Source organism: Zingiber officinale, chromosome 8A (genome assembly GCF_018446385.1).
Source record: "Zingiber officinale cultivar Zhangliang chromosome 8A, Zo_v1.1, whole genome shotgun sequence".
Lineage (NCBI taxonomy): Eukaryota > Viridiplantae > Streptophyta > Magnoliopsida > Zingiberales > Zingiberaceae > Zingiber > Zingiber officinale.
Window position 1 is genome coordinate 66,427,945 of NC_056000.1, and position 126,537 is coordinate 66,554,481.

The following is a 126,537-nucleotide window of genomic DNA, read 5'->3' on the forward strand; positions in this document are numbered from 1 at the left end:
TAAACGGCGAACATTTTTTTTAAAAAAAAATTTCCCTCAAGCCTCTTCTTCTTTCCTACATATTTTAATTTTCTTATTTTTCTCTGTTTTCTTCTACCGCCAACCCCTTTATTTCTCTTTCCTCTTCCTTAATCTCTGTGTTTCTCTTCCAAAAAAAAAACCTTAACGATTCTGTCTCTATGGTTTTTCTCCATGGCCATCGACCACAAGGTAGAAGCTCTTTCTTGTGAAGTCATCCAACAGTTGCCGCTGAACAAGTTATTTTTACTTTAGATGTCAAATACTCAACGACATCAAAGAGGCCAAAAGAAAAGTTCAGACCGATGTCAGATTTGTCACATCATTGGTCATACTGGAAATATATGCCCTAAAAGACTTGATTGGTCTCAGGTAAAATGTAAAATTTGTTTCGGAATTGGACATTTTGATATTCAATGTCCTAGCCCATTTGACTCAAATTTCATTGGTGGTTCTACAGCCTTAAGACAACCATCTATTTTACAAGTATATCCTAAAGTCCTCTCATCTATGTCTACTTGTGGTAAAACTCTAGAATTTTCATCTACTGATTGGTATATTGACACTGGAGCAACTCATCATATCACATCAGATTATAATATATGTTGGGGTTGCAAGGTTGCAAACATAGCCCCACATTGAAAACACATGGAAAAGATCATGGGTTTATAAGAGAAAGATATCTCCATTGGCATGAGGCCTTTTGGGTAGAGCCCAAGAGCAAAATCATGAGGGCTTAGGCTCAAAGTGGACAATATCATGTTATTGTGGAGATATCTAAATTCTTTTCGATCCTACAATTGGTATCAGAGCCCGGACTGTCAGAAGGTTTAACCGCCGACTATGCACAAGAGCTATGATCTGATTGAGTCATGTGGGTACAATATCGATCTCGAACAAAAAAAGTGGAGCCTCCTATGTTCGGATCAAGAAGACCAGACACCAGGCAGGAAGTCCTAGTTGCGGCTAGGTAAGGAAGTCCTAATAGGTCGGGTGGACCGAGGGGCAGGAAGTCCTAGTGGGTCAAGGATCGGACGTAGGAAGCCTGTGGTCCTTTGTTTGAGGGGGGGATTGTTGGGGTTACAAGGTTGCAAACATAGTCCCACATTGAAAACACATGGAAAAGATCATGGGTTTATAAGAGAAAGATATCTCCATTGGCATGAGGCCTTTTGGGTAGAGCCCAAGAGCAAAATCATGAGGGCTTAGGACCAAAGTGGACAATATCATGCTATTGTGGAGATATCTAAATTTTTTTCGATCCTACAATATACTTACAGATGTAATGTCATATTATGGCTCAGATATGATTCAAGTAGGCTGATACGGCGCATGATAGTGGGGTCGGATAGCGGACGTGGCCGGAAGTCAAGCCTGCGGGGTGGTCAGAATTCAAGCTCACGTGGCGGTCAGAAGTCAAGCCTACGTGGTGGTCAAAAGTTCAGCCTACATGGAGGTCAAAAGTCCGGCCTACGTGGAGTTCAAAGGGCCAGGCTACAGGATGGGCCTGGTCGAGCACAAGTGGCATTCCGGAGTCAGGCTTACATGGCAGGTAGGAACTCGGAAGGTAAGGATACATGTCAGGAATTATAGACTTGCGGGTCGGGATAGCAGGACCAAAGCGTATAGGTCAGAATATGCAAGCCAAGGATTACAGGTCAGGAATTATAGACTTACGGCATAGGACACACGAACCAAGGCGTACAGGTCGGGATATGTAAACCAAGGATTACAGGACAGGATTTATAGACTTGTGGAACAGGACACACAGAACAAGGCGTACAGGTCGAGATATGTAAACCAAGGATTATAGGGCAGGATTTATAGACTTGCGGAACAGGATACACGAACCAGAGATGTACAGGTCAGGATATGTGAATGAAGGCTTACAGGTCAGGGTAAGATACGGAATAGGGTCGTGCATACGGGACAAGACTTGAGGAACGGTAAGCAAAGGCCTCGATTGGCAGGGCGGTAGGCGCAGGTCTAGATCTACTAAGATAGACCAAATAGCAAATGCAGGGTGGTAGGCGCAGGTCTGGATTTACTGAGATAGACCGAATAAGCAAATACAGGGCGGGGCGTACAGATCTGGATTTGCGGGAGAATAAACACAAGCCGGGGATTGTGCCAGGGAATGCAGGTCTGGGCCTACAAGTCAAGATTTATAAGTACGAAGACTCAGTCTAAGGTTAACAGACCAGAGCGAACAGGCACTATGCGACAATCAAGCCAGAGAATCGTAACAATCCGTCAGAGAATAATCACCACATATCAGGGAATATGCTAATGGTATGTAGCTCGCTGCCTCCTGATCCCTTCTCAGACCTATAGAAAGATATCACATGTCATTCACCGCCAGACAAAGTCTAACACCTGACATTCCCTGATACTCGTCAGATTCAAGAAGCATCCACTGTCATATAAAAAGGGAGGCTTTGTCTCTACGCAGGTACGCTCACTCGTCTTTTCATTCTCGTCTTTTACTTTTCGTCCTTTCACTATGCTTCTGGGGAAAAGTACCTGACTTGAGCATCGGAGGGCCTGACCCGGGGACCTTTTCCCTGGTTCTTGGTCTCTAATGCAGAGGCGACTTGTCTGAGTGTGTGCAGAGCCCTCGCGTCATCATCCTCGTCATCACCCCCCTATCACCCGCTCGTGAGAACCCTTCTGATAGGTGTCAGATCACCCAGGCGCTTCCACGATTTTCCGTCAACACCGACGACAGCGCGGCCAGCCTCTATCCGACTCAGCTTCCGAACGGGATCATAGGCAATGGTTCAAGTTTGTAAATTGTTAATCTTGGAAACACATATGTTCATTTATCTAATCGAACTTTTCACATGCATAATGTCTTTCGTGTTCCATCTATCACTAAAAATTTACTTTCTACACGTCAATTTTGTCTTGATAACAATGTCATTTTTAAGTTTCATCATAATCATTATCTTATAAAGGATAGAGGAACAAATGCTATTGTGTTTTATGGGAGAATAAAAAATGGCCTCTACTATCTTCAGAGTTCTTCAATCAAAGCTTTTGTTGGTGAACACACAAATAAACCAGCTTGGGATGCTCGACTTGGTCATCCTTCCCTTCATTTTATTTAGTCAATCATTAATATGTATGGTTTACCTACTTCCATTATCTCCTCTCCATCTCATTTATGTAGGGCATGCATGGAATCTAAAAGTCATAAACTACCTTTCTCTTTATCTAATCATGTTTCTAATTTTCCACTTGAAATAATTCATTCTGATGTTTGGGGCTCTGCACCTATTTTGTCTAATCAAGGTTTCCAATATTATGTTACCTTCATTGATCATTTTAGTAAATATACTTAGCTCTATCCTATGAGAAGGAAATCTGATTTATTTGATATATTCTGTAATTTTCAAATTCAAGTTGAACGATATTTTAATCGTAAAATACTCTCTTTTCATTCTGATTGGGGAGGCGAATATCAAGCTCTCTATCGTCATCTTGTCTCTTGTGGAATTGTTTATCGAGTTTCTTGTCCTCACACTACAGAACAAAATGGCTCTGCTAAGAGAAAACATAGACATATAGTTGAAACTCCCTTAGCTCTTCTTCATCATGCATTGATTCCACATAAATTTTGGGATGAAGCTGTTAGGACTGCAGTATATCTCATAAATCGACTTCCTACTCCATTGCTCAATCATAAGTGTCCTTTTGAAAAACTTTATAATCAACCCCCTGATTATACTTTCCTTCAAATTTTTGGTTGTGCATGTTATCCATGGTTATGCCCCAATTCTAAACACAAACTTGACTCTCGTTCATTACAATATGTTTTTCTTGGTTATAGCAATTTGCACCATAGTTATCGTTGCTTGCATATACCAACAGGATGAATTTATATTTCACGACATGTTACTTTTGATGAGTCTTTATTCTCTTTTACAGTAGCTTCTTCGATCTCTCCTCCCGATACAAGTGGCACCTTCTTGATGCCACCTAATATTGTCAGAAGTGATGACATCCTAGGCCCTGCTCCGGAACTCTCTAATAACTCCCCTATACCATCAGAATTATCTGAGGTTGTTGTTCCAATCCTGGAAGCCTCATCGGTCGAAGATAATAAATATGCTCTCTAGTTCTGGATTCTCGGATAATGCAAGTCTGTCATCTACATCACCATGTCAGCCTACTTCCTCGTCTCCATCAACAAGTGATTCAGATGATAATGCTCTTCGTCGCATACTTCCCATTAGTGACATTTATGAGTGTTGCCCACCAAATGCAACTCGATATCCCCTTCCACGAGCTCTAGTGGTCTCTTCAAAATCTATTGAACCAACTTTTTTACACAAGCAAGCAAGGATCCAAACTGGTGTAGTGCAATGGCTACAGAATTTGATGCACTTCTTCAAAATGGAACATGGAGTTTAGTTCTGTGCACTACCTTAATGAATGTTGTGGACTCTAAATGGGTATTCCGTCTTAAGTATCGAGCTGATGGTTCTCTTGAACGGCACAAAGCTCAACTTGTAACTAAAGGATTTAGTCAACAACCAGGTATTGAATTTAATGACACTTTTAGCTCAGTCATCAAAATTACATCTGCCAGACTATTATTATTAATAGCTATTAGCTCTAATTGGTCTGTACGACAATTGGACATTTTAAATGTGTTTCTCCATGGTCATCTTGAGGAAACTGTATTTATGGAGCAACCACCTGGGTCCATTCATCCATAATTTTCATCTCATGTTTGCCAACTTAAGAAATCCTTATATGATCTTCGACAAGCTCCTCGTGCATAGTTTCATCGACTATCTAATTGGTTACAAGCTCAAGGATTTTCTGGATCAAAGACTGACTCGTCTCTATTTCACAAATATAATGATGGATCTATGATATTTTTTCTTATTTATGTGGACGACATTCTGATAACCGGCAATGATCACAAGGGTATCACAACTTTATTAAGTCTTCTCAAACAATAATTTCCTAATCGAGATTTGGGTATTGCTCGTTTTTTTCTTGACATTAAGCTTATTCCACATGAGGATGGTTATCTTCTCTCTCAGAGCAAATACATTACTAGACTTCTTCAAAGAGCCAAAATGGATGGAACACATCCGGTCTCTACACCAATTGCTATAAAAAACTCTCCAATTTCATCCTCTCCTACTCTGTCTGATCCACAGACTTATCGAAGTATTGTTGGAGCTTTACAATATGTCACTATCACACGCCCTGATATTACTTTTATGGTAAATCGTACTTGTCAATTCATGCATGCTCCAATTGAACAAAATTGGGATAATGTAAAAAAGAATACTTCGCTATCTCAAAGGTACTATTCTACATGGTATTCTTTTATATCGCTAATCGTCTCGAGATTTACATGCATATAATGATATGGATTGGGCAAGTTCTCCTGAATATAGACGCTCTACTAGTGGATATACAATTTTCTTGGACGAAATCTTATCTCATGGAATTCGAAAAAGCAACCTACAGTATCTCGTTCAAGCATTGAGGCAGAATATAAAGTTATAGCAAATACGTCAGAAATTATTTGGCTTTAATCACTTCTCTCTAAACTCCATCCTACATCAAATATTTGTTGGTTGCTACTCGGAAAACCTAATGGTTCCACTGTACAAAAATTTTGTACAAAGGTCTGAACATTTTCCTAGCTACCATGTGTTCTTTTAAATTAAACTTGGATCGCCTGCGGAACTTAACACGTTTGATCCAAAGTTTAATCTATTTGTTCTTTTAGGTTTAGACTCGGATCTCCTGCGGAACTTAACACGTTTGATCCAAATCACCTAGGTTATTAATTTCATTAAATATTAGTTTCCAAAATTGACTCCCAGTACTGACGTGGCGAGGCACATGACCTTCTTGGATATGGGAACAACCACCACCGACTAGACAAAGCCTTTTAAGGAAAGTTAATATTTAATTTCCTTAAATAACTTTAGGTCAACCGAAAAAAATAATCAAATCACAAGGAAAAGAAAAAACAAAAGAACACAACATCGAAAACAAATTCGAAATACTAGAATCGTATGCCTCTTGTATTTGGTATTATTTCCAAAAATAACTAGTATGATGCGGAAAGGAAAAATACTAGTTATACCTTTTAGAAAAACCTCTTGATCTTCTACCGTATTCCTCTTCTAACCTCGGACGTTGTGTGGGCAACGATCTTCCGAGATGAGAAACCACCAAAGCACCTTCTTCTCCTATCTTCAAGTTTCGGCCAAGCACAAAGCTTCCAAAAGATAAAGATCTTTTTCCACCAACCAAGCTCCAAGGGATGCAAGAAACAAGACTCCTTTCTCTCCTTTTCTCTAAGATAGATCCGGCCACTTCTATGCCTCCAAGAGATGATGAAGTCTCGGCCACAAGAAGGAGAAGAGAGAAGGAGAAGGGGAACCTCTATGTAACGACCCGCCTTCTACTAGCTGAGCTGTAAGGCCGATCGCTACAGTTATGCTATGCTAACTGTGCGGAAAACTGATCTAATTTAAATTTTAGTTGCTATCTGATAACTATTCTTGGTTCTACATGTGCTGAAGGGTATAATCTAAAGGATGCCAGGTGTATCCTACATTCCCTATGGACTAGAAGCTGATCTGCTAAGTTTCCTGGTCGAAACTGAACTTCCCAATCGAAGCGAATGCTCGCTGGATCGATCCAGGATCGATCCAGCGCTATCGTGATCGGTTTAACGTGCTACGATGACGGACGAATTCACCGATCGATCCGATGATCGATCCAACTTAGGTGCGCGGGACTTTATTTGGATCGATCGGTGATCAATCCAACATAAGTCAATCGATCCAATGATCGATCAAAACCTTTCTGTCGCGAGAATAGCTTGGATCGATCGACCGATCGATCCAGAGGCTCACTGTGCGAAACAGATCGATCCAGAAGCCTTCTGTTCGCGGAATCAGCCCCCAATCGATCCATGGATCGATCGAGGACCCCCGATCGATCCATGGATCGATCGGAGTTTCTGATTTCGCACTGAAACTCTGATTTCAGCACTCTGGCGTGCCAAAACCTCACACAACAAATTCTAAAATCAATTGGAATGTATTCTAGCAACTATTAACCAGCATTCTAACATAATTACTAACAAACTAAATAAATCTCTCATGGTTTAAACATTCTAAGGTCTGAAAATGCATGAAAGAAGAAATACTAAGAATCCAACTATTTAAGCTTGCTAAAACCCCTGAGGATCTTTTATTCCAGTTCCTGCCACACACACCATCTTTGCATTGAACTCCAGCTTCCTCTGCTAGTTCATCTTCCCTTTACCTTTATCTGCAGTATAAGGGAAAATAGTATCTGTAAGCTTAAAGCTTAGTAAGAAATCATCTACCTCACTAAAACATGCATACGATGCAAATATGTTTTTAAATCATGCTGTTTAAAAGGTTATGCTAAGTATACTGAATAAACTAAACATGGCATGGCATATAAGCATACAATCATGGCATATCTAAAATTGATCATGATATCAATCACATGGTATCCATGAAGAACTAAGCTGATACTAAAAACTGAACTAAGCTAATACTGAGCTACTGCTAGGACTGTACTGAATTCACGAACAAATTTGTGAAAAGTTAAAAAAACATATACATATAGTAAGTGAAAGTACTAAACATGTTGTTTGGGCCCGGCAACTGTACTTGCTATGCGCGCATCCCTAACTAGACCCGGGTTTGTAAGTCCCGAATTTAGTAGGGTTAACTAGGTTATCTAAACCTAGGGACGACTGTGGGAGTCCAACCCAATGGATATCTGATCCAGTACAGTGCCACTGAAAGTAAAATACTGAATATAGCTAACTGTTAAAACTGACTATTTCTAGGTTATCTGAACCTAGAGCTAGGTTGTCTGAACCTAGAGGCGACTGTGGGAGCCCACCCATTGGACCGTAGTCCTATATAAGCTAGAATAAACTGATTTAGATGCTTCTAATGCATTCAACTGAACTGTTAAAATGCCTAATTTGCATTTTTTTTTTTACTTAACTAGCTAATTTATCGAACACCTAGTGTGCTTTAACTCCCCTCTCTATTAGGGAGACTACCTTTAGGCACCCAACAGCATCTAAACCTCCAACTGAAGGGGAAAAGACATGTCCGGCCCATCTAAAGGTACTCACTAAATCCCTAAACCTGCGAGGAGGGTTAAATACACCCTATATGTCGAAAAATCTGCATATAACTAAACTAGTGCATAGAAACCAAACGGAAGCTACTTATACCGCAGGTGAGGGGTTTCTTACCTTGTGTGCTAGATTTCTTACAAATCTAATCGCTAGAAATTCCGGTGGAGACAACTTCTCGACGATTCGCTCGCGTCCACGTGCTCTACTCGCGGAGGGGAACGTCCTTATGCTGAAATCGTCGCCGGAAAGTGACCTTGGGGCCCTAGGGAGAGAACCCTAGGTCTTCTTGGTGTGGCGCTGAGAGAAGGAGGAAGAGAAGAGAGGTGTTCGGCGTGAGGGTTTGGAGAAAGAAAGTGGCGTGAGGTTTTGTGAGGAGAGGGCTGCCGAACCAAATTAAACCAAACCCAACTTAAGTTCTTAATTTATATTAAGTGGATTATTAAACCCAACTCTAATATAAATATAATTGGTTCCTCTTTCTCTCAGCACGGCCCTGCTGGGTTCACCGGTTACTAAGGCTAACTAAAGGTTTAGCGGACCCGCGAGGTCCCGGGTTCGATTCCCGCTTAAACCATTTTGCTTATCTAATTACTTTTGCTACTTCCGCTACTCGAAAAATTTCGAAAAAATATCTAAAAATTCCAGAAAAATCATAGAATAATTCTAATGCAAGTTTGAGAATTTTCGGGCGTTACAATCCCCCATACCTTATAAAAAGTTCGTCCTCGAACTTAGAACAATTCTGGGTACTTCTGCCTCATCCCAAGTTGCCTCTTCTGTCGTGTGACTTTGCCAAATGACTTTTACTAACGGTACTTCCTTGTTCCATGTCTTAACCGCTCGGTCTATTATCCGAATAGGCCGATTGTCATAGTGATATCTTCGCGGACTTGTACCGACTGGGCTCAATCACCTGGTGGCATCCGGGATATGCTTCTTCAAGATAGAGACGTGAAATACATTGTGGACGGTGACATTTCCTGAGGTAGCTCTAGCTCATATGCTACCTTGCCCACTCTTCTAGTGATAAGGTATGGTCCCACGTATCTGGGACTTAACTTGCCTTTCTTCCCAAAATGCATTACTCCCTTCATGGGAGCTACTCTGAGGAACACTGAATCCCCAACTGAAAACTCTAAGGGTCTGCGTCGTGTATCAGGCGGCTCTGAGGTGTCTCTATCCTCTGGCGGATCTGTGTTTGCTGTGGTATATGCCACTAGATCTGTCTGAAGTTCTAGCTCTTTCTGCTCACCACTCTCATACCGCAGATTGAGATCTACACCTCCGCCCATAGAGAGCCTCGTAAGGTGCCATGCCGATAGTGGCCTGATAGCTGTTGTTGTATGCAAATTCTGCTAAGCTCAGATATTTGCACCAACTTCCCTTGAAGTCTAGGGCACACGCTCGGAGCATATCTTCGAGTACCTGGTTTACTCGCTCCGTCTGACCATCTGTCTGAGGATGGAATGTTGTGCTGAACTTTAACTTAGTCCCCAACGCTGACTGTACACACTCCCAGAAGTGTGATGTGAATCTGCTGTCTCTGTCTGAAATGATGGTTCATGGGACTCCATGTAGTCTGACGATCTCCTAGAGATACAACTGAGCTAGCTTCTCCATGGAGTAGGATATCTTGATAGCTAAGAAGTGGGCTGATTTAGTCAACCTGTCGACTATTACCCAGATGGCGTCAAAACCATTCGTGGTTCTGGGCAGTCCCACTATGAAATCCATAGAGATATCCTCCCACTTCCATTCTGGAATCTGTATAGGCTGCAGAACTCCTCCTGGTCGCTGATGTTCTGCCTTGACCCTCTGACAGGTGAGGCAGATGCTAACATATCTGGCAATGTCTCGCTTCATCCCAGGCCACCAAAAATGGTTCTTCAGGTCTTGATACATTTTGGTGGAACCTAGATGCATCGTATAGGGAGTCTTGTGAGCCTCATCTAAAATCCGTCTCTGTAGCTCTCCTGATCTGGAACACAGAGTCTGTCACCAAAATACAACACCCCGCTATCGGACACTCTGAATTCTCTACTTTCTGATTCTGCTAGCCCTTGCTTGATTTTCTGAATTTCAGGGTCCTGCTCCTGAGCTGACTGAATATCACCAAGCAAGGTAGACTCTAAGGTCATAGTAGAGAGCTGTCCAACGATGAGTTCGAGACCGAAATCTACGATCTCCTTCTGTAGGGGTGGTGACATGGCTGCTAGAGATAATAAGGTAGCACTGGACTTTCTGCTAAGTGCATCTGCTACCCTATTTGCTTTCCCTGGGTGGTAGAGGATGTCTACATCGTAGTCCTTGACCAGCTCTAACCATCTGCGCTGTCGCATATTCAGATCCTTCTGAGTGAAGAAGTACTTCAGACTCTGATGATCTGTATACACTCTGCACTGAGCTCCATATAAGTAATGTCTCCAAATTTTGAGAGCGAACACTACTGCTGCAAGCTCAAGGTCATGAGTAGGATAATTCTTCTCATAATCCTTGAGTTGTCTGGAGGCATAGGTGATCACCTTGCCGTTTTGCATCAGTACTGCTCCTAGTCCCAACTTAGAGGCATCACTATAGATGTCAAAGCTGCTGGTGTTATCTGGTAGAGTCAAAATGGGAGCACTGGTCAATCTCCTTTTTAGCTCGCTGAAGCTGTCCTCACAGTCCTCCGTCCACTGAAATTTCCTGTTCTTTCTGGTAAGAGCTGTCAGTGGGGAGGCTATCCTGGAGAAGTCCTCTACAAACTTTCTGTAATATCCTGCCAATCCCAGAAAGCTCCTGATTTCGCTGGCGTTCTTAGGTCTCTTCCAGTTACTCACTACTTCTATCTTGCTGGGATCTACCATGATACCATCCTTTGAGATGATGTGACCCAGGAAGGACACATGATCTAACCAAAATTCACATTTCGTGAACTTGGCATATAGCTGGTGCTGCTGAAGGGTCTGCAATACTAGTTTCAGGTGCTCTGAATGTTCTTCCTGAGTTCCTGAATAGATAAGAATGTCATCGATAAACACAATAACAAACTTATCTAAATACTCCCTGAATACTCTGTTCATGAGATCCATGAATGTAGCTGGAGCATTGGTCACGCCAAAGGGCATGACTACGAACTCGTAGTGTCCGTATCTGGTTCTGAATACTGTCTTGGGTATATCCCCTTCTTTAACCTTCACCTGATGATAACCTGATCTGAGATCTATCTTAGAGAACACTGCTGCTCCCTTCAGCTGGTCGAACAGGTCATTGATTCTGGGAAGGGGATACCTGTTCTTGATTGTGACTTGGTTCAGTGATTTGTAGTCTATGCACAGTCGCATGTTTCCATCCTTCTTCTTCACGAACAATACAGGCGCTCCCCATGGTGAGTGACTCGGGCGTATGAAACCCTTATCGAGCAGCTCCTGTAATTGCTCCTGAAGTTCCTTCAGTTCTGCTGGAGCCATGCGATAAGGCGCTTTGGAGATAGGATTCGTACCGGGAATGAGCTCTATCTCAAAGTCAATCTCCCTGTCTGGTGCTAAGCCTGGTAACTCTTCAGGTAGTCACATACGACTCGAACCTCTGCTAGCTGTTGGTTCTTGTCTTGGCTGGCGTTGACTATGTGTGCTAGGAATCCTATACATCCTGAATCCAGTAGCTTCTGTGCTTTCATAGCTGAGAGAAACTTCTTGGCCTTTCTCTTTGGTTCTCCGCTGTATTCAAATTGCACTGCCGTCTCAGGTTGGAAGATAACTTTCTGTTTACGGCACTCTATGGTAGCACCGTATCTGATCAGAAAGTCCATTCCAAAGATAACGTCATAGTCGGTCATTTCTAGCACTATCAGATCACAAAAGAGCTCTCTGCCTGCTATGATGACCGGCACTGCTCTGAGCCAGTGCGTGGATGCCATGATCTCTCCTGAAGGTAGTGCCATCAAAAACTGTCCACTGAGTACCTCTGAGGGTATTTCTAATTTTTCGGAAAACATCCTGGCTATATATGAATGGGTTGCCCCAGTATCAAATAGAACAGTAGCACCATACTATAAAATGTTAATCTGACCTGTGACAACTGTCGAGGCATTGGCTACGTCCTCTCTGGTGAGTGAGTAGATTCTTGCATTCGCCGTAGCTGGAGGGGCTTCTAATCTGCCCTGGCTGATAAGTGGACCTTCTAGAGCGGCCTGCATCTGATATAACTGAGCTGGCTGGCCTGCATACTGAATCTGCTGTGGCTGAGGAAGACCGGTCTTGTTCGGGCACTGCTTGGTCATGTGCCCTTCTTGTCCACATTCAAAGCATCCTCGTGTGCCCTTGCGACAAACCCCTGGGTGGAATTTCCCACAAGTAGCACACTTTGGATAACTGGGTCGCTTGCTAGATGGTCCTCCTTTTGGTTCACTCCCTGACTTGCGCTTGCTGTTGGAGTTTCCTTTCTAGTTAGAGCTGTGGCCTTGCTATTTTTGAGTGTGAGAGTTTTCTTGGCCTTTGGACTCTGAGGAGACTTGCTTCTGCTGCTTTATGCTGTTCTGGTAATGCTCTGTGGTCAAGGCACTGCTCACTAACTCCTCTGTGGTTTGTGGCCTATATATGCCACCAGCCACGTTCACTGCTATCTCTGGCCTCAGCATCTTGAGCATCAACCGGATTCGTTCCTTCTCTGTGCTGACTAGCTCCGGGCATAGACGAGCCAACCTGTTGAATTTCTTCACGGCTTCCTCAACTGAAAGGTTGCCCTGACGAAACTCAGTGAACTCGTCGTAGTGGCGGTTTGTAACTCGTATATGAAAGAACTCCTCGAAGAATTCTTTCTCGAAGTCAACCCATGACATCTGGTTCACTGGGCGCTTCGTTCTGATTCTTTCCCACCACATGCGTGTGTCTCCTGTCAAGCAGAAGGAGGCACACTTCACCTTCTTGTGTTCTGGCCAGTCCAGAAGCTCCATCGTGCTCTCCAGTGTTTTGAACCAGGCTTGTGCATCCCATGGTTCACTAGTGCCTGAGAAGTTCTCTGGCTTGACTCACTGCCACTGGATCAGATAGGCTTCCTTTCTTGGCTCAGCTGCTGGGACTGCTGGTGCTGGTACTGGTGCTGGTGCTGTGGGCTGAGCTGGTGGAACCTCTAAGACTACTGGAGTCATCAGATTTGGTTTCGGGGTGACTGTGGGGGTACTCTGCTGATTAGCTTTTAAGGTGGCTATTTCCTGTTGATGTTCAGCTAGTTGCTGCTGTAACTGAGCCACTAATGCTGTAAGGTCAGGAGGAGGCACTGAACTGCCTGCCTCTTGCTGGGGCTCAGTAGCTAGTGCCCTTCTAGCTGGGCGTCCTCGTGCCATTTCTAAAGACATAGAGAACATAACATAACTAATGTAATCACAGTTATATAACTACTGATGTCATGTTTAAAAACTATCACATACTAACAAGCAGTAGACATATAAACATGAACTGTAATAATAAAACAAGGAGCATAAATAAAGTAGAGGTATTCTCACTTGGAAGCTGCAGGTTCAATGCTGATGTGTGTGTAGGAAGTATGGAATACTGCTCTGATACCACTCTGTAACGACCCGCCTTCTACTAGCTGAGCTGTAAGGCCGATCGCTACAGTTATGCTGTGCTAACTGTGCGGAAAACTGATCTAATTTAAATTTTAGTTGCTATCTGATAACTATTCTTGGTTCTACATGTGCTGAAGGGTATAATCTAAAGGATGCCAGGTGTATCCTACATTCCCTATGGACTAGAAGCTGATCTACTAAGTTTCCTGGTCGAAACTGAACTTCCCAATGGATCCAGACTGAACTGGATCGATTGCTCTCTGTTGGATCGATCCAGGGATCGATCCAGACCGCTACTGTGCTCGGGTGATAATCTGGACCGATCGGCTGATCGATCCAGGCTCACCGATCGATCCAGTGATCGATCCAGCGTGCTTATGTGCACGGGACTTTATTTGGATTGATCGGCTGATCAATCCAACATAAGTCAATTGATCCAATGATCGATCAAAAACCTTTCTGTTCGCGAGGAATAGCTTGGATCGATCGACCGATCGATCCAGAGGCCTTCTGTTCGCGACAGAATGTGTCTGGATCAATCGGCTGATCGATCCAGAAGTCTTCTGTTTGCGGAATCAGCCCCCAATCGATCCATGGATCGATCGAGGACCCCCGATCGATCCATGGATCGATCGGAGTTTCTGATTTCGCACTGAAACTCTGATTTCAGCACTCTGGCGTGCCAAAACCTCACACAACAAATTCTAAAATCAATTGGAATGTATTCTAGCAACTATTAACCAGCATTCTAACATAATTACTAACAAACTAAATAAATCTCTCATGGTTTAAACATTCTAAGGTCTGAAAATGCATGAAAGAAGAAATACTAAGAATCCAACTATTTAAGCTTGCTAAAACCCCTGAGGATCTTTTATTCCAGTTCCTGCCACACACACCATCTTTGCATTGAACTCCAGCTTCCTCTGCTAGTCCATCTTCCCTTTACCTTTATCTGCAGTATAAGGGAAAATAGTATCTGTAAGCTTAAAGCTTAGTAAGAAACCATCTACCTCACTAAAACATGCATACGATGCAAATATGTTTTTAAATCATGCTGTTTAAAAGGTTATGCTAAGTATATTGAATAAACTAAACATGGCATGGCATATAAGCATACAATCATGGCATATCTAAAATTGATCATGATATCAATCACATGGTATCCATGAAGAACTAAGCTAATACTAAAAACTGAACTAAGCTAATACTGAGCTACTGCTAGGACTGTACTGAATTCACGAACAAATTTGTGAAAGGTTAAAAAAACATATACATATAGTAAGTGAAAGTACTAAACATGTTGTTTGGGCCCGGCAACTGTACTTGCTATGCGTGCATCCCTAACTAGACCCGGGTTTGCAAGTCCCGAATTTAGTAGGGTTAACTAGGTTATCTAAACCTAGGGACGACTGTGGGAGTCCAACCCAATGGATATCTGATCCAGTACAGTGCCACTGAAAGTAAAATACTGAATATAGCTAACTGTTAAAACTGGCTGTTTCTAGGTTATCTGAACCTAGAGTTAGGTTGTCTGAACCTAGAGGCGACTGTGGGAGCCCACCCATTGGACCGTAGTCCTATATAAGCTAGAATAAACTGATTTAGATGCTTCTAATGCATTCAACTGAACTGTTAAAATGCCTAATTTGCATTTTTTTTTTTTACTTAACTAACTAATTTATCGAACACCTAGTGTGCTTTAACTCCCCTCTCTATTAGGGAGACTACCTTTAGGCACCCAACAGCATCTAAACCTCCAACTGAAGGGGAAAAGACATGTCTGGCCCATCTAAAGGTACTCACTAAATCCCTAAACCTGCGAGGAGGGTTAAATACACCCTATATGTCGAAAAATCTGCATATAACTAAACTAGTGCATAGAAACCAAACGGAAGCTACTTATACCGCAGGTGAGGGGTTTCTTACCTTGTGTGCTAGATTTCTTACAAATCTAATCGCTAGAAATTCCGGTGGAGACGACTTCTCGACGATTCGCTCGCGTCCACGTGCTCTACTCGCGGAGGGGAACGTCCTTGTGATGAAATCGTCGCCGGAAAGTGACCTTGGGGCCCTAGGGAGAGAACCCTAGGTCTTCTTGGTGTGGCGCCGAGAGAAGGAGGAAGAGAAGAGAGGTGTTCGGCGTGAGGGTTTGGAGAAAGAAAGTGGCGTGAGGTTTTGTGAGGAGAAGGCTGCCGAACCAAATTAAACCAAACCCAACTTAAGTTCTTAATTTATATTAAGTGGATTATTGAACCTAACTCTAATATAAATATAATTGGTTCCTCTTTCTCTCAGCACGGCCCTGCTGGGTTCACCGGTTACTAAGGCTAACTAAAGGTTTAGCGGACCCGCGAGGTCCCGGGTTCGATTCCCGCTTAAACCATTTTGCTTATCTAATTACTTTTGCTACTTCCGCCACTCGGAAAATTCCGGAAAAATATCTAAAAATTTCAGAAAAATCATAGAATAATTCTAATGCAAGTTTGAGAATTTTCGGGTGTTACACTCTAGGGGCCGGCCACACCAAGGAAGAAAAGAGAGGAAGAAAAAGAATAGAGTTGTTCACCATGAAGCCTCCTCTACCCCCTCTTTTATAATTCTTGGTCTTGGCAAATAAGGAAATTTAAATAAAAACTTCCATAATTCTTTTGCCATGAAAAGGAAAATTTATTTAATTAAAAATAATTTTCCCTTCTCCAATTTATTTGGCCGGCCACCTCTTTTCCCAAAACAAGGAGAGTTTTAATTAAAACAAAAATTAAAACTTCCTAATTTATTTCTAGAAATTTATAAAAATTTCTCCAATAATTTTAATCCCTTCATGATTGGTTAATAAAAAGAAATTTTATAAATTAAAATCTTTCTTTTAAACATGTGGATAATTTCCAAAAAGGAAAGTTATCTCTAAAAATTAAAATCTCCTTTCAATCTACAAATAAGGAAAGATATTAAATCTTTTCTTAATCTTTTGTAGAAACTAATAAAAGAGAATTTTTAATTTTTAAACTTTCTTTTAAATCATGAACATAATTAAAAGGAAAGTTTTTACCAAAATTAAAATCAACCTTTTAATTTACAAATAAGGAAAGAGATTTTAACTCTTCTCTTAATCTTTTGTAGAATCTTATAAAAGGAAAGATTTAAATTTTAAAACTCTCTTTTAAATCATGTTATCCACATAAGAAAAATTTTAAAAATAAAAATCCTTTTATTTTAATTTGGGCCGGCCACACCAAGCTTGAACCCAAGCTAGGGCCGGCCACCTTGAAGCACCCATGAACCAAACTTTGGCCGGCCCTAGCTTGGTCTCCAAGCTAGCTTGGCCGGCCCCTATGGGATAGGTAAGAAGGTGGGTATAGATGGGTATAGTACTCTATAATTAAGAGGCTACGATAGGGACCGAGAGGAGGAATTGGTTTTGGTCTCCCGATAAAATTAAGCATCCCGTGTTCGCCCCGAACACACAACTTAATTTTATCAATAATAATTCATTCCACTAGAGAACTATTATTGAACTACCGCACCAATCTCAAATTACATTTTGGGCTCCTTCTTATTATGAGTGTGTTAGGCTCCCTGTATTTAAGATAACAAAAGTTCACTAATTAAGTAAGTTACTGACAACTCACTTAATTAATATCTAGCTCCAAGAGTAGTACCACTCAACTTCATCGTCATGTCGGACTAAGTCCACCTGCAGGGTTTAACATGACAATCCTTATGAGCTAGTCTTGGGGACATTCTCAACCTAGATCACTAGGACACAGTTTCCTTCTATAATCAACAACACACACTATAAGTGATATCATTTCTCAACTTATCGGGCTTATTGATTTATCGAACTAAATCTCACCCATTGATAAATTAAAGAAATAAATATCAAATATATGTGTTTGTTATTATATTAGGATTAAGAGCACACACTTCCATAATAACTGAGGTCTTTGTTCCTTCATAAAGTCAGTATAAAAGGAACGACCTCAAATGGTCCTACTCAATACACTCTAAGTGTACTAGTGTAATTATATAGTTAAGATAAACTAATACCTAATTACACTACGACCTTCCAATAGTTTGTTCCTTTCCATCTTGGTCGTGAGCTACTGTTTATAATTTATAAGGAACTGATAACATGATCTTCTGTGTGTGACACCTCACACCATGTTATCTACAATATAAATTAATTGAGCAACTACATTTATTATAAATGTAGACATTCGACCAATGTGATTCTTATTTCTAGATAAATGTTTATACCAAAAGCTAGACTTTTAGTATACATCCTAACAATCTCCCACTTATACTAAAAGACTAAGCTGCCATATCTGCTACCATACATCTGATTCTCAACCCTTCAACATGCCCATCAAAAGCTCTTGCCTTAAGGACCTTAGTGAAAGGATCTATAGGTCATCACCTGATGCAATCTAGGCAGCAACAACTTCTCCTCGTTTATATGATTTCTCGTATTGGGTGGTACTTACGCTCTATTGTGTTTACTTGCCTTATAGACTTATGGTTTCTTCGAGTTTGCTACTGCACCAATATTATTACAATAAATTGTAATAATCTTTGGACAAACCAGAAATCATATCTAAGTCTATCTTGAGGTTATTGAGTCATTCAGCTTTTATGGCTACCTCAGAGGCTTGTCATATACTAAACTTCTATGGTAGAGTCCAGAAAAACACCTATGCTTATGACTTTACCTCCTAAAGTAAACACAAACCCCCGAGGTTGACTTACTATTGTCCCTTTCCGATTGGATGTTAAAATCCATGCAACCCACAGGGAACAAATTATCTGCCTTATAAGCTAGCATATAATCTCTAGTGCCTCTAAGGTACTTCAATATATGCTTTACCGCAGATCAATGTCCTTGTCCAGAGTTGCTTTAATATCTACTAACTATGCCCACGGCAAAATAGATATCCAGTCTCGTACACAGCATTGCATACATTAGGCTTCCCACAGCCGAAGCATAAGGAACTGCCTTCATGTCCTCAATCTCCTTTGATGTCATCGGAGATATCTCTTTAGATAAAGACACTCCATGCTTAAAAGGTAGAAAACCTTTCTTGGAGTTTTGCATGCTAAAACGAGCTTGTTATATAAAGCTTGAGATAAGCACAACATTCTTTTCTTGCGAAACTTGTTCCCAAGAATATGTGCTTATTTTCCTAAGTCCTTTATAACGAATTGCTTGGACAACCATACCCTTACTTCCGATAACACCTTGATATTGTTTCCAACTACCAAAAATGTAATCTACGTATAGTACAAGAAATACCACCACGTTTCCATCACACCTTTTGTATACACAAGACTTATCTGGTTACTAAATAAATCCATAGGTCTGGATAACTTTGATAAACCGGATTTTCCAAGACCTTTGAAGCTTTGTCTCAGTCCATAGACTGATTGAGCTTGCACACAAGATGCTCTTAGCTCTTTGCAATGAACCCTTCTGGTTGCTTTATATGGATGCTTTCTTCAAGACTTCCATTAAGGAATGTTGTCTTCAAGACTTCCAGATAGACTTAAGCATGGCTACCAATGAAAAAGTTTCCTTTTTCATCAAGCCTTGCTTTGAAAGTTTCTACCTTCCTGTCTATCCCTCTTTTTCTATTATAGACCTTTTTATACCCAAAGGTTTTTACACCATTTGGTAGTTCTACAAGCTTCCAGATTTTATTAGAATACATATATTCTAATTCTGTTATTCATTACTCTTTGCCAAGATGCTGCATCTTTATCTTGGAGTGCTTTGTCATATGTCCGGAGATCAGGTTCATGTCCTCCAGGGATCGAGTCCAAAAACTCTCCCAAAACATGTGTAACGACCACCCTTCTTACTACTACTACTACTCTCTAAGGATGACCGTTACTTAACTACTAACTCTACTTAACCGGTATGATTAAAAAATCACATGGAAACCCTACCGAAAAATTCCGGCAGAGTCTCCCCTGTACCGGTGACCATAATCATTAATACATAACATAATATACACAGCCACAGGCGGCTGGAACACATATCAAACACACAAAAGGAATAACATCACCACGTAGTTTAATGAAATCAAATCATACAAGTAATGAATAGCGGAAACAAATAAAAACATACAATTAACTAACAGCGGAAGACTAAATGACTCATCTAATACATTCTTAATAAATGGCAATCTTAATAAATTCTTAAACTAAGTCCCAAGGCTTCCATAGTCCTGGCATCACACACCATCCGCGCCACCTTGTCGCCTTCCTTGCTAAATCTTTTCTTTTCCTTTATCTGCAGTAAGAGGAAGTGTAGTCTATAAGCAAATTTTGCTTAGTAAGCGCTATCTAACTCACAAAATCACGAATGTGCATGTATACGAAAAGAACTAGAAACTATATGCTCTAAAAAGAAATAAAGCATAAACATAACTGCTCATGTCAAACTAATAGCAAAGAAAAGCTAAGGAATCTACTCATGTAATTCTAATAGTTAATCATGCTGCTCATCTAATAGGTAAACATGAAAACTACTCATCTACTAGATAAACGTGGTAGAATAAGGAACTAAACTTACTGATTTTCAGAACTATATGAAACTTATTTCATTTGTTCCAACTTAATCTTTAATACTTTATGTTTATGTAAAACTCGTTTTACTTGTTCAAAAACTTATACTTATAGTGCTTCAAAATAATAATCAACTTCTTCTTGGGCCCGGCAACTGTGCTTTTACTTTTGTAACGACCCGACCCATTCGGCGGCCCATTTGGCGGCCCATTTGGCGACCCTATGGTCGTCAGCCGAGCCGTTACTACTAGGTTATCTAAACCTAGGGACGACTATGGGAGCCCAGCCCAAGGACAGAGAGTCCAACACAGTGCCACTGATAAAAGTAAAATACTTGTTATCTTTTAATACTTCTATATAATGCCTCGGCATTTTCTTTAGCACCTTGTGTGCCAAAATCCCTAAAGTCTTGACTTTGGGATCTACTTAAGGCCTTGGCCTTTTTCTTTCTTTTCTTTATCTTTCTTATACTTGTTAATACTTCTAAAAGAATACTTCTAAAAAAAGAAACTGAAATGTTTAAGCAAATTCAAACTTTGAAATGCTTAAACCAAAAATCTACCTACTATGCTAATAAAATTCTGTATATTAAGCTTAATAAAAATCTGTTCTAAGATTGGAGTTCTACATGCAACACTTATCAAAATCTGCAAGCAATACTTATGAAAGTCTGCATATCATACAAGCTTAAACTAAATCTAAAATCTGTTGGAATTAAAACCTATACTACACGACTATTCAAAATTGAACAATTTGAATTAAGTTTCATGGCAACAAAGGAACTTCATTCATTTCCTATAACCAATTTCATGCATAAAGTCAATGAACTACTGAAGAAGAATTCATCTCTTGCATAGTAAAACTTGAGAATAGCTCACAGGTATTAGAACTAGCATAGAGAACTTGAACTATAGCAAACTACAATAATTAGTATGAACCTAACAAATCTGATTCATTCTACAGCTTATAAGAAAAATCTGCATTAAAACAAACGAGTGCTTACACATCTGCGTTAACTAAGATAACTGCATATGAAAACTGCATCATAAACCAAAATAATTGCGCACAAAACTTGCATTAGAAACTAAAACGATTGCTTACAAATCTACATTAAAACATACATGACGGCACAAAGCTGTTCAAACCAAAATGCTACACATGATTCTAAGAGCTAAATGAAAACTAAAATCTGCTCAAGCTTCAATTAAAGGAAAATCTGTACGCTTGGATGAATGTTGCAAGGAAACATAACCCCAAGCTAACAATCCTGTTGACGCTAAAAAGAAACCTAATTTAAACTTGTTCAAAACTTAACTTCTGCCAAGCAACAGAAGACACAACTGAAACTAACAGTAAGGCTGCTCGTGCCCCTCTAGCACAGATCTAGACCTGCACAGGAAGGTCAACAAGGCTTGCTGGAATTTAAAACAGAACCCATATAGAATTTGTTCACAGCTTAAACTTATATGAGGCAACCGAAATCCTTTTCTGTTCTTCCTCTGAACTCACGGCAACAACCCTAATCTAACCTTCTTCACAGAACAAGTTCGGAACACAAAAGAAATAGAAATCCGAAGTTATCCTACTGCAGGTGAGTAAGCGACTTACCTCGCTGTTCTTGGGCTTACAACCGAAGAAGATAGAGATCTAGGGTTTGCGGCAAAGCTTGAGTTTCCCCGACCGCTTCCTCGTCCCTACGGGCCCTCATGCCGAGGTGCTCTCAATTGGTGAAGATCCGCCAGAAGGAAACCTTCACCGGCCACCGGAGGAAGGAATCCTGGCGGCGGCTACGATTTCGCCCGAGAAGGAGCCGACGCCGTCGCCGCGTGCGAGAGGAGAAATTTTGAGGGAAAGGAAAATAATTAATCCCTCTCTTAACTTATCCTTTTATAACCTAGGGTGTTCTGTTATGGCTTAAGATTATTTCGCTCCTTACCTTTTCACGAAATACTCGCGGAACCGTTGGTTGGTTGCGTTTCCGCCGAACCCCAGGTCATGGGTTCAAATCCTCAGCCGAGTCTTTTTCTTCCTCTTTTATTTTAAATGTTCCTAACTATACCTTATATACATTTTATTCCATATATAATTAACAAAACTCTTGCAGACCGGTTGGTTGGCTGAGTTCGGTTAAAATCTGGTTCGGATCCGAGGTCTTGGGTTCAAAACCCGGCTTTAACTTTTTTTTCTTTTTTAAACTTCTTCTTCTTGGTAAAAATACCAAACGAACTCCAAAAATTACATAAAAATACTCTAAAAATTTCTAAAAATCCATAGAATATTTCTATAGCATTTCTAAATATTTTTAAGAACTTTTAAAACTCCTAATGAGGAAAATTGGATCGTTACAACATGAATCTTTTTAGGTTGCCTAACAACACTCCCACTACGACGAGGCACTTTCTGCAATTGTGTATCATTTGTGATACGTGTTGCAGTTTCTTGTGATATTTCATCTTGTACAGTTGGTACTAGGTTAGACATGTCCTTTATTATTTCCTTAAGAACAAATTTACTTATGGGCACGTGATTTATTACATAGTCCTTTTCTAAAAATCGGTCATTGATGCTAACAATGACCTTCTGATTTTTAAGACTATAATCCTACTTCCATTTCTCTAGGATAACCCACAAACAAGTGAATTCCTGTCCAACTTATCATTATCTCTCTTTAGCATATTTGCTGGACTACCCTAATCCGAATATGCTTCAAAATAGGCTTACGCTTATTCAGCAATTCTATATGAGTAGAGAGTTCTGACTTTGGAAGGTACTATATTCACTTCCGTTTCCAAAATATATCCTTAAAATGAATTTGGTAATAACTCATCATCAATCTACTTCTAATAAGTGACTCCTAAATTCTCCCAAGAGGTACTTGCCACTACGATCTCACCGCAGTGTCTTGATATTTTTATTTTGACGTTTCTCCACATCAGCCTCGTACTCTTTGAACTAATCAAAGCACTTAGACTTGTGGCACATCAAGTAAATATATTCGTATCTCAAATAGTTGTCTATAGACGAAATATTTGAAACAACCTCTTGCCTGGATAGTCAAAGATCTTCACAAATCAGAATGAACCTATTCCTCTATATCTTTGGTTCCAAACCCCTTAGACTTAAAAGCTTCTTGGTTATTTTTCCTTCCAAGTAAGACTCGCAGGTTGGAAAATTTTCCTCTACCAATGAACCCAAGAGTTCATTGATTATTATCCTTTAAATCCTACTCAAGTTAATATAACCTAGCCTTAGATGCCAAAGATATAATTGGTTCATTTCCGAAGGTTGCTTTCTCTTAAAAATTAGAAGATGTGTTACTAATTTCCATTTGTTGCATCGTGGGAGTTATTGGATTATAAATTGTCAACTAACATATCAGAATAGATAACTTCCCTATTTTTCTTGATAACAACTTTATTATCAAAATAGACACAATATCTATTCTATAATAGTTTAGAAACTGAAATCAGGTTCTTTCTAAACTTAGTATGTAAAGATAATTTCTAATAATCCATATTTTATTTCTATTAGAGAATAAACCTCTCCCACTGCAACAGCTACTACTTTTGCAGTAATGCCCATGTGGACGGTGTTTTTATTTTCATTTAGTTGTCGGGTTTCCTGGAACCCTGCAATGAATTGCAGACATGATTAATGACATCTGTATCTACACTCCAGGTTCTGGTAGATAACACCACTAAACATGTTTCAACTAATGAATTAAATACACCTATATTGTTCTTTAGTTCTAAAAAGACAGACTACCTTAATGTCCAAGTCCTATTTCCAATTTTTATAATCGGGACTACTAAGTCTTTTCTATAGTATAACAACTAGGGAATTGACAAACATTTTAAATCCTAAGAATCATAAAAATATTTGGTCAAGATCAATTCCTTAAAATCCCATGAATTTTGTATGTCACGATAGTGTGGACGTATACAAAATCAAAGAAGAGATTTTATCCATTAATTTTATTATCTCGTCAACTTTACTTTATAACGAATAAAATTAATAGTTGATCTTTCTTTGATCAAATATTTGGTCAAAACTTTTGAATTTAAAATAACATTAATTCCTCAAGCAATATTATTTAAATTCACCAACATCTCAAACACCGTGAATTTTGCATGCCACGATAGTGTGGACGTATACAAAATTAAACATTTGTAAGAGGAGGGGTTTACCCATTAATTATCTTGTCAATAAATCTTTATGACAAATAAAATTACCTCAAACACCATGAATTTTGTATGTCATGATAGTGTGGACGTATACAAAATCAAACATTTGTAAGAGGGGTTTTTAATTTTATTATCTTGTCAACTTATTTATTTGACAAATCAATAGTTGGTTTTCTTCGGTCACACAAATAATAGCAGTGACTCCGATGGGGAGGATACTATTAGACGTGCCTAAGTGTATACCATTACTTGACACTAAGTCCGTTAATAAGATTGTGTCCCTTCCGATGGGAAAGATCACACGCTCTTAATTAACTTCCTATAGTCATCCAAAATGGAAGTTTAAGCTAGTGATCCGCAAACAAGCTCATCCGATATGGAGGAAGGCACTCAGAGCCAACGCGCAAGCTTGTTGCATCACTTATAAACTAGTAATGGAGACCGTGGAATTTATTTAAAAATAAATCCCTCTCCCACTTAGTTATTTAAAGTGAGGAATTTTGACTATGCTAGCCTACTTAGCATGCATACTAACAAGCACACACAACAGAGCATAAAAAGCAATAAATAGAAAAACTAATTTTCAACTATTATGGCTTTTATCTATTATTGTCCTCCGTGTGTCGCCAACCCTAGCTGCTGCCATCTTTGGCCACCGCCACCGGGTCTAGTTGTCGCATCCATCTTGCTCCTTGTTCCGTTGCGCCTCTGATCCTCAAAAGGTTCCACGCCTTGCAAGATTCGATTCGCGACATAAATAGAATTTTACATTTTTCAATCCTATATTCCTCGAAGGAATGTACATGTAAACTAGATCGAACATAAAATAAAATTTACATCCATCAATCCTATATTCCATAAAAGGAATGTACATGTAACTAGATCAAAAAATAAAATCCTAATAAAACTAAATACAGCTCCTGCTGTATTTTATAATACAATCATGCACACACAATAAAATGCCCTTGACATGTCCAAGGGTCCAATCACACACATAATAACTATAAGCCATAATAGTTAGATCCTGCATCCACAAAGTTAGCACATCCTACTATTATCCTGCCTAAATTATGTATGACATGTGCATAATTAAACTAATACCAAATACACAGAGGCAAAACCCTAGCTCTGATACCAATTGTTGGTTGCTACTCAGAAAACCTAATGGTTCCACTGTACAAAAATTTTGTACAAAGGTCTGAACCTTTTCCTAGCTACCATGTGTTCTTTTAAATTAAACTTGGATCGCCTGCGGAACTTAACACGTTTGATCCAAAGTTTAATATATTTGTTCTTTTAGGTTTAGACTCGGATCTCCTGCGGAACTTAACACGTTCGATCCAAATCACCTAGGTTATTAATTTCATTAAATATTAGTTTCCAAAATTGGCTCTAAGTACTGACGTGGAGAGGCACATGGCCTTCTTGGATATGGGAACAACCACCACCGACTAGACAAAGCCTTTTAAGGAAAGTTAATATTTAATTTCCTTAAATAACTTTAGGTCAACCGAAAAAAACAATCAAATCACAAGGAAAAGAAAAACCAAAAGAACACAACATCGAAAACAAATTCGAAATACTAGAATTGTATGCCTCTTGTATTTGGTATTATTTCCAAAAATAACTAGTATGATGCGGAAAGGAAAAATACTAGTTATACCTTTTAGAAAAACCTCTTGATCTTCTACCGTATTCCTCTTCTAACCTCGGACGTTGTGTGGGCAACGATCTTCCGAGATGAGAAACCACCAAAGCACCTTCTTCTCCTTTCTTCAAGTTTCGGCCAAGCACAAAGCTTCCAAAAGATGAAGATCTTTTTCCACCAACCAAGCTCCAAGGGATGCAAGAAACAAGACTCCTTTCTCTCCTTTTCTCCAAGCTAGATCCGGCCACTTCTATGCCTCCAAGAGATGATGAAGTCTCGGCCATAAGAAGGAGAAGAGAGAAGGAGAAGGGGAACCTCTAAGGGCCGGCCACACCAAGGAAGAAAAGAGAGGAAGAAAAAGAATAGAGTTGTTCACCATGAAGCCTCCTCTACCCCCTCTTTTATAATTCTTGGTCTTGGCAAATAAGGAAATTTAAATAAAAACTTCCTTAATTTTTTTGCCATGAAAAGGAAAATTTATTTAATTAAAAATAATTTTTCCTTCTCCAATTTATTTGGCCGGCCACCTCTTTCCTTAAAACAAGGAGAGTTTTAATTAAAACAAAAATTAAAAACTCCTAATTTGTTTCTAGAAATTTATAAAAATTTCTCCAATAATTTTAATCCCTTCATGATTGGTTAATAAAAAGAAATTTTATAAATTAAAATCTTTCTTTTAAACATGTGGATAATTTCCAAAAAGGAAAGTTATCTCTAAAAATTAAAATCTCCTTTCAATCTACAAATAAGGAAAGATATTAAATCTTTTCTTAAAACTAATAAAAGAAAATTTTTAATTTTTAAACTTTCTTTTAAATCATGAACATAATTAAAAGGAAAGTTTTTACCAAAATTAAAATCAACCTTTTAATCTACAAATAAGGAAAGAGATTTTAACTCTTCTCTTAATCTTTTGTAGAATGTTATAAAAGGAAAGATTTAAATTTTAAAACACTCTTTTAAATCATGTTATCCACATAAGAAAAATTTTAAAAATAAAAATCCTTTTATTTTAATTTGGGCCGGCCACACCAAGCTTGAACCCAAGCTAGGGCCGGCCACCTTGAAGCACCCATGAACCAAACTTTGGCCGGCCCTAGCTTGGTCTCCAAGCTAGCTTGGCCGACCCCTATGGGATGGGTAATGATCCTGTCCGAACGCTGAATCAACAGACGCTGGGCACGTGGCGCTCTCTGGGTCGCCGATGTAGATCTCCGGCTAGTCTCACGAAGCTCCGGCGAACCTGCACAGAAGTCGAGCCGGGAAGGGGTTCCCGGCGGCGACCCTCCGACGCTCAAGTCAGGCAAGCAAGCAACAAAGCAGCGGCTCCAAAAATCGTAGAATGTGTACCTCCGGCGAAGTCTGCGGCTCTTTATATAGAGCGGTGAAAGAGCCTCTACACGCCCACCGAGGCGCGTACGTGTCCGCAGCCCATACCCCGGTATGTGTTTGTCAGAGAGCTTACCTGACGCCATACCGCTACAGTCCAACCATGTCTTCGATGGGACAACAGAACACCTCGTTGTCAGACTTGGAGTATGGCCTAGCCATAGGACTTAACGGCTATCAGAAGATGTTCCTGTCCTTATTTACCCACCACCGGCCGGGACGTCCGTCCGGCCGGCTGGACGAAGAGCGTCATCCGGACGGGCCTCATCCCCTGCGTCGGCCGGGCGGCACGCCCATCACGTCCCGCCTGTCATTTGCATTGATATGCTGGGGAGACTTCCGAGCGGGTGCTACGTAAGGACTGTTAGCAGTATGTCACCTTCTCTTAGGCCTTCCGCTCACCGATCGGCTTGCCCTTTTCTCATGAGTCCGGACGGCTCACCCTTCTTCGACGGACCACCTGGCCTTTTGACCTCCACGTGGCGTTGACCCCTCGTTAGGGGGTCCCGGGCTCTTACCACCGGATCACTTGCCTTCCCCTCGAGTCTAGTCGAAGGAGGCGAAGTCCGACTGACTGGACTGCCGATCTGACTGAGCAATGATCACTGCATTAGGCCGCTCGGCCAGGCATAGGGATACTCATCCGTTCGGCGGTATCTTGTCCGTGCCTTGTGTTCTCTTGGAATTCATGTCCAATGCTCTCCCCTACTACCCATCAAGGGGGCTGCGCACAGTAAGGGGCGCTCATTAAATGCGACCAGTCTTCTGCTGACACGTGGCGATCCTGCGTTTGTCAGAGTATGGCGGTGACGTAACTTCCGATGGGACATCCGCCGTTTAAAATGAACGGCTGGATGATGACCTCGTTATTGATGACCTGGATCGGACGGTGTAAATAGATCGCGGCCGCCCTTATAAAGCTCCCGACCCCAGCTCTTCGCCGCATTTCGACCTTATCGTCTCCAGCCATCCCTCTGTTCCTTTTTTCCGACGACCTTGCGTTTCAGCTCTCCGACGACTCTACAGCCCCCTTCGATCATCTTCTTTGCCCGTAAGGATTCCTTTTCCTTGCTGCCTCTCCTTTTTTCTCTCTATTAGCTATTTCTTTCATCATCCCGCATTCTTTCCCTGTTTTTATTTCTCCCTCCTTCCATCGCGTCCATCCCTAGCCTTATACCATGACCAACACCTCACACCCGACCGGCGGTGCTCCGGGTCTTTGGTATTCGACCATGGAAAGCCGGTTGGACGAGGAGGACGCCTTGCGCCTCACTCGAACCTATGATCTGCCGACCGACCACCAAATAGTGTTAGCCACACCGGCTGATCGGCCTCATGAACCGCCGCCCGGCACCGTTCTATTCTTCCGAGACCAATTTTTGGCCGGGCTACGTTTTCCACCCCACAAGTTCTTCCTACAAATCTGTAATTATTTTCGCATTCCGCTCGGCTAGGTAGTCCCAACTCCATTAGGCTGTTGAGCGGAGTGATAGTCCTTTTTAAACTAAACAACATCCCCCTCGACCCTAAGATTTTTCACTACTTTTTTTATCCCAAGCAAGCCGAGTGAGGTACCTTTATTTTCCAATCTAGGATAGGTTTCGTCCTTTTTGATAATATGCCAAGCTCCAACAAACATTGGAAGGAGCACTTTTTCTATGTGCGTTTTCCCGAGCTGCCAACTTTTCGTACCAAGTGGCAGACGGCGATGCCGGCGCAACCGGAGCTCGGCAAATTTAGAGGTGATGCGGCCTACCTTCATGCGGCCGAGCGGTTGGTGGGTCGGCGCTATCACATTGACAAGCTGCTCCTACAAGGAGTAATGTATATATTCGGCCTGTCTTCCACCCTAGTCGATCTGCCTTGCAGCATGAGTAAGCGATTCTCATCATTCCTTTTTCTTTTGTTCTAATTGATTTAATCTTTATTTCTGCAGCTGAAGTTATGTGGTGTGCTAAGGCGACCGAGAAGCTCAAACTGAAAGCCGCTCAGATTGAGGCGGTGAAGAACAAGGAGGTCGCCGAGCGGGGCCTTGATCCAGCTGATCCGACCGGCGAATTAGGCTAGGGGACCCAGGAGGCCCCTGAAGCCTTAGCAGCTACTACCTCTCACGACGAGGCAGCGGGCGGCACAGAACCTTCTACCCAAGCCGAGGTGGAGGGTCGTTCGGCCGATGATGTTCCGCTACTCACTCAGAAGCGCCGACGACCGGAATCTGCCTCTGCCTCAATTCCACTTGATGAGCCACAGCCCGAGCGGGACGCGGATGCTCCGGTGTTGTCTGCGACGGTTTCCCTAGAGAGTACCCCGACTCCACATGGTTCTCCGAGGGCAAGCTCTGAGGTGCCGCCGTCCAGCCCTTCAAGAACTCTGCGCTGTATCAGGCGTTTGGGCGAGCTTCCTTCCTCGTCCACCGGTGGGCCATCCGGTAAGGCCGATGCTTCTCAGGGCGAGCCGAGCGGCCAGAACTTAATTAAAACCGTCCTGCGCCTCCCCTCAGAGGAATATATGGCTGCTGCTGATCGGCCAGTGGTCCCCGAACAGCAGATCACCTTGACGGGCCCTCTTGCAAAAGCTTGGGAGGACGCTCGGCGCCGAATAAAAGCGATGACTCCCGGGCAGCTCGGCGATAGCAACCTTCAACAGGCCACCGGGGCATGCTCCTTTTCTTTGTTCGTGTATTTGAATTAAGTTTTTAACCTGTTCACTTTTGCTGGTAGAACTGGGTGGAGCAAATTGCCGTTAGTAATCGGTTGGCCGAGCTGGAGGATGAATTGAAAAAACTCAAGGCCGCGGGGGACAGCCAACAGTCGACGGCCGCTCTAGAGAAGGCTAAAAAATTACTGGAAGCAGAACGGAAACGGGCTTCCGATCTGGCGAGCAAGGTCGTTCGGCTTGAAGCGATGGTCAAACAACGAGATAAGGAGATCAAGACGGCGATCACTCGGAAGCGACAGGCCATCGATGACATGGACTGAATGAAGGTGGAGATCAGAGGGCTGGAGCAACGCATCAAGGATCTGGATGCTCTTCTGGCCACCGAGAAGGAGAGTCGTTCGGCCGATCTTCAAAGATTTGATATAGATTTGAAGGATCTCCAAGCTGCCAGCGACGTTGCCCACGCCGAGCTCAAAGAGTATCAAGAGGGGGAGTCGCCTCACTCCGACGAGGTGAGGAAGGCATTCGTCCGCTCGGATGCCTTTGGGGAGAAATTTACTGACAAGATCTCCCTCACCTTTGAAGAGGCGATCAAAGCGGTTGTGGATCACTTAAAGGCCAAAGGCCACCTGCCCGCCGAGCTAACCATCCCTCCCGAGGACCTCGCGACCGTGATGGGCGCCATCCCTGATGCTCTTTTTGATTTCGACGCATGAGGAGTGTTTCTTATGAACTTTTTTGTATCCCCGCCGTTCGGCCAAACTTATTTCTGCTGTAACTTTTTTGGTTAGCCCTGTGCTTAATAGATAATATTTTCCTTTCCTTCAACTTTTGTTTTGGCAAGAAATTTCTTTCGTCATGTTCAAGTGTCCTTTAAAACCCCTCCGCTCGGCTTCATACTCTAATACAGACTCAAGCGGATTGTTTTCAGAAAATGTCTTTTCCCCATGCGCCTGCATAGCGGCTCGGCGCGCGAACGTCGCACGTTCACGTGCTCCCATCTTTAATTCTTATTAACCATCTTTTGCTTTGCACCTTACCTCAAAGAGGTTTTCCATATATTCTTGCTAAGCGAGCCGCTCGGCTGTATGTTGGCCTTCAAGCACAGGCTCTGTCGTCGGTCGGCTCTTACCGCCGGAATGTATCACTTGGATGGACATCCGCTCGGACGTTTATAGACGCCGGCTCGTCTCTCAATATTTAACGTCGGAGCTCGACGGTCTTCCGCTCGGACGTTTATAGACGCCGGCTCGTCTCTCGATATTTAACATCGGAGCTCGACGGTCTTCCACTCGGACGTTTATAGACGTCGGCTCGTCTCTCGATATTTAACGTCGGAGCTTGACGGTCTTCCGCTCGGACGTTTATAGACGCCGGCTCGTCTCTCGATATTTAACGTCGGAGCTCGACGGTCTTCCACTCGGACGTTTATAGACGTCGGCTCGTCTCTCGATATTTAACGAGGGCGCTCGGCGGTCTTCCGCCCGGAGGTTATAGACGCCGGCTCGTCTCGATATTTAACGTCGGAGCTCGACGGCCTTCCGCCGGCGTTTATAGACGCCGGCTCGTCTCGATATTTAACGTCGGAGCTCGGCGGTCTTCCGCTTGGACGTTTATAGACGCCGGCTCGTCTCGATATTTAACGCGTCGGAGCTCGACGGCCTTCCGCTTCGCGCTTTATAGACGCCGGCTCGTCTCGATATTTAACGTCGGAGCTCGACGGTCTTCCGCTCGGACGTTTATAGGCGCCGGCTCGTCTCTCGATATTTAACGTCGGAGCTCGACGGTCTTCTGCTCGGACGTTTATAGATGTCGGCTCGTCTCTCGATATTTAACGTTGGAGCTCGACGGTCTTCCGCTCGGACGTTTATAGACGTCGGCTCGTCTCTCGATATTTAACGTCGGAACTCGACGGTCTTCCGCTCGGATGTTTATAGACGCCGACTCGTCTCTCGATATTTAACGTCGGAGCTCGACGGTCTTCCGCTCGGATGTTTATAGACGCCGGCTCGTCTCTCGATATTTAACGTCGGAGCTCGACGGTCTTCCGCTCGGATGTTTATAGACGTCGGCTCGTCTCTCGATATTTAACGTCGGAGCTCGACGGCCTTTACGGCTAACTTCGATACTGCCGATCGGCGGAACCCTTGGCCATCCTTTGAATTAATTTTGCTTCCTGCATTACAAGGACACGGGCGACTAGCATATACACAAAAATGAGTTACATTCGTGCACCTTTCATCCAGCTCGATAAGGCTGGAGATGATTTGCACTCCACGGTCGATCCAGCTGCCGCCCGTCTTCATCCTCCAAATAAGATGCGCCCAAGCGGAGCCTTTCAATAACCTTGAAGGGGCCCACCCACGGTGCCTCCAGTTTGCCGACGTCGCCGACCGGCTTGACTTTCTTCCAGACAAGATCGCCGACCTGGAATGATCTGGGGTTTACACGGCGGTTGTAATTTTGCTTCATCCATTGCCAGTACGCCATCAGCCGGACGGACGCCTTGACTCTTTCTTCTTCGACCAGATCCAGCTCCATGTTCCTCCGCTCGGCATTGTTCTCATCGTAATTTTGGATCCGAGTGGACTCGACGCCGACTTAGACCAGAATGACCGCCTCGCCACCATACACCAAATGGAACGGCGTGACGCCCGTCCCTTCCTTCGGCGTCGTTCGGATGGCCCATAAGACGCCCGGCACTTCATCCGGCCAACTTCCTCCCAAATGGTCGAGCCGAGCGCGCAGAATGCGAAGAATTTCCCGATTGGCTACTTCGGCTTGACCGTTGCTCTGGGGATAAGCCACGGACGTGAAGTGTTGCTCGATGCCGTAGCTTTTGCACCAATCCTCTAGCATCTTCCCTGTGAATTGCCGCCCATTGTCGGAAACCAATCGGCGAGGGATGCCGAACCGACAGATGATGTGTTGCCAGATAAATTTTTTGACCATCTGTTCGGTGATCTTGGCTAGCGGCTTGGCCTCCACCCACTTGGAAAAATAATCAACCGCCACTATCAAAAATTTCCGCTGCCCGGTCGCCATCGGAAATGGACCGACAATATCCATTCCCCATTGATCGAACAGACATGAAACTGTTGATGCCTTCATTTCCTCTGTCGGTCGGTGGTTGAAGTTATGGTACTTCTGGCATGAGAGGCACGTCGACACGATCCGAGCGGCGTCTGCTTGTAAAGTCGGCCAAAAGTATCCAGCTAGCAGGATCTTCTTAACTAGTGCTCGTCCGCCCGGATGTCCTCCGCACGATCCTTGATGTACTTCTTGGAGGATGTAAGCCGAGTCCTCCGAGCTCACGCATTTCAACAACGGGCGTGAGAAAGCCTTTTTGTAAAGCTGATCGCCGATGAGTGTGAACCGACCGGCTCTCCTCCTTAGCAGCTGGGCTTCATACTCATTGGATGGTGTGGCGCCCGAACGGAGGAACTCTATGATGGGTGTCCGCCAGTCGCTTGGAAATGTGAGGCCTTTCATCCGGTCGACGTGCGCCACCAACAGTACTTTTTCAATTGGCTGCTGAATGGCGATCGGCGTTATTGACCTCGCGAGTTTGGCTAACTCATCAGCTGCTTGATTTTCTGCTCTGGGTATCTTCTGGACAACAACTTCTCTAAAATCGGCTTTGAGCTTCTCGAAGGCTTCAGCGTAGAGCTTGAGCCGAGCATTATTGATTTCGAAGGTACCAGAAAGATGCTGAGCGGCCAACTGCGAATCTGAGTGAAGTGTTACCCGACCGGCTCCCACATGTCGGGCGGCCTGCAAGCCAGCTATGAGGGCCTCATACTCTGCTTCATTGTTGGTAGCTTTATAATCCAGCCGGACGGATAAGTGCATCTTTTCTTCTTGAGGGGAGAGCAACAATATTCCAATCCCGCTTCCGAGCCGAGTGGACGACCCATCCACATATATTCTCCACATAGCTTCCGGCTCTGAATTCTGAACTTCAGTTACAAAATCCGCCAAGGACTGCGCTTTGATTGCCGAGCGGGGCTGGTATTGGATGTCAAATTCACTTAACTCCGTCGTCCATTTAATGAGCCGTCCGGATGCCTCTGGATTTAGTAGAACACGTCCGAGCGGGCTATTGGTTTTGACAATGATCGTATGCGCCAGGAAGTATGGACGAAGGCGCCGAGCGGCGAGGACCAGAGCGAAAGCTAGCTTTTCGAGCCTAGTGTAGCGAGATTCAGCATCTTTTAAAATGTGACTAAGGAAATACACAGGCTCCTCTCCGCTCGCCCTCACCAGTGCTGAGCCGATTGCCTGCTCGGTCGAGGACAGATAAATACAAAGTGGCTCACCAATAGTCGGCTTGGCTAATACCGGGAACGAATTCAGATATGCCTTTAAATCTTCGAACGCCCGGTCGCATTCTTCGTCCCAGTGAAATTTTGTAGCCTTGCGTAAGATCTTGAAAAAAAGGAAGGCTCCGGTCGGTGGTTTTGGAGATGAATCTGGACAGAGCGGTTATCTGACCGGTCAAACGCTGCACTTCCCTTGTATTTCTTGGAGGCGGCATATCTTGTAGAGCTTTCACCTTGCTGGGATTTGCTTCGATGCCCCGCTCGGTTACTATGTACCCCAAGAAACGCCCTCCTTTTGCTCCGAACAGGCACTTCTGGGGATTTAGCTTGACTCCATATTTGCGTAGCGTTCGGAAGGTTTCTTCCATGTCCTTGAAGAGATCGGCCGCTCGGACGGACTTAATGAGAATGTCGTCCACATAAACTTCTAGATTCCGCCCGATCTGCTCTCTGAATACTTTATTCATCAAGCGCTGATAGGTGGCCCCCGCATTCTTCAATCCGAACGGCATCACATTATAGCAATAAGTGCCGTCGGCCGTCACGAAGCTGACTTTTTCTTGATCTTCACAGGCGAGCGGCACTTGGTGATAGCCCTGGTAGGCGTCGAGCATACAGATTAATTCGCATCCGACCGTAGAGTCCACCATCTGATCTATCCGGGGCAGAGGATAAAAATCTTTCGGGCAAGCTTTGTTGAGATCCCGAAAATCTATGCACACTCTCCACTTGTTGCCTGGCTTGGAGACTAATACTACGTTAGCCAACCAGCTCGGGAACTGCACCTAGCGTATATGGCCGGCCTCCAGAAGTTTTTCCACCTCCGCTCGGATGATGGAATTCTGCTCGGCGCTGAAGTCCCTTTTTCTTTGCTTTGCGGGCCGTGCGTCCGATCGGACATGTAGCTCATGCTGCGCTATGCTCGGCGAAATTCCAGGCAGCTCATGCGTCGACCAGACGAAGACATCGTGATTTCTTCGGAGGCATTGGATCAGCTCCTCTTTCTGCTTCTCCTCCAGATCGGACACAATAAAAGTCGCGGCCTCCGATCGGGTTGGGTGAATCTGCACTTCCTCTTTTTCTTCATAAATTAAAGAGGGTGGCTTTTCGGTGATGGCGTTTACCTCGATCCGGGGCGCCTTCCGAGCGGAATTGGATTCTGCTCGGACCATCTCAATGTAGCATCGCCGAGCTGCTAGCTGATCTCCCCGTACTTCTCCCACTTTGTCCTCTACGGGGAACTTGATCTTCTGATGGAAGGTTGAGACGACCGCTCGGAATTCGCTGAGCGCCGGTCGTCCCAAAATGACGTTGTAGGACGAGGGAGAGTCGACCACCACGAAGTTTGTTGTCCTTGTCCTCCTGAGCGGCTCTTCTCCCAGCGAGGTAGCCGACTGGCTGAACTTCGTTACCCGTAAACCCGTAGAGCGGAGTTGTCATGGGCAACAGCTCGGCTCGATCAATTTGCAGCTGATCGAACGCCTTCTTGAATATGATGTTGACTGAGCTCCCTGTGTCAACAAATACGCGGTGAATAGTGTAATTGGCTATTACTGCTTTGATGAGCAGAGCATCGTCGTGGGGTACTTCAACTCCTTCCAAGTCCCCGGGCCCGAAACTAATTTCGGGTCCTTCCGCTCGTTCTTGGCTACAGCCGACCGCATGAATCTGGAGCTGCCGGACGCTCGCCCTTCTAGCTCGGTTGGAGTCTCCTCCGGTCGGCCCGCCAGCAATAACGTTGATCTCGCCTCGGGAAGTATTGCTTCTATTTTCCTCTTCCCGAGCGGACGGTCGAGACCGTTCTCTGGACGCTCGGCGATTCTCCTGCCTTGGAGAACGATGTCGATCGGGAATCTGTTGCCGTGGCCTGTCGACTGAGGGAGACCGTCGTCCGGCATTCCGGGGCACAGGATGAGCCACGAAGGGAAGACTTCGACAATCCCTTGTGTTGTGTGTATCCGTCCGGTGGAAGGAGCAGAACATCGGAGTCCATCTCTTCTTTGGCTTGGGCCGGGCGGCAGCTACCTCTTGCACATGGGACCTGGCGTGGGGGGATCGGATTGCTTCGGCCCTTGGTCCTCTAAGCGGTTGATGAGCGGCGTGCTGTTTCCGCTCGGCTGGAGTTTCCTTTTTCCTGGCCGCTTGCGCTTCTTCCACGTTGATGTATTCGTTAGCCCGGTGTAGCATGTGATCGTAATCTCGGGGCGGCTTTCGGATGAGTGATTGGAAAAAATCCCCGTCCACTAGGCCTTGTGTGAAGGCATTCATCATGGTTTCTGAAGTGGCCGTTGGAATATCCATCGCCACTTTGTTGAATCGCTGGATGTAAGCTCGGAGCGATTCACGGGCTTCTTGCTTGATGGCGAACAGGCTCACGCTCGTTTTCTGGTAGCGTCGGCTGCTTGCAAAATGGTGGAGGAAGGCCGTTCGGAAGTCCTTGAAGCTTGTGATGGATCCGTCCGGCAACCTCCGAAACCACCGTTGAGCCGATCCCGAGAGTGTGGTAAGAAAAACTCGACACTTTACTCCATCTGTGTATTGATGGAGAGTAGCTATGTTATCGAACTTACCCAGATGATCATCTGGGTCAGTTGTCCCATTATACTCGCCGATCGTCGGAGGCACATAGTGCTTCGGCAGAGGATCTCTCAGAATATCCTCTGAAAATTGGCGATTAATCCTCTCGGGTGATGCGTCCGCTCGGGGGGCTTTCCCCTTTCTGTCATCTCGTCTAGGCATCTCATCCGAAGAAGATCCCCTATCTCTATGAGCTGGTACGGCTTCAGGGGTGCGGAATAGGGCTCGATGAAATGCAACAGTGGCCGGTGGTGCTTCCGCTCGACCACCAGACGCTGATGTTGCTTGCTGCTCTGGCCGCTCGGCTGTGGCTTTCTGTTTTTGCTCCACGAGTTTGGCGGCCCTTATATCGATTAGAGCGTCGAGTTCCTCGTTCGAAAGCGTCACCATGTGTTGTCGTCCAGCCTCGTCCATTGCTTCCGATGGATGCAAGAGCGTTCCCACAGACGGCGCCAAATTGATCATGTCCGAACGCTGAATCAACGGATGCTGGGCACGTGGCGCTCTCCGGGTCGCCGATGTAGATCTCCAGCTAGTCTCACGAAGCTCCGGCGAACCTGCACAGAAGTCGGGCCGGGAAGGGGTTCCCGGCGGCGACCCTCCGACGCTCAAGTCAAGCAAGCAAGCAACAAAGCAGCGGCTCCAAAATTCGTAGAATGCGTACCTCCAGCGAAGTCTGCGGCTCTTTATATAGAGCGGTGAAAGAGCCTCTACACGCCCACCGAGGCGCGTACGTGTCCGCAGCCCATACCCCGGTATGTGTTTGTCAGAGAGCTTACCTGACGCCATACCGCTACAGTCCAACCATGTCTTCGATGGGACAACAGAACACCTCGTTGTCAGACTTGGAGTATGGCCTAGCCATAGGACTTGACGGCTGTCAGAAGATGTTCCTGTCCTTCTTTACCCACCACCGGCCAGAACGTCCGTCCGGCCGGCTGGACGAAGAGCGTCGTCCGGACGACCCTCATCCCCTGCGCCGGCCGGGCGGCACGCCCATCACGTCCCGCCTGTCATTTGCATTGATATGCTGGGGAGATTTCCGGGCGGGTGCTACGTAAGGACTGTTAGCAGTATGTCACCTTCTCTTAGGCCTTCCACTCGGCTCTTAGCTATTGTTTCATTGAGCGTCGGAACCCCGATCCCTGTCAGGGCGCCTTTTACTATCAGATGTTTACTGGCAGACCGATCGGCTTGCCCTTTTCTCATAAGTCCGGTCGGCTCACCCTTCTTCGACGGACCACCTGGCCTTTTGACCTCCACGTGGCGTTGACCCCTCGTTAGGGGGTCCCGGGCTCTTACCACCGGATCAGGTAAGAAGGTGGGTATAGGTGGGTATAGTACTCTATAATTAAGAGGCTACGATAGGGACCGAGAGGAGGAATTGGTTTTGGTCTCCCGATAAAATTAAGCATCCCGTGTTCGCCCCGAACACACAACTTAATTTTATCAATAATAATTCATTCCACTAGAGAACTATTATTGAACTACCGCACCAATCCCAAATTACATTTTGGGCTCATTCTTATTATGAGTGTGTTAGTCTCCCTGTGTTTAAGATAACAAAAGTCCACTAATTAAGTAAGTTACTGACAACTCACTTAATTAATATCTAGCTCCAAGAGTAGTACCACTCAACTTCATCGTCATGTCGGACTAAGTCCACCTGCAGGGTTTGACATGACAATCCTTATGAGCTCCTCTTGGGGACATTCTCAACCTAGATCACTAGGACACAGTTTCCTTCTATAATCAACAACACACACTATAAGTGATATCATTTCCCAACTTATCGGGTTTATTGATTTATCGAACTAAATCTTACCCATTGATAAATTAAAGAAATAAATATCAAATATATGTGCTTGTTATTATATTAGGATTAAGAGCACACACTTCCATAATAACTGAGGTCTTTGTTCCTTCATAAAGTCAATATAAAAGGAACGACCTCAAATGGTCCTACTCAATACACTCTAAGTGTACTAGTGTAATTATATAGTTAAGATAAACTAATACCTAATTACACTACGATCTTCCAATGGTTTGTTCCTTTCCATCTTGGTCGTGAGCTACTGTTTATAATTTATAAGGAACCGATAACATGATCTTCTGTGTGTGACACCTCACACCATGTTATCTACAATATAAATTAATTGGGCAACTACATTTATTGTAAATGTAGACATTTGACCAATGTGATTCTTATTTTTAGATAAATATTTATACCAAAAGCTAGGCTTTTAGTATACATCCTAACAATATTGTACCAAAAATTTGGTGCGATAATATTGGAGCAACATATCTCACAGCAAATTCAATCTTTCATGCTTGTACAAAACATGTGGAAATTGATTTCCATTTTGTTCGTGAACGTGTGGCAACTCGGCAGTTATCCGTCTCTTTTATTTCTGCTAAAGATCAAATCACTGATATCTTTACTAAGTCATTATCCAGACAACGTTTCAATAAGTTAGCAAGCAAACTCAACGTCAAAGATCTCCCGTTAAGTTTGTCGGGGGTAAAAGAGATAAAAAAAATTATCAGAATTGACCGAATCAAATCACCAAATCAAATTAGTATTTGGACTATTCTAATAATTCTGTTATAATTATTAGAATAATTCTCATAATTATTCTTAGAATAATTCTCAGAATTATTCTTAGAATAATTCTATTATTTAATTGGTCAATTGACCAAGTACTTTTTAAATATTATATATTGTATTATCCTTAAAGCAAATATTAATGAACAATAGATTTTATTGCTCTTATATTATTTCTTGCTCTCTCGTTATTCTTCTTCTTATAAACAGGAGCGGAAGACGATGGCGAAAGAAGGAGCGAGAGCAAGGGAAATTTAGATTTAGGAAAAAATCGAATCACATTATTTTAAATAGAAGGCAGAAAAGAAGAGTGAAAGAATAAAAGTAATTTAATAATATAAAGAAATACATAAGCGTGTCGTTTACGATCGTGTAAGAGCAAAGAAAGCAATCAAGGAAACAGAGAAGCAACATGAGGCAAGGACTTTCGTTGCTTATTGTTGTTGGTGTTGTGCGAGCCAGTGAAAGTGAATGGTGGTGCACGGTGAGCAATCCCCATGAAAGAAATATATATATATATATATATATATATATATATATATATATATATATATTTTGTTGTTGGTGTTGTGCGAGCCAGTGAAAGTGAATGGTGGTGCACGGTGAGCAATCCCCATGAAAGAAATATATATATATATATATATATATAATTTTATAGTTTTAGCCTATAACAGCTCCAATTATATGTAACTGATATAATATAAAATAAATCAATATTAATTAAAAATAAATTATCTATATTTTAATAATTATGATTTGTAATTATTATAATAATATAATAGTAGTTAGTATTGATCTACGATAAAACATTTGTATTGTGGTATTATTAATATGTGAAATATTTATATGGTAATAATTATAACTTAATAGTTGTTACCGTATAAATTAATTTAGAAGCATCAATATGTATCTTGGGTTAAACCCGACAGAAGTTGTTGACTTGCTAAGCATAAACAAAAACCCAATCGATCCATGTTTGAACTCGTTAACATTTTTTTCAAAAAAAAAAAAAACTCAAAGAATATAAAAATATATTTAAAAATTAATTTATAATACTTTCGAACTTATTATGCTAAACACAGCTCAAGTCTGAGTCGAGTCACCCCACTTGACTCAACCCATGAACAAACATAAGCCCAATATAACCCAACCCCTAGCAGGCCATATCAGGCTCGGTCAAATCTATGTTGATTAGTATGATCTTTTATTCTTCTTCACTTATTATTTTAAACATTGCATGAAAACAACTTAATCAGTTCTTCGAAATAAAGTAATACATTTAATTTATTTTTCAATGTGTCGTTTCACACCAAACCAAGTTACAGATTTCTGCAGAGTTCAATCAAAACCAAGAATAATTAGTGTTTAAAAAAACAAAGAAAAAATACAAGAAGTAAAGTCTTACATTTTGCAGGCACGTATCTCCCTTTGTTAAATATTGCTTGTGTTATGCATGAGGAGGCCAGAGCTTGGTGTCTTGGGTGGTGTCCATGACTGCTGGTGGAAGCCATTGCCACATAGCCATGCCGGGGTAAGCAGGGAAGTGAGCTGCCTTATTTGGTGCCGGAACACCGGGAGCAAATGCAGCTGGGGCGGCAGCAGCAGGATGAAATGTGAGAGGATGAGGGATGAAACTTGCTGGAGTCATGGTCATCGCTTTAATTTGTTGTTCTAGCTTCTCTTTGTCGAGCCTCAGTTTCATCTCGTCTCGAAGCTCATCTTTCTCCACCTATGACAGTATGTGTTAACTATGATGAGAGTAAGCATCACTAAATATTAGAAATACAATAGTTCGTCTTGCAAATAGCCTAATTGTTTTGCAAGGATCGAAAGAAGGGGAAAAAAAACATGAACAAGGAATCAGAAAGGAAACTAATTGTTGTCCAGTCTAACTACAGCATGCTCACACAGCCCATCACGCCCGACTACCATAAATCAGAGAAAATAAGAAAGGATGAATATTTTCTCGACATTCCTATGACCAAAATATAACTTACAGCACCAAAAGGAATGACCAAAATATATCTTACAGCACCAAACGCTTTGTAACACATACATTTTGATCTTATTGCTACACCTCCATAAGTGCTAAAGCAATCTGGATAGACATATTCCACCATAGAACAGATAATGGTTCATGTACTAACTTCTTCACAGTTGTTCAATAGAGAAAAAAAACAGAAGGATAATGGTCAAACCTTTAGAAACTTAATCATCTCTTGCAGTTTTTCATTGGATTTCTTGAGTTCTTCTTCTTCTTCAGCCTTTGAAGGGGAGCCTTGGCGCAACGATAAAATTGTTGCCATATGACCAAAAGATCATGGGTTCGAAACCTGGAAACAGCCTCTTGCAAAAAGACAGGATAAGACTGCGTACAATAGATCCTTCTCCGGGACCCCGCATGACAGGAGCCTTTAACTGTGTCAATATTCGAACTACGTCGCTTAGAATAGATGCTTTGTCGGACTTAGGAGCACCAGGATCCAGGATAGAAGACAGCTCTGAGAATCTACATAGTCGAGGAAGTCTCAGATAAGAAAAAAAACCTGTGATTCTGCAAAGATGCTAATTTAGAATGAGCACCTGTCGTTTAATTTATCCCGCCGCATTTTTTCACGACAAGCTTTTGATTTTGGTCCAGCACTGAACTCGTCTCTGGCCCTGCAAAATTATACAAGAACAATTTCAGATACCACGTAAAAGAATGGAACTGCAAAATGCTGCAAACTACCCACTCTAATTTAGGGAGATAAGAAACACCAAAGTTTTTATAAATTTAAGGGCCCTTTGTTTTGTGAAAAGAAATGTTTTCCTTTCTTGTTTCCCAACACTTGACACAATGAAAAAATCATCATCAATGGAGAATTCATCTCCTGAGCAACAACAAATGCGGCTATTCAGGGACAAATACAGTTCCAGTCAGAACAGGCAGCGTTGTTTTGCCACTGACCGATCTTCTCCTCTTATCCCCCGAGCCTCCCCCCTCTACTACTTCCACCAACTATGAACCCCCATGTGAGCCTGTCAAATGCCCCGGAGGGTATCAACAGAGTTGAAAGGAAAATATTTTCCTTGCATCACAACCAAATGGGGGAAAACATTCGATTTTTCCTATAAATGTTTCCAAAGGAAAATACTTTATACATGAAAGTTATTTCTACAAAACAAAACAATATAAGCCTTAGGATCTAATTCAGCAATTTAGCAGCAATAACCATATGTGATTTTGTATCATGAGCTTAATGCTTCCTCAAAATATAAACAACAGCCAAAGCTCCTTTATCCAGATTTGCTTGAACAATGATAATGGGCACTAATTTGCTATCTCTGACTAGCTGTTAAGGAGATTCACATTATAGATATGGAAGTGTAATCAGAGTTCTTCAGAGATGCAGGAGAAAACATGGCACAGATGGGAAAATATATTAAGTTTTTTTGAGATCCTGTATAGATCAAGGTGAAGATCAAAGTAGAAAAGAAAAATGTGTTCAATTAATTCTGCAATAATATCAAATCTCTTGAACCCTAATTTCTGCTGAAAATTTCTGCTGAAATTGCTACTCGTATGAACACAAAATGTGGGTTTCAACATCAGACAGGAACAGTAAGTCCAAAGAACAGTAATCCAGAGACATGGGGAAGCAACAAAGGAACGAAGAACTAAACCCTAGATGGAGAGAAGACCGACCTCTTCCTTGAGTTCTCGACACCAGAAATACCAGCTGCGCAGGCCTCCTCGCCTCCCACCCTGCCAAGCACGTCCCATTCCACGCACATTAAAACACCCCCCAAATGCACAAACGCAAAATCATAGAAGCGGGACGGAGTGGGAGAAGATGACGCACTCGGGGACGGGAGGCCGCATGTCACAGAAGCTCTCGATCGCGCACCGCAGGTCGCCGTTGGATCCGCCGGCGTCGATTCAATAGTCGCCGATGGAGTCGGAAGCCATGGAAGAATCGCGGAACGAGGAGCAACCTCCGCTCCAGCCGATCGAAGAGGGCTTTATTACCATCTCCTTCGTGATCTCTCGAGAAGCGAGCGCCAACCATGGTGAGCTTATTGATTCAACCCCCTTAAACTTCCCATATTTAACCTCACTTGTCAGAGTTTGGAAACACGCACAATTTAATTCTCTGCTTACAATTTTTTAAAATTATTTCAATTTAAAAAAAAACACTTCAAATTTTAATGAAAAATAGTAATTAGAAAATAAAAAATTAAGAAAATCATGAACAAAAAAAGTGAGTGAAGGGTAGAAAGATAGCAATTTTTAAAACTATGAGGTAGGAATTGGGAAATTACAAATAAATTAACGGGATCGTGGTCGGACGTGAGAAATTTGTAACACATGGTGGTGGGTCCACGAGGCAAGATCTTTTGGTTAACATTTTATAATCCAAGGGATATATCATTCGTATTTATGACCAGATTATGATCACGATCCGACCGTAAATAATTACGATCTCTTTCTAGGTTCATCGTCCCTACTAAATTATAGTTTTTATTCAAAGCAAACAACCAGAGGCCATCCGGAGAACATCATCACTCGACACCCAATAACCTGACCATTTATCCACCATCAGAGGCTTCCGGACGGCCTCCGACAGTCCGCTCCAAATAAAAATTATAACCTAATAGGGACGGTGAACCTAAGAAGAAATCACAACCATTTACAGTCGGATCACGACCACGATCCAGACATCTAACCACAAATACGAATGACACATCTCTTGGATCAAAAAAAAAAAATAATCCAGGAGATCTGTGCTCGTGGGTCCACGGTCGGATGAATACTACAAAGTATTGTATAACAGGAGGAATGTTTTTTATCACTATTTATTATTAAAAGAGAGGTCCATCTATTTATTTATTTATTATTAATTCATCACCCTTTTTTAGGGCTCACAATTGGCATCTCAAATTATATCTCAAATGAGCCGAAGTGCAGGCTAGCAATAACTAAGAATGGGTAAAGAAATGCAGGATTTGTCAAGAGAACGGATAAGAGCAATGTTTGCAAGAACAGATGAACAAAGTTTGCAAGAAGCATAATCGTAAAGCACGGTTTGCAAATGGTGCTCACACTATAGAGCATGATTAAGTTTTGCGACACCCTCCATGATATGATTCACTTCGCACGGCCTAGCAATCCTGAGCCGTGGATCAAATTTTGTTCAAAGTATGTTAATGAAAGAGTAGGAGCACAACTAAGCTTGCAAAAGATTGTGTTTCACGGCGAGTCGGGTATATAAACACCAGCACAGATTCAAAAATGAAAAATCCAAGAGGGGGATTTATTAACTTGTCTAATAACTGTATCTCAAGGCTTCTCTGTCTGCCTAAGAATGTACCTGCCATAGATCACTTGAAGTTTAGAGGAGTACATCTTGCGCATCGCACAAGTAGTTTTTGAAGCAAGATGAACTCCAGTAGTTGTTCATCAATCTCAGGCGGCCACCGGCAACAGTCCATTGTGTCTAAGCAGCGGTTCTGGTGAAGGTTCACGCCCTCGGAAGTCGACGAAAACCTAGAATTTGAGCCAGAAATTTAACAAACGTGGTAAACAAGAACCTTGAAAACTTCATTTCATTAAAATTTCGATATAGCAGCTGTGTTCAGGTGTGCGGATCATATAACTGTTGAGAAAGTAGATTGATAATAGATCACTCGTGAGTAATGAATGAACTGTAATGGTTAGGTGGTAGTTGCTTGAACCAAGACAGGGATTTACGAGTCACAGGCAGTAGACTAACAGTAAAGATCACCAAAGAGAGCAAGGAAAACAACATTTCTTAGCAACAGTGACAATTTATTTGGCATACCTGCAGTGGAGATCTTCCACCTCCGAGTGCGAGAATGGTCTCGCGGAACCTGTGACCAGTTTCCTCTATTGCCTGAAGCAGAACATTAAAACACACCAAACCATCAACTAACATATCATGTTAAGCAGCTTACTATACTAGAAAATACTCCACACTTCATTGGATATCAGCAGTAAACAAGAAGCAAACTTAGAAGTGGAAAAAAGGAATTGAATGGAATAAAACACAAAACTGAACACATTCAAGATTAAGTTCATGACTGAAAAGCAAGGTTCAACAACAGAAAGAAAGGTAAATCTTGCAATAAATATATATATTTAACTTCAAATTGTTTCACTATCACCAAAAACAAGCAGTCTGCCTTTTCACACAGCCTAAATAATAGCTTCATCTGGCCAAACATAACAAACGTGCCAAACAGACTCAGTGCTCGGCAACCAAACATGCATGCATACAATAAAAGATTGAAGGAGTTCAAAGTCCTAAATAATACAAAATACAAACAGCTCACTTAAACTTGAAACTAGGCGTCACGCATGCATTTATTTGGTTATACAAACTTTCCCATTTTCTTTTTCTCCGGTTTTACTTTTCCAGGAAAAAGAATATGGAAATCAAAAGGATAAATAAAAAACTGTTCAACTTCTTTAACTTGGCATAGTAAAATTTACTTTCTATATAGATAGTCAATCTTCCAGAAAAATAGCAGAATAACAGGAAATTTGAAAATGGAAAAAATGTTTCCAGACTAGCACAACTAAGCAATCTTTTCCCAGAACATGGCTTACATGATAATGGAGATTACAATCATACAGAACCATTCATAGATGTGACTGAACATACCTTATCACTGTCTAAACCAGCATCCTCAAATGCAGAAAATGCATCAGCTGACAGCACCTCAGCCCACTGTATAGTAGACTTTTCAGAATTCCACAAGAGAATACATTTCAATTTATATCGCAACATTTTGGCTAAAATAACTTTATTTATAGTCACAATGGGTCTGCATTGAAGTCCCATGTTATTGGTGCAAAAAATAAAGTTTGAACATACATCCTAATCCAGATGGATAAACTGTTACTTGAGACAAAGGTTTGCAATAAGAAAATAAAAATTGAACTAGCTGAAAGGTAAATCACGTGTATGAAGACCATCTGGATGTCACAATCAAGATCATGAATTCTTACTTCACTAGATCACTTGTCTGAGGGATTACCCTGTCTTATATTTAACTCTCACTAGTTGTAACTGAGTTTAACAACCCAACTTAAATATCTAATATGAGCTTAACCCAACTATTGACTCAATTGTGGGTCACTCGCAAGTTGAGACAACAAATTGACTCTGGGACATAAAGGAAGTGTCATTCACAGTTTTAAAACTCTTCCACGCCGTTGTATGCATGCATATAATGAAGGGAGTGAAATATACCTTATAACTATAATAACCAGCTGCATATCCACCTAACAGAGCACAACAGAAATCCATTAGCAACAGGACTATAAGATGTAAAACAAAGACTTGGATAGCTGTCATCATGCACAGTTGCAACAAAAATCTAGACAAACCTGCGAATATATGACTGAAACTGCAAAGGAACCTATCTTCTGGAAGAACAGGAATAACTTGTGTCCTCCTTCCGACTCTTTGATCAACATCAAAGATGGATTCAGGTCCATCAGGAACATATTTGGTATGCAGTTCCAAATCTAAACTAGCAAATCTTATCTGCAAAGTAGATAAATGAGTCTAATTCTTCCGTTGTTAATGGAAAACCATTTCTAAATAGAGAAAATGAAAGTCAATTGTCAATTCATTAAAAGCATAATAAACTTTTCATTTTTTTTAGTTTCTCTAAGATAAACCAGACTTGTTAAAGGAAAGAGGGAAATAAAAATACTTCGTCTGCTAAAAGTCAATCAAGACTGTTTTGTCCAGTTCAACTAGCAATTCAAAGTTAACTGGACTGTGACACTACAAAGAATTCGCCATTCACGGTAATGGGTATAGTCAACAAAGCTGGTTCCATGATTGGAAGAGTAATCAGTCAATTGCAACAGGACAGAATGCCAAAAAAAATTATTACCGAGTATCCCACGGGTTAAGATACATGATGCAAAAAGAGCACAACAAAAATGTTACCATTAAACTAAAAGTTACCTTGTACAAAGGCAGATAAATTACATACAAACAGACAAAACCAAGCTGTGCCATGTTACTTTCTTGAATATATAATTGTAGAACTGTAGAAAACCAGATGGGTTTGTCACATAGACAAACAATGGATCTTTTTAGCAGTCGTGCTGCAATCTATGATAACATACAAGTTTATCACTTCGTTGGTCAGAGTTGGGTAAGATCCAGTTCTACACATATGCTGGTCAAATCAATGTATGCCTTTATCCATACCTGAGGTTAAACTATAAAATTTTCATATTCTTTGGAAGAAACAAAATGCCAACAAAGTTTCAGGGACAAACAATGGCATCAAACAAACCAAGTGAAGAAGGCTGAGTTGAACTAAGACTAAAATTGAAGTATGCATATACAAAGATTAGTATCCAATAAAAACAACACTTTTTTGAGTGATAAAGTAACAAGAACTACAAACAAAAATTTCAGAAATAAGAATAAAAATTTCATTGTGAGAGGGAAAAAATATCATAAAAATTACATTCAAGGACAATAAGATAATTAGCACAACCTGACGAAGACTCAAAGACCCAGCACGAAAAGTTTTTGCAGCAAGAAGCCTCCGATACACATCTTCTGGAAGAGGTTCGCCAGTTTCATAGTGCTTTGCAATGCTCATAAGAGTGTTCCTGGCAAAAAAGAGTTGAGCATTGGTGCAATAACAAAAAGAACCTTGATAAACTACAAAACATGAAAAATACTTGAAAAACAGAACAATATAAGTATCAAATTTACAAATATAAGGATATAAGCTCAGTTTTGTTGCCAAGGATGCCATCTATTAATCAGCAATATAGAGGATTCCACTTTGAATTTACAATGTGTTAAAAATAATAATTATATCATTTTGCATTGTTTGATCAGAACAACTAGGTAAAGGCAAAAAAGAACACTTGAGTAGAATATTGAATGGGTGGAACCCTAAAAGATAGAGGTAAGATAAAAAGTTTACAGGCTCATGGTGATTAAAAAACTATTGTATGCACTATAGTGTTCCAGGCGTCCCCGTCTCGGCGGCGCCGGAGGAGACGCGGGACGCCTCCGTCGGCGCCGGAGGAGACGCGGGACGCCTCCAGTGGCGTCCCGCGACACCTTCAGCACCAAAGCGTCGCGCGCGACGCCTTTGGCGGCGCCGAAGGCGTTGCCGAAAGCTTCCGGCGACCCTGCTGGCATCGCCGGACTCTTCCGGCGACCCTTCCGGCGATCTCGCGTAAGCGCGATTTTTTTTCTTTTTTTTAATATTTATTTATTTTATTTAATTAATTAAATTAAACAATTCCTAAGGAGGACGTGGGTTATTTAGAAAAGGCTTTTATAAACCCTAATTAAATTATCCTAATAAAATATATAAAAAATATATTTAAAATTAAAATAAATTTTATTAATTAATATTCTGAAAAAATTAATATTGTAAATTTAATTTAAATTTTTTAAAAAATATAATAATTCTTATTTATATTCTAATATTTTCTTTATTATTTTAAATTTCATTTAAATTTTTAAAAAAAATTAAAAATTCTAAAAAAAATTAAAAATTCTAATTTTTTTTAAAAGAATTCTAATAAATTATATTTATATTCTGATATTTTTTAAAAAAATTTTACTTGATATTTTTTTGCTATTTAAAATATATATTATTTAATTAATAATTAATTAAATGAATAAATAATTAATTTATATAATTATTATTAATATAAAGTAATATCTTGTATTAATTTATATATTTATTATTATTATTATTATTATTATTATTATTATAATAGATACTTCCATTTTAATTTAAATTATTGATATATCAATTCTATTTAAATAAAACTATTTTAAATTATTTTTTCTAACAATATTAAATTATTCAATAATTGAGAACTTATAATAAATCAATATACAATTTATTTTTATATACACCATAAATATATTTATCTTATAATTACTATAGATAAATAAAAAAATACCGAAACTATATCGGCACGGTACGATACGATACCGAAACCGTATCGTTCCGGTCTGAGACCGAAACCTCGGCACAAGTCGAAATTTTAAACCTTGGTTCCAGGTATTTTAAATGTGACCTTCACTTGGTTATGAAGCAATTGACAAAACAAAATAATCTTAATATGAATTTATACCAAACCCCAGAACTCAATAGAAAGGTTCATACTTTGGTTGTCAAAGCAAGAACATGAAAAAATAGTGGAAGATGACCCCTTCTTTTTGTACTTTGTGTTCCACATACAGACTATATTAAAGAGTATTTATCATTGTTAAAAAGTGCAAGGGCAAAAACTGGTGCCATTAAAATGTTGCGCGTGTAAGAGTCAACCAGAAGAAGTGATCGTGAGTATTCAATAAGTGTATACTCCTATTGGCCAATATTATATTAGTCCCTTTGCTGCAAAAATATTTATATCTTCACCTATTACCTATGATAGCACCAGTTCTCCATAAACTGTGATGGAAGCTCAACAGCATCCCATTCTATGCCCCTAATTCCAGAAACAAGGCCTTCGTCTTGTCTAGTGAGCATGTGCTGAAGTGCATGACCGAATTCATGGAACACAGTTTCAACCTAGAACAGAAATCAAAAGATCATAGTTTAATTAGTATTTCAAAAGCTCAACCAACGATAACATACGAAAATAATGAAGCTTAAACTTAGAAAACTACTCGTCCATTTTCTCTAAATAAGTGTACCCAGTAAACACATAAGAAGAGTTCTTAGATTGCCTATTCTTTATGAATCAGAAAGATTAGACATGAAGGTGGATAATCAGCAAGAGAAACTGAAACAGTACCATATGTGTGTCAATTACCTCACGGAATGTCATTAGGCTAGGCTTGTTACCAAAAGGTGGTGTTTGATTGCACACCATATGTGCAATAGGCAGCCTAACAGGAGCACCATCACGTGCCAGCACACAGCTACGAGCAAAGACCTCATCCATCCAAGCTCCATCACGCTTTTCAGAAGGTCGTGAATAAGGATCAAAGTAAAAATAGGCAATCGGATTGTTCAAGGAATCTTTGACAGCATAAAATCTAACATCACTATTCCAAACCTTGCAACATAAAAGATGAAACAGAATGTCAATATGATGTAAAACAACAATAGGGATAGACAAGAAGATAATGCAGGAATTTGCAGTACCGGTGCAAGTCCATCTGCTGGTTCAATGTTAATGTCAAAAAGCTTCTTAGCAAGGGCAAAAAGGCCATCCATTACCTTCGGCAGTGAGAAATATGGCCTCAGCTCCTCCTGTATAAGCAAAAAATGTCACCATGAAGCAAATTCAAATTCTTTTAGCAGGAAAAGAACACTTTGATGCATTAATGGTAGGCAGGTCTATGGCCAATTTGTACAAATCGTCAAGGTTGTCAAATAGAGATTCATTTTGTGAAATGTTTCAATAAGTTCTCAAATCATGAAACATAAAATTAAGATAAACAATTATAAAATATTATAAAATAAGTTAGAAAATTCTACTGTATTCAAAATAGTTTTGATATCTAAAATTTTGTAAAAATATTATAATACTTCATTTAAAATAAAAACATAAATAGAGGAAGTTGATGTTAATTCATAACAAAAATATAAGCTTATCCCCTTCATCTTTGACAATGTAACCTGCCATGACTTCTAAGTTAGTATCAATTTTGCCACCATAAGTTAGTATCAATTTTGCCATTATTATCACTCTAGTACCAATGTGACAAGAAATATTCCTCTCAGCCATTGTAAGGTGTAGGGTTCATATTGGCTATCAACTATATCAAGTGTCTCCATTGATAAGATTTTTTGTGTTAAATTATCGTTAACTTTGAAATTTCACTTTACCATTAAACTTCTATTATAATAAAAAAAATCTTCTTAATTTAATTTCAAGTATATTGAGTTTAATTTAATTTTTGATGGACTAAATTCATTTTTAGTTTGGTTAGATTTAACTTTTAATGAGTTGTTTTTTTAATTGTATAAAAAGAAGATTCATATCGAATCAATGAACTAATCCAAATCATCATGGTTCTTTTCACTTCCAATTCATTGTATCATTTAATATGTGAATCATATCACATTGTATGACATGAATTGTGAATGGTATAATTCCAACAATTATGCAAATCACGGCCTCACAAAGATCAAATGTTAGCAAAATAATTAGGATCACAGTTACACATCAAAACCTAAAGAAATTATTCAAAGGGAATGGAATAGTGAATACTAACCTCATTGATGTCATATTTGGACTCCCGAAGCCTCTCACTCCAGAAAGTAATATCCCAATGTGTCAGTTCATTTGCCTCTGCAGCACCAGCATTACTAGCAAAAGTTTTAATATCTTCCATATCTGCATGCATAAAAGTCTCATCAGCAGGGCATTTCTTTGCCCGTAAGCATTTTAATGTAATTATCAGTTGGCCAGTTTAGTACAATATGACAACCATGCTACTAAAAAAAGAGACAGTAGGTGTCTCATATCCATTACAGAGCCCCTGTTGCAGACATGAAAGTGGAGCAATGTACATCTTGCAAATATATATTGACAGCATCCTTAATAAAACATGGAAGAGGAGTGATTTTGACTCGGTAATTAAATTCAAAGGTATGAGATCAGCTAAACTATTTGATGCAACTCATGTGTGGACTGATGGCAGTAAATCACAATAATATGACTAAATAGGTTGAATTCAATTATATATGCAAAGTATAAGTGTAAGCTTAAGTATATAATTCCTTCTCGCCCACAAGAAGCCTATGAGGCAGTGTGGGTTGTCTCCACATCATAAAGCTTATGTTGTAAGAAGAAATATCCAAGCACATATGCAGTTACATATGTGAGGCCTAAGAAGATTTTTGAAATTGTTAGTAGGAAATGTGATGATAGCTTCATTATCTTGTGCATGCAGCAGGATGCTATTGAATTCATATTTTGATTACAGAAATCCATCTATTAAATGAGGCAATGAAGTTTTTTCTCTGGACTGTTTTAATCCATACACAAATTGGTCCATGGGATTGATATTTCAAGACAAATAACCATTGTTGACATGCAAGCATATGAGGAAACTGTTGGAATTCCCATGAAGATTATAGTAAAGGCAAATGGGAACCAAGGCTCCAAGTGATCATAATCCAATCAAATTGCTGTTTATTCAATATTAATGTTAAATTTTGTAATATAGAGAAAGCCTCAAAATCTTTATAGTTGAATAGAGGAGTATAATTAGGACTCTAGGAGATAACTTGAGAAACTAGCAATCAGAATCATCAGCCAACTACAAACACAATCAAACTCTTAAAATTGGTTGTGATTTGTGAGATGTTGAATAAAGGATCTAATCTGAAGATGGAAATGGTTAAAAAAAACAAAAGCTTGCAATGTGAAAGGAGAAGGCATCTAGACTAATAAGTACACGCTAAGTATGATGATTGATTAGTAATTAGTAGACACCACTGATGATGATTGATTAGTGAACATCTAGACTAATTAGGAAGACATAATATAAAGGAGATGAATCTGAAGATGGAAAAGATGAACAAATCAATGTGTTAATTTAGTTGACATTATAAATTATTGACCTATTTATCATTTAACTCTCATGTAATATTCAATCGGATCCTATAATATTCTTAAAGGAATTTCAGTTCTCATAAGTGTGACTTTTCAAGTAAAATATATATAAGGTGAGAGAAAAAATAATTAAATTGCAACTGGATACAAGGGATTCCTAGTGAAATAACTAAGTCTTTAATCATCCAGGGAAAAGTATAAATTTGTAATAACAAGTAAGCATTATATGAGTATCACTTAGTACCTTGAATAGCAGGATCCCACGAAGCAGTGCGCAATTTTTCAAGAAGCTCATTTGCTCGTTCAACCGTGGCCATTTTCATTGTCATGCTGACCTAGAGTCAGAAAGCATCCCAATAAAAAGATGAAATAATCATTATAAAAAATAAAGAACTTAGTAGTTTTAAAATTGCATAATTGTCACGCACATACCTCGGCATAGTTCTTGTACCCAAGAAGCTTAGCCTTCTCCAACCTCAACTTAAGAATTTGATTAATAATAGGAGTATTGTCAAGATCTCCGCTAGATGAACGTGTAACATAAGCACGATAAACTTCTTCACGTAAAGATCGATTCTTTGCATGTTGCATAACAGACATATAACTTGGAGCATCTAAAGTGATTATCCAAGGTCCATTTTCAGGAGTAGCATTTTCATGTCCCTGATTACAAGGAATGTATTACAAGAACATATATTGCTTCTTAATTGAAAAAATGACCAGATTCAAGAACTATCCCAAGTTATCCAAAAAAACAAAGAATGTTTTACATCATAAGCATTCTTTAATTAATGTTATATGGTGAATAGGAAGATCAACCAAAAGTAATATTAAATAGCTGATATTTTAAATATATACATTCAGCAATAACAGAAAAAAGAAGATATAAAATTGGAGCAAATAATCATGACAGAAAAACAATAAATGGATCAATAACCTTAAACAAGATATTATCAAAACTATGAAACTAGAGTACTTGTTAATAGAAGCCAATAAACATTATAAACAAATTAATAAATAGTTAAAGAAACAACTAATATGAGTGTTGAGAGAGATAATGAACCATTAGAAAGAATAAAAGTGGTTGAGGAGGCACTTGTGCTGCATGCATTTCAACAAGATAGAGAGATACCTTTGATACAGCTGTTTGTGCTGCAAGACCAAGGGCCGTAGCTGGTAATCCTTCAATTTCCTTCTTATCAGTAATCAATTTCTCAAATTTTTTTGTAGCATCCAAAACATTTTCACTAAATTTTTGTGAAAGTTTCTCGAGCTCCTAAAAAAGGAAAACAAGGAATCATGTAATATATATAAGTACTCTTCCAACTTTAAAACAAAATTTCAATTTTATATCATAAAAAATGAAAGCCAAGAAAACAAATCCTATAATAAATATAAATAACTGTCATTCACTAAGCAAATAAATTAGCAAATACAAGCATCCCCAGAGCAACAATCATTAATAAATATTTAAGTTAAATTTAAGGAGCATGTGTCAGTTTATAATATAGTCCATTATATTTAAGTATTAAACATCCAAAATTAAAACCCTGAGTAATCATGATAGATTGTGTGGTTTATGCTATTGTGAAATAAATATTAAATATTTGTGTGATATCAATAGATCCCAAAGTAAAACTTGACGTCAAATAACATCATGTTTATGCATCTTACAAGCGCACAGAATTCTAATGTTTTCAATGCATGATTAGGCAGAAGCCATTATCATTGGCAAAATTTCAAATAAAAACAACCAAGTCAATGGAATCATTTGATATAGACAAAAAATCTGAACAATCAGATGCCGAGGCAAAGGATTACTTGTTCAATTTCATTAAATTTCTTTTTGAGTTCATCTTCAAGAGCAACACCATTCAGAACAGCTTCCTTGATTTGACCTGCAAAAGAAACGAACATGTTTAAGGGAAGAAGGAATCATCTGGAAGCTAACATTATCTAACTTGGAAATTTGTGTATACTGCAACAATTCAGAAGAATTGATTAAATAAATGAAGAGAACATTTTACAGATCACAGCAGTGAAGTGGTGTATCTAACTGTATTTTTTAAATATAAAATATATTAATTAAAAATTAAAATATTAAACATGAATATTTAAAAAATAAACAAGATAAAAAAATAATCTTTTAAAAAAAGGAAAAGATATGAAAATAGATAAATAAATAAATAAAAATTTTATTATAATTTTTAAATTAAAATAAATGAAATATAAAATTAATTAGATAATTTTATTAGGGTTTAATAAAGTCTCTTTAGATTATCTCCACCATAACTAGGAGTTGATTAAAATAATTAACCTTCGCCCGTTTCGGCACGGCACTTTAAACCATGCAAGCAAGAAAATCCATTGATCTACAAGATAGACATGATTGTAGCCTTACAAGTAGCATGCGCCATTATAAAATACAATTTATTGTTCCTTGGTCACAAATCAATAGAGGATAGAATGAAATATGTTCCTGTTAACAGGAGAAAAGCTCATCTCAAATGTTGGAGCATAAAGAATCACAGTAAATTCATTGATTGATACATCATTGGCTAGAGGAGGAAGAAAAGAATATTTAATGGTGATAAAAGTTCATCAATCAGATGCTCCTACAAGTAGAAATAGAAATGACAGTGGAGTATGGCATGTTACCATCTACTATACGTTTACGGGCGTCACTAAGGGTTGTCCACGATGATGAATTCTGAATAGCCTTGAATGCATCATATATAGCCTTACTCTGTCCCAATCTCAGCTGAAACTTAACTTTCTCTGGCTGTTTAAGCAATTGCAACATGGCTCTGTCTTAGAAGAAAAATGTAGAACAACCAACTAGAAAGTATAAGGAAAAATAAATTAATTAACACCATGATATCTTTCACATTATCAATGAGATCGTACTCAACATTTTGAGTGAGATAGAAGCAAAAGTGTGTAGAATTAGATCCTACAGAGATAAGAGATGACAGTGTCGAAGATGAAACGGACCTGGACTTCCTCAATAGCAGATCGAAGCTCAGGTGAATCCTTGACGGACTTCAAATGGTTGACGACGCCCCAAACCACCTGCAACCGATCCACAATCTTCTCTAACGGTTCCACCAGTTTGGGCCACGTCGGCTCCACTATCCTCTCTAACTCCACCAGATCCGCATCCTGTACCATTCAGATCCCATCGATCATGCTGAAAACCCTAGATTAACAAACCCATACACAGACTCCAAACAAACAACAAAAAAGGAAGCAAATGCAAATGATGCAATCCTACGATCAATCCAGGTGAGATAGGTAACTAGGGGAAGAAAGTACGAGTTTCTTCAGGAGCTCGAGGATTCCAGGGCGGACGTGCTTCGGCTCGACGGTATCGAAGGGAGGGAGAGCGAAATCTTGGAGGAGAGGATTAGAATCGAGGCTTTCGTCGGAGGCAGCGGCCATGTGGGCGGCGGAGCAGTGGACGGGGATGGTAGATTTGCCGCGGCGGTCGAGGCAGAAGGAGAAGGAAGCGGACCAGAGAGGACAAGGGAATGATTTCGATGGGCGATGACGTTGGGAGGAGGCGGCAGAGAGGAGGCGGCGCCGGTGGTAGGGAATGGAGGAAGCCGAAAGGCGGCGGAGGGGGAGGGAGCGAGTGATGGAAGCGAGGAGCATCATGGTGGATATGAATAGGAATCGGAACACAGTCGCGTTCCGTAACGGCCGAGCCATGCCGAACCGGCCCAGGATTCGATTTGTATGGTTGGTGTTTAATTGATGGGTTAAAAATAAAAAGCATTATTGGGTTGGATGGACTTGGGCGCCACGTCGATTGGGCCAATACGCGTCCGTGTATGCTAACATCGGTCCGCCTCAGACTCATACCACATCCGTCTCCTCCTCTGCCTCCGCCCTTCGCCTTCATCACCTCCTTTCGCTCTCTCCTCCTCTCTCCTCTGGTGAGTCTCGCAGATCGCAACCAGTTCGACTCCTTCCGCCTTCGATCTACCTCAGGCAAGCAGCATCTTGATCCCTCTCTCGCTTTTTCTTTGTTTTTTTTACCTGGATCGCTTTATCTTTTGAGAGGTAAATCTGGAATATTGCAACGCTGTTCTCTTAATTTACTTCTGTTTGTCCATCGAGGTTCCATTTTGATTCTGTAAGAATGCTAGAACATGGTATGCAGTCAGAGGGACTGCTGAATTTCATTTCAGTCGATTGAATCTTGAATCTGCAATCTAGCCCCTTGTAGTTTGGGAATATAGTCATTTTAATCTGTACGAGGTCATAGATCTATCAAATTCAGTGGGAGTGAGCTTGAGCTAGGTTATTCACTGCATTACACAATTATGTGAAGTTTGTTCTCACCTTGATTCATTTTTGCGTATTGTTACTGATCATTTGAGATCTTTCAGAATGATTTTGAGCGAGGTTCTTGTTTTATCAAGTTTAATAGGCAAACACAATAGATATTAGATTGAGTCTGTTGATCTTATTGAGTCAAAATAGCTGAGGAAGTTATTATAACAATCTTTACAATTCGTTTGTGGATTCAGTGGTGCCTTTGGGTTGCAAATGTATTTGTAGTTAGAATTTGGTGGATTTTGTATTAATAATTTGATACTGATTCTTTCTTGTATTCATTTCTGATTACTCAATCAGAGTCTTAGTTGTTTGGAAATAATCAAATATTGTGTGAACATTATTCTCATCCTTATTTTAGTCCCAACTATTCGGAGTCAATTATCTGAATCTTAATCTCCCCTTTGAACTATATATAGCACTAACAATAAAACATTGGTGCGGATTCTTCCCCTCCGGTTCCCTCAAAACTAAGACAATCTTTGGATTGGAGTTTCACGCCATTGCCAAATGTCTGTTAAAATTATATTTATCTGTTGCATGTGAAAATGTTCAAAAAGTTTATTTCTCTAGTTGGACAAAATGAATTTGATTAGAAATATTGATGTGCAAAAAGTTGAAGAAGATATAGCAATGTTTAATTTTATAAAAAAAATGGAGTACGAAGTGCAATTTATTTGACTAGCAATATTGATACCAGTAGAATTCACATAAAAGATCAATGTTACCTTATCCAAATGATTAGGAAGTCATTTTTTTATTGTATTGGTTATACTTTTGTTAATTTGCTGGTGAGTTATGCATGGTAATTCTCCATCCTTTTCAAGGAAAAACTGTTATCAACTTCTTAACATAGATAGATGTTTTCTGTGCTATAAGTTTGTTTAGAGCCAATTTTTTCTTTAAGAAAGGTTTATAATTCAGTATCAATAAGGAATTCTAAAGATTTGTTTGAAGAGAAAAAGCAAATCAAATTTTCATTTCTTATTTGCAGCATCATGGGACTTGGATATATTTGGTATTATATTGTAGGCCTCATATTTGTGATTTCAAAAAATTCTTAAACACAAACCTGGCCGATTTGCTAGGATTTTTTGTTATTCAATGTTATATGAAAATTGAACTCTAATTCCCACTTGTTTTTCTATTAAACATTCTAGTATAATATTGAAAATAGAATTCTAATTTCAACTATTATGGTTTCAAATGGGACATTTGTTGGTTCATGCTTTATGTGTCAAATATCTTTTTTTCTTTTGTTAACATATATGCTTGGAGGAAATGGCATAACTATGTAGAAAGGTCTTGTAGTTTAGTTTATAAGCTTATCAACCGTGCAGAATTGTTATCATTTTAGGTCGAAAGGGGACATGAGTGTTGGTAAACTTTATCAGGAACTAGAATGAAGGTAACATGTATACCTAAGTGGAAATGATGAACTGCTACAGGATAGAAAGAAAATAAGCAAATCGACAAATAAGTTTCTGTTCCTTGACCAATATGAATGGGAGACTGTCCAATCCCTGTTCAAGAGCACTTTTTTTTCATCCATAGTCTTGCAGCATGGATGGTTTGAAGAGGAGGATGGTATTTTGATCTATTGAACTACAGCTAGACAATATGGCTCCACACATAAAATTAGATATGTTATCGTTCAACATTTAACTCTAGATCCAACTTAATACCCAGGTGCTCTACTTCACAGCGAAAAGCTGATAAGAAGTGCAGATTGCCCCACCTACAATCCATCCGAATGATCTTGAATGACTCTTCTTAGGCTTGCACCACTCATGTGTGGGACAACTGAGGCATCAGTGTTCATCTTGGAAACACCTGTTGGTCCATTCAACTGGTGCACTGATGTTGTCTACTAAGTTAACCTCGATCCATCTAAGAAATTCCTAGGCTAGATTTTTCTTTTTTTCTTGGAGAGAACAGTCTGCCATACATAGATTAGCTTCCCAGAAGACCATCATTTGCTGCACAAGACCATCTGAAAAGAAGTTTATATCAAACCGGTGATCCTATTCTTTTCTGTATGCCCTAAGACAAGGAACCATTCCTAAACTGGTGAAGTAGGAATTCTTCCACTGAGAAGCATAATGGAAATTATCAATGGCTAAATGTGGCTGTGCCTGCCAAATTTGTGTGAAGATCATGAGTTGTTCTCCAGAAAAATAGACGCACTTACCTTGAAACCTGGCATTTCTACATCAGCTTCTGAAGTGAAACATTGCAGAGATCCAAGTTCTCCCTTTTAAGCAGCCTTTCATATTTATACGTATTCTATTCCTTGTTTATTTGACTCTTTGTCTATTCAATTTTATGAACCGAACGAAGTTTACACATTACTGGTGTAGATGTCAATTACAGCATTAGGAAGTCATTAGTGCACTCTAATTTTATGGATTTTGTCACTGATACTACTTTTTTTCCCTTGAATTTTGCTGCTGATATTTTTACTCAGAAGCCAAAACATTTTTAATCGAAGCTCCTCTGTTTTTCCAGGTCCTGACTGAACAAAATGTCTGCTTTACCATTAGCAACTGCTGAAGCATGTGATGCAAACCCCCATCTGATCCTCAACGGTGAGCTCCGGGCCCTCCAGCCGATCTTCCAAATCTATGGGAGGCGGCAGGTCTTCTCCGGCCCCATTGTCACCCTCAAGGTCTTCGAGGACAACGTCCTCATTCGTGAGTTCCTCGAGGAGAGAGGAAATGGCCGTGTCCTTGTTGTCGATGGAGGAGGAAGCATGCGTTGCGCCATTTTGGGAGGCAACCCGGTTCAACAGGCTCAGAACAATGGCTGGGCTGGCATTGTCGTCAACGGCTGCATCAGGGACGTGGACGAGATCAATGGCTGCGACATCGGTGTGAGGGCTTTGGGTTCCCACCCCATGAAGGCCAACAAGAAAGGCTTTGGGGAGAAGCATGCAGCGGTTAACATCGCCGGGACGAGGATTTCTGATGGCGAGTGGCTCTACGCTGACAGTGATGGCATTTTGGTTTCCAGGACTGAGATCTCTGTTTGAAATCCTTCTGATAGAACATGAATCATGGCCATGGCCATGGCCATGCTGCATTAAGTGAACCACATTTGATCAATTTGAGATGTAACTTCTTGATCCTCTTTTGAGTATCAAACTCGACTAAGATTAAGGACGTTGGAGACTCGATTAGCGACTCTTGATGTATGTAATGAATGTGATTTGGGGTTTTAAGTTAAGAAACTAGTAAATTTTGTATTACAACTCAATCAAAATGGTGCTTTTTATTTCTAAATAGTTTACAAGAATGAAAACACTTAACAAAACTCCTGGAAGCATGAGCTAGGTACGGATCTAGACATTACAAGAGGAGTGATCTTGTTTAGTTAAAATTGATTTTAATTAAATTACTATATTTAGAACAATTCTAATCCAAAAGTAATCTAATTTAATAAAAAATTAATTAAATAGTATTACAGTAATTTTGATTAAAATTACTATAACATAGAGCACTTAACTAAAATTATTTGAAATAATTTGGTAAAAAATATTAGACAAGGATATTCTAAAAATACAGAGCACTTAACTAAAATTATTTGAAATAATTTGGTAAAAAATATTAGACAAGGATATTCTAAAAATATAGAGCACTTAACTAAAATTATTTGAAATAATTTGTTAAAATATTAGACAAGGATATTCTAAAAATATAGGTGCTCTTTTAATACTTTTTTTTAAAATGTAGATCACACATTTTTGTATATAGGTGCTCTTTTAATATATTTTTAAAAAAAAAATATAGATGTCCTAGGTGGCCTTAAAATTGATGCTTGGTCATTACGTTAGAGATGTCATGCGTCTACGATCTGCACTACGCCCGAGGGCATTAATATTTTTTTTAAATAGTGTCATTATGATTTTTATCCTATAATTTATGATTAAAGTTAAGATTAATTTAATTATGTAATTAAAAAAATATGTTAATTAATATTTTTCAGCATTCAATAATTTGAAGTTTATACATTGGTTTAAATATTAATTAACTATTATAAGTGTTTAAAAAATAAAGTATAATGCAAATATAATTATGAGCATTATTTTCATTGCATTTTAAAAATAAATTAAATGATTATAATTCTTGAGAAATAAATAATTATTAAATTATAGAAAAGAAAAGTTCAAATTTTATCAGATTCATTTATTGCATATAAGCATTAAATTTAAATAAAATTAATTCTAAAAAATTTTAGAATTTGCATAAATACTTTAGATTTTAAATAGTCAACTAATGTTATAATTTTTTTAAAAAAAAATATTTTATATTAAAAAAAATGTTAAAGCACATTTTAACATTATCAAAATTTGAAAAGGCATTTTGAAAAAATATACATTTTGAAAATTATTCTTTCCTTTCCATCGCTGCCCATCCTCTCTCCCTCTCTCTTTATCGTTCGGCGAGGAGAACCTCCAATTGCTGGAGAGTGTCGCCCTCGGAGGATGCGCCGGTTTATGGTGTCTTCGCCGGCCTTGCTCGCGCTCCGGAGCGGCACCGGGTGGTCGGACGAGGTGAACGGCTCTGCCTTGTGGCAAGATCGGATCTTCCACACCCTCGCCCTCCTCTACGGCCTCTTGTCCGCTATCGCCCTCGTAATCCCCCTCCCTCCCTTTTGCTTCAACTTCATTTCTCGATCGTGCGCTCTAGGGTTTCGTTTTCTGATTTTGAATTCTGGTGTTTGCTGGAATGGGAAATTTGACTAATTTACAGTTGCGTGGGATTATTGTTGCATATCGCTGTGTTCATTCTCTATGTTCTCTAATTGCAGATTCAATTGATTAGGATTGAATGTAGAGTGCCGGAGTTTGGTTGGACGGCGCAGAAGGTCTTCTACTTTTTGAATTTCCTTGTTGACGGCGGTAAATAAGATGGCTTTTTTTAGTAACATGCTCCTTGCATGTTCATGTTTAGCGTTATATTGTACTTGCAATTTGCAGTTCGGTCACTGGTCTTTGCATTTCGTCGGGGTATTGAGAAAATAAGCCCTGAGGTACCTTCTTCTTCTTCTCTGATATATGCTTCATGGTTATTGAGTGCATGTATATACTTGTTGGAGTTTCAGATAATTCAACATATTCTTCTGGACTTTCCTGGTCTTGCATTCTTTACTACCTATGCATTGCTGGTATTATTTTGGGCAGAAATCTACTATCAGGTTGGTATTCACAATATGATCTATGAGTGTTTAAGGAACGCAAATTGAGCTGTGTGCTTATTTGTTTTTTTGGTGTTATTTTCAGGCACGTTCAGTATCGACTGATGAGCTAGGGCCTATGTTCTGTGCAATTAACACAGTTGTGTATGTTACACAGGTATTTTTTTCTTTGTAGCATTAACATTGTGCTTATTTCTGTGGTTGAAAAAAACTTCTATATACATGGTTCATATGCCTTTTTAAGTATTTTATGGCTCTATCCATTGGATTTTGATATTTCTCCATGGTTGTATGAGGACACAGATAATCATACTATTAGTATGTGATTTCCATGGAAAAGTTTTCTACAAGTTCCAAATGGATTATGGTGTTCAATTCATGTTCATTGATGACTTCAGTTATCCCTTCTGATTCAATCCTCTTCCTTTGTTGTTTAGATATATCAGAGTACTAGTTAAAGTGAACTAATAAGCATAATCACTATTGTATTTCATCTTAGCTATTACCTCTAAGTTGTCACTCAAATGAAATTTAGGTTTGATTTTGGTATAGTGAGCACAAGGTTTGGACTATAAATGGATGATGAAGTGGTAGAAGAGTGCCATCTTTTGGAAGAAAAAAGAGAGGAAACTAGATTAATGCTTCATGCATTTGCTGTGAATTACATCTGAAGTAATTATCTTCTGGACCTTATTGGATGGTTTGGTATTATGAACCTGGACTCTCAAAACTAGACGAATGTTTTTTGCATTTTGGCAGGGACTATGAGGAGATAGAAAGAACAATGAGGAACCAAAAGAAAGGCACCTCTAAACTCTTTTCTATACTATCCTAGTATCGTTATGAAAACTAGCATTGTATTACCTTGCACATGTCTTCAAGTATGCTTATGACACTTGTAGTCTTCACTATTGGTCTTTCTCTGGTATCTATGATTGAACTCGGTTATGCATTTGAGATGGTCAATAGACCTGTGTCTTCCTTAACATTTTTGTTTACATGCAAATTGAAATACTAGATCAGATAGCTCTTGTAAGATTTTGTTTTTGTGATGAAAGTTTAGGCAAGGGAATGGGGAAAAAAGATTCACTCTAGTTCATATATGTTACTCTGTTGATGCCAAACAACATTGCTCATTTGTGCTGACTATTTTGGCTCTGAATAAATTGTAATTATTATTCCTCTATGTATGTTTGTGTCTAGTAGAGAATCTTACACTTGTCTCGACTATTTTAGAGAGTGGCATCATTTTTTTCAATTGTTTGCAGATCTCACTTTGGCTGGTCCTGTGGTGGAAGCCAATCCAAGCCATGATAATTGTCTCCCAAATGTTATTTGCAGGTTTGGTTCTTGTTCCTGTGTTACTTAATAACCCAATATACATGAATGAAATATAATACGGGAAATATTTTATGCTTCCAACAGGTGTCTCATTGTTTGCTGCCTTTGGTTTCCTTTTGTACGGTGGGAGGTATGTCAAATCTGCTAATGAACACATTTTCACCTCAGATTCAATTCAAATTCTATGTTTGTTTCATTCTTTTATGATACTATGTTTTTAGTTTTTAGTTTGCCGACGTCCTATTTCCTAGCAGGTCTCTGTTATGGTTTATTTGTTTGCATAGTAAAGGCAAGATTATGGGAAAGCCTGAGATTCATCACAATATTGGTTTTCGCCTGCATCCAGCTCCTAGATTTTTAAATACCAAAAACTATTTAACAGTCGCACCAAAAAAAAACATTGCAGGCATACCAACATCTAAAATGTGAATTAATGCTGAAGGAAACAAGTCTATCTGAGAATTAACGAGGCCTGCTAGTCATTGCTGACTATGCAGCTAAGACTTGCTCAAAGGTTTTACTCATTTATCACACCACTTGTTCTGGTGTTTCGCTCCTACAAGGTATTTTGGAACAAACCAGAAGTTTCTAGGATGAATAAACTTGTTCCTGTAATATTGTTGTTTATTTCCCAATAATTAGGTACGGCTAAAACATAAGTAAACCTCAAAAGTTGTATTGTGTCTAGTTTTAGAAATTATTCAATGCATCTTCATTTCTCACATATGATGACCCTTTTTAATCATGAGAACTTCGTTCCACCTTCAGCACTCATTTTTGTTTGCTTTATGAAGTTATATTATGTTATCATTAGGCTTTTCTTAATGTTGAAGCACTTCCCTGTGGAATCGAAAGGGCGCCGAAAGAAGTTGCAGGAGGTATATTATGATGTATTGCTGTTCACTTTTGCATTTGCCTTCACTGATTACCCTTTTTCTACTTCTCTTGTATAGATCGGCTATGTTGCAGCTATATGTTTCCTCTGTTTTTTATTCAGATGTGTTTTGGTAAGTAAAGAGTCTAGAGGCACTCAGTCACTTGCAACTTATGCTTTGCTTCATAACCTTTCTTGCGAGATAACTGACGTATTAGTTTTACTTATTTGGACTCTAATTTTCAGATGTGCATCAACGCATTTGATAGAACCGCAGAACTTGATGTTCTCGACCACCCAATTCTGAACTTCGTCTACTACATGGTATTATCCACCCAGTACCCTATTTGTATGTATACATGATGATGATTGTCATAACATGGTAGTTGTATTTGTAGAAATTAGTGGTACTTTGGGAATGGATGCATTTTAATATGATTCAGGTTTTGTGTCTCCTAATTCAGAGATATGACCTTAAATAATAAAGGACGGACCAGTGCACGAAACTCTAGCCAATGTGGTGTCCCATGGAAATGGCAACCCATATTAAGTCTATTATACGTAATCTTATCTTACATTGTATTCATGACTCAAACCTGTGACTACAAGGTCATATGGTGGCAACTTTATCATTGTGCCAAGACTCCTCTTATCTTATATAATAACCGATGATATTTAATCGGCACTGAGATTAATGGAAGGATAAGATTGTCTACCTTAAATAGTTGAGACAAACATTATTTGACGATTTCATTGGCACTGATGTCAATTTTTTCATTAAAAATATCTTGTAGAACTGATATTTCTCTCTTCGGTGGTTGGTAGGGGATAACTGTTGTGGTCAACCAAAATTATTTTGGTGAAATTCAAAGTTAATTGAGTTTAGCTGGTGAAACAAATAGAATGCGAATAAAAAACGCAACTTTGTTGGTGTTTTTCAGAGTGAGTTTTGATTCAGTTCACCTGTTAGTTGAGTTTAGCTAGTAAAACAAATAGAATACGAATAAAACCATTACAGGATCATAGATTTAAATCTCTAATGACTATATAAAGTTTGTAAAAATAAAGTGCATACAATCTAGATAGAATTTATATGAGTAAATATCGACATAAAAATTTATATCACAGATTTAAAAACTAGAAAAGTTTATAAAAAGGAAAAAGTGGACACATGTGACACCCTAATCTAGATCTATCTAATAAAGGGATTATTATTAATTTTGATTTAAGGAATTTGGGTCAATGCTTATGCATAGTAAGTTCATAAACCATTTTTCTTATTTGGGTTGCTTGTGATATATGATATGGGAGCAGGCCTAATCTAATCTCAGTAATGATAACGCATTGGAAAAGGGTTGCCTGTGTATGCCGACGCCGGTATTGGATCTCGCGTGAGACTAAGGGCCGGTTTTCTACAAACAAAGGAAAAAGTAGTGGGGAAATTTATAGGAACAGAATTGCCAAATATCTGTCTTGCAAAAATTTTCGGTCAGCTTATTTCCTTGATGTTTTCCCCTCAAAACATGCCCCAAGCGAGGGAATTTGTGATGGTGCCTAATTTTTTAATCTCACATGAGCTTACAAAGGGGGAGGCTTAAATGAATGAATTGCTATTCTGATTTCTTCTCATCTCAATCACTGAAAGAAACTACAATCTTACAAGATTCAGAGTTGAACCAATGCTTTTTTATTTCTTATCGATAATTGACATTTATTTGAGCTTTTTTTTTTAATGATGTGCAATATTTCTGTCTCTTATAGTTTGTTGAGATCCTGCCTTCTTCCTCGGTACTTTTCATCTTGAGGAAGCTGCCACCTAAACGTGATATAACTCAGTACCACCCAATTCACTAATTGAAGTAGTAGCAGTTCCTGAACTATTTGATGCTGAAGTATACAGAGATTGAGTTTAGCGGAAAGTGGCAATCCCCTAGATTGTGATATGATTCGAAGAATTAGGGTTGCTTCATCAGGATTGAGAAATACTTTGTTTGCAGGTCTGTGTATCGTTATTTAAACTCTCACGACTAAATCATTGCAACTGAGTAATTCTTTGATACGTTCTGGGCACAACTCGGTTTTAGTGTTTATTGTTCATTAGAAACTCGGTTCAACTGATACGGATTGTGTAAGCTATTCATTCGATCATATTTCTTTTTTATTTTTTCATGGTAATGACACTCTGGATTTATATTGTTGATGTTCTGTGCGCAACTCGGTTATATTGACACTCTGGCTTTTATATTTTTGGTGTTCTGTGCACAACTCAGTTATAGTGTTTCTTATCCATTCGAAACTCGGTTCAATTGATGTAGGCCAACTAGTTTGAATTATGTAAGTTAGGATATAAATAAACTAAGTCGCCCATGAACTATTCGAACTTCAATTTGATAAAAGTTCGTTTGAACTCGTTTAATAAGGTTCGTTAAAATAAATAAATCAAGCTCAAGTTGTACAATATTCGGCTCGTTAACTCGTGAACATATTCGTTAATAAGTTCATAAATCAAATTTTAAATGAAAAAATAATAGTTTTGATATTAAATTTATAGATTTTATATTCTACTTATAAAATATATATAGATAAATATATTAAATTTGTTTATTAGATTAAAATTATAAATTTTAATAAGAATATTTTAATTTTCTCTAAATATATAATTTAGTTTTTTAATGAATATTTAAATTTATAATTTATATTTATTAAACTCGTTTAGGCTCGATAAAAATTTAAATAAGCTTATGAGTCATGAATATATTCGTTAAATAAAGCTCGAGCTCGATTCGATTATAAATAAATCAAACTCAAACATTCAAGAGTTCAGCTCGACTCGATTACGTCCCTATTCTTTTGATTGTATTGTTCTATTTGTTTGTAATTTTCTTGGTAAAATATGAACTAAGCATGATGTCAAATATAATTGTATTCAATAAAAGATCATGAACGACGGAAGAAGTAGAAGAAAGGTTTGTTTGGCATACCTTGTGCTGCGGATGTGGGAACAGAGTAGAAATGAAGCGAACTTTTTCTAAATTCTTCAAGCCAGTTAAAAAATATTTAATTTATATTTAAAATTATCAAATTTGAATTGAACTGTCGATAACTCTTTCGAGCCGAATTTAAATCTATAATAATTTATTCAATTATTCACAAGTTGAATTGAACGGTTGCTTTTTTATATTGTTGATGTTGCGTGCGCAACTCAGATATAGTGTTTCTTATTCATTCGAAACTCGGTTCAATTGATATAGGCCAACTAGTTTGACTCCTGTAAGCTGCTCTTTTGATTCTATTGTTCTATTTGTTTGTAGTTTTCTTGGTAAACTATGAACTAAGCATGATATCAAATTGTATTCAATAAAACATCATAAACGACGGAAGAAATAGAAGAAAGATTTGTTTGGCATACCTTGTGTTCTGGATGTGGGTACAGAGTAGGGGTGCATATGACTCAAACTTGTTCATGAATTTCTTGAGTCACTTTGACGAATATTTAATTCATATTTAAAATTATCAAATTCAAAACTGAATTTTATTAGGGTCGATAATTTTTTTTAAATCAAATTTAATTCTATAATATTTTTTTTAATTATTCATATTATTTTGACATAATTTTAATATACTCAAATTAAAATTTCGACATAATTTTAATATACTCAAATTAAAATCTCAATAATTCAAATGAACTCAAACTTAAATCACTTCAAACTAAAATTTGAAAATTTAAACAATTCCAATCAAATTTATTTCAAAACAAGTTTAAACAAAAATTATTCACATTTTCAAACTTAAAATCGAATTCAAATATCACAGATATTTTTTAAACTTGAATTCAAATATCAATATTTAATTCAAATATCACATATATTTTTCAAACTTAAACTCATATATCAATATTTTCATTATATTCGATTAGTTTGCATCCTTAGTCCGGAACTTAAACTCATATATCAATATTTTCATTATATTCGATTAGTTTGCATATGCTTGGTCTGTAAAATTTATGTTTTGATTCCATTTACCATTCCTTCCAAATCTAACAGGCTTCTCTAGGCATTTGTTTTAAAGTAATAATATGCTAATTTTAAAATTAGTTTGTGACAAAAGACATATTAGCATCCTAGATTTTTAATAATAATAAAAAAGTACTAGAATGTGTTTTTACTCTTAAAATTAAAATAATTATAATTTTATAAAGTGTAAAGCTGATCTTAAAACAAAAGTGCAACACTACCAACGGACAATTCCTACTACTACAATGCTTGTATCCAAAGCACCAGTTTCCTGCGATAGAATTAAACAGTGGGCACAACATATCGATTCTAAGAGCAATGCCTCGACTATCAGTGTTGGTTCCAGCAATTACTCCATCCATCGTGTTAGCGTGCTACTCAAATTTCTTGATCAACGAGAGATCGTGCAGCATTTTCTCAATCGCATCGTCTTCCAGCTTCCGACCTTTGCTCTGTGAATCATTAGCATTTCCAATGTGCAATCTATTAGTTGCGAAATAAAATCAACCTTGAAATGCAAAAACAGAGTTAAGTGAATCAAAATTTTCTTAGGAGAAAGCACAGATGATAATGCACTAATGGCAAGTAAGATGGCCATCGTTAACACAAATAGACTAGAACTCTTCAGGATTCAGATGTACGAATACCATCTATATCACAAGATCGCCTCCCTAAATGAATGTGTGATCTTATTTCATTTGTTATACAAAGTGCAACTACATTATTGAATAAAACATTTAGGACATCCATCGAATTGTTGTCCTTTTTTGTCTATAGCCTATCCATCTAAGGGACTAGACAGGATGAGCAGAGAGCTACACCAAGCTTGACTATATTCAACCTTGTTCATTTATTTGTTCCAGCGTATTCACTAAAAATCTTAGCAAATTCGAGACAAGCACCCAAATAAAATGTCAAAAAATCTCCTTTAATGAGATAGTTCTAAAGAAATATACCTTGATAGATGGGACAATTGCAATAGCTTCTTCAACAGTATCAGGACAGAGATTTCCCAGTACACAAAGCTGCAAATGAACATTAATATGGTTAAATGTTACGAGATGCCTCCGGAATTTCAAGCGAAAAAATGGCCATACCTCAAACTCCGCTAATTTGTATCTGCTTAGAACTCTACGAAACCAATTAAGGTTGAAACTTTTGGAACTTGTAGGAGGAAAATTAGAAATGGATAAAAGAAAATAAGCTACAGACCCAGATGTCCATACTGAATATTGAACGAACGTTCTTTCATGCACAATTATGAAATTAAGGATACTCTCGTGCTTGCCTCACTGCATCTGTGTTCTTGTAGTTACTAAAGCGTTTGACATATTGCATTGATTTCTCAAATACTCTGAATCATAACAACAATGTCAGTGAAGCTAAAGATAAGAAAGTGAATGTGAAAGTGTTGTCACAAGGCAAAAAAAGACAAACAAAATGATTAAAGTGAAGAACCACTCACTGGGAGATCTGGTTTGTAGGATCAGTAGACATCTGCTGGAGTTGATCGTATTTGTGATCGAGAATTCGAGCAACTTCACAATTCATCAGACATTTGGCCTTCAAAAACTCTGGAAATTTAAAGAAATCAACAATGACAGAAATAGTATAACTACTTGTAACTTAGAGAAATAACAATAATGTCAACATACGTCTAAAACGAGTAAAAATTTAAGTTTGAAGCGACATGAAAACAAGCAGGAAACTTCAGCATGAAATACAAAATTAAAGCTATGCTAACCAACAGTAGCCAGTTATGATTGTACTAATTTTGCAAGAAAATAGTTGATGGTCCATGCCTCACAGAAAAATCCTGATGAGAAATTTTTTTTTCATTGTATCACATTATGGAAGCTTAAGCATTGTGGTCAACTGAGACTAGGTATGAACAAAAGAAGAAGAGAGAGTAAAGACTTTAATAAATAAGTCTAACCATTCACTATGAAGGGTTAACCAAGACTTCACATCCATGTCATTTTTGAAGATTCTACAGAATATCTTCATAATGTGAGAGGTTTGTACAAATTGTGCCATTGATATAACGTTAAGATAAAATGGAAAAAAAAAAAAAAGGATTAAAAGTGAAGCAATGAATGGAAACAAAAAGGCAAACACATGAAAATGTTCTACCTAAATCAAAACCAAATCAAACTAAACTAAAACCAATCCAGGATTGCTGATTTAGTTCAGTTCAGTTTGACAAGAATTTCCATAGTATTAAACATTTTATATAAAGTTAACACTATAAAAATTTATGTTTTTAGTTACAGCTTCAAATGCATAATCATCTCTTATGTTTGTAATTAGAGCTTGATATGTATACTCATTAGAACATTCAAAACTGTTACATATTTAATTACAAGAAAAAAACTATTTAATGTTTTCAGTTACATGATGCAACTTAGCAAAATTTAACTAATTATTTCATCATTTCCTATTATTAATGATGAGAAATGCTCCAAACTTGTATCGAAATTCATTACGTTGTGATATTTCAGGTCAAAATCATCTTGAAAATTAAAAACTGAAACTTAACCCAATAAAAATAAATTCATTAAACGACACTAAACGATCAATAAGTAGAAAACCCAAAGCAAAGTTAACTAGGTTCAGTTTGCTTTTTCGAGTTCAACCAAACAATACACACCTTGCCAAGGAGAATGAGAAAGGACGGGAAAAAGAAATTCAAAACCTAAGCAGCACTTACTCAATTTATCCCAAGTCATATATCCATGAAAGAGCAAATCAAATGAGATTCTTCACAAGAAAACATTGCTACGGAGATTAAATTACAGCCGGAACAGAGCCAAACAATTATAAAACAAAAGAGGAAAGGTAAGACATTCAATAGTAATTCCCAAAGAACGAAAATTACTCACCATCCCCGATCTTTAATTCAGCAGCGTTCTCTTCCTCCTCTCCCGACATGACGAGAACCAGCGGAGACGGAGACGGAGACGATGAAGGCGGGCGAGAGAGAGAACGAGATAAAGGTAGAGACTCAGCAGAGGAGGCGAAAGGGACGCCGGAAAGAGATGCCGACGATTTGGATCTGCAGAAACCCTCCTACGGCTCAGCACCCCCGAAAACCTAAGGAAGGAAGTCCTATAAATAAAATTTTATAATTCGATTGTGTCAAAAGGCCCTTCCCCATTGTCAAATCTGCCACCTTCGCACCCGCGGTTACAAAATTTGAGGAACATATAATGTAATTTTTAATAATTATTTAACAGAATTATAACTTAATATCAAATTAGAGTTAAACTCACTATTAAATTAAAATTTGAAAACATAGTTTAATATTAATTAGGGATGAGCAACAAAAAATCAATTCAATTAAATTAATCTACCAAAACTGATAAAATTGGAAAGTTTAATTTGGTTAATACGAAAATTTATTTTTATATTTAATTTTGATTATAAATTTCATAAATCGATTAAAAACGTAATTGCTTAATATCAATATTGATAAAAAAAAATAATTAATTCAACAATCAAATTAATTAATTTTATATAAATTTAATTTATGAAAAAAAAATAATCAATTAAATTTATTAAAAAGATAGATTAAATTTTTAATTGATTAATTTCCTCCATGCTAATTATCATCTCAATATTAACCTCATTTAAGTATAATAACTTTCTCCAAATATGAGAAAGGATCCTATATCCCACCCAAATAAATAAGGATATAAAGAGATTTTTCAGACTCAATTAAATAATTGATAATTAAATATGAGTATTTAAATAATAGAATATGAACAGATTAAATAATATATAGATTAAATAAATAAATAATTCCAGAACTCAATAACAAACACACTAATTATTTTTATTAATACTTAATTTATTTGTATTGAAGAAATAGATTTATTTTTTTATTATGTTTTTTATATATAATGTTAATTTTTGTTAAATGATAATAACAGTATGGAATAAAAAAATTATTAGTATAAAAACATCCATGAGTATGGATATAGAGATATGTATATCCACTCCAGATACAAAGATAAAGTTGAAAATCCGATAAAGATAGAGAGGGCGGGTATAAAATCCAATTCAAACCAAATTCATTGTCATCCCTGCCCTCATTTCAGAATGTCACTTAACTTTCAAAAAATCATCAAAATGACAGAGGAAAAGCTTTTAAAATGATGAAAAGTATTTAATCAATTTTAAAGATATTGAAGAATATTTTGAAAACAAGATGATCGAAAAACACTTAAACCTCAAATCCAACTTGTGCTCCCCACAAATTACAGTTCAGAACATGAATTAACAGAACGCCAGCCAAATCCCAAGAACATGATCTTCGAGTTAATTCAAATGACATGCTAAGGGAACACACGCATGAGAAAAGATCACAAAAGCTTCTCTTTACTAGTATCTACTAGCGTCCGCCATATATCGAATCGATATGATGTTGCTCTCGACCACAGGAATGCTTTAAAGTGCAGAGATGAACTTTTGGATCTTTGCTTGAGCTCGTTCTTTCTCTTCAGGTCCATCAAGATCTCCAATGTTATCATGATACTCCTACAATATATACAATTAGCATAGTAGAGAAAAAAAATATGCATTTTATCAGATATGACTTGCTACATTTGACAGATCATGTGAATCTTTACACAAATTTATTTGAATGAAAATAAACTCTCATAATCATAAATGTATCGAGTATTGAATCCTTGGCGTTGATATACTGACAACATAAAGTCGAAAGTCCTCAAGTTTTCTGCCTCCAATGAACAGTTCGAACTTCAAAACTTACAACTTTTCCCAAGGTTGAGCTTTTACAAACAGAGACAAAAGAGAAGCCACACGCCCCTTAAGTCTCCCATATGAATCGAATAAAGTGCCTCACTTTGACCTATAGTCCATTCCACTGCAACCCAGCTGTTTGACCCGGGACAACCATCAACCATCTTAGGTGAACCTATCTAACCCTAGCTAACCTTGGCCGAAATCATAACAATAGTCATAACTCCAGAAACTACAGATGGAACTTGAAAGCTCTATGTTGGCAGCTAATAGTTATATTGAGAGAAGCAAAAAAAGACAAAAGCAAGAGAGCGATTGTTATCAAACCGAGCATTTATAAGTGAATGCATACTTGAAGAATCTCTCCCACATCATTCTTTGTCAATCTATTTTGTTTTAGTAGTAGCTCAATCCTCTCCCTTATTCTGGGATGACTGCAATAAAAAATTAACCTCAAATGAAAAGACGAGCAGAGATGATAAGATAGGAAAATATCTCTTTTAGGATGGCTTACTCAGATGACCAGAGATGTCCCAAAATTACAGCAATTAACTGCAAATATAGAAGGGACTCAGAAAGTGAATAAACTATAGTGAAGGAATGGGAAAGAATTACACATTGTAATCGTCTGCTATCTTGTGCATACTTGAAGAGTGTAAAGCCCAGCTTCTAGCTTTCGGTTGTAGAGCTCCTCTTCGTCAATCTATACATTAAGTACAAGGTTAGGCTTTGCAATGCAAGCATTTGCTGGTCCCAGATTTGTCCACAATGGATATTGGAAGAATAGGGAATCAGGTAAGAAAGTGACCTCTAAATCGTCCAATTCAAGTGCATCAAGCCTTTGAGTCTCTGATTTTACCCTGTCAGAGTATCTACAAAATTTGAAGAGGTAAGAAACCACTAGCCAAGAAAAAATTGGACAGAAGCAATACACCAAGAAAATGAGAATCACAGAGTTCCTAACTTAACCTCATATAGAGTTCCATGAGTCGGTCTATCTTTTCAAACTCATTTTCTACAAATTTGCTCAATAATCGGTCCCTTCTTGAACCTCTCAAAATGCCACCTGTCAAGGGATGCAATGAATAGCAAAAGGAATGTTAGTATGTTTAAAATATAAATAAAATTTAAGAAAAAGATGCATAACAATTTACCAAGGCCCAAATCAGGTTTCAAGTTCAAATTACTCAAATTTACAATGTAAACTGCAATCTGCCAAACCTAAAGGTACAGGAATACAGAAGTTGGGATAACATGTAGTCTATTTCTCTATTAGCAGTATATAACCAAATAAAATCCAAGTCACAGTTTTTTTAAATACAAAATGAATTATTTGTCCATAGTGCCATCATTTCCAATTAATATTCCTAAAGTATGAAATGATTTTCTATCTTTCCTTTTCTATAAAATATTTATGGTCAAAACTTCATTGTAACATACAACTTCCATTAGAAAGGGCATTTTTTTTGTATTTACTTTATCTTCCCCACAATGAAGGGCTTTTGTTTGTTGAAGAGCACTTACAACCCATGTTGATAGAGTAATAATCCAGTTTTGGCTCCAAAAAAAAAATCTGGACATTCCAATTAAAATAATGTAAAATAAATTAATCCAACAGCACTAACTGAGGCACAAAGAACATGATAGAAATGCATTCTAGGCACTTGACTTAGTAACTTACCAAATAATGAAGCAATAAGTGAAACAATGCGCTCTTCCAATTCCTCCTGTGATCTATCTCTCTTATTTTTCTTCTTCAATGGAATCTGTATGGTATTTGGAATAACAAAATGGTAAGAGCATACATAACAAAGGTTTCAAAAGCATATGCTAATAAGCGGGTATGCAGTCAAACCACCAAATAACATATGCAAAGCAAACACATGGAGGGGGCAAAAGCATATGCAATTATACAAGCAACAATAATGATATTGACAATAATTCAAAATAATGCATAGGAATTTGTGTGTGTGTATAAGTACCACATAATATATTCAATTAATCACATTAAATTAATCATCCTAAGAAATATATGATTCCATTTAAACTTCTCTACATATTGATCCAAGAAAATCACACAAAATAAAACACAACATTAATGCTACGAGTCAGCCAATGCTACCAATTTGGTATGACCACAAGGCAAACTAACAAGAAACACACATGCAAAGTGATGTTTAATTTGTTATTCTGATTGTTTATTTTATTAGAAACATTAGCTTATTGGCTTAAGCAATCCGTAGAATATGATTTTGATAGTTTAATTTGTTATAAATGATCCAACCAAATTGTATTATTGACATGCAATGCATATTAGTCAATCAAAGCAATATGTATATATATATGGTTTGAGCAATCCATTGAAAATGATTTTGATTGTTTATTTTATTAGAAATGATCCAATTAAATTGGTTTTGTTGACATGACTTGGATTTTAACAAGATGGAAATTGGTTTGCCGTACGATTCTTATGTGGTCATAAGTGGATGTAACTTGGTTCTCACTACTTCAGATATAATGAATTAAAGAAGAAAATAGAAAAACCAAAGGATAGACAAATCGTTTCTATATTCCAAGTTAACTATCATCATGTAAACAAACAAGAAGCGTATAACAAGCTCAAAGCAACATTAATAAGTTAAATGTTCCCTTCAAAACACAGAAACAACCAACTTAAAACACAATAGATCACCATGTTCTGAGGACAACATGAAGATATTATATTACCTACGAGACCACTTGTTCTCTTGACCAACTACTTCACATAGATTCCTCTTCCAGTAACTTTACCTATGTAATCTGACATCTACTATTTCAATCCAAAACAAAAGTAGGTTTTGCTTGTATCATACAAGCTGAAGTAATATGTGTTGCACAATAACGATCCAAACAATTGCCAACAAAATTCTCAAACTTGTGTATACTATGGGGGATATTTTATCAACTAGAGCAAACTCTTTATAAAGGATTACACTACATGATACTTGTCAAAAGGTTATTGCTCAATATGAGAATCCAGTAACATATATTCTGAGATAATTCCAACCAATGTTCTAAAACGCGCCCTAGGCGGCGCCTATGCGCTCGACGGCCGACAATTGCACCGGAAAGGTGCTGGACGACACTAGGCGCACGGAAATCTCGTGTTTCATTTTTTTTTCATTTAAAGCCCTAAATCGTGGCCAGTTCGACCTACCCTCCTCCGCCTCTTGCCTCCTCGAAAACTCTGCTCAACATAATCGGTAAGTTTTCATTTATGTAATAATTTATTCCCTCAGCGACACTTAGGGTCAGGCAGCACCTGGCCCATCAAACCCGTCCTTTGAAAGCCTTGGTGAAGTTTGATGCTGCCGGAAGCTTAGGCGATGGGTTCAGCAGCGGTGGGCCAGCGTCCACCGGTGGATGCCTCCCGCGTGTGTCGTTCAACACTCACGATTTTTCTTTTTTATTAATTAATTTATTATTTATTTAATTAAACAATTCCTCAGTTAAATAAGGTAATTTAAGTAGGCTTTTATATACCCTAATTAAATTATTCCAAAAAAACTATATAAAAATATATTTTAAATTAAAATCTTTTTATAAATTTTATTAATTTATTTATATTCTAATAATGTTATATTTAAAATTTAAAAATTTTGATAACTATTATTAATTCATTTATATTTTTATATTTAAAATTAAAAATTTCTAATAAATCTTATTAATCCATATAAATCATATTTATATTTAAAATTTAAAAAAACCTAATAAATTTTATTAATTTATTTATATTCTAATAATATTATATTTAAAATTTAAAAATTATAAGTATTATTAATTAATTTATATTTTGATATTTTATATTTAAAATTAAATTTTTTTAATAAATCTTATTAATCCATATAAATCATATTTATATTCATAATTTTATATTCAAAATTTTAAAAAATCCTAATAAATTTTATTAATTTATTTATATTCTAATAATATTATATTTAAAATTTAAAAATTCTGATAACTATTATTAATTAATTTATATTTTGATATTTTATATTTAAAATTAAAAATTCTAATAAATCTTATTAATCCATATAAATCATATTTATATTCCTAATTTTATATTAAAATTTTAAAAAAATCCTAATGAATTTTATTAATTTATTTATATTCTAATAATATTATATTTACAATTTAAAAATTCTGATAATTATTATTAATTAATTTATATTTTAATATTTTATATTTAAAATTAAAACATTCTAATAAATCTTATTAATCCATATAAATCATATTTATATTCATAATTTTATATTTAAAATTTAAAAAATCTAATAAATTTTATTAATTTATATAATCACATTTATATTTTAATAATATTTTTTTAATTTATATTATTTTTTTACTGTTTTATATCCTAAATTTATTCTTAAATCACTTTTTAGGCTATCACAATTACAATGACAAACAATCCATCTTCAACGGTATCCGTTACTCAACCCGAATCCGGAATTCTTAGGAGAAAGTCAAATGACATTGGATAGGAGTATGGGATGTTGATTAATTCTAAGAACCTCCACAAAATTAAATACAAGCTGTGTAAAAAAACGATGTCGGAGGAGTGTATAGGATTAAGGAGCACATAGGAAATATACCTAGAAATGTATCTAATTGTCGAAAAGCATCACAAGAAGATAAAAATAAATGCAGACAGGCTATTTTATAAGGGAGGAACAAAAAAAAAATAATGGAAGAACAAAGTTGTAAAGCAGAGGTGACTATTTCTCTAGACGAAGAAGAAGATCCTGAAATTGAAAGGATAGATGGAATAAAAAAAACCTCTTCCACTTGGGCCCATGGATAGATATGCATCGATAATTGCTCCAGATAATGTAGGTTCTAGTGGAAATAAAGTGTTTCGTCAAAAAAATATAAATGAATCTCCTTTCAAAGAGAGAACTCAACAAGTTCAACATATGAGAGATGGGTTTATGAAAATGGAATCTCATTCAATGCTGTTAATAATGATAGCTTCAAACAACTAATGGAGGCAGTGGGTCAATTGGGACCCGAATTCAAGCCTCCAACTCAATATCAACTTAGGGAGCTATGGTTGAAAGCTGAAGTTGAAAGAACAAAACAACTACTAAAGAAACATGAAGAAGAATGGCCAAAAAAATGGGTGATCAACCATGACAGATACATGGAGTGATAGAAAAAGAAGAAGCATCTTAAATTTGTGTGTTAATTGCAAACTGGGTACTGCATTTTTAGAGTCTAAGGAGTCTTCAGACGAGGCACATACAGCTGAACTTATTTTTGAGTATGTTGACAAGTGTGTTGAACAAGTAGGAGCTCAAAATATTGTTCAAATTGTAACAGACAATGCCACCAATAATATGGCTGTAGCTAAACTGATGAGAAAAAAGAGACATGAGATCTTTTGAAGTTCATGTGCAATAATCTCATGCTTGAAAGTATTGGCAAGCTTCCACGATATAAAAGATATTGAGCAAGGCAAGTCTTTTACCATTTTCATTTATGCTCACCGTAAGACTTTGTCATTGATGAAAAGTTTCCTGAAGAGAGATATAGTACGGCAGGAGTTACGGTTTGCGTGAATTTCCTCACATTGCAAGTTTGATTAAAAATCTTAAGCGTGATGTTTCTGGTGATATCACGGGAGAAATGTAAATGGTCAAAAACAAATAAAGAAAAATGAGCTTACTCTACTGTGATGAGCATGAGTTTTTTGAATAGTTTGACACTTTGTTTGAAAATATTTATCCCTTGGTAAGAGTTATTCGATTGGTAGATGGAGATAGAAAGTCATGCATGAGGTTTCTATATGGGGAGCTTTTTCAAGCTAAAGAAGATATCAAGGTGGCCTGAACAACGTGGAATCAAACTATCAGCCTATCATAGTGATTATTGAGTCAAAAATGAAGGATATACTTGATAGATCATTGTATACCACTGCATTTATGTTGAATCCCTATTTTTACTATAAAGATAGTTCTATTGCTCTTTATGAGGTATTGACGGGGATTTTTTAATGTGTGAAAATTTTACATGCCAATAAGTTAAATCTACAAGATACAATTATTAACAAGGAATTTGCAAAATAAGACAAGACTGAGTTATTTGAAAAAAAATATTGACAGCAAAAGCATGTAAAAAAATGATGATACATTTAATCCATATGCATGGTGGAGTATATACGATGCTCACACACCCAACTAGCTAAGAGTGGCATTAAGGATACTTTCAACAACTACATGCTCATCTGGGTGTGAAAGAGTGCATTCGGAGGAGTAAGCTTTAAACTTTTAAGTCTTTAAATAAAGTAAAATATTAATTTTTAAATTTGTATATTCATGTTACTAACTATAATATTTACTCTCTCTTTTTTAAAAAAAAATCATACAAAGAAAAGAAATAGGTTTGATGTCAACAAATTGAACAATCTAGTATTTGTCCAATTTAATACTAGATTATTAAACAAGAAAAAAAGAGAAAAAGAAAAGAATGTTGATGTCCTTCTTGCAAAAGATGTTTCAAGTGCATAAGGTTGAATTGTGGATGGTGGAGAAGATGATGAAGTTGAACCAGGTTCTGGGCTCACATGGCAAATGGTTGATGAAGCAAGTGGAGCAGATGAAAATCTATAACTCCGAAGAAGCTCTATAATGAGAGAACTAGGATGATTTTGCATCCGAAGAAGAAGAGGATCACAATGATGATATTGAGTTTGTGTCCAATAAAGAACCAGTTGCTGAAAATTATGGAGAAGAAGTAGAATAAATTTGATGTTGAGTTTGTGTACGATGATATTGAGTTTGTGTCTAATGATATTTTATTAGTTTAATTTTGAACTCATTTTAAATTTGATGTTATTGTGTTGGGGTTATAATATGTGATTATTATGTAAATTATGTTGATACTGAGGAATCCGCCTAGCGGCGCCTAATCCCCATCTAGGTGGCCTAGGCACTAGGCGCTGGTCTAGCGCCGGACTAGCACCTAGATTATTTTAGAACCTTGATTCCAACCATTGGGAAATTACTTCTAAAAGTCTATTAACCGTCATCACATCAAAGTCAAACCGTGCTACTTACAACTTTTGGGAACAACTACAGGAATTTCATACTTCAATTAGGCTCTCTGCAAGGTTCTACAAATATTCAATTCAATTAAATCATGTTTTATTACATTTGCTAATATTTTCTTTCATCTCCCTCTTCTAAATGCAGAATCTATTTGTTGCCATTTAACACATCCATCTCAACATTTTTTTTCTCTTAGTTTATTATCTAATAGAGTTACACCTAAGTGCTTTCAGCTTTTGCGTTCTTATTATATCCTTTCTAATGACCCATGCATCCATTTTAGCATTCACAACTTTACTACTATATGCGGTGTTTAAAAGTCCAATTACTCATTAGAAGGCTACTAAGAGTATTAAAAGGTAAATCCAAAAAGCATGCGTTTCCAGATAATTGTTTCCATATATACCACTTCAAAGTTTGCTTTAGCATACATATCCTACAAATTGTAAAAATTTGCAGACGGTCATTGAACTAAATATTGACTAGTTAGTTGTAAGCACAAACGCCAAGTAACATATATTTGTGCCAATACAATTCGTGAGGAAAAATAATTTTGGTTTTTTTATATAATTAATAAGTACTGGGGTGAGTTTACTAGATGGTTGATTATAACATTAAAATTAAAATCAAAACAGATGAAGTTCATATTAATACAAATAATATATTAGATATATAAATTAAAGTTCAACTCTTCTGGTTGCAAATATGTAATGTTCCATCTTGCATATGATAAATATGTTTAAAAAAAAAAAATGAGCTACAACTAGAGCTAAGATGCACAAGGAACATTGAAGTGACACAAGGCAACAAAGGAGAATGGCACTTGCCTTACCCATGAATGCAGCAAAAGCCGTCTTCAATCCCAGCACATCCACAAACCGCTCACATGCTGGAGAATATTTTGTCATTGCAAAATCAAGTGCTCTGATTGCCGACCCATAGGCAGACTTCTTCTGCTTCATGATAATGATCATAAGCTCCACTCCTTCAGACTTCAAAAACCTCTCTTTGTTCTCCATTGGCATGAGAAGGCAGCACAAGCAGTCGAAGAGGTTCTCAAGCATCTCCTCTTCATCCTCCGTGTTTGGATCCCGCGACTTGTACACCGCCACCGCCTGCAGAACCGCATCGACTCCATTTATCTGACCCAGCCGCTTCTGGTTCGCAGGGTTGTTCTGAAGCAGGATTGCCAGAATCTCCGATGCATACTGCTTGTTTGCATCAAATTCACGCACCTTTATCCTGCCAAGAAGCCACCGAAGCAGCTTGGTCCGCTCACAAACAAGCTCAGCAACAGCAGGTTTGACCTCGATGAGGTTCTCGATTGTGGAAAGGGTACTATGAATCGCCGCCGCCTCATCAGGGTCGGCCTCCGAGAGACGGGCAAGGTTCTGAACGAGGAGCTCGAGGGCATTGTTCTCAAGGAGGGCGTCCACCAGGGCACGAACAGGCTCCTCATTGTCGTCGTCCTCTCCGATGACATCTTCATCAGTGAGGTCCATGAGGAGGGAAACCACGTCGACGGCGATATCAGGATTGTCGTGGCCAAGCAGGCCAACAAGGGAGGGGACGGTGTTAAGAGCGAGGAGCTCCGGGTAGAGCTCGGGGGCACCAGCAAGGATCCGGAGGCGCTCGATCTCCTCATGGAGCTCGACCTCCGAGTCGGCGAACTTCTCCGGCTGGTCCGGGTACTTCATGCGGGCCTCGAGGTTATCCCTGAGCCGTCGCTCAAAGGCGAGGACCAGCTTCTTGAGAGCGCGCACGTCGAGCACCTCCACCCCGCCGTTCTGGGCCGACTTCTCCACTGCCTCCAGGAGAGAAAGGTCGACGCCTTCTCCGTTGAAGGGCGCAATCGAGGGCGAATCGCTGCGCATCCGCTTGGCAGGCTGGTGGTAGTCCTCCATGAAGAAGGCGAGGATAAACCCTAACCCTAAACTTGCCGGGAAGCGTTAGACGGCAGATCAATCGGAGTGAAGATCGTGGCTGTGACGCGTGACAGCAGAGGTCAGACGGGAAGGCGATGGCAAATTTGCAATTATCTATCGAATCAAACTCGGCCCATGTTGAAGCCCATATGATTCCATATTGAGGCTAAAAATCTATATTAGGCCCAATAAAGGCCCGAATTAATTATAGGATCATTTTTTAGTCATTTAGATAATTTTTTAAAAAAATAATAGACTGTAGTTAATTTCAAAAATTGTCCAAAATCAAACTCAAAGTGTTTCATTTTTAAAAATAAAATAAATTAAATTATCTAGCACGTAAGAAATAATTATTGATATAAAAATTTAAACAATTAACTTATAATTATACTTTAAATGGAAAATAGGAAATAGTGAATGACATAAAAATTAATCAATTAAATTATTGGTGTATAGTAATTAATGATTTTAAAATTCTTTTGGAGGTGTTATTATTAAAGTGTTAAAATACTAAAAATATTAAAATAAAATATTTTAAATATTAAATTTAATTATTTAAAATTATAAATACTTTGGAACAAGAACAATCTTTTCTATTAAACTTATGATATCGACAAAGTATGGAACAAGAGTATCTTCTCCATTCATAACTATTGAAGAAATAAAGAACAGGGAATGAACCAAAAAAAAAACTACTATAAATCATAACTTCAATTCATTCCATGCAATTCCGTAATTTGAAAGCCCCTTGCCAAAACATAGTCGAGCTAGTTAGGTCTGGATTCGCCCGTGGCTACAGTTTTCACTGACGCCTTAGTTCTTCGATGTGCAACGGTGTCGAGAATGAGAATCTAATGGTATTTCTTGGTAGCTATGCACAAGGTTATTCAAGTAAGCATGGCAGGCATTACAGAAACCTTTCTTGCTGCAAATTTGGATCCCGAATCATCCGCAAACTAACCCTATTCAATCCCAAACCAATGTGATTAGCCAATTTGATAATCCGGCTTCTTCAAAAGTTAGGTTGCTACGGTATGTCAGAGTTTTTGATGCACCGGGGATGACTTGAGTGAAGTGGAAACCTCGCTTTTGCCCATCCTCTAGATGCAAAGAACAGAAAGACCACAGAAGCTGCATGGACGATGATGAAAGTCATGGTAGATTAGGGACATGAAATGAAGAGATTGGAAAGCGACTTTGATAGAAAAAGTATTACCTTTGTTGAGTCAGCTCGGAAAAAGTTTCGCTGGATAAAATGTCCGTCATCAGGGAAGCGGATCGTATCTACAAACTTCTTTGGTATCCTGTGGTTCTTCTGGAAGAATAGGATAACCACTTGAGAAGGCTCCACCATTTTTGTCTAGGTTAGGTTCATCCTCAAGTTGGCGTAGCCTTTTAGAAGGATCTATCAGGGATAAACAATGAAGGCAAGGTGAATACAGAAGAACTTGGTATCCTGGAATCCAAACTTGTAATGTTTATTGTTAGTGGTCGAATCTGATAATTGTTAGTTTGAAGCTAAAAATAATCCAAAAAATCCCTAATATCTATATGACTTGCACAAATTGAAGATGAAATTTCAGTAGTTGTCATCAATAACAAAAGGATGAGAATTTCATTGAGCAACCAATTTGTTTGATTTGATCAAAAGATGTTTTATATAGTAAGCAACAGAGCCTGAATTACCTTGTATGTTCAGCAATGTAGAATCAAAAGGTCTTCGACGTTTTTGACAAAGAGAAGAATGATTTGCCTTGGGACCAAACAGAAGAAAACCCTACAAAAGAAATAATGTCAACAATGGAGATCTGAGTTAATCATATACAGGAAAGATAATAACTAGAGATCTTCAGTCAAATTTCATTCATTGACAATTACAAGGATTAGCATTTTAGATTATTATGTAATTTTCCTCCGAAGCCGACCCCACCTAGTGGGATAAGGCTTGATTATAGCTGTATGTAATGTTCCTCCCTATAATGTATATGACGCAAAGTTAGTGTAAAAGAGATAACAATCTATTTTGCAGCTATTAGGCAGTTGCAATTTGTACAAGCTGAATCAATTAGAATTGGAATCAAAATCAATAGGAGAGAAAAAAAAACTTGCATGAACAGTTATCATTCGATCAAAAGTCCTACATAAATTCCAATCATTGAAGAAACAAAATATAAGTTGTGACTCTCAAAAAATCAAAACTCAACATTTCTTGTTACTGTAATCCATCACACTAATGTAAATAAGCAATATTTTGCATATAGTATTTGATATATTACCAACATTAAATGCCAAACAGTCCTCATATTGACAGGCCTGGTGAATGAAGGATTCCCAAACGACCCAAATATAAAAGAAAACCAAATTAGGTATAAGATGACTAAGCATACTAAATCATACTCATAGATATACACACATTTCCTAAATTGAATCATTTGAAATTTGTAAATAACTAATTCATTCTCCATATTTTTCCTGAAACTGCAGGAAAAATTTAGCAAATAAATATCCAAGTGACATTACTGAGAAAGCAAGAGAACTTAATAGTATAGTCACCTGGTCAGAAATTCCTTGGCGTATCAAGTCAAGTGGCAGTGAAGATAGCTTATCATGGTAAGCATTTGCTGTTGAAGGTACGCTTTCTTTTGACTCCCATGCAGCTCGCCTTGATACTAAATCAGAATTGCACGACGCAAGCACTTGATCTGATTGAAGCCTGAAGTAGAATGGACAAAAAAGACGAGATTAACAATGTTACATATAACACAGTCTTATCAACAAACCTATGTTACTGGTCAATATCCCTTTTTGATCCTAATAATCCTTATCTTGTTACAATCTAATCAAAGTTTTGACATTTCTTAGGCCAAACAATTTGTTAGATTTGAATGTCCTTGCTAAAGCTACAAATTGGATCTTGGTTGACATGAGAAGTAGATATCTATTCGGAATAACATAAGATTTTTATTGAGCTTAAAGGTAGCTTTCTCTTTCTTTATTATCTAATTAGAACGCAAACAAGTGAAAGAAGCCAATTTTCAGAACACAATTTCACAAATCCATCCAAAAACTAAACTAAATTTGATGGGCAGCGTGCCGACCAAGCTCACCTAAAATTTCCATTGATCGGCGGAGGCATGGAAGGCGATGATACCCCACCGCCATCTTTGACATGAGCGAAGAGTCGAATAGCGTCGTGAAGATTCCACCTTGTTGCCTGCGCAATCCGTCTATCGCGTTAGGAACAGATCGGGGCTCCGAGGGACGAATTGATGCAGAAAGGGGTCGTACCTGAAGGAACTGGGTGGCGATGGCGGTGGTCTGGCCGACAACGATCTGGAGGAAGGACGAGACCAGCAGCTGCTGCTCCTCCATCGATGGGAGGAACTCCATGGAACTTCAGGTTAGGGTTCCGATTTAGAAGGCAGGGAAAGAAAACGATCTCGATCTTATTCTCTGTCACTGTATTTATAGAGGTTCGATCGGAACAGAAATAGAAAAAAAGAATTGATTTGAGTTTCAAAAATATGGGAAATTCGGATCTCTTTAAATAAGTAAAGTAATAACCACAAAACAATAAATAAATAAATAATGTATATTTTTTTATATATTTAGGTTATTCATTTGAATGAAATTAAAAGAACCGGAATAATTTGTTTTATTTTTTAAAAAAATAATAAATAAATAAACAATATTTTAAAAATTAAACAAACACTTTAATTAATTCTACTGTTTCAACTTCAATTTATTTTCTTTGACCATTCTTTTTTATGTCAATTTAGGATAAATAGTTAATCAATCAATAGACTTCTTGGGCTAAGATACCGTCTTCGAAACTTCTTAATTTGTTTTATACCGGTCAACATTGATTTACTAGTACTTTATTTGCCAAGAAATCTAGCCTTTAGAATTTTATCATCAATGCAGTGCCAATAACATTAACTCACAAATATTTTTACTTTATCATCTAGTTTTAGGCCTACCTTCACTCGAATAGTCTTAGATCCACCTTAACCCGTTAGGACTCCCACTTAGCCTTGAATCCACTTAGAATTTCTATTGATAAGTTTCTTAGGTATTCTGGATATCCTGGCACTTCATGATAAGATTTACATTTACTATTAATAGGAGGAAATCAAACAACAATGGATATCCTGGCACTTCATGATAAGATTTACATTTAGTATTACATTTAGTAAGGGCGTTTGGTTTTTTCCTATGAAAAAGAATCGGAATGGGAATCATTGTATTGTGGAATGGGAATGGGTATGAGCATGAATATCACTCTTAAAAGCAATGTTTGGTTAGTTGCATATTTCTATTGGAATAAATCAAAATTTTCTTTTTTACCCTTAAAGGAAAATAAGAGAAAAAATTAGATGTGAGAGAAAGATAAATGTGAGAGAAAAAATATGATGAAAGATAATGATGAGAGAGAAAGTGTGATGAGAAAGAATGAAGAGAGAGAAAGTGTGATAAGAGAAAATGAAAAAAAAATATTGTAATAGGAGAGAGCATGATGAGAGAGAAAATATGATAGGAGAGGATGAAGAGAGAGAAAATGTAATGAGAAAAAAATGAGGAGAGAGAGTGTGATGAGAGATTGAGGAGAGAGAAAGTATGGTGAGAGAGATTGAAGAGGGAGAAAGTGTGATGTGAGCGAAAGTGTGATGAGAAAAAAAGAGAAAAGAGAGTGTGATGGAAGAGATTGAGGAGTGAGAAAGTATGATGAGAGGAAAAGTATGATGAGAAACAAAGAAGGAAGAGAGTGCGATGGAAGAGATTGAGGAGTGAGAAAGTATGATGAGAGGAAAAGTATGATGAGAAACAAAGAAGGAAGAGAGTGCGATGGAAGAGATTGAGGAGTGAGAAAGTATGATGAGAGGAAAAGTATGATGAGAAACAAAGAAGGAAGAGAGTGTGATAGGAGAGATTAAAGAGAGAGAAAGTGTGTGATAAAATGATAAGAGAGAACAAGGAGAGAGAAGTGATATGAAAGAAAAAATAAATAAATATATTTTGATATTTGGTATTAGGTATTTTTGGAATAAGAGAATATTTTGATTGATGAAAATCGAATAATGACTCATTGAAGGGGAGGTACATGGGAATGAGTTATTACCCAATTTCAAAGATTCGTTCCCTTATTTGTATTCCTACTCCTATAATCCAAATATTAACCATGATAATCAATTATTCTCATTCTCATTCCCCACTCCTATTCCCCTAAACCAAACGCTCCCTAAGAGTATTTTAAGAGATATTTCAAACATTTTAAGTCGATATAGGGAACTTGAGAATTCCATTCAAAATACCTAATTATATCTTAATTATCTAAACATGTTCGTGTTAGTGTGTGCACTTATGTGTCAAGACACTTCTTATGTATTTTGTGGATAATTATTTAATAAAGATAAGAATTTATCATTAATTATTTACTTTTCTGTACGTATATGATTAATAATAAAGTCCCACAGATTAATCGGTATATTAATCTGAAAACAACCCTTGATCGAATAGATATCTAGAGGGGACATAGATATCTAGATCAACGCTGAGTATGACTAGGTCGAGATAGACCGGAGGGATGGATATCTAAGTTGTACTTGGGGGTGCCTTGAGTTTAAGGTACACTGGACACGACCCGCTCAAGAGGAGACCACAAATTAAACATCATTAGTTATTCCTCTTATGAACGAGTGAACTAATCTTTTGACTTGAGACCTTCATTTATTCTATCCGTGGAGTTATGTGTTTTGATGTCGTTAAAAGCCGTCTTTAATCAGATTGTGATTAATACGGTAGTTGGTGTTTGACAAAGCGTAGAGAGAATAGTGTTGAGTCAATAGAGGATTCATCGCTCTCTTGGATTAGGAGTTAAAATCATGACCGCTTGATAGAGATATTAGTGACTGAAAATCCATGGTCATGGGAGGAATGATTTATCATTCAAGAGGAGTCTATTATATCTTGGAAATCAAGTAAAACAATTAATTTGGTAATGATGCATAATGTATCGAATTTATTGAGATGTAGGCTTAGATGAAGAGATTGAATTACACAGTAATCGGTTCATAGTGGTGTACAGTTTATGCCTGATATTAATTTTATCGCGTTGGGTGGCTAAAAACTGTTGCTAGACAGTTACCTTAGTCTGTGTATGGATTTACACTGCCTTCGTGTATAAAACCTAGAGGGTCGCACGTATAGCACGTAGACATGAACAATGGTATCAGAAGCTAGTCGAGATAAAGATCAAATAAGGATTTATTTGATACAAAGAAGAGAGAATTCGAATAACCATAATCATGATGATTAATGGAAAATTCAAAGAGTCATCATAATGATAATTAATGAATAATTTGAAGAGTTGTAATAATGAAGATTATAAATGAAGAATTTATGGAGCCTATAATTCTTCATCTTCCTAATTAATGAAGATCATAAATGATGAATTTATTGAGAACTTAACTCTTCGTATTCCTTGGAGGCTATAAGTAGCCATCCTCGAAAAGATACGAGAGTAGAATTGATTCTCTCTGAGTTTCCCTCGTCAACTTCTTCTTCGTTTGGAAGAGATTGTAGTGATTCCAAGACTTTGTCGATCCAAGAGGTTAGCACCTAACGGATTGTGTCAAGTTCGTGATCTAGTGCGCGTGGATACCACTAGAGGAGTCACAGGTGGGGCTCTTATCTGTCTGTGATATTATTCACACATATCGAGGACTCGACGTATGTTTTATATTATTTTATGTAAAACTATATGTACCACGAAAGATCTATGATTCAATATATATCTTCCGCTGCGCTCCGAACCCAACAGTGGTATCAGAGCAAGGTTCGTGGTTGGATTATATTGTACGAAGCCGATTCTTCAAAATTTATTTGAAGAATCAGTGTTTCAAGAGATTTCAAAGAAATCTTAATTTCTTTATTGCGAGTTATATACCGTAACATTTCATGATAGAAATGAATTTTGTCTAAAACCTATAAAGTAATACGTGTTATAATTTAGATATAAATTCCTTATGACATAAGTAGATTAACATGTTAATATCTTGGAGATCTATTTGTCTTAAAAGACTAAGAGGACTAATGGAGATAAATCTCGTAATGAGATTGTGCAAATGCACAAGAAGTTAATTATGGTGAGACATTTTAATAATTATAAAATCCCTAAAATATATTAAAGTCAAGATATGTTAAAAGCCCTCCACTAATAACTATGATGATAGTTAGAGTTTTTACATAAGTCGGTACAGCTCAGCTGTGGGCTTGTGTCAAAATATCTATAATTTATCATAATTATTAGTGGGTCAACTTAACTCAAATTCGTTGACTTGTTTAGTTCAGCTAAGGTTAACTGATTTGAGGAGCAAGTGTTGAGAATATAAGGCTCAACAAGAATATACCGAAAGTCGCATAGATTTGTGATTGGCAATTTTAGGCCTACTTGATGAATGTAACATGTAGGTACAACTCAGCTGTGTGCATTCTATATGATTCAGGGTTTCGACCCTATTATGAATTGTTACCAACCAATTTCCGATTCTAACAGTGAGGGTTGTTGGACTTGAATAAAATAATAGGAGTTATGAAAGACCTTTATTAAATATATTCCACAAATACTAAAACTCTGCTTTAAATTTTAGATGACAAACACAAGTACCTTATCACTACGAAGTATTCTCGAGAAAGAGAATATCCTCCTCGGTTCCAACTACCTGGATTGGTATAGGAAACTGAAAATCGTCTTAAGACACGAGAGAAAAATTTACGTGCTCGAAAATGAACTACTGAAAGAGCCTACACCCAATGCTTCAGACGAAGATCAGTCATATTATTCTCAGTATATAGAAGATGCACTGGATGTGCAATGCATTATGTTGTCTTCTATGTCTCCCGAGTTGCAAAGACAACATAAGAACATGAGTGCTAGGGAGATTGATCAGCACTTGCGTGACCTCTTCCAAGAGAGTGCGAGAGTAGAGAGGTATGAAACCTCTCGAGCACTATTTCATACTATGCTGGAGGAAGGCAACCAAGTTGGGTCTCATGTATTCAAGATGATCGGGTACATAGAGAGGCTCGAGAACTTAGGTTCCAAGTTAGACCAAGACATGACTGTTGACCTAATCTTGTCATCACTACCTCTATCATTTTCCCAGTTCGTGTTGAATTTCAACATGAACAACATGGACAAGAGTTTGACTGATCTGATGGTAATGTTGAAAACTGCTGAGAAGGATATGAAGGTAAATCCTTCACTGCATGCAATAATGGTCAGAAAGACCAACAAGTGCCTAGCACCGGGAAGTTCAATCCCAAGGCTAATGTAGTGAAGAATCCTAAATATCAAGCTCAGAAGAAGCTTAAGAAAGGGATGAAGGTACCCCAATCTGATGAGAAGGAGGTCATGTGCTTCCATTGTGGCAAGAAAGGTCACTGGAAGAAAAACTGCTATATTTTCATGAAGAAGAATGCTAGTGGAGTGGATGCTTCAGGTATCTTTATGATAGAGTGCAATCTTTCTGTTTCTTCATCATGGGTCATAGATTCTGGAAGTAGTTCTCACATTTGTGCGAACATGCAGGGTCTAAGTGACTTCAGACGGTTGTCCAAGGGCGAAATGGACCTACGAGTAGCTAATGGAGCGAGAGTTGCTGCGTTAGCTGTAGGAACCTATTCAATAAATTTGCCTAGCGGACTTGTTTTGAACTTAGAAAATTGTTATTTTGTTCCTAGTTTCTCAAAGAATATCATTTCGGTGTCAAGTTTAGACACCAAGGGATTTGTATTTCAATTCAAGGACAAGTTATGTTCCTTTTATTTGAATAATATATTCTATGGGAATGATTCATTAAATAATGGTCTTTATATTCTTAACTTAGATGAACCGATCTATTATATTAAAAGTAAGAAACAGAAATTACATGACTCAAACTTAACATATCTCTTACTGTACACTTGGTCATATAACCCAGAAACGCATCGCTAGATTACTCAATAATGGGTATTTGGACTCTTTTGAATTAGAGCCCATAGATACATGTGAAGCATGTTTACAAGGCAAAATGACCAAGAAGCCATTCACCAAGATAGGTGAACGGGCAAAGGAACTACTAGAACTCATACATAGTGATGTTTGTGGGCCATTGCAAGTTCAGGCTAGAGGAGCGTATACCTACTTCGTAACTTTTACTGACGATTTAAGTAGATATGAATATATCTACTTAATGAGACATAAGTATGAAACTCTAGATAAGTTTAAGGAGTTCAAGAATGAGGTAGAAAATCAAAGTGATAAGAAGATTAAGGTCCCTCAGAGTAATCGAGGTGGCGAGTATCTAAGCCAAGAGTTCATTGATTACGTCTAGAACGCCGGAGTGGAATGATGTTTCAGAAAGGAGAAATCGTACACTCATGGATATGGTTAAATCAATGATGAGTCATGCAAGTCTTCCAATGTTATTTTGGGGTTATGCCTTAGAAACAGCAGCACACACACTTAACCGAGTTCCAACCAAGACTGTAGATAAGACTCCTTATGAATTATAGTTTGGAAAGAAACCAAATTTGTCTTATCTTAAGATATGGGGTTGTGATGCTTATGTGAAGAATGAAAATTCTAATAAGCTTGCAGCAAGATCCATAAAATATACATTTGTAGGTTATCTCAAATCTACAATGGGATATTATTTTTATCTCCCAAGTGAGCACAAAGTTATTGTTGCTCGATATGCCACTTTCTTGGAAAAGGAATTTATTTCTAAAGAAAGTAGTGGGAGTAAAGTAAATCTTGAAGAAATTATAGACCCTACAAATAGGTTGGAAGATGAACAGTTGGATAATGAGACAGTGTCACAAGTACAAGTGTCTCCTTTATCCGAAACTGCTCAAGAAACGCGAGATCAACGTAAGTCTATAAAAATACACCGAGAGCCAAACAGATATGGTTGGTTGGTAACCCAAGATAAGGAAGTGTTACTCATCGAAGATGATGAATCATCGACTTACGAAGAAGCAGTTGCTTCAAATGATTATGAGAAATGGCTGAAAGCCATGAAATTTGAAATGGACTCCATATACATCAACCAAGTTTGGGAGTTGGTTGATGTGCCAGTTGGGGTAAAACCCATAGGGTGCAAATGGATCTTCAAGAAAAAGATTGATATGGATGGGAACATCAGTACCTATAAAGCTAGGCTTGTGGCAAAGGGTTTCAATCAATGTCATGGAATTGACTATGATGAAACATTTTCGCCCGTTGCAATACTTAAGTCCATTATAATTTTGCTAGCTATAGCGACTTACAAGAATTACGAGATTTGACAAATGGATGTTAAAATTGCTTTCCTAAATGGAAAATTACAGGAGGAAGTATATATGGTACAACCTTCCGGTTTTATAAAATCTGAGAATGCCAATAAGTTATGTAGGCTCAAGAAGTCCATTTATGGACTAAAATAAGCATCTCGGAGTTGGAATCTGTGATTTGACGAAGCCATTAAAGATTTTTCTTTTGTCAAAAATCCAAAAGAACCTTGCGTTTACAAGAAGGTTAGTGGGAGCAAGATTACGTTCCTAGTGTTGTATATTGATGATATACTTCTTATAGGCAATGACATCCCTAGCCTAGAATCTACCAAGACTTGGTTGGGAGAGTGATTATCAATGAAAGATCTTGGAGATGCAACTATGTCTTAGGTATTAGAATACACCGAGATAGACAAAGTAGGTTACTAGGGTTGAGTCAAGGTGTATACATTGATAAAATACTGAATAGATTCGGTATGCAAGACTCTAAGAGAGGATATTTACTAGTGTCACATGGTGTGCATCTTTCCAAGGCTATGTGTCCAAGAACACAAGAGGAAAGAAGTAGAATGTACAAGATACCTTATGCTTCGGCTATAGGGTTCATAATGTATGTTATGATATACACTCGACCAGATGCCTCGTATGCATTAAGCATGACGAGTAGATATCAATCAGATCCTGGAGAGGGTCATTGGACTGCGGTAAAGACTATCCTCAAGTATCTTAGAAGAACAAAGAACATGTTCTTAGTTTTTGGAGGAAATGAGGAATCAGTCGTCGGAGGATATACTGACGTAAGTTTTCAGACAAATTAGGATGATCTAAAATCGTAGCAAGGATATGTGTTTTGTCTGAATGGTGCAACTGTTTGCTGGAGGAGTTCCAAGCAGGAGACAGTTGCAGATTCAACAGCCTAACATCGGTCCGCCTCAGACTCATACCACATCCGTCTCCTCCTCTGCCTCGCCCTTCGCCTTCATCACCTCCTTTCGCTCTCTCCTCCTCTCTCCTCTGGTGAGTCTCGCAGATCGCAACCAGTTCGACTCCTTCCGCCTTCGATCTACCTCAGGCAAGCAGCATCTTGATCCCTCTCTCGCTTTTTCTTTGTTTTTTTTACCTGGATCGCTTTATCTTTTGAGAGGTAAATCTGGAATATTGCAACGCTGTTCTCTTAATTTACTTCTGTTTGTCCATCGAGGTTCCATTTTGATTCTGTAAGAATGCTAGAACATGGTATGCAGTCAGAGGGACTGCTGAATTTCATTTCAGTCGATTGAATCTTGAATCTGCAATCTAGCCCCTTGTAGTTTGGGAATATAGTCATTTTAATCTGTACGAGGTCATAGATCTATCAAATTCAGTGGGAGTGAGCTTGAGCTAGGTTATTCACTGCATTACACAATTATGTGAAGTTTGTTCTCACCTTGATTCATTTTTGCGTATTGTTACTGATCATTTGAGATCTTTCAGAATGATTTTGAGCGAGGTTCTTGTTTTATCAAGTTTAATAGGCAAACACAATAGATATTAGATTGAGTCTGTTGATCTTATTGAGTCAAAATAGCTGAGGAAGTTATTATAACAATCTTTACAATTCGTTTGTGGATTCAGTGGTGCCTTTGGGTTGCAAATGTATTTGTAGTTAGAATTTGGTGGATTTTGTATTAATAATTTGATACTGATTCTTTCTTGTATTCATTTCTGATTACTCAATCAGAGTCTTAGTTGTTTGGAAATAATCAAATATTGTGTGAACATTATTCTCATCCTTATTTTAGTCCCAACTATTCGGAGTCAATTATCTGAATCTTAATCTCCCCTTTGAACTATATATAGCACTAACAATAAAACATTGGTGCGGATTCTTCCCCTCCGGTTCCCTCAAAACTAAGACAATCTTTGGATTGGAGTTTCACGCCATTGCCAAATGTCTGTTAAAATTATATTTATCTGTTGCATGTGAAAATGTTCAAAAAGTTTATTTCTCTAGTTGGACAAAATGAATTTGATTAGAAATATTGATGTGCAAAAAGTTGAAGAAGATATAGCAATGTTTAATTTTATAAAAAAAATGGAGTACGAAGTGCAATTTATTTGACTAGCAATATTGATACCAGTAGAATTCACATAAAAGATCAATGTTACCTTATCCAAATGATTAGGAAGTCATTTTTTTATTGTATTGGTTATACTTTTTGTTAATTTGCTGGTGAGTTATGCATGGTAATTCTCCATCCTTTTCAAGGAAAAACTGTTATCAACTTCTTAACATAGATAGATGTTTTCTGTGCTATAAGTTTGTTTAGAGCCAATTTTTTCTTTAAGAAAGGTTTATAATTCAGTATCAATAAGGAATTCTAAAGATTTGTTTGAAGAGAAAAAGCAAATCAAATTTTCATTTCTTATTTGCAGCATCATGGGACTTGGATATATTTGGTATTATATTGTAGGCCTCATATTTGTGATTTCAAAAAATTCTTAAACACAAACCTGGCCGATTTGCTAGGATTTTTTGTTATTCAATGTTATATGAAAATTGAACTCTAATTCCCACTTGTTTTTCTATTAAACATTCTAGTATAATATTGAAAATAGAATTCTAATTTCAACTATTATGGTTTCAAATGGGACATTTGTTGGTTCATGCTTTATGTGTCAAATATCTTTTTTTCTTTTGTTAACATATATGCTTGGAGGAAATGGCATAACTATGTAGAAAGGTCTTGTAGTTTAGTTTATAAGCTTATCAACCGTGCAGAATTGTTATCATTTTAGGTCGAAAGGGGACATGAGTGTTGGTAAACTTTATCAGGAACTAGAATGAAGGTAACATGTATACCTAAGTGGAAATGATGAACTGCTACAGGATAGAAAGAAAATAAGCAAATCGACAAATAAGTTTCTGTTCCTTGACCAATATGAATGGGAGACTGTCCAATCCCTGTTCAAGAGCACTTTTTTTTCATCCATAGTCTTGCAGCATGGATGGTTTGAAGAGGAGGATGGTATTTTGATCTATTGAACTACAGCTAGACAATATGGCTCCACACATAAAATTAGATATGTTATCGTTCAACATTTAACTCTAGATCCAACTTAATACCCAGGTGCTCTACTTCACAGCGAAAAGCTGATAAGAAGTGCAGATTGCCCCACCTACAATCCATCCGAATGATCTTGAATGACTCTTCTTAGGCTTGCACCACTCATGTGTGGGACAACTGAGGCATCAGTGTTCATCTTGGAAACACCTGTTGGTCCATTCAACTGGTGCACTGATGTTGTCTACTAAGTTAACCTCGATCCATCTAAGAAATTCCTAGGCTAGATTTTTCTTTTTTTCTTGGAGAGAACAGTCTGCCATACATAGATTAGCTTCCCAGAAGACCATCATTTGCTGCACAAGACCATCTGAAAAGAAGTTTATATCAAACCGGTGATCCTATTCTTTTCTGTATGCCCTAAGACAAGGAACCATTCCTAAACTGGTGAAGTAGGAATTCTTCCACTGAGAAGCATAATGGAAATTATCAATGGCTAAATGTGGCTGTGCCTGCCAAATTTGTGTGAAGATCATGAGTTGTTCTCCAGAAAAATAGACGCACTTACCTTGAAACCTGGCATTTCTACATCAGCTTCTGAAGTGAAACATTGCAGAGATCCAAGTTCTCCCTTTTAAGCAGCCTTTCATATTTATACGTATTCTATTCCTTGTTTATTTGACTCTTTGTCTATTCAATTTTATGAACCGAACGAAGTTTACACATTACTGGTGTAGATGTCAATTACAGCATTAGGAAGTCATTAGTGCACTCTAATTTTATGGATTTTGTCACTGATACTACTTTTTTTCCCTTGAATTTTGCTGCTGATATTTTTACTCAGAAGCCAAAACATTTTTAATCGAAGCTCCTCTGTTTTTCCAGGTCCTGACTGAACAAAATGTCTGCTTTACCATTAGCAACTGCTGAAGCATGTGATGCAAACCCCCATCTGATCCTCAACGGTGAGCTCCGGGCCCTCCAGCCGATCTTCCAAATCTATGGGAGGCGGCAGGTCTTCTCCGGCCCCATTGTCACCCTCAAGGTCTTCGAGGACAACGTCCTCATTCGTGAGTTCCTCGAGGAGAGAGGAAATGGCCGTGTCCTTGTTGTCGATGGAGGAGGAAGCATGCGTTGCGCCATTTTGGGAGGCAACCCGGTTCAACAGGCTCAGAACAATGGCTGGGCTGGCATTGTCGTCAACGGCTGCATCAGGGACGTGGACGAGATCAATGGCTGCGACATCGGTGTAAGGGCTTTGGGTTCCCACCCCATGAAGGCCAACAAGAAAGGCTTTGGGGAGAAGCATGCAGCGGTTAACATCGCCGGGACGAGGATTTCTGATGGCGAGTGGCTCTACGCTGACAGTGATGGCATTTTGGTTTCCAGGACTGAGATCTCTGTTTGAAATCCTTCTGATAGAACATGAATCATGGCCATGGCCATGGCCATGCTGCATTAAGTGAACCACATTTGATCAATTTGAGATGTAACTTCTTGATCCTCTTTTGAGTATCAAACTCGACTAAGATTAAGGACGTTGGAGACTCGATTAGCGACTCTTGATGTATGTAATGAATGTGATTTGGGGTTTTAAGTTAAGAAACTAGTAAATTTTGTATTACAACTCAATCAAAATGGTGCTTTTTATTTCTAAATAGTTTACAAGAATAAAAACACTTAACAAAACTCCTGGAAGCATGAGCTAGGTAAGAATCTAGACCTTCCAGGAGGAGTGATCTAGTTTAGTTAAAATTGATTTTAATTAAATTACTATATTTAGAACAATTCTAATCCAAAAGTAATCTAATTTAATAAAAAATTAATTAAATAGTATTACAGTAATTTTGATTAAAATTACTATAACATAGAGCACTTAACTAAAATTATTTGAAATAATTTGGTAAAAAATATTAGACAAGGATATTCTAAAAATACAGAGCACTTAACTAAAATTATTTGAAATAATTTGGTAAAAAATATTAGACAAGGATATTCTAAAAATATAGAGCACTTAACTAAAATTATTTGAAATAATTTGTTAAAAAATATTAGACAAGGATATTCTAAAAATATAGGTGCTCTTTTAATACTTTTTTTTAAAATGTAGATCACACATTTTTTGTATATAGGTGCTCTTTTAATATTTTTTTAAAAAAAAAAATATAGATGTCCTAGGTGGCCTTAAAATTGATGCTTGGTCATTACGTTAGAGATGTCATGCGTCTACGATCTGCACTACGCCCGAGGGCATTAATATTTTTTTTAAATAGTGTCATTATGATTTTTATCCTATAATTTATGATTAAAGTTAAGATTAATTTAATTATGTAATTAAAAAAATATGTTAATTAATATTTTTCAGCATTCAATAATTTGAAGTTTATACATTGGTTTAAATATTAATTAACTATTATAAGTGTTTAAAAAATAAAGTATAATGCAAATATAATTATGAGCATTATTTTCATTGCATTTTAAAAATAAATTAAATGATTATAATTCTTGAGAAATAAATAATTATTAAATTATAGAAAAGAAAAGTTCAAATTTTATCAGATTCATTTATTGCATATAAGCATTAAATTTAAATAAAATTAATTCTAAAAAATTTTAGAATTTGCATAAATACTTTAGATTTTAAATAGTCAACTAATGTTATAATTTTTTTAAAAAAAAATATTTTATATTAAAAAAAATGTTAAAGCACATTTTAACATTATCAAAATTTGAAAAGGCATTTTGAAAAAATATACATTTTGAAAATTATTCTTTCCTTTCCATCGCTGCCCATCCTCTCTCCCTCTCTCTTTATCGTTCGGCGAGGAGAACCTCCAATTGCTGGAGAGTGTCGCCCTCGGAGGATGCGCCGGTTTATGGTGTCTTCGCCGGCCTTGCTCGCGCTCCGGAGCGGCACCGGGTGGTCGGACGAGGTGAACGGCTCTGCCTTGTGGCAAGATCGGATCTTCCACACCCTCGCCCTCCTCTACGGCCTCTTGTCCGCTATCGCCCTCGTAATCCCCCTCCCTCCCTTTTGCTTCAACTTCATTTCTCGATCGTGCGCTCTAGGGTTTCGTTTTCTGATTTTGAATTCTGGTGTTTGCTGGAATGGGAAATTTGACTAATTTACAGTTGCGTGGGATTATTGTTGCATATCGCTGTGTTCATTCTCTATGTTCTCTAATTGCAGATTCAATTGATTAGGATTGAATGTAGAGTGCCGGAGTTTGGTTGGACGGCGCAGAAGGTCTTCTACTTTTTGAATTTCCTTGTTGACGGCGGTAAATAAGATGGCTTTTTTTAGTAACATGCTCCTTGCATGTTCATGTTTAGCGTTATATTGTACTTGCAATTTGCAGTTCGGTCACTGGTCTTTGCATTTCGTCGGGGTATTGAGAAAATAAGCCCTGAGGTACCTTCTTCTTCTTCTCTGATATATGCTTCATGGTTATTGAGTGCATGTATATACTTGTTGGAGTTTCAGATAATTCAACATATTCTTCTGGACTTTCCTGGTCTTGCATTCTTTACTACCTATGCATTGCTGGTATTATTTTGGGCAGAAATCTACTATCAGGTTGGTATTCACAATATGATCTATGAGTGTTTAAGGAACGCAAATTGAGCTGTGTGCTTATTTGTTTTTTTGGTGTTATTTTCAGGCACGTTCAGTATCGACTGATGAGCTAGGGCCTATGTTCTGTGCAATTAACACAGTTGTGTATGTTACACAGGTATTTTTTTCTTTGTAGCATTAACATTGTGCTTATTTCTGTGGTTGAAAAAAACTTCTATATACATGGTTCATATGCCTTTTTAAGTATTTTATGGCTCTATCCATTGGATTTTGATATTTCTCCATGGTTGTATGAGGACACAGATAATCATACTATTAGTATGTGATTTCCATGGAAAAGTTTTCTACAAGTTCCAAATGGATTATGGTGTTCAATTCATGTTCATTGATGACTTCAGTTATCCCTTCTGATTCAATCCTCTTCCTTTGTTGTTTAGATATATCAGAGTACTAGTTAAAGTGAACTAATAAGCATAATCACTATTGTATTTCATCTTAGCTATTACCTCTAAGTTGTCACTCAAATGAAATTTAGGTTTGATTTTGGTATAGTGAGCACAAGGTTTGGACTATAAATGGATGATGAAGTGGTAGAAGAGTGCCATCTTTTGGAAGAAAAAAGAGAGGAAACTAGATTAATGCTTCATGCATTTGCTGTGAATTACATCTGAAGTAATTATCTTCTGGACCTTATTGGATGGTTTGGTATTATGAACCTGGACTCTCAAAACTAGACGAATGTTTTTTGCATTTTGGCAGGGACTATGAGGAGATAGAAAGAACAATGAGGAACCAAAAGAAAGGCACCTCTAAACTCTTTTCTATACTATCCTAGTATCGTTATGAAAACTAGCATTGTATTACCTTGCACATGTCTTCAAGTATGCTTATGACACTTGTAGTCTTCACTATTGGTCTTTCTCTGGTATCTATGATTGAACTCGGTTATGCATTTGAGATGGTCAATAGACCTGTGTCTTCCTTAACATTTTTGTTTACATGCAAATTGAAATACTAGATCAGATAGCTCTTGTAAGATTTTGTTTTTGTGATGAAAGTTTAGGCAAGGGAATGGGGAAAAAAGATTCACTCTAGTTCATATATGTTACTCTGTTGATGCCAAACAACATTGCTCATTTGTGCTGACTATTTTGGCTCTGAATAAATTGTAATTATTATTCCTCTATGTATGTTTGTGTCTAGTAGAGAATCTTACACTTGTCTCGACTATTTTAGAGAGTGGCATCATTTTTTTCAATTGTTTGCAGATCTCACTTTGGCTGGTCCTGTGGTGGAAGCCAATCCAAGCCATGATAATTGTCTCCCAAATGTTATTTGCAGGTTTTGTTCTTGTTCCTGTGTTACTTAATAACCCAATATACATGAATGAAATATAATACGGGGAATATTTTATGCTTCCAACAGGTGTCTCATTGTTTGCTGCCTTTGGTTTCCTTTTGTACGGTGGGAGGTATGTCAAATCTGCTAATGAACACATTTTCACCTCAGATTCAATTCAAATTCTATGTTTGTTTCATTCTTTTATGATACTATGTTTTTAGTTTTTAGTTTGCCGACGTCCTATTTCCTAGCAGGTCTCTGTTATGGTTTATTTGTTTGCATAGTAAAGGCAAGATTATGGGAAAGCCTGAGATTCATCACAATATTGGTTTTCGCCTGCATCCAGCTCCTAGATTTTTAAATACCAAAAACTATTTAACAGTCGCACCAAAAAAAAACATTGCAGGCATACCAACATCTAAAATGTGAATTAATGCTGAAGGAAACAAGTCTATCTGAGAATTAACGAGGCCTGCTAGTCATTGCTGACTATGCAGCTAAGACTTGCTCAAAGGTTTTACTCATTTATCACACCACTTGTTCTGGTGTTTCGCTCCTACAAGGTATTTTGGAACAAACCAGAAGTTTCTAGGATGAATAAACTTGTTCCTGTAATATTGTTGTTTATTTCCCAATAATTAGGTACGGCTAAAACATAAGTAAACCTCAAAAGTTGTATTGTGTCTAGTTTTAGAAATTATTCAATGCATCTTCATTTCTCACATATGATGACCCTTTTTAATCATGAGAACTTCGTTCCACCTTCAGCACTCATTTTTGTTTGCTTTATGAAGTTATATTATGTTATCATTAGGCTTTTCTTAATGTTGAAGCACTTCCCTGTGGAATCGAAAGGGCGCCGAAAGAAGTTGCAGGAGGTATATTATGATGTATTGCTGTTCACTTTTGCATTTGCCTTCACTGATTACCCTTTTTCTACTTCTCTTGTATAGATCGGCTATGTTGCAGCTATATGTTTCCTCTGTTTTTTATTCAGATGTGTTTTGGTAAGTAAAGAGTCTAGAGGCACTCAGTCACTTGCAACTTATGCTTTGCTTCATAACCTTTCTTGCGAGATAACTGACGTATTAGTTTTACTTATTTGGACTCTAATTTTCAGATGTGCATCAACGCATTTGATAGAACCGCAGAACTTGATGTTCTCGACCACCCAATTCTGAACTTCGTCTACTACATGGTATTATCCACCATTCTATTTGTATGTATAAATGATGATTGTCATAACATGGTTTTTTTGTTAGAAATTAGTGGTACTTTGGGAATGGATGCATTTTAATATGATTCAGGTTTTGTGTCTCCTAATTCAGAGATATGACCTTAAATAATAAAGGACGGACCAGTGCACGAAACTCTAGCCAATGTGGTGTCCCATGGAAATGGCAACCCATATTAAGTCTATTATACGTAATCTTATCTTACATTGTATTCATGACTCAAACCTGTGACTACAAGGTCATATGGTGGCAACTTTATCATTGTGCCAAGACTCCTCTTATCTTATATAATAACCGATGATATTTAATCGGCACTGAGATTAATGGAAGGATAAGATTGTCTACCTTAAATAGTTGAGACAAACATTATTTGACGATTTCATTGGCACTGATGTCAATTTTTTCATTAAAAATATCTTGTAGAACTGATATTTCTCTCTTCGGTGGTTGGTAGGGGATAACTGTTGTGGTCAACCAAAATTATTTTGGTGAAATTCAAAGTTAATTGAGTTTAGCTGGTGAAACAAATAGAATGCGAATAAAAAACGCAACTTTGTTGGTGTTTTTCAGAGTGAGTTTTGATTCAGTTCACCTGTTAGTTGAGTTTAGCTAGTAAAACAAATAGAATACGAATAAAACCATTACAGGATCATAGATTTAAATCTCTAATGACTATATAAAGTTTGTAAAAATAAAGTGCATACAATCTAGATAGAATTTATATGAGTAAATATCGACATAAAAATTTATATCACAGATTTAAAAACTAGAAAAGTTTATAAAAAGGAAAAAGTGGACACATGTGACACCCTAATCTAGATCTATCTAATAAAGGGATTATTATTAATTTTGATTTAAGGAATTTGGGTCAATGCTTATGCATAGTAAGTTCATAAACCATTTTTCTTATTTGGGTTGCTTGTGATATATGATATGGGAGCAGGCCTAATCTAATCTCAGTAATGATAACGCATTGGAAAAGGGTTGCCTGTGTATGCCGACGCCGGTATTGGATCTCGCGTGAGACTAAGGGCCGGTTTTCTACAAACAAAGGAAAAAGTAGTGGGGAAATTTATAGGAACAGAATTGCCAAATATCTGTCTTGCAAAAATTTTCGGTCAGCTTATTTCCTTGATGTTTTCCCCTCAAAACATGCCCCAAGCGAGGGAATTTGTGATGGTGCCTAATTTTTTAATCTCACATGAGCTTACAAAGGGGGAGGCTTAAATGAATGAATTGCTATTCTGATTTCTTCTCATCTCAATCACTGAAAGAAACTACAATCTTACAAGATTCAGAGTTGAACCAACGCTTTTTTATTTCTTATCGATAATTGACATTTATTTGAGCTTTTTTTTTTAATGATGTGCAATATTTCTGTCTCTTACAGTTTGTTGAGATCCTGCCTTCTTCCTCGGTACTTTTCATCTTGAGGAAGCTGCCACCTAAACGTGATATAACTCAGTATCACCCAATTCACTAATTGAAGTAGTAGCAGTTCCTGAACTATTTGATGCTGAAGTATACAGAGATTGAGTTTAGCGGAAAGTGGCAATCCCCTAGATTGTGATATGATTCGAAGAATTAGGGTTGCTTCATCAGGATTGAGAAATACTTTGTTTGCAGGTCTGTGTATCGTTATTTAAACTCTCACGACTAAATCATTGCAACTGAGTAATTCTTTGATACGTTCTGGGCACAACTCGGTTTTAGTGTTTATTGTTCATTAGAAACTCGGTTCAACTGATACGGATTGTGTAAGCTATTCATTCGATCATATTTCTTTTTTATTTTTTCATGGTAATGACACTCTGGATTTATATTGTTGATGTTCTGTGCGCAACTCGGTTATATTGACACTCTGGCTTTTATATTTTTGGTGTTCTGTGCACAACTCAGTTATAGTGTTTCTTATCCATTCGAAACTCGGTTCAATTGATGTAGGCCAACTAGTTTGAATTATGTAAGTTAGGATATAAATAAACTAAGTCGCCCATGAACTATTCGAACTTCAATTTGATAAAAGTTCGTTTGAACTCGTTTAATAAGGTTCGTTAAAATAAATAAATCAAGCTCAAGTTGTACAATATTCGGCTCGTTAACTCGTGAACATATTCGTTAATAAGTTCATAAATCAAATTTTAAATGAAAAAATAATAGTTTTGATATTAAATTTATAGATTTTATATTCTACTTATAAAATATATATAGATAAATATATTAAATTTGTTTATTAGATTAAAATTATAAATTTTAATAAGAATATTTTAATTTTCTCTAAATATATAATTTAGTTTTTTAATGAATATTTAAATTTATAATTTATATTTATTAAACTCGTTTAGGCTCGATAAAAATTTAAATAAGCTTATGAGTCATGAATATATTCGTTAAATAAAGCTCGAGCTCGATTCGATTATAAATAAATCAAACTCAAACATTCAAGAGTTCAGCTCGACTCGATTACGTCCCTATTCTTTTGATTGTATTGTTCTATTTGTTTGTAATTTTCTTTTTCTTGGTAAAATATGAACTAAGCATGATGTCAAATATAATTGTATTCAATAAAAGATCATGAACGACGGAAGAAGTAGAAGAAAGGTTTGTTTGGCATACCTTGTGCTGCGGATGTGGGAACAGAGTAGAAATGAAGCGAACTTTTTCTAAATTCTTCAAGCCAGTTAAAAAATATTTAATTTATATTTAAAATTATCAAATTTGAATTGAACTGTCGATAACTCTTTCGAGCCGAATTTAAATCTATAATAATTTATTCAATTATTCACAAGTTGAATTGAACGGTTGCTTTTTTATATTGTTGATGTTGCGTGCGCAACTCAGATATAGTGTTTCTTATTCATTCGAAACTCGGTTCAATTGATATAGGCCAACTAGTTTGACTCCTGTAAGCTGCTCTTTTGATTCTATTGTTCTATTTGTTTGTAGTTTTCTTGGTAAACTATGAACTAAGCATGATATCAAATTGTATTCAATAAAACATCATAAACGACGGAAGAAATAGAAGAAAGATTTGTTTGGCATACCTTGTGTTCTGGATGTGGGTACAGAGTAGGGGTGCATATGACTCAAACTTGTTCATGAATTTCTTGAGTCACTTTGACGAATATTTAATTCATATTTAAAATTATCAAATTCAAAACTGAATTTTATTAGGGTCGATAATTTTTTTTAAATCAAATTTAATTCTATAATATTTTTTTTAATTATTCATATTATTTTGACATAATTTTAATATACTCAAATTAAAATTTCGACATAATTTTAATATACTCAAATTAAAATCTCAATAATTCAAATGAACTCAAACTTAAATCACTTCAAACTAAAATTTGAAAATTTAAACAATTCCAATCAAATTTATTTCAAAACAAGTTTAAACAAAAATTATTCACATTTTCAAACTTAAAATCTAATTCAAATATCACATATATTTTTCAAACTTAAACTCATATATCAATATTTTCATTATATTCGATTAGTTTGCATCCTTAGTCCGGAACTTAAACTCATATATCAATATTTTCATTATATTCGATTAGTTTGCATATGCTTGGTCTGTAAAATTTATGTTTTGATTCCATTTACCATTCCTTCCAAATCTAACAGGCTTCTCTAGGCATTTGTTTTAAAGTAATAATATGCTAATTTTAAAATTAGTTTGTGACAAAAGACATATTAGCATCCTAGATTTTTAATAATAATAAAAAAGTACTAGAATGTGTTTTTACTCTTAAAATTAAAATAATTATAATTTTATAAAGTGTAAAGCTGATCTTAAAACAAAAGTGCAACACTACCAACGGACAATTCCTACTACTACAATGCTTGTATCCAAAGCACCAGTTTCCTGCGATAGAATTAAACAGTGGGCACAACATATCGATTCTAAGAGCAATGCCTCGACTATCAGTGTTGGTTCCAGCAATTACTCCATCCATCGTGTTAGCGTGCTACTCAAATTTCTTGATCAACGAGAGATCGTGCAGCATTTTCTCAATCGCATCGTCTTCCAGCTTCCGACCTTTGCTCTGTGAATCATAAGCATTTCCAATTGCAATCTATTAGTTGCGAAATAAAATCAACCTTGAAATGCAAAAACAGAGTGAATTGAATCAAAATTTTCTTAGGAGAAAGCACAGATGATAATGCACTAATGGCAAGTAAGATGGCCATCGTTAACACAAATAGACTAGAACTCTTCAGGATTCAGAAGTACGAATACCATCTATATCACAAGATCACCCCCCTACATGAATGTGTGATCTTATTTCATTTGTTATACAAAGTGCAACTACATTATTGAATAAAACATTTGGGACATCCATGAATTGTTGTCCTTTTTTGTCTATAACCTATCCATCTAAGGGACTAGACAGGATGAGCAGAGAGCTAACCCAAGCTTGACTATATTCAAGCTTGTTTTTTATTTGTTCCAGCGTATTCACTAAAAATCTTAGCAAATTCGAGACAAGCACCCAAATAAAATGTCAAAAAATCTCCTTTAATGAGATAGTTCTAAAGAAATATACCTTGATAGATGGGACAATTGCAATAGCTTCTTCAACAGTATCAGGACAGAGATTTCCCAGTACACAAAGCTGCAAATGAACATTAATATGGTTAAATGTTACGAGATGCCTCGGGAATTTCAAGCGAAAAAATGGCCATACCTCAAACTCCGCTAATTTGTATCTGCTTAGAACTCTACGAAACCAATTAAGGTTGAAACTTTTGGAACTTGTAGGAAGAAAATTAGAAATGGATAAAAGAAAATAAGCTACAGACCCAGATGTCCATACTGAATATATTGAACGAACGTTCTTTCATGCACAATTATGAAATTAAGGATACTCTCGTGCTTGCCTCACTGCATCTGTGTTCTTGTAGTTACTAAAGCGTTTGACATATTGCATTGATTTCTCAAATACTCTGAATCATAACAACAACGTCAGTGAAGCTAAAGATAAGAAAGTGAATGTGAAAGTGTTGTCACAAGGCAAAAAAGACAAACAAAATGATTAAAGTGAAGAACCACTCACTGGGAGATCTGGTTTGTAGGATCAGCAGACATCTGCTGGAGTTGATCGTATTTGTGATCGAGAATTCGAGCAACTTCACAATTCATCAGACATTTGGCCTTCAAAAACTCTGGAATTTTAAAGAAATCAATAATGACAGAAATAGTATAACTTCTCGTAACTTAGAGAAATAACAATAATGTCAACATACGTCTAAAACCAGTAAAATTTAAGTTTGAAGCTACATGAAAACAAGCAGGAAACTTCAGCATGAAATACAAAATTAAAGCTATGCTAACCAACAGTAGCCAGTTATGATTGTACTGATTTTGCAAGAAAATATTTGGTCCATGCCTCACAGAAAAATCCTGATGAGAAATTTTTTTTCATTGTATCACATTATGGAAGCTTAAGCATTGTGGTCAACTGAGACTAGGTAAGAACAAAAGAAGGATGAGAGAGTAAAGACTTTAATAAATAAGTCTAATCATTCACTATGAAGGGTTAACCAAGACTTCACATCCATGTCATTTTTGAAGATTCTACAGAATATCTTCCTAATGTGAGAGGTTTGTACAAATTGTGCCATTGATATAACGTTAAGATAAAATGGAAAAAAAAAAAGGATTAAAAGTGAAGCCATGAATGGAAACAAAAAGGCAAACACATGAAAATGTTCTACCTAAATCAAAACCAAATCAAACTAAACTAAAACCAATCCAGGATTGCTGATTTAGTTCAGCTCAGTTTAACCAGAATTTCCATAGTATTAATCATTTTATATAAAGTTAACACTATAAAAATTTATGTTTTTAGTTACAGCTTCAAATGCATAATCATCTCTTATGTTTGTAATTAGAGCTTGATATGTATACTCATTAGAACATTCAAAACTGTTTCATATTTAATTACAAGAAAAAAAAACTATTTAATGTTTTCAGTTACATGATGCAACTTAGCAAAATTTAACTAATTATTTCATCATTTCCTATTATTAATGATCAGAAATGCTCCAAAATTGTATCTACGTTGTGATATTTCAGGTCAAAATTATCTTGAAAAATAAAAACTGAAACTTAGCCCAATAAAAATAAATTCATTAAACGACACTAAACGATCAATAAGTAGAAAACCCAAAGCAAAGTTAACTAGGTTCAGTTTGCTTTTTCGAGTTCAACCAAACAATACACACCTTGCCAAGGAGAATGAGAAAGGACGGGAAAAAGAAATTCAAAACCTAAGCAGCACTTACTCAATTTATCCGAAGTCATATATCCATGAAAGAGCAAATCAAATGAGATTCTTCACAAGAAAACATTGCTACGGAGATTAAATTACAGTCGGAACAGAGTCAAACAATTATAAAACAAAAGAGGAAAGGTAAGACATTCAATAGTAATTCCCAAAGAACGAAAATTACTCACCATCCCCGATCTTTAATTCAGCAGCGTTCTCTTCCTCCTCTCCCGACATGACGAGAACCAGCGGAGACGGAGACGATGAAGGCGGGCGAGAGACAGAACAAGATAAAGGTAGAGACTCAGCAGAGGAGGCGAAAGGTAAGCCGGCAAGAGATGCCGACGATTTGGATCTGCAGAAACCCTCCCGCGGCTCAGCACCCCGGAAAACCTAAGAAAGGAAGTCCTATAAATAAAATTTTATAATTTGATTGTGGCCCAAGGTCCGAACTACACCTTCGCACCCGTGGTTACAAAATTTGAGGAACATATAATGTAATTTTTAATAATTATTTAACATAAATATAACTTAATATCAAATTAGAGTTAAACTCACTATTAAATTAAAATTTGAAAACATGGTTTAATATTAATTAGGGATGAGCAACAAAAAATCAATTAAATTAAATTAATCTACCAAAACCGATAAAATTGGAAAGTTTAATTTGGTTAATACGAAAATTTATTTTTTTTTATTTAATTTTGATTATAAATTTCATAAATCGATTAAAAACGTAATTGCTTAATATCAATATTGATAAAAAAAATAATTAATTCAACAATCAAATTAATTAATTTTATATAAATTTAATTTATGAAAAAAATAATCAATTAAATTTATTAAAAAGATAGATTAAATTTTTAATTGATTAATTTCCTCCATGGTAATTATCATCTCAATATTAACCTCATTTAAGTATAATAACTTTCTCCAAATATGAGAAAGTATCCTATATCCCACCCAATAATTAAATATGAGTATTTAAATAATAGAATATGAACAGATTAAATAATATATAGATTAAATAAATAAATAATTTCAGAACTCTAACAAAAAGACTAATTATTTTTATTAATATTTAATTTATTTTTATTGAAGAAATAGATTTATTTTTTTATTATGTTTTTTTATATATAATGTTAATTTTTGTTAAATGATAATAACAGTATGGAATAAAAAAATTATTAGTATAAAAACATCCATGAGTATGGATATAGAGATATGTATATCCACTCCAGATACAAAGATAAAGTTGAAAATCCGATAAAGATAGAGAGGGCGGGTATAAAATCCAATTCAAACCAAATTCATTGTCATCCCTGCCCTCATTTCAGAATGTCACTTAACTTTCAAAAAATCATCAAAATGACAGAGGAAAAGCTTTTAAAATGATGAAAAGTATTTAATCAATTTTAAAGATATTGAAGAATATTTTGAAAACAAGATGATCGAAAAACACTTAAACCTCAAATCCAACTTGTGCTCCCCACAAATTACAGTTCAGAACATGAATTAACAGAACGCCAGCCAAATCCCAAGAACATGATCTTCGAGTTAATTCAAATGACATGCTAAGGGAACACACGCATGAGAAAAGATCACAAAAGCTTCTCTTTACTAGTATCTACTAGCGTCCGCCATATATCGAATCGATATGATGTTGCTCTCGACCACAGGAATGCTTTAAAGTGCAGAGATGAACTTTTGGATCTTTGCTTGAGCTCGTTCTTTCTCTTCAGGTCCATCAAGATCTCCAATGTTATCATGATACTCCTACAATATATACAATTAGCATAGTAGAGAAAAAAAATATGCATTTTATCAGATATGACTTGCTACATTTGACAGATCATGTGAATCTTTACACAAATTTATTTGAATGAAAATAAACTCTCATAATCATAAATGTATCGAGTATTGAATCCTTGGCGTTGATATACTGACAACATAAAGTCGAAAGTCCTCAAGTTTTCTGCCTCCAATGAACAGTTCGAACTTCAAAACTTACAACTTTTCCCAAGGTTGAGCTTTTACAAACAGAGACAAAAGAGAAGCCACACGCCCCTTAAGTCTCCCATATGAATCGAATAAAGTGCCTCACTTTGACCTATAGTCCATTCCACTGCAACCCAGCTGTTTGACCCGGGACAACCATCAACCATCTTAGGTGAACCTATCTAACCCTAGCTAACCTTGGCCGAAATCATAACAATAGTCATAACTCCAGAAACTACAGATGGAACTTGAAAGCTCTATGTTGGCAGCTAATAGTTATATTGAGAGAAGCAAAAAAAGACAAAAGCAAGAGAGCGATTGTTATCAAACCGAGCATTTATAAGTGAATGCATACTTGAAGAATCTCTCCCACATCATTCTTTGTCAATCTATTTTGTTTTAGTAGTAGCTCAATCCTCTCCCTTATTCTGGGATGACTGCAATAAAAAATTAACCTCAAATGAAAAGACGAGCAGAGATGATAAGATAGGAAAATATCTCTTTTAGGATGGCTTACTCAGATGACCAGAGATGTCCCAAAATTACAGCAATTAACTGCAAATATAGAAGGGACTCAGAAAGTGAATAAACTATAGTGAAGGAATGGGAAAGAATTACACATTGTAATCGTCTGCTATCTTGTGCATACTTGAAGAGTGTAAAGCCCAGCTTCTAGCTTTCGGTTGTAGAGCTCCTCTTCGTCAATCTATACATTAAGTACAAGGTTAGGCTTTGCAATGCAAGCATTTGCTGGTCCCAGATTTGTCCACAATGGATATTGGAAGAATAGGGAATCAGGTAAGAAAGTGACCTCTAAATCGTCCAATTCAAGTGCATCAAGCCTTTGAGTCTCTGATTTTACCCTGTCAGAGTATCTACAAAATTTGAAGAGGTAAGAAACCACTAGCCAAGAAAAAATTGGACAGAAGCAATACACCAAGAAAATGAGAATCACAGAGTTCCTAACTTAACCTCATATAGAGTTCCATGAGTCGGTCTATCTTTTCAAACTCATTTTCTACAAATTTGCTCAATAATCGGTCCCTTCTTGAACCTCTCAAAATGCCACCTGTCAAGGGATGCAATGAATAGCAAAAGGAATGTTAGTATGTTTAAAATATAAATAAAATTTAAGAAAAAGATGCATAACAATTTACCAAGGCCCAAATCAGGTTTCAAGTTCAAATTACTCAAATTTACAATGTAAACTGCAATCTGCCAAACCTAAAGGTACAGGAATACAGAAGTTGGGATAACATGTAGTCTATTTCTCTATTAGCAGTATATAACCAAATAAAATCCAAGTCACAGTTTTTTTAAATACAAAATGAATTATTTGTCCATAGTGCCATCATTTCCAATTAATATTCCTAAAGTATGAAATGATTTTCTATCTTTCCTTTTCTATAAAATATTTATGGTCAAAACTTCATTGTAACATACAACTTCCATTAGAAAGGGCATTTTTTTTGTATTTACTTTATCTTCCCCACAATGAAGGGCTTTTGTTTGTTGAAGAGCACTTACAACCCATGTTGATAGAGTAATAATCCAGTTTTGGCTCCAAAAAAAAAATCTGGACATTCCAATTAAAATAATGTAAAATAAATTAATCCAACAGCACTAACTGAGGCACAAAGAACATGATAGAAATGCATTCTAGGCACTTGACTTAGTAACTTACCAAATAATGAAGCAATAAGTGAAACAATGCGCTCTTCCAATTCCTCCTGTGATCTATCTCTCTTATTTTTCTTCTTCAATGGAATCTGTATGGTATTTGGAATAACAAAATGGTAAGAGCATACATAACAAAGGTTTCAAAAGCATATGCTAATAAGCGGGTATGCAGTCAAACCACCAAATAACATATGCAAAGCAAACACATGGAGGGGGCAAAAGCATATGCAATTATACAAGCAACAATAATGATATTGACAATAATTCAAAATAATGCATAGGAATTTGTGTGTGTGTATAAGTACCACATAATATATTCAATTAATCACATTAAATTAATCATCCTAAGAAATATATGATTCCATTTAAACTTCTCTACATATTGATCCAAGAAAATCACACAAAATAAAACACAACATTAATGCTACGAGTCAGCCAATGCTACCAATTTGGTATGACCACAAGGCAAACTAACAAGAAACACACATGCAAAGTGATGTTTAATTTGTTATTCTGATTGTTTATTTTATTAGAAACATTAGCTTATTGGCTTAAGCAATCCGTAGAATATGATTTTGATAGTTTAATTTGTTATAAATGATCCAACCAAATTGTATTATTGACATGCAATGCATATTAGTCAATCAAAGCAATATGTATATATATATGGTTTGAGCAATCCATTGAAAATGATTTTGATTGTTTATTTTATTAGAAATGATCCAATTAAATTGGTTTTGTTGACATGACTTGGATTTTAACAAGATGGAAATTGGTTTGCCGTACACGATTCTTATGTGGTCATAAGTGGATGTAACTTGGTTCTCACTACTTCAGATATAATGAATTAAAGAAGAAAATAGAAAAACCAAAGGATAGACAAATCGTTTCTATATTCCAAGTTAACTATCATCATGTAAACAAACAAGAAGCGTATAACAAGCTCAAAGCAACATTAATAAGTTAAATGTTCCCTTCAAAACACAGAAACAACCAACTTAAAACACAATAGATCACCATGTTCTGAGGACAACATGAAGATATTATATTACCTACGAGACCACTTGTTCTCTTGACCAACTACTTCACATAGATTCCTCTTCCAGTAACTTTACCTATGTAATCTGACATCTACTATTTCAATCCAAAACAAAAGTAGGTTTTGCTTGTATCATACAAGCTGAAGTAATATGTGTTGCACAATAACGATCCAAACAATTGCCAACAAAATTCTCAAACTTGTGTATACTATGGGGGATATTTTATCAACTAGAGCAAACTCTTTATAAAGGATTACACTACATGATACTTGTCAAAAGGTTATTGCTCAATATGAGAATCCAGTAACATATATTCTGAGATAATTCCAACCAATGTTCTAAAACGCGCCCTAGGCGGCGCCTATGCGCTCGACGGCCGACAATTGCACCGGAAAGGTGCTGGACGACACTAGGCGCACGGAAATCTCGTGTTTCATTTTTTTTTCATTTAAAGCCCTAAATCGTGGCCAGTTCGACTACCTACCCTCCTCCGCCTCTTGCCTCCTCCCGAAAACTCTGCTCAACATAATCGGTAAGTTTTTCATTTATGTAATAATTTATTCCCTCCAGCGACACTTCCGGGTCACGGAACGCGCCTGGCCCCGCCAAACCCGTCACTGAAAGCCTTCGGTGAAGTTTCTGATGCCACCGGAAGCTTCCGACGATGGGTTCAACGGCGGTGGACGCGTCACGACGGTGGATGCCTCCCGCGTGTGTCGTTCAACACTCACGATTTTTTCTTTTTTTATTAATTAATTTATTATTTATTTAATTAAACAATTCTAACATAGGGTAATTTAAGTAGGCTTTTATATACCCTAATTAAATTATCCCAACAAACTATATAAAAAATATATTTAAATTAAAGTCTTTTTATAAATTTTATTAATTTATTTATACTCTAATAATATTATATTTAAAATTTAAAAATTCTGATAACTATTACTAATTTCTTTATATTTTGATATTTTATATTTAAAATTAAAATATTCTAATAAATCTTATTAATCCATATAAATCATATTTATATTTAAAATTTTTAAAAAAATTCTAATAAATTTTATTAATTTATATTCTAATAATATTATATTTAAAACTTAAAAATTATAAATATTATTAATTAATTTATATTTTGATATTTTATATTTAAAATTAAAATTTTTTAATAAATTTTATTAATCCATATAAATCATATTTATATTCATAATTTTATATTTAAAATTTTAAAAAAATCCTAATAAATTTTATTAATTTATTTATATTCTAATAATATTATATTTAAAATTTAAAAATTCTGATAACTATTATTAATTAATTTATATTTTGATATTTTATATTTAAAATTAAAAAATTCTAATAAATCTTATTAATCCATATAAATCATATTTATATTCCTAATTTTATATTAAAATTTTTAAAAAAAATCCTAATGAATTTTATTAATTTATTTATATTCTAATAATATTATATTTAAAATTTAAAAAATCTAATAACTATTATTAATTAATTTATATTTTAATATTTTATATTTAAAATTAAAAAATTCTAATAAATCTTATTAATCCATATAAATCATATTTATATTCATAATTTTATATTTAAAATTTAAAAAAAAATCCTAATAAATTTTATTAATTTATATAATCACATTTATATTTTAATAATATTTTTTTATTAATTTATATTATTTTTTTCTTGACTTATATCCTAAATTTATTCTTAAATCACTTTTTTAGGTTATCACAATTACAATGACAAACAATCCATCTTCGACAGTATCCGTCACTCAACCCGAATCCGGAATTCTTAGGAGAAAATCAAATGGCATTGGATAGGAGTATGGGATGTTGATTAATTCTAAGAACCTCCACAAAATTAAATACAAGCTGTGTAAAAAAACGATGTCGGAGGAGTGTATAGGATTAAGGAGCACATAGGAAATATACCTAGAAATGTATCTAATTGTCGAAAAGCATCACAAGAAGATAAAAATAAATGCAGACAGGCTATTTTATAAGGGAGGAACAAAAAAAAAATAATGGAAGAACAAAGTTGTAAAGCAGAGGTGACTATTTCTCTAGACGAAGAAGAAGATCCTGAAATTGAAAGGATAGATGGAATAAAAAAAACCTCTTCCACTTGGGCCCATGGATAGATATGCATCGATAATTGCTCCAGATAATGTAGGTTCTAGTGGAAATAAAGTGTTTCGTCAAAAAAATATAAATGAATCTCCTTTCAAAGAGAGAACTCAACAAGTTCAACATATGAGAGATGGGTTTATGAAAATGGAATCTCATTCAATGCTGTTAATAATGATAGCTTCAAACAACTAATGGAGGCAGTGGGTCAATTGGGACCCGAATTCAAGCCTCCAACTCAATATCAACTTAGGGAGCTATGGTTGAAAGCTGAAGTTGAAAGAACAAAACAACTACTAAAGAAACATGAAGAAGAATGGCCAAAAAAATGGGTGATCAACCATGACAGATACATGGAGTGATAGAAAAAGAAGAAGCATCTTAAATTTGTGTGTTAATTGCAAACTGGGTACTGCATTTTTAGAGTCTAAGGAGTCTTCAGACGAGGCACATACAGCTGAACTTATTTTTGAGTATGTTGACAAGTGTGTTGAACAAGTAGGAGCTCAAAATATTGTTCAAATTGTAACAGACAATGCCACCAATAATATGGCTGTAGCTAAACTGATGAGAAAAAAGAGACATGAGATCTTTTGAAGTTCATGTGCAATAATCTCATGCTTGAAAGTATTGGCAAGCTTCCACGATATAAAAAAGATATTGAGCAAGGCAAGTCTTTTACCATTTTCATTTATGCTCACCATAAGACTTTGTCATTGATGAAAAGTTTCACAAAGAAGAGAGATATAGTACGGCCAGGAGTTACCAGGTTTGCATCAAATTTCCTCACATTGCAAAGTTTGATTAAAAAAATCTTAAACGTCATGTTTACAAGTGATATGCGGGAGAAACGTAAATTTTTAAAAACAAACAAAGAAAAATTAGCTTACTCTACTGTGATGAGCATGAGATTTTGGAATGGTGCGACACTTTGTTTGAAAATATTTGCTCCTTTAGTAAGAGTTCTTCAATTAGTAGATGGAGATAGAAAGTCATTGGGTTTCTATATGGAGAGCTTCTTCAAGCTAAAGAAGATATCAAGGTGACCCTGAACAACGTGGAATCAAATTATCAGCCTATCATAGTGATTATTGAGTCAAAAATAAAGGATGGACTTGATACATCATTGCATACCACTGCATTTTTGTTAAATCCCTATTTTTACTATAAAGATAGTTCTATTACTCTTTATGAGGAGGTCATGATGGGAATTTTTTAATGTATAAAAATTTTGCATGCCAATGAGTTAGATCTACAAGATACAATTATTAACAAGGAATTTGCAAAATACAGAGACAAGACTGGATTTTTTGGAAAAACATGAGCTGCAAAAGCATGTGACAAAAATAATTATATATTTGATTCATGTGGATGGTGGAGTACATGATGCTCACACACCCAACTTGCTAAGAGTGGCATTAAGGATGCTTTCATTAACTACAAGTTCATCTAGGTGTGAAAGAAGTTGGAGTGCATTTGAAGGAGTAAGCTTTAAACTTTTAAGTCTTTAAATAAAGTAAAATATTAATTTTTAAATTTGTATATTCATGTTACTAACTATAATATTTACTCTCTCTTTTTTAAAAAAAAATCATACAAAGAAAAGAAATAGGTTTGATGTCAACAAATTGAACAATCTAGTATTTGTCCAATTTAATACTAGATTATTAAACAAGAAAAAAAGAGAAAAAGAAAAGAATGTTGATGTCCTTCTTGCAAAAGATGTTTCAAGTGCATAAGGTTGAATTGTGGATGGTGGAGAAGATGATGAAGTTGAACCAGGTTCTGGGCTCACATGGCAAATGGTTGATGAAGCAAGTGGAGCAGATGAAAATCTATAACTCCGAAGAAGCTCTATAATGAGAGAACTAGGATGATTTTGCATCCGAAGAAGAAGAGGATCACAATGATGATATTGAGTTTGTGTCCAATAAAGAACCAGTTGCTGAAAATTATGAAGTAGAATAAATTTGACGTTGAGTTTGTGTCCGATGATATTATTTTGTGTCCGATGATATTTTATTAGTTGTGTAATTTTGAACTCATTTTAAATTTAATGTTATTGTGTTGGAGTTATAATATGTGATTTATTATATAAATTATATTGATACCGAAGAATCCGCCTAGCGGCGCCTAATCCCCATCTAGGTGGCCTAGGCACTAGGCGCTGGTCTAGCGCCGGACTAGCACCTAGATTATTTTAGAACCTTGATTCCAACCATTGGGAAATTACTTCTAAAAGTCTATTAACCGTCATCACATCAAAGTCAAACCGTGCTACTTACAACTTTTGGGAACAACTACAGGAATTTCATACTTCAATTAGGCTCTCTGCAAGGTTCTACAAATATTCAATTCAATTAAATCATGTTTTATTACATTTGCTAATATTTTCTTTCATCTCCCTCTTCTAAATGCAGAATCTATTTGTTGCCATTTAACACATCCATCTCAACATTTTTTTTCTCTTAGTTTATTATCTAATAGAGTTACACCTAAGTGCTTTCAGCTTTTGCGTTCTTATTATATCCTTTCTAATGACCCATGCATCCATTTTAGCATTCACAACTTTACTACTATATGTGGTGTTTAAAAGCCCAATTACTCATTAGAAGGCTACTAAGAGTATTAAAAGGTAAATCCAAAAAGCAAGTGTTTCCATATGTACCACTTCAAAGTTTGCTTTAGCATACATATCCTACAAATTGTAAAAATTTGCAGACGGTCATTGAACTAAATATTGACTAGTTAGTTGTAAGCACAAACGCCAAGTAACATATATTTGTGCCAATACAATTCGTGAGGAAAAATAATTTTGGTTTTTTTATATAATTAATAAGTACTGGGGTGAGTTTACTAGATGGTTGATTATAACATTAAAATTAAAATCAAAACAGATGAAGTTCATATTAATACAAATAATATATTAGATATATAAATTAAAGTTCAACTCTTCTGGTTGCAAATATGTAATGTTCCATCTTGCATATGATAAATATGTTTAAAAAAAAAATGAGCTACAACTAGAGCTAAGATGCACAAGGAACATTGAAGTGACACAAGGCAACAAAGGAGAATGGCACTTGCCTTACCCATGAATGCAGCAAAAGCCGTCTTCAATCCCAGCACATCCACAAACCGCTCACATGCTGGAGAATATTTTGTCATTGCAAAATCAAGTGCTCTGATTGCCGACCCATAGGCAGACTTCTTCTGCTTCATGATAATGATCATAAGCTCCACTCCTTCAGACTTCAAAAACCTTTCTTTGTTCTCCATTGGCATGAGAAGGCAGCACAAGCAGTCGAAGAGGTTCTCAAGCATCTCCTCTTCATCCTCGGTGTTTGGATCCCGCGACTTGTACACCGCCACCGCCTGCAGAACAGCATCGACTCCATTTATCTGACCCAGCCGCTTCTGGTTCGCAGGGTTGTTCTGAAGCAGGATTGCCAGAATCTCCGATGCATACTGCTTGTTTGCATCAAATTCACGCACCTTTATCCTGCCAAGAAGCCACCGAAGCAGCTTGGTCCGCTCACAAACAAGCTCAGCAACAGCAGGTTTGACCTCGATGAGGTTCTCGATTGTGGAAAGGGTACTATGAATGGCCGCCGCCTCATCAGGATCGGCCTCCGAGAGACGGGCAAGGTTCTGAACGAGGAGCTCGAGGGCATTGTTCTCAAGGAGGGCGTCCACCAGGGCACGAACAGGCTCCTCATTGTCGTCGTCCTCTCCGATGACATCTTCATCAGTGAGGTCCATGAGGAGGGAAACCACGTCGACGGCGATATCAGGATTGTCGTGGCCGAGCAGGCCAACAAGGGAGGGGACGGTGCTAAGAGCGAGGAGCTCCGGGTAGAGCTCGGGGGCACCAGCAAGGATCCGGAGGCGCTCGATCTCCTCATGGAGCTCGACCTCCGAGTCGGCGAACTTCTCCGGCTGGTCCGGGTACTTCATGCGGGCCTCGAGGTTATCCCTGAGCCGTCGCTCAAAGGCGAGGACCAGCTTCTTGAGAGCGCGCACGTCGAGCACCTCCACCCCGCCGTTCTGGGCCGACTTCTCCACTGCCTCCAGGAGAGAAAGGTCGACGCCTTCTCCGTTGAAGGGCGCAATCGAGGGCGAATCGCTGCGCATCCGCTTGGCAGGCTGGTGGTAGTCCTCCATGAAGAAGGCGAGGATAAACCCTAACCCTAAACTTGCCGGGAAGCGTTAGACGGCAGATCAATCGGAGTGAAGATCGTGGCTGTGACGCGTGACAGCAGAGGTCAGACGTGAAGGCGATGGCAAATTTGCCATTATCTATCGAATCAAACTCGGCCCATGTTGAAGCCCATATGATTCCATATTGAGGCTTAAAATCTATATTAGGCCCAATAAAGGCCCGAATTTATTAAAGGATCATTTTTTAGTCATTTAGATAATTTTTTTAAAAAATAATAGACTGTAGTTAATTTCAAAAATTGTCCAAAATCAAACTCAAAGTGTTTCATTTTTAAAAATAAAATAAATTAAATTATCTAGCACGTAAGAAATAATTATTGATATAAAAATCTAAACAATTAACTTATAATTATACTTTAAATGGAAAATAGGAAATAGCGAATGACATAAAAATTAATCAATTAAATTATTGGTGTATAGTAATTAATGATTTTAAAATTCTTTTGGAGGTGTTATTATTAAAGTGTTAAAATACTAAAAATATTAAAATAAAATATTTTAAATATTAAATTTAATTATTTAAAATTATAAATACTTTGGAACAAGAACAATCTTTTCTATTAAACTTATGATATCGACAAAGTATGGAACAAGAGTATCTTCTCCATTCATAACTATTGAAGAAATAAAGAACAGGGAATGAACCAAAAAAAAAACTACTATAAATCATAACTTCAATTCATTCCATGCAATTCCGTAATTTGAAAGCCCCTTGCCAAAACATAGTCGAGCTAGTTAGGTCTGGATTCGCCCGTGGCTACAGTTTTCACTGGCGCCTTAGTTCTTCGATGTGCAACGGTGTCGAGAATGAGAATGTAATGGTATTTCTTGGTAGCTATGCACAAGGTTATTCAAGTAAGCATGGCAGGCATTACAGAAACCTTTCTTGCTGCAAATTTGGATCCCGAATCATCCGCAAACTAACCCTATTCAATCCCAAACCAATGTGATTAGCCAATTTGATAATCCGGCTTCTTCAAAAGTTAGGTTGCTACGGTATGTCAGAGTTTTTGATGCACCGGGGATGACTTGAGTGAAGTGGAAACCTCGCTTTTGCCCATCCTCTAGATGCAAAGAACAGAAAGACCACAGAAGCTGCATGGACGATGATGAAAGTCATGATAGATTAGGGGCATGAAATGAAGAGATTGGAAAGCGACTTTGATAGAAAAAGTACTACCTTTGTTGAGTCAGCTCGGAAAAAGTTTCGCTGAATAAAATGTCCGTCATCAGGGAGACGGATCCGTATCCTACAAACTTCTTTGGTATCCTGTGGTTCTTCTGGAAGAATAGGATAACCACTTGAGAAGGCTCCACCATTTTTGTCTAGGTTAGGTTCATCGTCAAGTTGGCGTAGCCTTTTAGAAGGATCTATCAGGGATAAACAATGAATGCAAGGTGAATACAGAAGAACTTGGTAACCTGGAATCCAAACTTGTAATGTTTATTGTTAGTGGTCGAATCTGATAATCGTTAGTTTGACGCTAAAAATAATCCAAAAAATCCCTAATATCTATATGACTTGCACAAATTGAAGACGAAATTTCAGTAGTTGTCATCAATAACAAAAGGATGAGAATTTCATTGAGCAACCAATTTGTTTGATTTGATCAAAAGATGTTTTATATAGTAAGCAACAGAGCCTGAATTACCTTGTATGTTCAGCAATGTAGAATCAAAAGGTCTTCGACGTTTTTGACAAAGAGAAGAATGATTTGCCTTGGGACCAAACAGAAGAAAACCCTACAAAAGAAATCATGTCAATAATGGAGATCTGAGTTATATCATATACAGGAAAGATAATAACTAGAGATCTTCAGTCAAATTTCATTCATTGACAATTACAAGGATTAGCATTTTAGATTATTATGTAATTTTCCTCCGAAGCCGACCCCGCCTAGTGGGATAAGGCTTGATTATTGTTGTATGTAATGTTCCTCCCTATAATGTATATGACACAAAGTTAGTGTAAAAGAGATAACAATCTATTTTGCAGCTATTAGGCAGTTGCAATTTGTACAAGCTGAATCAATTAGAATTGGAATCAAAATCAATAGGAGAGAAAAAAAAACTTGCATGAACAGTTATCATTCGATCAAAAGTCCTACATAAATTCCAATCATTGAAGAAACAAAATATAAGTTGTGACTCTCAAAAAATCAAAACTCAACATTTCTTGTTACTGTAATCCATCACACTAATGTAAATAAGCAATATTTTGCATATAGTATTTGATATATTACCAACATTAAATGCCAAACAGTCCTCATATTGACAGGCCTGGTGAATGAAGGATTCCCAAACGACCCAAATATAAAAGAAAACCAAATTAGGTATAAGATGACTAAGCATACTAAATCATACTCATAGATATACACACATTTCCTAAATTGAATCATTTGAAATTTGTAAATAACTAATTCATTCTCCATATTTTTCCTGAAACTGCAGGAAAAATTTAGCAAATAAATATCCAAGTGACATTACTGAGAAAGCAAGAGAACTTAATAGTATAGTCACCTGGTCAGAAATTCCTTGGCGTATCAAGTCAAGTGGCAGTGAAGAAACCTTATCATGGGAAGCATTTGCTGTTGAAGGTACGCTTTCTTTTGACTCCCATGCAGCTCGCCTTGATACTAAATCAGAATTGCACGACGCAAGCACTTGATCTGATTGAAGCCTGAAGTAGAATGGACAAAAAAGACGAGATTAACAATGTTACATATAACACAGTCTTATCAACAAACCTATGTTACTGGTCAATATCCCTTTTTGATCCTAATAATCCTTATCTTGTTACAATCTAATCAAAGTTTTGACATTTCTTAGGCCAAACAATTTGTTAGATTTGAATGTCCTTGCTAAAGCTACAAATTGGATCTTGGTTGACATGAGAAGTAGATATCTATTCGGAATAACATAAGATTTTTTTATTGAGCTTAAAAGGTAAAACTTCTCTTTCTTTATTATCTAATTAGAACGCAAACAAGTGAAAGAAGCCAATTTTCAGATCACAATTTCAGAAATCCATCCAAAAACTAAACTAAATTTGATGGGCAGCGTGCCGACCAAGCTCACCTAAAATTTCCATTGATCGGCGGAGGCATGGAAGGCGATGATACCCCACCGCCATCTTTGACATGAGCGAAGAGTCGAATAGCATCGTGAAGATTCCACCTTGTTGCCTGCGCAATCCGTCTATCGCGTTAGGAACAGATCGGGGCTCCGAGGGACGAATTGATGCAGAAAGGGGTCGTACCTGAAGGAACTGGGTGGCGATGGCGGTGGTCTGGCCGACAACGATCTGGAGGAAGGACGAGACCAGCAGCTGCTGCTCCTCCATCGATGGGAGGAACTCCATGGAACTTCAGGTTAGGGTTCCGATTTAGAAGGCAGGGAAAGAAAACGATCTCGATCTTATTCTCTGTCACTGTATTTATAGAGGTTCGATCGGAACAGAAATAGAAAAAAAGAATTGATTTGAGTTTCAAAAATATTGGAAATTCGGATCTCTTTAAATAAGTAAAGTAATAACCACAAAAACAATAAATAAATAAATAAATAATGTATATTTTTTTTATATATTTAGGTTATTCATTTGAATGAAATTAAAAGAACCGGAATAATTTGTTTTATTTTTTAAAAAAATAATAAATAAATAAACAATATTTTAAAAATTAAACAAACACTTTAATTAATTCTACTGTTTCAACTTCAATTTATTTTCTTTGACCATTCTTTTTTATGTCAATTTAGGATAAATAGTTAATCAATCAATAGACTTCTTGGGCTAAGATACCGTCTTCGAAACTTCTTAATTTGTTTTATACCGGTCAACATTGATTTACTAGTACTTTATTTGCCAAGAAATCTAGCCTTTAGAATTTTATCATCAATGCAGTGCCAATAACATTAACTCACAAATATTTTTACTTTATCATCTAGTTTTAGGCCTACCTTCACTCGAATAGTCTTAGATCCACCTTAACCCGTTAGGACTCCCACTTAGCCTTGAATCCACTTAGAATTTCTATTGATAAGTTTCTTAGGTATTCTGGATATCCTGGCACTTCATGATAAGATTTACATTTACTATTAATAGGAGGAAATCAAACAACAATGGATATCCTGGCACTTCATGATAAGATTTACATTTAGTATTACATTTAGTAAGGGCGTTTGGTTTTTTCCTATGAAAAAGAATCGGAATGGGAATCATTGTATTGTGGAATGGGAATGGGTATGAGCATGAATATCACTCTTAAAAGCAATGTTTGGTTAGTTGCATATTTCTATTGGAATAAATCAAAATTTTCTTTTTTACCCTTAAAGGAAAATAAGAGAAAAAATTAGATGTGAGAGAAAGATAAATGTGAGAGAAAAAATATGATGAAAGATAATGATGAGAGAGAAAGTGTGATGAGAAAGAATGAAGAGAGAGAAAGTGTGATAAGAGAAAATGAAAAAAAAATATTGTAATAGGAGAGAGCATGATGAGAGAGAAAATATGATAGGAGAGGATGAAGAGAGAGAAAATGTAATGAGAAAAAAATGAGGAGAGAGAGTGTGATGAGAGATTGAGGAGAGAGAAAGTATGGTGAGAGAGAAAATGTGATGAGAACAAAAAAGACTAGTGAGTGTGATGGGAGAGATTGAGGAGAGAAAAGTATGATGAGAGAAAAAGTGTGTTGAGGGAAAAAAAGGAGGGAGTGTGATAAGAGAGATTGAAGAGGGAGAAAGTGTGATGTGAGCGAAAGTGTGATGAGAAAAAAAGAGAAAAGAGAGTGTGATGGAAGAGATTGAGGAGTGAGAAAGTATGATGAGAGGAAAAGTATGATGAGAAACAAAGAAGGAAGAGAGTGCGATGGAAGAGATTGAGGAGTGAGAAAGTATGATGAGAGGAAAAGTATGATGAGAAACAAAGAAGGAAGAGAGTGTGATAGGAGAGATTAAAGAGAGAGAAAGTGTGTGATAAAATGATAAGAGAGAACAAGGAGAGAGAAGTGATATGAAAGAAAAAATAAATAAATATATTTTGATATTTGATATTAAGGGAGAAAATTTTAGTTTTAGGTCGAGGGTATTGTTGAAATAAGGGAATATTTTGATTGATGAAAATAGGATAATGACTCATTGAAGGGGAGGTACATGGGAATGAGTTATTACCCAATTTCAAGGATTCATTCCCTTATTTATATTCCTATTCCTATAATCCAAACATTAACAATGACAATCAATGATTCTCATTCTCATTCCTCACTCCTATTCCCCTAAACCAAACGCTCCCTAAGAGTATTTTTAAGAGATATTTCGAACATTTTAAGTCGATATAGGGAACTTGAGAATTCCATTCAAAATACCTAATTATATCTTAATTATCTAAACATGTTCGTGTTAGTGTGTGCACTTATGTGTCAAGACACTTCTTATGTATTTTGTGGATAATTATTTAATAAAGATAAGAATTTATCATTAATTATTTACTTTTCTGTACGTATATGATTAATAATAAAGTCCCACAGATTAATCGGTATATTAATCTGAAAACAACCCTTGATCGAATAGATATCTAGAGGGGACATAGATATCTAGATCAACGCTGAGTATGACTAGGTCGAGATAGACCGGAGGGATGGATATCTAAGTTGTACTTGGGGGTGCCTTGAGTTTAAGGTACACTGGACACGACCCGCTCAAGAGGAGACCACAAATTAAACATCATTAGTTATTCCTCTTATGAACGAGTGAACTAATCTTTTGACTTGAGACCTTCATTTATTCTATCCGTGGAGTTATGTGTTTTGATGTCGTTAAAAGCCGTCTTTAATCAGATTGTGATTAATACGGTAGTTGGGTGTTTGACAAAGCGTAGAGAGAATAGTGTTGAGTCAATAGAGGATTCATCGCTCTCTTAGATTGGGAGTTAACATCATGACCTCTTGATAGAGATATTAGTGACTAAAAATCCATGGTCATGGGAGGAATGATTTATCATTCAAGAGGAGTCTATTATATCTTGGAAATCAAGTAAAACAATTAATTTGGTAATGATGCATAATGTATCGAATTTATTGAGATGTAGGCTTAGATGAAGAGATTGAATTACACAGTAATCGGTTCATAGTGGTGTACAGTTTATGACTGATATTAATTTTATCGCGTTGGGTGGCTAAAAACTGTTGTTAGACGGTTACCTTAGTCTGTGTATGGATTTACACTGCCTTCGTGTATAAAACCTAGAGGGTCGCACGCATAGCACGTAGACATGAACAATGGTATCGGAAGCTAGTCGAGATAAAGATCAAATAAGGATTTATTTGATACAAAAAAGAGAGAATTCGAATAGTCATAATCATGATGATTAATGGAAAATTCAAAGAGTCATCATAATGATAATTAATGAATAATTTGAAGAGTTGTAATAATGAAGATTATAAATGAAGAATTTATGGAGCCTATAATTCTTCATCTTCCTAATTAATGAAGATCATAAATGATGAATTTATTGAGAACTTAACTCTTCGTATTCCTTGGAGGCTATAAGTAGCCATCCTCGAAAAGATACGAGAGTAGAATTGATTCTCTCTGAGTTTCCCTCGTCAACTTCTTCTTCGTTTGGAAGAGATTGTAGTGATTCCAAGACTTTGTCGATCCAAGAGGTTAGCACCTAACGGATTGTGTCAAGTTCGTGATCTAGTGCGCGTGGATACCACTAGAGGAGTCACAGGTGGGGCTCTTATCTGTCTGTGATATTATTCACACATATCGAGGACTCGACGTATGTTTTATATTATTTTATGTAAAACTATATGTACCACGAAAGATCTATGATTCAATATATATCTTCCG

The 126,537-nt window shown here is 37.0% G+C and overlaps 12 protein-coding genes and 1 long non-coding RNA gene across 16 annotated transcripts; 5 read left to right on the top strand and 8 right to left on the bottom strand.

The window, feature by feature from the left end:
- Nucleotides 1-40,958: 40,958 nt before the first annotated feature.
- Nucleotides 40,959-45,146, bottom strand: LOC122009343 (transcription factor ILR3-like). Its single transcript, XM_042565461.1, has 7 exons — nt 45,047-45,146; nt 43,538-43,773; nt 43,381-43,440; nt 42,276-42,353; nt 42,099-42,201; nt 41,891-41,956; nt 40,959-41,421 (listed from the first exon to the last, which is right to left on the bottom strand). Exons 2-7 carry the CDS (start codon nt 43,555-43,557, stop codon nt 41,140-41,142), a joined length of 609 nt encoding a protein of 202 aa, XP_042421395.1. The 5' UTR covers nt 43,558-43,773; nt 45,047-45,146; the 3' UTR covers nt 40,959-41,139.
- Nucleotides 44,969-57,018, bottom strand: LOC122009341 (probable cytosolic oligopeptidase A). Its single transcript, XM_042565459.1, has 17 exons — nt 56,596-57,018; nt 56,275-56,442; nt 55,939-56,062; nt 55,102-55,178; nt 54,413-54,556; nt 53,713-53,943; nt 53,525-53,615; nt 51,935-52,056; nt 50,859-50,966; nt 50,524-50,769; nt 50,134-50,279; nt 48,225-48,342; nt 47,089-47,248; nt 46,952-46,983; nt 46,361-46,426; nt 45,518-45,589; nt 44,969-45,222 (listed from the first exon to the last, which is right to left on the bottom strand). Exons 1-17 carry the CDS (start codon nt 56,989-56,991, stop codon nt 45,142-45,144), a joined length of 2,382 nt encoding a protein of 793 aa, XP_042421393.1. The 5' UTR covers nt 56,992-57,018; the 3' UTR covers nt 44,969-45,141.
- A 57-nt stretch (nt 57,019-57,075) lies between these two features.
- LOC122009342 (putative 4-hydroxy-4-methyl-2-oxoglutarate aldolase 2) lies at nt 57,076-60,902 on the top strand. Its single transcript, XM_042565460.1, has 2 exons — nt 57,076-57,273; nt 60,130-60,902. The coding sequence occupies exon 2, from the start codon at nt 60,146-60,148 to the stop codon at nt 60,650-60,652; it is 507 nt and encodes a 168-aa protein (XP_042421394.1). The 5' UTR covers nt 57,076-57,273; nt 60,130-60,145; the 3' UTR covers nt 60,653-60,902.
- Nucleotides 60,903-62,029: 1,127 nt separating this feature from the next.
- LOC122011640 (tobamovirus multiplication protein 3-like) lies at nt 62,030-67,194 on the top strand. Of its 2 annotated transcripts, XM_042568019.1 has the most exons (11): nt 62,030-62,254; nt 62,431-62,521; nt 62,600-62,652; nt 62,725-62,817; nt 62,903-62,974; nt 64,086-64,158; nt 64,243-64,288; nt 64,973-65,036; nt 65,112-65,165; nt 65,279-65,356; nt 66,794-67,194. In XM_042568019.1, exons 1-11 carry the CDS (start codon nt 62,105-62,107, stop codon nt 66,884-66,886), a joined length of 867 nt encoding a protein of 288 aa, XP_042423953.1. In that variant the 5' UTR covers nt 62,030-62,104; the 3' UTR covers nt 66,887-67,194. The 2 variants fall into 2 exon arrangements, with proteins under 2 accessions (XP_042423953.1, XP_042423952.1); XM_042568018.1 differs by having other exon boundaries at nt 62,600-62,817.
- Nucleotides 67,195-69,205: 2,011 nt separating this feature from the next.
- On the bottom strand, nt 69,206-72,174 carry LOC122011641 (DNA-directed RNA polymerase II subunit 4-like). The gene is made up of 6 exons (XM_042568020.1): nt 71,928-72,174; nt 70,511-70,619; nt 70,322-70,399; nt 70,143-70,176; nt 70,002-70,070; nt 69,206-69,497 (listed from the first exon to the last, which is right to left on the bottom strand). Exons 1-6 carry the CDS (start codon nt 71,974-71,976, stop codon nt 69,420-69,422), a joined length of 417 nt encoding a protein of 138 aa, XP_042423954.1. The 5' UTR covers nt 71,977-72,174; the 3' UTR covers nt 69,206-69,419.
- Nucleotides 72,175-73,212: 1,038 nt separating this feature from the next.
- LOC122009344 (beta-catenin-like protein 1) lies at nt 73,213-82,903 on the bottom strand. The gene is made up of 8 exons (XM_042565462.1): nt 81,725-82,903; nt 75,491-75,575; nt 74,779-74,875; nt 74,618-74,681; nt 74,456-74,512; nt 74,324-74,361; nt 74,162-74,243; nt 73,213-73,584 (listed from the first exon to the last, which is right to left on the bottom strand). Exons 1-8 carry the CDS (start codon nt 82,799-82,801, stop codon nt 73,495-73,497), a joined length of 1,590 nt encoding a protein of 529 aa, XP_042421396.1. The 5' UTR covers nt 82,802-82,903; the 3' UTR covers nt 73,213-73,494.
- Nucleotides 82,904-83,393: 490 nt separating this feature from the next.
- On the bottom strand, nt 83,394-84,094 carry LOC122011642. The gene is made up of 2 exons (XR_006119995.1): nt 84,039-84,094; nt 83,394-83,953 (listed from the first exon to the last, which is right to left on the bottom strand). It is a non-coding gene; the product is annotated as an uncharacterized LOC122011642 (long non-coding RNA).
- A 6,377-nt stretch (nt 84,095-90,471) lies between these two features.
- Nucleotides 90,472-91,158, top strand: LOC122010935. Its single transcript, XM_042567398.1, has one exon. It carries the CDS (start codon nt 90,472-90,474, stop codon nt 91,156-91,158), a length of 687 nt encoding a protein of 228 aa, XP_042423332.1.
- Nucleotides 91,159-94,103: 2,945 nt separating this feature from the next.
- LOC122009345 (putative 4-hydroxy-4-methyl-2-oxoglutarate aldolase 2) lies at nt 94,104-97,838 on the top strand. Its single transcript, XM_042565463.1, has 2 exons — nt 94,104-94,208; nt 97,066-97,838. The coding sequence occupies exon 2, from the start codon at nt 97,082-97,084 to the stop codon at nt 97,586-97,588; it is 507 nt and encodes a 168-aa protein (XP_042421397.1). The 5' UTR covers nt 94,104-94,208; nt 97,066-97,081; the 3' UTR covers nt 97,589-97,838.
- A 1,131-nt stretch (nt 97,839-98,969) lies between these two features.
- On the top strand, nt 98,970-104,124 carry LOC122011643 (tobamovirus multiplication protein 3-like). Of its 2 annotated transcripts, XM_042568022.1 has the most exons (11): nt 98,970-99,194; nt 99,371-99,461; nt 99,540-99,592; nt 99,665-99,757; nt 99,843-99,914; nt 101,026-101,098; nt 101,183-101,228; nt 101,913-101,976; nt 102,052-102,105; nt 102,219-102,296; nt 103,724-104,124. In XM_042568022.1, exons 1-11 carry the CDS (start codon nt 99,045-99,047, stop codon nt 103,814-103,816), a joined length of 867 nt encoding a protein of 288 aa, XP_042423956.1. In that variant the 5' UTR covers nt 98,970-99,044; the 3' UTR covers nt 103,817-104,124. The 2 variants fall into 2 exon arrangements, with proteins under 2 accessions (XP_042423956.1, XP_042423955.1); XM_042568021.1 differs by having other exon boundaries at nt 99,540-99,757.
- Nucleotides 104,125-106,090: 1,966 nt separating this feature from the next.
- On the bottom strand, nt 106,091-109,072 carry LOC122009346 (DNA-directed RNA polymerase II subunit 4-like). Of its 2 annotated transcripts, XM_042565465.1 has the most exons (6): nt 108,797-109,053; nt 107,394-107,502; nt 107,206-107,283; nt 107,025-107,058; nt 106,884-106,952; nt 106,091-106,382 (listed from the first exon to the last, which is right to left on the bottom strand). In XM_042565465.1, the coding sequence occupies exons 1-6, from the start codon at nt 108,843-108,845 to the stop codon at nt 106,305-106,307; spliced, it is 417 nt and encodes a 138-aa protein (XP_042421399.1). In that variant the 5' UTR covers nt 108,846-109,053; the 3' UTR covers nt 106,091-106,304. The 2 variants fall into 2 exon arrangements, with proteins under 2 accessions (XP_042421399.1, XP_042421398.1); XM_042565464.1 differs by having other exon boundaries at nt 106,884-107,058; nt 108,797-109,072.
- A 940-nt stretch (nt 109,073-110,012) lies between these two features.
- LOC122009347 (beta-catenin-like protein 1) lies at nt 110,013-119,734 on the bottom strand. The gene is made up of 8 exons (XM_042565466.1): nt 118,555-119,734; nt 112,291-112,375; nt 111,579-111,675; nt 111,418-111,481; nt 111,256-111,312; nt 111,124-111,161; nt 110,962-111,043; nt 110,013-110,384 (listed from the first exon to the last, which is right to left on the bottom strand). Exons 1-8 carry the CDS (start codon nt 119,629-119,631, stop codon nt 110,295-110,297), a joined length of 1,590 nt encoding a protein of 529 aa, XP_042421400.1. The 5' UTR covers nt 119,632-119,734; the 3' UTR covers nt 110,013-110,294.
- A 489-nt stretch (nt 119,735-120,223) lies between these two features.
- LOC122009349 (putative plant UBX domain-containing protein 14) lies at nt 120,224-123,155 on the bottom strand. Its single transcript, XM_042565467.1, has 6 exons — nt 122,948-123,155; nt 122,767-122,873; nt 122,209-122,368; nt 121,341-121,431; nt 120,869-121,059; nt 120,224-120,783 (listed from the first exon to the last, which is right to left on the bottom strand). The coding sequence occupies exons 1-6, from the start codon at nt 123,047-123,049 to the stop codon at nt 120,619-120,621; spliced, it is 816 nt and encodes a 271-aa protein (XP_042421401.1). The 5' UTR covers nt 123,050-123,155; the 3' UTR covers nt 120,224-120,618.
- Nucleotides 123,156-126,537: the final 3,382 nt, after the last annotated feature.

Excerpts from the sequence above, each read along its gene's own strand:
- LOC122009343 (XM_042565461.1), bottom strand. The coding sequence starts at position 43,557 with ATGCGGCCTCCCGTCCCCGA. Across the intron at positions 42,354-43,380 it reads GTCGAGAACTCAAGGAAGAG|GGCCAGAGACGAGTTCAGTG; the intron begins GTCGGTCTTCTC and ends ATAATTTTGCAG. Across the intron at positions 41,422-41,890 it reads AGATGATTAAGTTTCTAAAG|GTGGAGAAAGATGAGCTTCG; the intron begins GTTTGACCATTA and ends ATACTGTCATAG.
- LOC122009341 (XM_042565459.1), bottom strand. The coding sequence starts at position 56,991 with ATGGCTCGGCCGTTACGGAACGCGACTGTGTTCCGATTCCTATTCATA. Across the intron at positions 56,063-56,274 it reads CTGCTATTGAGGAAGTCCAG|CCAGAGAAAGTTAAGTTTCA; the intron begins GTCCGTTTCATC and ends TTGCTTAAACAG. Across the intron at positions 50,967-51,934 it reads CCAAATATGACATCAATGAG|GAGGAGCTGAGGCCATATTT; the intron begins GTTAGTATTCAC and ends TTGCTTATACAG.
- LOC122009342 (XM_042565460.1), top strand. The coding sequence starts at position 60,146 with ATGTCTGCTTTACCATTAGCAACTGCTGAAGCATGTGATGCAAACCCC.
- LOC122011640 (XM_042568018.1), top strand. The coding sequence starts at position 62,105 with ATGCGCCGGTTTATGGTGTCTTCGCCGGCCTTGCTCGCGCTCCGGAGC. Across the intron at positions 62,522-62,599 it reads GAATTTCCTTGTTGACGGCG|TTCGGTCACTGGTCTTTGCA; the intron begins GTAAATAAGATG and ends TGCAATTTGCAG. Across the intron at positions 64,289-64,972 it reads TTCCTTTTGTACGGTGGGAG|GCTTTTCTTAATGTTGAAGC; the intron begins GTATGTCAAATC and ends TGTTATCATTAG.
- LOC122011641 (XM_042568020.1), bottom strand. The coding sequence starts at position 71,976 with ATGTCGGGAGAGGAGGAAGAGAACGCTGCTGAATTAAAGATCGGGGAT. Across the intron at positions 70,177-70,321 it reads GCAGTGAGGCAAGCACGAGA|AGTTCTAAGCAGATACAAAT; the intron begins GTATCCTTAATT and ends TTGGTTTCGTAG. Across the intron at positions 70,071-70,142 it reads ACAAATTAGCGGAGTTTGAG|CTTTGTGTACTGGGAAATCT; the intron begins GTATGGCCATTT and ends GTTCATTTGCAG.
- LOC122009344 (XM_042565462.1), bottom strand. The coding sequence starts at position 82,801 with ATGGAGGACTACCACCAGCCTGCCAAGCGGATGCGCAGCGATTCGCCC. Across the intron at positions 74,682-74,778 it reads CTCATGGAACTCTATATGAG|ATACTCTGACAGGGTAAAAT; the intron begins GTTAAGTTAGGA and ends CAAATTTTGTAG. Across the intron at positions 74,244-74,323 it reads GGACATCTCTGGTCATCTGA|TCATCCCAGAATAAGGGAGA; the intron begins GTAAGCCATCCT and ends TTTTTATTGCAG.
- LOC122010935 (XM_042567398.1), top strand. The coding sequence starts at position 90,472 with ATGACAAACACAAGTACCTTATCACTACGAAGTATTCTCGAGAAAGAG.
- LOC122009345 (XM_042565463.1), top strand. The coding sequence starts at position 97,082 with ATGTCTGCTTTACCATTAGCAACTGCTGAAGCATGTGATGCAAACCCC.
- LOC122011643 (XM_042568021.1), top strand. The coding sequence starts at position 99,045 with ATGCGCCGGTTTATGGTGTCTTCGCCGGCCTTGCTCGCGCTCCGGAGC. Across the intron at positions 99,195-99,370 it reads TCTTGTCCGCTATCGCCCTC|ATTCAATTGATTAGGATTGA; the intron begins GTAATCCCCCTC and ends CTCTAATTGCAG. Across the intron at positions 99,462-99,539 it reads GAATTTCCTTGTTGACGGCG|TTCGGTCACTGGTCTTTGCA; the intron begins GTAAATAAGATG and ends TGCAATTTGCAG.
- LOC122009346 (XM_042565464.1), bottom strand. The coding sequence starts at position 108,845 with ATGTCGGGAGAGGAGGAAGAGAACGCTGCTGAATTAAAGATCGGGGAT. Across the intron at positions 107,059-107,205 it reads GCAGTGAGGCAAGCACGAGA|AGTTCTAAGCAGATACAAAT; the intron begins GTATCCTTAATT and ends TTGGTTTCGTAG. Across the intron at positions 106,383-106,883 it reads CAATTGTCCCATCTATCAAG|AGCAAAGGTCGGAAGCTGGA; the intron begins GTATATTTCTTT and ends TATGATTCACAG.
- LOC122009347 (XM_042565466.1), bottom strand. The coding sequence starts at position 119,631 with ATGGAGGACTACCACCAGCCTGCCAAGCGGATGCGCAGCGATTCGCCC. Across the intron at positions 111,482-111,578 it reads CTCATGGAACTCTATATGAG|ATACTCTGACAGGGTAAAAT; the intron begins GTTAAGTTAGGA and ends CAAATTTTGTAG. Across the intron at positions 111,313-111,417 it reads TTGAATTGGACGATTTAGAG|ATTGACGAAGAGGAGCTCTA; the intron begins GTCACTTTCTTA and ends CTTAATGTATAG.
- LOC122009349 (XM_042565467.1), bottom strand. The coding sequence starts at position 123,049 with ATGGAGTTCCTCCCATCGATGGAGGAGCAGCAGCTGCTGGTCTCGTCC. Across the intron at positions 122,369-122,766 it reads CCGATCAATGGAAATTTTAG|GCTTCAATCAGATCAAGTGC; the intron begins GTGAGCTTGGTC and ends ATTCTACTTCAG. Across the intron at positions 121,432-122,208 it reads GCCAAGGAATTTCTGACCAG|GGTTTTCTTCTGTTTGGTCC; the intron begins GTGACTATACTA and ends TTTCTTTTGTAG.